Source organism: Heterocephalus glaber, unplaced genomic scaffold, assembly GCF_053883595.1.
Source record: "Heterocephalus glaber isolate CG9 unplaced genomic scaffold, H.glaber_assembly_v1.0 deba00001673, whole genome shotgun sequence".
NCBI classification, from domain to species: Eukaryota; Metazoa; Chordata; class Mammalia; order Rodentia; family Bathyergidae; genus Heterocephalus; species Heterocephalus glaber.
Window position 1 is genome coordinate 18,965,495 of NW_028258410.1, and position 135,530 is coordinate 19,101,024.

Genomic DNA, 135,530 nt, shown 5'->3' on the forward strand with positions numbered 1-135,530 from the left:
CTACCTCAACAGAAGCCAGGATCTCTTGTCCCACTTGCCCAGAGAAAGGAGAAGGCAGTTTAGGGATCACTGGGGCTGCCTCTCCCATCATAGGCCAGGAGGGCCAGGGCCGGGAGGCAAAGGGGGTCAGAACAATTTCAGAGGAGGGGCAGTGGGTGTCCCAGCCTGGTAGATCCACCGCAGCATGACTGTAGCCTGCGACAGCCACCAGCTCCTGACCCCAAGGCGGGAGAGTTGTGCACAGGCTGTCGGCGCAAGGCCACAGGGAGAGAGTCGCCAGGGCCTCGGGCCAAGTCACTGGCCCACAGCCCACACAGGCCAGACAAGCCCCTGGTGAGCAGTGGGTCTGGAAGGCAAGACAGCAGTCCCACTAGGCCCAGAGGGAGAGGCTGAAGCCCCCGTTATCCAGTCAAAGTCTGAGGTTCCAGTCTTGCTGGGGACCTGTTACTTCCTTTCTTTTTCCCTGTCTTCACCCTTAGGCATGGGATTGTTTGCCCTGGACTTGTTCCACCATCACATTTTGGAAGCATACACTGTTTGATTTCATAGATTCACCGTTTGAAAGCAATTTGCCCCGGGATGAATCACACCTTGAGTCTCACTTGCAGCTCAATTAGCTAATATTCAGATGAGACTTCAGACTTAAGACTAAAGTGCATGCTGGAATGAGTTAAGACTGTTGAGGTTATGGAGATGGGATGGATATGTTTTGAATAAGAGAAGAAATTTAAGGTAGGAGACAGAGAAACAATGCTATTGTTTGAATGTTTGTGTCCCTCTAAGATTCCTATGTTGAAACTGTAGGAGTGAAGGGAAAATTTCCTTTTAATTGTCTGAAGTTTTCTTTGAGACTCACTATGTAGTTCAGTCTGGCCTTGAGCTCACTGTGTAGCCCAGGCTGGCCTCAAACTTTCGGTGATCCTCCTATCTCTGCCTCCCAGTGCTGGAATTACAGGCATGTGCCACCATGCCTGGCTGTCCTCTGAAGTTTTGCTGTAATGATTGACAATAAGATTAAATAGGAGACAAGATTCACACATTTATTAACACACGTGGGGAAAATCACAGCACAGGAGTTATATTCAAACTATGAGCTTCCCAAACAGCCAGGTGGTTGAGGCTTAAATAACTTTCTAAGCTGCACTGAAGAATGGGGTCTTGAATACAGAGGCACTGGGGGATCCAGGAGCTGGACAGGATGAGCTCTGGGCAGGCTGAGGGGAAGGATGCGTCCTAGCTTTGTTATAATTCGTCCACCCGTACAGCACACTGGGGTGCACCTGGGCTGCCTCCACCCTCTTTACACAGACACCTGTTGCCCCAGAAAGTTCGTTTTTTGGTTGTTTAAATCCTCCTGACTTGGCTATCTGCTCCCGTGCAAAATAAGGCAGACACATTGTAAACATGCGGTAGGGTAGGAAGATGGAGTTAGTGGTAGATACAAATGCATGAAAATAAGATGAGAAACAACCTGAATTTCTACCAGAAGAGTAGTGAAGCTAATTATGTTTTAGTCATAAAATTAATTACTATGTGGCTATAATGGATTGATACATTACACGAATACAAGGGAAAACGGTGTTACTATATGTTATTGTATACAAGGCTGAGGGAAAAGAATACTTATATTTACTTTATTTTAAAAATTATCTTATTTGCTGGGTATGGTGGCACAGGCCTGTAATCCCAGGCTTTAGGAGGCTGAGGCAGGAGGTTTGGAGTGAGTTCAAGGCCACCCTGGGCTACATAGTAAATTTAAAACAAGCCTGAACTACGTAGCAAGACCCTGTCTCAAACAACACCCCCAAAAAGTATATAGATTATTTTGAGTTACAGGCATTGAGGACCAGTAGAAAAGTTCTAAAATTAGGGCACAGGTTTCCTTTTTAGAGGAAACTTACATTTGCTCTGTGTCTTAGTCACTTTCCTTGTTGCTGAGACACAACACCTGACACCTGCAACTTACTGGAGGAGAGGTTTATTTTGGCTCACAGTTGTAGAGATTTCAGTCCATAGTCAGCTGGCTCCGAGGCTGAATGGCAAGGCAGAGGACATGGCAGACAGGAAGCAGAGAGTCAAAAGAGGAGCCGGGAGGGGCCAGGGATTTAGCTCAGTGGCACTGCACCTGCCTCATAAGCGCTAGGTCCTGAGTTCGATCCCTGGTACCAAAAAAAGAGAGGAGCCAGGAAAGGAGAAGCGACCTTCGGCTCACACCCACAGTGACCTCTTCGGCCCAAGCCCTGCCTCCTAACAGTAGGTCAGCTATGCTGCCCCTAAAGTGCAGGCCCTATGATCGCAGGAGACTCTAGGGGACCTCTAGACATAAACCATAACACTCTGCACAGCAAAGCTTGTTAACTTTTTTTTTGATTCAGTGAGACAGAGTCTCCCTATGTAGTTCAGGCTGGCCTTGAACTTATGGCAGTCCTCCTGCCTCACCCTCCTGAGTGCTGGGCATGCACTACCACACTCAGCTTAAACAACTCTTGTTTGCCACACTTTTCCTGGTCACATTTCTGTGATTTGCCTCCCCCACTCAGTTCCCTTTTCCTCTGTTTAGCCCGCGATGCTATTTAAGCCAAAGTTCTACTCATCAGCTGAGTTACTCAGCACTGGGCGCTCCCTCTGGGTGGCATCGATGGGCATACATGTGTGATGCACCCGTTAATGAATTTTGACTTGTTTTTCTTGTTCATCTGTCGTTGGCCCCAGCCCAGGAACATAAGATGTGCAGAGGGCTGGGGATTTAGCTCAGTGGTTCCACTGCCTGCCTCACAAGCACAAGATCCTGAGTTTGAACCCGGTTACCAAAAAAAAATAAAATAAATGAGTAGAGGACAAGATTTTCCCTTCTACTACAGACCTCTAGTGAGGCCAGCATTACACAGTGGATCCTTGGCTTATGAACTCCATCAGTTCCCGAGGGCTGGTTGTAACTCAAGTTGGTTGTAAGTCATACAGCTGAGATCTGGATGTTTACCTGGGTACACGCTATAGATAACAAGAGCCAGATGAATCTTCCATTAACCTAATTAACACAAGTTGTTCATATATCAGGCCAGTTGTAACTCGAGGGTCCACTGTATTTGCTGACATGTGGAGTTGATTAGGTACTTAGGCCCAGATTTTCTCTCCCTGTTTTTTTTTTTTTTTGGTACCAGGGATCGAACTCAGGTCCTTGTGCTTGCACAGCAGGTGATGAAACCACTGAGCTAAATCCCCGACCTTCTGTCCTTGTTTTGGATCAGCATCCCTCAATCCTACCTTTGGCCATGGGCTTAGTTGTGGCCACAGCTGCCCTGTCTGGCTATAACTTCTGTGCTTCGCTATCCCAAAGCCCTGCACTGGGGCTCGTGGGATGCTTGGTGGGGAGGGGAAAGAGGTGGAAACAGCTGTGACTCCTTCCTGAGCCCATGACAGCATCTGATCCCATCCAACACCTCCCACAACCTCACATCCTTGGCTAACCGGCTTCCACTGTTGCTGACATGGATGGCCCCTCCTTCAACTTGTAGGTGATGCGTGGAGCCCTGTCCATCTCTTTTTTGTCAGGTGGGGTTGGGTGTGTGAGACAAGGGCTTGCTCTGTAGTTCGGGCTGGCCTTGAACTCACTATGTAGACCAGGTTGGCCTCAAACTCTTGGTGAGCCTCCTGCCTCAGCCCCCTTTGTTCTGGGATCAAAGGCATGTGCCACCAGGCCCAGCTCCACAGAAACTATTAGGCAACTTTACCAGGTAGGCCATTTTAGGGTCCTCCTGTGCTCCCAGCATTACTTTTGAGGTTCCTTCCGCATCCTGTTATGCATAAAAAGATCACCCCCTGTGGTTCACCACATAGAATTAGATGTCACCATCTGAGTTCAGAAGCAGTGGACTGGTAAAACTACATTTTATAGATATTTTATAGATAATTAAATGCTGATTTTTAAAAAACTGATTAATTTCAGCTTTGCAGTTGCCTTTTTTATGTTGGAGTTAATATTGTTTTCAGGTCTCAAATAGCGTCCTGTACACTTGAAATGTTCATAAACTCTGGCTCTGGTTATGGCGTCCATTGGGAAAACTGCCCAGTTACTAGCTGTCCTTCAGATTTGCCAAGCCCACTGTTGTCCACTGAATCCCCAAGCACTTGCCAAGCACCTTCCAGTGTCTAAAATCCCCAGCTGCTTCCAAATCTCCTTTCTTTACGTACCATCAGTGGATATTTGCAGAGACTTTTTTCTCTTCTTGGCAGAATCAAGCAATATTTGCTGGACTCTTTCATCTTTGTAGAGGTTTTGGAAGGTGCCTGAACTTCCTCCTACGTATACAACTGGGGTATTTGCAGCATGTCCAAGTATGTGTACAAGGTGGCTTGCATGAAGTCCAGGAGCATTACAGATTCACCTCCTGTCTGTGGCAGCATTAACTGCATGCATGGAACACCGTTCTGGGAGAACGCCCATGTAGAATCACTCATTGAAGAACCCTCTCCAGTTATAGAACTGCCAACTGCATGCAAAGCACATCATAAAATCCACTTTTTAAAAAAGTCACACAGGGCCTGGGATGTAGCTCCCAGCACAGTGCAGCACCTGCCTGGCAAACTTGAGGCCCTGAGTTTGATACCCGGTACAAAAAAAAAAGAAGTCTACACACCCCATTTCTGTCTATAGAACCATGCATTATTTCTAAAGCCTTTTCACAGGTACAAAATCATAAACTATTTGCAGAGCACTTCTTGTGTATAGAAGCTGGGGAAAATAGATAAACATTTCTTTCTTGTTTTTTTTGAGACAGGGTCTTGCTGTACAGTTCAGGCTGGCCTTGAAACCACTATGTAGCCCAGGCTGTCCTCTAACTCAAAGCCGTCCTCCTGCCTCAGCCTCCTGAGTGCTAGGATTATGGGTATCACCACCACATGCAGCCCTTTCTTTTTTTTTTGGTACTGGGGATCGAACTTGGGACCTTGCGCTTTCGAGGCAGGTGCCAGAACCACTGAGCTAGATCCTCGGGTCCTTTCTTGTATATAGACTCATGAACTGCTGTTGAGAACCAGCTAATAACGCAATGTTCACAGAGCCCCTTCTGGGACTTAAATTTTGTACTGTTCGCAGAACACCTGCTTGTGTAAAAAATCATTGAACGTCTGCAGAAGCTCTTTGCTTATTATTGTAGAATAGCTACAGAGCTCCTTGCCTGTGTGGACCTGGAATGTCAGCCAAACCTTCTGTATGGAATCCTGACTGAGCCCCCTACATGTATAAACTCATAGAATGTTGACTGGAGCCCCTATGTTAGAGAATCATGGGATGTTACTAAGCACATTCTTCAGTATAAAATCTTCAAATGTTTACTCTCTATGTCCATTACATGGTGGAGATGAAAAGCAGAAGATGAAAAGGGTTATGGCCAGAGCATGGAGTATCTTAAAGGCCGCGGGATGGTTAGGGCTGGTTCTATTGGCCATAGAGAACTACCAAAGTGATTTTTTTCCCTTTGTACTGGTGATTGAATTCAAGATCTTGTAAGTTGCTAAGTTACCCAGACTCCTCTTGAATTTGTGATTCTCCTGCCTTAGCCTCCTGAGTGCTGGGATTACAGGGGTGCACCACTATGCCTGGTCAGCTACCAACATTTTGAAGATAAAAAAATGACATAAGGTAAATTATATTTGGAGAAGTTTAATCTGGCAAGAGAAGTAGAATAAATTGAAGAGCTTTTTTTTTTTCTTGGTACTGGGGATCCAACTCAGGACCTTGTACTTGTGAGACAGGTTGCAGCACCACTGAGCTAAATCCCCAGCCCCTGAAGAGCATTTTTGTTGTTGTTTGTTTTTTGAGACAGGGTCTCCCTATGTAGTTCAGGTTGATCTTGAACTCACTGTGTAGCTCAAGCTTGGCTTGAACTTATGGCAATCCTCCTGCCTCAGCCTCCCAAGTGCTGGGATTACAGGCGTGCACCACCACACCCTGCTCACCAAAACAAAGCAAAAAAGTGATTTTAATAAGTGTCATCATCTATAGTAAATCCTTTGAGGCAGTAAAGACTCCTTCTCTAGTGAAGGGATATGAATAAGGAACCACTTCTGGGACAAATTTACCTTGGCTCTGTGTATAAAGTTTGGGTTTTTTTTTCTTTGGCACCAGGGATCAAAGTCGGGACCTTGCGCTTGTGAGGCAGGTGGCAGAACCACTGCGCTAAATCCCTGGCCCGCTGTGTATAAAGTTTTATTGGAACATATTCACATACATTTGTTCATGCAGTGTTGAAGGTTGTGACAGAAAGTGTATGGCTTGTGAAACCCAAGCTATTTACTAATTGCCCTTTACAAAAGAAGTCTGCTTACCAGTGTTCTAGTGAGAAAAATAGCCTGAAAATTTTTTTCAATCTTTGCATTTTTTTCCCTTACAGCAGATTAGTTGAATCCATAAGTAGTTTACTCATTCATTCATTTATTCAACCAATATTTATTGAACACCTAGCATGCACCAGTGCTAGTTTAGGCATTAAGGGTGTAAGGATAAAGACGAGACAGTCCCTGCCTTTAAGGACATGTGGAATCTAGCCATAATCTCCTGTAAGTTATAAGAACCAGCTCTTGCTGGGCATGGCAGCACACGTCTGTAACCCCAGCACCTGGGAGGCTGAGGCAGGAGGGTTGCTGTGAGTTCGAGGCCAGCCTGGGGACTACATAGTGAGTTCAAGGCTAGTTTGAACTGCATAGTGAGACTCTGTCTCAAAAAACAAACAAACAGGGCCGGGGATTTAACTCAGTGGTTCTGTCATCTACCCCACCTGCCTTGTGCGTAAGGTCCCGGAGTTCTATCCCCGGTACCAAAAAACAAACAAACAAAAATGTGACAAGTGCTCTAACCAAGGTGTCTATAATTATACAGGTATTTTGGTGTGTGTAGTGCCTAAGCATGGAACCCAGGGCCTCACCCATGCTAGACAAGCACTTTACCATTGAGCTACATCCCTAGCCCCTACGTAAGAGAATTCATTAGGATTTAGTTCGGGAAGTGGTAATATTAGGCCAAAAAAGAAAAAAGAAAAAAGAAAAAGATTAATGCAAGGACATAGGTGCTTACAGGATCTCCAGGAGGGCTGGAAGAGCAGAAATCAGTCAGGACAGTGCTACAGGGCCATTGAGCTCCTGCTGCTGCATCCAGTCACTGCCCTCCTGCCTCACCTCTTCAAACGGGGGTGGGGGTGGGGTGGACAGTCCTCCCATCTGCCAAACTGTACTTGCCAGTGGACACAGCTCCGGGAAGGTGACCTCTGCTTCTCCCACCCTGCAAATCCCACGTGAATCCATCTACCCAGCAGGACTTCACCCCTGGCCTCCCTGCAAGTGAGGTGGGGATGCCATCAGCAGCGTCTTAGTCTGCCTTAATGGAAGAGAGCGAATGGAGGTTGAGAACATGCATCCAAGAATCCAGCCCCCAGATTCTGGGAGATTTCATAACAGTACAAATATTTGAGCTGGATCTCCAGGGCCAAGGAGGAAAAGAGCAGAGGGCTTTCAGGGAGAAGAAATGGAGCAAGTAAAGGCACACAGGGATACAAAAAGCTTGCTACAGTCCATGAATGTCTGCTGCTCTTCTCTGCCTGACACCCACATCTCCCTTTAGGGAGCCATGGTCCCCACTGTCAGCCAGGCACTTCATGAGCAGCTTATCTGGCCTTTGGTCACCATTGTGGGCATACGACCAGGTCTGACCAATTGATACACTTCATTTTCTTAGTCACGGTGACTAAGGAGGACAAGGGACCAAAGCCAGGTCAATTTGTTATAAAATCTCTTTCTTGGATAAGTAATTTAGGAGTAGAACAGAAGCCTTCAGCAGCTGAGAATGACCTCCAGGTGAATCTGATGAAACCAACCTAGATGAAAGTAGAACAAAGATTTGAAGAGAAACCAGTGGTGACCATATCACAGTAGCTCCTAGATCCGCCTATCCCTGAAGGCAATAGCTCTGCTTCAGGCTATGAGTCACAAATTCTTTCTGCTTAAGTAGTTTCAGTTAAAAACCATGACATATAAGCTGGGGATTTAGCTCAGTGGTTTCACCACCTGCTGCGCAAGTGCAAGGACCTGAGTTCAATCCCTGGTACGAAAATAAATAAATAAATAAATAAACCTTTAAAAAAAAAACAACAAAAAAACCCCCATGACATACATTGTTAAGGGAGTAGTTTACTAGGACGAGGGCCTTTGTTACCAGGTTTTGGGGTGTTGGAGTCTCTTTCTAGAGGTGATTTCTAGGTTCTTTCTGTCCTGAAGAAAGAATTGCTCAAGACAAGTACAAATGATAATAAGGTTTTACATTTATTAAAGGTAGGAAAAGAAATAGGCTCTGCAGAGCGAATTTGGGCTAAGTAAAAGTAGAAAAAGAAGTACTCTCTACAGGAGACAGCAGGCTGCAGTGAGAGAACACAGTAGCAAAGATCTCAGTGTCCACTGTCCCTTTTGTGTCACCCACTCCTCCGGTTGACATCAGGTCCGGGCTCTGGAAAGCAGGCCACATGCAGGGACTGTTCTGCACATGTGTCCTGGGATTTGGTCATGCCTACTTCCCTAGGCAGTCGCCCTGCCCTCCGGAGATTTTGTAATTAATAGGTCACGCCTACTTTCCCAGCCAGTCTTCACCATGCCTGATCTCCTGCCTCACCACTGTACTAAGAAAATTCACAGCAGCATCGTTGAACGCAGCTTCTACCTAGAAACCATCCGAATGCCTGACACCAGTTGACTGGATAATGAACTGAGCTGTATTCATGCAGTGGAATACTATTCAGCAGTGACAATAAAATAGCTTAGAGCCTCAGGCATTGATACGATGAATCTCACAAGCACACTGATGAGCAAAAGAAACCAGACATATCTGCTAAATACACCCTATGATGCCATTTGTATACACAAGTACCAGTGATGATGTCCTGTTTCTTGAACTGAGTCTTGGTTAGCTGGCTATATTTAGTTTGTAAAACTTAGTGAACTCTACACTTGCAAGATGTATTTTTTCTGGGTTTTTTTTTTTGGTACCAGGGATTGAACTTGGGTCCTTGTGCTTGTGCAGCAGGTGGCAAAACCACCAAATTAAATCCCCGGCCCTTCTGTATGTTATTAAAGTAAGTCACCAGGATTCAATTTCTCTTGGCTGTTGGCATACATCTCCCCACCCGCTGGCTTCAGCCTCAGGTTTATGACTGCCATTGCTCTGGTTTCACAACTTTTACTGTCTATGTCAAGCATGGAAGAGAAAGTTATCTTCTCCAAAAGTGCAAAGGAAGTCTGGATGTTGACTCTCATTCTCCCTGACTGGTCTGCATATCCCCGAGCCAGTCAGTCACAGTTGCCTGTTGAATAGTGTCAACCAATGGGGCTGGCTCCCATGACAAAACTGTAGGTGGCAATGCATCAGCAAGCTCATAGGACCATGTGGGCTGAAAGGGAGTGGAGGAAGGACCTGGGGCTGTTGAAAAAGTCAGATGAATGGAGTTCGGGTGGCCCAAAAACTTCAGTGAATGTTTGGTACCCAAGGACATCACGACCATCACCACCACCAGCACCACTATCATCATCATCATCATTTGCCTAGTACCTAATTTGGACTTTGATAAATATTGCATGAAATAATCCATTTAATCAGGCATTACTCCCTAGGAGTAATCTTGTCACCCGCAGGGCCTTCCTGCCCATGATAGGAAAGGCAGATGGCAGAATTTTGAAAAGGGATGTAAATCAGTTTTTTGATGGTAAAGACACGATCCTCTATGGAACTGCAACTCTCAGAGAACCTTTGCAAACTCTTCTATAGCAGTCACACATCTCCGATTCTCTCTCTCTCTCTCTTCAAAGGGGCTCTGTGACAGAGAACCAGTGTCCTGGAAAAGTTTGATCACAGCAACAATAGGTGAAACAGGAAGTAATGAAGGCCCCATTCGCTGCTGGAGGGAGTATGACTTGGTAGAGCTGTTTTGGAGAACCATTTGGAGACAGTGAAGCAGAGGATTCCCATTCCTCTCCCCCTCTGCAAACCCACTCTTGTACACGTGAGCTCAGGAGAAACCCTGGTCGCTGCACAGGAGACTCAGAAGGCTGTCGTTGCATCGTCCATTGCTGCGCCCTAACAAATCATCTCAGCTGAGTGATGTCCAGTGGTAACCACTCTCTTATGTCCACACACTCGGTGTCTTAGTTACTTTTCTCTGGTTGCTGAGACAAAATACCTGACACTCAAAGTTAAAGGGGAAAAGGTTTATTTAGCTAGAACAGAGGGAGCCTGGAACCTTCTCCCTGAGAGTCTGAAGCAGCAAACAAGGGCATCGCGTTATTTGAGACTTTTACCTTTAGGGGGTGAATCTTTTTATTTCTTTTGATGATTTTTGTTGTTGTTGTTGTACCAAGGATCAAACTTGAGAACTTGCGCTTGTGAGGCAGGTGGTGGAACTACTGAGCTAAATCCCCGGCCCCTCCTTTTATTTCTGTTTGGCTTGGGGAAGCCTACAACCGGATGTTGACAAGCACAGGACACCCAATTTGTGCTCTCCTGAGATTTTTCTAGGGAGCTCCTCTTGCATCAGCTACTTCCCTGTTCTAGAACATCCAAAGGCTCCTGTGACTCACAGGAAAAAGTGTGAGAATAGCAATGGGTCCCACTGATTGAGAATCTGCCTCATGCTAGACATAATACAGATTCAATCCCGAATCCTTATGGACAAATGAACTGTACGACCTTCACCTTACATTTGAGGTCCAGAGAGGGGACTTATCAAGATGAAAGAGTGAGGGCTAGGGAGCCAGAGGCAGAGCTGGTTGGAAGCCCATCTGTCAGGCTCCAGGAACCCTGCTGAGCCACAGGGTCCAGCCACTCCAGGCTTAGCCTTCATTTTTTCCTTTGCCAAGCAGAGACCAGCTGCTCCAGCCAGGCAGTCCTCCTCTCACGTCCCCTCCAGCCAACCTGTCTCATCATCCTTTCCAAGCCCAGTTAGAGTTTCACAAGATGCCTTTCCCACTGCTGGCCATGGTGAGTCCTGCCCTCACCTCATTGTCCTGGGTTTCCTGTCTGTCCTGCTGCTAGATTGCAGGAAACTCCACTTAGTCATCTCTGCATCCACCAATGCCCAGCAGGTACTCAATGCACATCTACTATTCTTGCAGCATTGGTTCAGCAATTATTGAGCACCCACTGGCCACCAGGCATTGTGCTATATGCAGGACAAGGTACAGAATGAAACAAAATCCAGTCCTCATGTTCTGATCGGGGAGACAAAAATGAACAAGTAAACATTGAGTGTCAGAGATGAAAAATGTTATGGAGAACCACATAGCTGGGTAAGGGCAGAGAAGGGTAGGGAGAGGGGAGCTATTTTGGAGGAAAAGTCTTTTGAAGGAGGTAACATTAAATCAGGTACCAGAACATAATTAAGTTTGTTTGATTCAGGAACTGAATGAATGCCTGAGAGGGAGATGAAATAACTAGAAGATAAAAAGGAAGTGTGGAGGGAGGTTTTTCAGGTAGAGACACTAGCATCTTGTTTCTTTTTTGAGTATCAGGAATCAAACTCAAGACCTTGAACTTGCCAGGCAGGATCGGCAGCACTGAGCTAAATATCCAGCCCTCTAGTATCTTTTGTTTTTCTTCCATTAAAAAATTATTTTTTGGCCTTGTTACTTCAGATGGAGATGCAGCAGAGATTGGTTGTCAGTCTAGATATGAGAAGGCCTCCCTGTCTGTCCATCTAGAATAGACTGGACATTATAGCTCTTATGGTATGACTGGTTAATTTCTTTTCTTTTCTTTTTGTCTTTTTGAGATAGGGTTTCACTATGCAGTTTAACTTGGCGTTGAACTCACTTTGTAGCCCAAGCGGGCCTTAAATTCGCAGCAATCCTCCTGCCTCGCCTCCCGAGTACTGGGATTACAGGCATGTGCCACCACACCCAGACTGATTGGTAATTTTCTTGGTATTTTTGTGGTTATGGAAGAGAATGTCTTTGTTTTTTAGGATTTGCGGTGAAGTTTTGTTTTTTGTTTTTTTTGGTACTGGAGATTGAATTTGGGACCTTGAGGTTTCGAGGCAGGTACTGGAACCACTGAGCTAAATCCCTGGCCCTGTGGCTGAAGTTTCGAGGCATGAAATAACAGTAAGGTACCAACTTATTTTTAAACAATTTAGAAGAATAATTTTAATGCATGAATATAGATAATCTGGAAAAAGGACAATTGTTTAATTCAGGTAGAACATACAAAGATGTTCCTTGTATTGTTCTTTTCAATTTTCTGTTGTTTGAAAATGACCCCAGACTCTGGGGTCAGAAGAGATCACTGTGCTGGCCAAACAAAAAACATTCACAGTCAGATTATTCCAGCTGGTGTGGAATTCTGGTGCAAGGTATTACCTGTCCACTCTCTCACCTAATTCGAATCACACCCTGTGGGGTGGGCAGCACTGGGTCTATTTCACAAGTGATGAAATGGACAGGGCTTCAGATAAGTTAGTGATTGGCACAAGATCACATAGCCAGCTGAGTCCAGGTCAAGATCTGAACCTGCATTTATCTAAATCAAAATTCTCTGCTTTCCTCTTTAGTTCTTTAAATTTCCTTTTCCATCCCATTGCCTGAGGGTGTTGGATAGCCACAGTGCATTTACTAAGCGCCACACTTTGCATGTGTAATTCAAATCCTCTGAGACAACCTGATGTGGTTGTTGTAAAGACATTCTGACTCTACTGGGATAAGCTCAAGTAATTTGCCTAAGGTCCTACAACTAAGAATGGAAGAGCTGGGATTCAAAGAAGCTGGGCAATCTGGCTCTGAAACTCCCCAGGAGGGATGAGGTGGGGTAAATGATCAAGGTGCTATCTGTGTATCTATCAAAGCCTTTGCTGAATGTAATCACTAGGTATCGCAAACATACACCAATAAAAAAAATAAAACCTCCACTTAGCGGGTCTGGAAACAGAGTAAAATAGTGTAAATCACTTTAAGAATATAAAGCAGGATTATTGCTGGCTCTTATAGAATTCTGGAAAAGTCCCCCACCCTTGGCTTCTGGCATTCCAGACAGTACTTAAGTTTCAGATCTGGATGCATGGGGTGTGCTTACCTCTTCTATTCATCTGGCAGCTCCAGGAAGCTGTGGTAGGTGCTACTACCCCTCACTGTGGATCTCTGGTTACTGTTCACTGCCCTCTCAGGTCTTCTAGACTAAGGCTCATCTTAAGGTGTTGTTCTGAATATGGTCCCTCATTAAAGGGGGTAGGACACCAATTCCTGCAGAATGGGGCCAGGTGGAATGCTGAGGCAGTTACAATTTAGGGTCAAGGGCCTGTCTTGGGAGAGAGGCTGGATTTGATTAGAGCCCCGGGACTTGCTTTTCCTTCAGGAAACCTCAGTTTCCTCATTTGTACAATAATAGCCATCTCAGCATTGCTGGGGGGATTTAATGTGATAAGTCAAGCCCAGTATCCCTCAGGACGAGTGTTCTCATTCACAACTATTATCTCTGCTCCTTCTGTTCTCTGGGATGTGGATCTGCCTACAGCTCTCTCTGCTTCATTGGATTTTATCTATACTGGCCTCGGATTCAACCTGGGGAACAGATCAGGCCTTTTTTTTTTTCCGGTACTGGGGATCGAACTCAGGACCTTGCGCATGTGAAGCAGGTGCGGCGCCACTGAGCTAAATCGCAGGCTCTTGGCCTTTTCTAACATCAAGGCCTTTGCACCTGCTGTTTCCTTGTCTGGTGGGTTTGCTCTTTCCCCAGCTTATTCTACATGGGGTTCTTTCTCATCCCTTTGTGTCTCAACCAGTGCTACCTGCTCCAGAAGGCCTTCCTTGAGCCCTCCGGGCTGCCTCCAATACATTTTCTTGTTTTATTGTGTTCACATCTGTCATCAGCTCCCGGTATCATAACTGACTTGTTTCTTTCTCCTCCATATGAATATAAGTTCCAAGGAGGCAGAGATTTCCTTTTTTGTTCACTGTAGCATCCTGAGCGCCAACAACGGTAACTAAATGGTGATGCGTACAAATGAATGAGAATGAATGAGGGTTTCCGTCAGGCTCAGCCTCCAAGCCTTACGGACCCCGGTCTTCTGCCGCAGTGAGACAGAGACTGGTCAGACCTCGGAGGTGGCCGCTGGCCCTGGTGTTGGGGTGCCCGAGCGCCAAACCTACTGGCCCAGGAGAGATACTTCCCCCAAGGCTGGGCGGTGGCCGCGCCCAAGAGGGGCTGTCGCAATTTGGCGACGTTCCCTGAGGGCCGCCGCGGAAACCGCGCGGGGGGGGTCCAGCGGCGAGCACGCGCGCGGGTCTTTTGAGACGGTGCCCGGCGGCGCTGGCCCCGCCCCCGCGGCCGCCCCGCCCCGCCCCCGCCCCGCCGCGGCGCTCTTCGGGCCGCCCGGCCCCCTCCTGCTTCATGTGGCCCGGCCCGCGGCGGCCGGCGGCGGCGGCGGCGGCGAGCAGCGAGGCGGCGGCTAGGGGCGGCACGCGAGGCCCGGGAGGCGGCGACCGAGGCCCAGGGGGCGGTGGCGGACGGGAGCGGCGGGAGCAGGCCCGGCCCGGCCCTCGAGCGGCCGCCCGGCTGCAGCATGCGCGCCCGCCGGGGTCTGCTGCGGCTGCCGCGCCGTTCTCTGCTCGCTGCGCTCTTCTTCTTCTCGCTCTCGTCCTCGCTGCTCTACTTCGTCTATGTGGCGCCCGGCATAGGTAAGAAAGGGGCCCGGGGTCCGGGGCCGCCGCTGCGGGCCGCAGGGGACCCCCGCGGTCCCCGCCCGCCTGAGGCCCGGAGCGGCGGCGACCCCAGCCCGGCCCGCGGAGCGGAGCGGCGGGGACCTGGCGCGCCGCTGTGGGGACCCCGCCGCTTCCCGCCCTCCGCGCCCCGCCGTCCGGCCCAGCCGTTGCCCTCGCGAGCCGGCCGCGCCGGCGCCCCGCTTCCCGCCCCTCGGGCCCGGGCTCCGCCTCCCCCGGGCCCCCCGAGCACCCGTTCCCGGCATTCCGCGCACCCCGCGCCCCCGCCGCCCGCCCCCGCCGTGCAGGTCTGGGCGCCCTCGCGTCCCCATCCATCCTTCCTCCTCCGTCGCTCCGCGCTTCCTGCTCCCGGGCCCGGCTGCCTCTCCGCTCCGCTCCCCCGCTACGTCCCCTCTCCTCCGCCTCCCGCGCTCGCGCTCCTCCGAGGCGCCCTGTCCTCCTGGGCGCCCTCCTCCCCATTCTCACCCAAGGGCACACCCTGGTCACCTCCGGCCCCTTCCCTCCCCATCCCCAGATTTCCTCCGGAATCGCGGGCCTGGGGATGGGGTACGATCTGCGCTCGTCGGTCGTGTTCTCCTTCCCTCTCTTCGCTCTGCGGGTGGAAAGAAGGCGGCTTTCCGGGATCGGGTGGTGCCTGCTCAGGGGACAGAGGGGAAGTTTGAATTGGTCCTAAAGGAGGGGCCATGACAAGGGTCTTTGGGAAACAGTGCCAGGTTGGGGGGCGGTGGGTGGAGAGAAAAGATGGAATGGATACCGGTCCTTCTCAAAGGCTTATCCTTTAAAGGGAAAACAGACTCCGAGAAACCGGACGCTCCCCGGGCACAGACTTTATAAGAGTACAGAGAAAACATTTAGGATGACGTGAAGAGATAAGGAACAGTTTCGGTGAGGGTTAAGGGTACAAGGCATTGAGGTCAAACTTGGATTCCAATTTTTGACCTCTGTGACCTTGGGTAGGTTACTAAGCCTCAGCTTTTCTCCCAGCAAAATGGGGGTATGAATCCTCCCTCAGAAGATTTTAAAGGATGAAAGTAGGTAAATGCCCTTTTAAGCACGTTACACTGTACCTGATGCAGTTTTCACAATAAATAGAATTAGCTATTGTATGTGGCTCTCAGGAAAAAAAGAGAGTAGGTGGAAGATTTAAAATATGTATTTGCCTGACTTGACCGCACCGTGGAGATTTGGAGAAACCCCCAGTTTAGGGTGAAAAATGAGAAGATGCTATGCGGGGGAGGTAAGGAGTACATTCTATAAAAATTCTGGGTTCTTAGAATGTTAGGAAAGGGATGATGGTTCAGCTGTAGAGAAATACAGGACCTTTTAGGATTGTAGTAGTCACTAGTGCCATTCTCTGTTGACCTGCCAACACTGAACTGGCAGAACAGAAATTTCCATATAGAGCAGGAGAATCTCTCCTGATAATTTTGTGTGTGTGTATGTGTGTTGTTTTATGAAACAAGGTCTCTCTATGTAGTTCAGGCTGGCCTTGAACTCACTGTGTAGCCCAGGCTGGCCTTGTACTTGAAGCAATCCTCCTGCCTCAGCCTCCCAAGTGCTGGAATTAGAGGTGTGTGCCACCACTCTTGGGTCTCCTGATTATTTTTGTTTCTCCTGATCATTTTTAAAAGCTTATTTCACTTGATGGTAATATTGATGTTTGGTGCCATAAACTGGATCTAGAAAGATGATGGATCTGGAGACATCAGATTGCCCTAACCATTTGCTAAGTGTTTTAGGGAAATCTCTAGAGAAGCACAATCATTGGACTTGATGAGTAGGTGGTAAAAGGATGAGGATTTTGGCAGAACAAGAATAGATAACGAATTAGCGGAAGTAATTGAGAAAAGAGTTCATTAACATATTGAGTATTAGATTCTCTTAACAATGGATGTGAATGATGGGTTTGTACCTAGAGGCAAGCTTAAAGCCATAACCCTCTTTTTTCTCCTTTTGTGAAATTGACAGGTATTTCTGGTCTGGGTTCTTAAGTGGAAAAATATATACCACTGGGACGATTAGAAGCCCAATTCTCCAACACAGATGAAACTTACCAGTTTAAGATTCCTCAATGGGCTGGGCATGGTGGCACACTCCGAGAAGTTGAGGATCACTGAGTTTGAGGCCAGCCTGGGCTATATAGTGAGATCAGCCTCAGCCTAAACTAAAGTGAGACCCTGACTCAAAAAAAAAGATTCCTCAGTGGTAGATTTTAGGTTAGTGGAATGCCTGTGTCAAATGATGTGCTGCTACCATGTTTAGAATCCTGTGTCACTGAAGATGTAAAATACTTTAGTTTTCATCAGTTTCTCCTCAGCTGCAAGGTTTGAAAGAGCAGATCTGTTGAGGACTCAAGTTCTGTAAGGAGAAAGAGGAAGAATAGAAAGGATATGGAAGGCTGGGGCTGTAGCTTGGTGCTTAAACACTTGGCCAGGTTGTGCAAGGCCACATGTGGGCCCTGAATTCTATCCCCAGCACCAGAAAAGTAAAAGATATGAAAGAGTCTTAGGGTTCACACAACCACAGTTGCATTTAATTGTTTGGCAGTTTTACTTCTGCCTTTCTTGTTAATGAGCTTAATTTTTCAATTATCTAGCTTTGGACTCAAAGCTGACAAATCTTTTCAAAAGGTTAAGGCAGTCTAGAAGAATAAAAGTTTTTTGGGGGTGTTGGGATATGAAGACTTTATTTGAGACAGTTACTAAAATGAGCTTAGAAGATAATATTAAGTTGAACTACATGAAATTCCATTTCTTTAGGTCAAAAGCAGTGGTATATCAAGTGTTTCCTGTAGTTCAATCTAATACATTTCCAGATAATGATTCGTCTGCCTTCTGACAACAGAAAGTGGCAATTTGTATTTCTTTTCAGGTTTAATTTTTTTTGTAGTCCTTGCTTTTGTTCTGTACCCTTGGTGGCTGCATGTGCTCAAGGGCTAAAGAGTAATTGTTACTCCAAGAATATATTGCAGCTATATTCAGAAATAGGTATAGCTGGGTGTGGTGGTACAAACCTGCAATCCCAGCACTGAGGAGGCTGAGGCAGAAGGATCACTGCTAGTTCAAGGCCAGTATGAGCTACATAGTGAGTTCAAAGCCAGCTTAAACTACATAGCAAGACCCTGTCTCAAAAAACCAGGAAAAAAAAAGGGAGAGTAATAGGTAACTTGAATTTAAAATAAGAGTAATTATAAATGTATAGTATTAACCTAGCAAGAGGGCCAGGGGTTTAGCTCAATGGCACGCGCCTACCTTGTGCTTACTTGTGAGGCAGGCAGCGGAACCACTGAGCTAAATCCCTGGCCCCGGATGTTACATTTTTTATTAATTCACAAGTGATGTTTTATATCAGCAATTTAAAAGTAGAAATTAGAAGGAATAGGGGCAGAAAGTGTAAGAGAAGTGGTGGATTTGAAAAAGGAAGAGGAATAAGGCCTGGTGGCCCACACCTGTAATTCCAGTACTTGGTAGGCTAAGGCAGGAGAACCTTGAATTTGAGGCCAGCTTGAGCTACATGGTGAATTCAAAGCCAGCCTGGACTACATAATGAGTCCTTGTCTCAAAAAAAGGGTGGGATTCATGGAATGTATAGATATTTATTTCTTCTTTTCTGCCTCTCCCCTTCCAGCCTGCCTGTGGTTCTTACTTTAATCATTTGTCTTACCTGTGATGTCGAGATATCCCTCTTCTTTTCAGGGCACTGAAGAGAACTTTGAACTTATTTGTTATCTTTTTAACTTAAAAAGATGTAAGAGCTCAGAGTACTTCCAGTATTCCAGGCTGACTAGGTCCTTTAACAGATAACAGAAGTGAGTTATTTATAACTATATATAAAGAGCTAAAATATACATATAAAGTGCTGATTTTAAAACATCTGAGTAAGTTTATGGTGCCGTCATACACCAGGGTTGTATGGTTACTGACCTTTGTGAATTGTTAAAGCAGTAACCCATTTGAGAGTGACACCTCTGGGTAAGGATGATGTTTGCGCATTAATTAACTTAGGGCTAGCTTTTAGAAGACTGGAAGCAGGAATTCTATTTCCACCTGACTCCACCAAATGAACTCGGGCCAGTCACTTGACTTCTCTGATCTGAAACTTTCAAAACCACCAAAACTGTTTGAAAAACTAGACCTGCGTCTTAAACTTGTGAGATTTAAAAAAAAAAAAACAAAAAAAGCTAGGGGGCTGGGGATTTAGCTCAGTGGTGCCGCCGCCTTCTCGCAAGTGCAAGGTCCCGAGTTCTATCCCTGGTACCAAGAAAAAAAAAAAAAAAAGCTAGGGAAATGTTTTAGTATATAAAAGGTTGATAATTCATTTACATTTTATGTAATTATCAGACAGGTACCTGTTTTATAAAGTCAAACACAGTTTTTTCTAATAACCACTGGAAGATTTCAGGTTTCCCCTTGTCAAGCATAGCATGAAAATAGCCTTTTTGTTGCTGTCCCTCATGGAAATGCCCTCTAGATGCCTGGGACTCTTAGTGTCTACAGTGCAGTATATGTGGGGAAAGGTGGATTGCTCCATTTTGGAAAATTAAAAAGCCTCCTCCTGATAGAGACTTCTTCTTTTCCCGCTCAGCCCCCATCACCTCTGGCTCACATATTGAGAACTGTGTTGTACATTTCTTCTTAGAAGGAATCCACGTTTGGAGAACAGGTCGAAATTATGAACTGAACAGCTCCAGTGACGACCAGGACTTTACTAATGTTCTCTATCTTCTCTGCAGAGTTTTTGCTACATTGGAGGCAAGGCCTTGCGTTCAGAGTAGAAGTTTGTTTTCTTTGCTCTCTGAGCTCTAGCCAATAGTGGGAATCAGACCCGGGGCACTCTGATCAATGAACAACATTCCCTTTTTATTTTCAGACAGGGTCCCAGTAAAGTTGCCTGAGCTGGGTTTGAATTTAGCATCCTCCTGCCTCAGCCTCCCAGCGAGCTAGGTGTGTGCCAGGCTTCTCTAGAGGTCTTTGCAGTAGGAGGTCAGAATTCGGCTGACTTAGCTGCTTCCCTAAATTTAGTGCTTTTCAAACATGTAAGATAGGTTGGGTGCATCCAGTCATATAAAGTAAATGCAGACTTGTAGCAGGCAAGCTGTGAGAGCTGAGATGCCCCCAGGCGAGGCCCATGAAAGGAACATAGAAGTGGAGGTTAATAGTGGTCAAGATAAAGGGTAATCAGCAGCTAGCAGACTGGGTGTGGGCTTGGGAGAAGAGAAATGGTGGGCGTAGGGACTATCAGCCAAAGCACGGTCACTCTGCAGGTGCTGGTACTCACCACATAAAGCCACGTCTGCCTTTGCACTGTTTTTGTGTTGTGAGAAAATTAAAGGAATTTTAAGATCTGTGGATCAGTAATCTGGCTTTTTTGTCTCATATCCCCAGCTATGGGAGATCTTTAAATTTTTCATTTCCTGGATGGTTAATAAGCCCAAGTTGAGTGATTAACTTGCTCAAAGTTGAGAATTATTAGGATATCCCTGAGGCAATACATTGTGGTTGAAAAAACAAGATTAGTTACAAGAAACAAGTAGAGAGGGACAGAACAGTATGTAATCAATTACTAAATTGTGGTGCTGTCCCTTGAGATAGGGTTCAGACTCGGGAGAGAGGTATTCGTTCATTTATTCAATAAATAATATTTTGATACCTCCTATTGTCAGATAGCCTTTTGAGTACTGGGTTATCTAAAAGCCACTAAGGCAGAGTTTCTGCCGTCATGATGCTCATTCTGGTGGGAGGGGTTTTTTTTTGTGGGGCTTTTATTCTGATGGGGAGACAGCTGTGTACAGGATAATTTTGAATGGTGGTAGGAGTGACAGGAGAGCCTTTCTGAAGAGGCTGTATTTGACTGTAAGGGGTGGAGCCAGTCACTCACAGGCCTGGGGGTGCTGGTTGCTGTGAGGCTTCTAGCACAGGTAAAGGCCCTGAGGCAGGGAAGAGCTTGGGTGGAGGAAGTTTGGCTGTGTTTTGTGAGTGGGGCCAGGTAGATCCCTGTAGGCCATGCTAAGGGATATGGAAGAGAACCTCAGGAGAAATCAGCCAAACCTAGCTTCCAGTCAGCCCTGAGTGGACAGATTGTTTTCCACTTTCAACTTGTCAGAGCACTGGCTTTCCCAGGTAGTTGTGGGAGTTAAGGGGAGTACGCAGGTCTAAGAGCTTGGCACAGAGCGCGGGAGGGCACAAACTCCTCTCATCATTACTTCTTTTTTTTTTTGGTACGGGGAGTGGGGATTGAACTCTGGACCTTGTGCTTGCGAGGCAGGCGTTGGAACCATTGAGCTAAATCCCTGGCCCTCGTCATTTCTTGCCAAAGGTCTGTCCTCTTGCTCTGATGCTGGTAAATTGAGTTAGGATGGAGTCCGGTGTGACTTACTGATAGCTAGATAGGAAACTTGCTTCAGTTTTCTCATCTTTGAACTAAGGAAACTGACTGGGTGTAGTGGGGGCATGCCTGTAATCCCAGCACTCAGGAGGCTGAGGCGGGATTGCCGTGAGTTCAGGGCCAGCCTGAACTAAGGAAACTGGTACAGATTGCAGGGTCCCTTTCTGATCTGAAGTTAACATGATTCCCAAGTGGGAGGTGAACGTTGAAGTAAAAGGATGAACAGTGATTTTATTTTTGTGACATAAAGACCAACCACTACTTTTTTTGTGGCACTGGCCTTGGAACCCAGGGCCTTTCCCTTGCTGGGCAGGCAGGCGCACCACCACTGAGCCATACCCTCAGCCCCAGGAGTCCCTTGTTTCAGAAGTCAGGTTCCCGTTGATGTGGTCCCTTCCCTTAGTGAAGTCCTGAGCCCCTGACTGTTGCTGGGGGTGTGCAGAGGTGTCTGTGCACGGTCTCAGACGCACAGCTTCTCTTGGGGTGAATGGGGAGTGAGTGCTCACCGTGCAGCTATTGGTTAGGACATCTGCCTGGGGAGCACAAGACTTGGATTTCTGCTCTGAAATCAATCTTGGAAATCATTGTGGCAGAGAAAGGAGGGAAAAGGAATGTGTGCTGTCTTGGTCAAATGGAAGAAACTAAAGAATTTGGGGGGGAGCTGGGATGTTGGGGGCATTTTCCCCTTCTTCCTGCTTTTTGTCCTCTGGGTAATTCTTTTCAGTGTTAATCTGAGAAATTAGCCCTTTCCTCCAGCTTCACACTTCAGCTTTTAGGCATGAAATAGAGCCTTGGACTCATTCCCTCAGGGTAGCTGGATGTTAAATGCAAATAAGTATTACCTTTGACCCAGTCATTCTCTCTGGTGGTTTCGATGAAGGAGCATTCAGAATGCTGTGCATCCCTTGTACTTGGTGCTTTCCCCGAGTATGGGAATCACATTGAATAATTTACAGTGCTGTCTCCTCTCTAATTCCTCCCTCTCTGTCCCCCTTTTGTTAGTTTGAGTGAGCACTTATTTGCCCCTGGTATTGTTCCTCCTCCTTTCCAGGTGACAGAGATGCCCAGGTACCACTCTGCTGACAGAAGGGAGCCTGGTCATTGTTTCCCTGGTGCCTTAGTTACCACATCAATTATGAACAGTTCTCTGAGGCAACGGTGGCCTAATTATTATTTATGTATGTATGTATGTATGTATGTATGTATGTATGTATGTATGTATGTATTGGTACCGGGGATTGAACTCTGGACCTTGCACTTTCGAGGCAGGCAGAAGAACTACTGAGTTAAATCCTCTGCCCTGACTGTGGCCTAATTATGATCATGAACAATGTCATGGAGTATGGGGTGCAGGAGAGAGAGGAGTGTGGGAAAGCACAGTTTAAAACGGGGCGGGAGCCGGGGATTTAGCTCAGTGGTTTCGCCGCTTGCTGCACAGGCTCAATGACCCAAGTTCGATCCCCAGTACCAAAAATCCCCAAAAAACGGTGACTTGGGGCCGGGGATTTAGCTCAGTGGTTCCGCTGCCTGCCTCGCAAGTGCAAAGTCCCGAGTTTGATCCCCGGTACCAAAAATAAATAAGTAAAAATTAAAAAAATAAACGGGGACTCACCTAGGGTATGCTGGGAAGCACAACTTTTAGTTATTTTTATTAAAAAGCGGTAAGCCATTTAAATAAATATCAGTACAGAGAGAACCTTTTTTTTCACCTCCAGGTGGTCCTAAAAGTATGGACATTTAAACTGTTGCTTGCTGTGTGGTAAACAGCCATAAGCTTGAAAAGATGGGGGAAAATACTGCCAAAACCTGTGTTGTCTTTCCTTAAAAAACTGCAATTGTCCTGTGTTCAGTTTTTCTCTTCTTTTCTCTACTCCTCTCTCATTCTTTATTGAGACAGGGTCTTGTGATATAGTTTAGGCTGGCCTTGAATTCATTTTGTAGCCCAGGCTAGCTTAAGTTCACAGTGATCTCCCTGTCTCAGCCTCCCAAGTGCTAGCTAGGATCCCAGGTGTGTGCCACTATGCCAGGCACAAGAATTCTACTTTTAGATACTGACCCTAAAGTATGTTCATGATAGGATATATATCTATTTTCTAGTCAGTTGAATTATTAGCTTGTGAAGGCCAGAAAGTAATAATTTTTCTACACACTGGCTTGTGGTTATGCCTGTTTTTTTTTTTTGTACTGGGGATTGAACTTGGGACCTTGTGCTCGCAAGGCAGGCACCAGAACCACTGAGTTAAATCCCCAGCCCCAAATTATGTGGGTTGTTTTTGTTTTTGTTTTTTGGTTTTTTTGGTACGGGGTATCGAACTTGGGACCTTGCGCTTGCCAGGCAGGCGGCAGAGCCACTGAGCTAGATCCCCAGCCCCATGGTCATGCTTGTATAATTTGAAAAGGCAATATCCTTTATTCCCATTTAAAAAATGACAAAATTGAGGGGTTTTTTTTTTGAGACAAGGTCTCACTATAACTACATAGCCCAGGCTGGCCTCAAACTTGCAGCAATCCTTCCTGCCTCAGCCTTCCGAGTGCTAGGATCACAGGTGTGTGCCACCTTGCTTGGTGCATTTTCATTGTTTGTTTCCACAATTTTTCATCTCAAATAGCAATAACTCCTTGACACTTGTACTTTTTTTTCCTTTTTAAAATTAATTATAGACATCCAAGTAAGTGTGAAGTAGTATTTCATTACATTTCAATTTGCATTTCCCTCTTGATTAATGAAGCTGATCAGCTTTGCAAGTGTTGGTTGGCCATTTGTATATCTTTTTTCTGTGTGTGTGTGTGTGCTGGGGATCAAACTCAGGACCTTGGGCTTTCGAGGCAGGCGGCAGAACCACTGAGCTAAATCCCTGGCCCTTGTATATCTTTTGAAGAAATGTTTATTCAGGTCCTTTGCCAATTTTAATATTTGGTTGTGTCATTTTGTTACTGAGTTGTTAGGAGTTCTTTATATAGTTTGAATAGTATTAAACTATTATCAGATATATAGTACACAAATATTTTCTCTCACAGTGTGGCCTGTCTTTTCACTCTTCCGAATAGTGTCCTTTGTTCCACAGAAGTGTTATTGTTTTGTGCTGTTTTTGGCACTGGAAATTGAATCCAGGGCTTTGACCCTGAACATTCCCAGTCCTTTCTTTATTTTTTATTTTGAAGGAAGGTCTCACTAAGTCATCAAATTGCCCAGGCTGGTCCAAACTTGTAGTCTTCTGCTTCAGCCTATGAGAGCACTGGAATTACAGACGTGCACCATGATACCCAGAAGTTTTTAATCTCCAGCTCAAAAGTTTTAAAATTTGTTTTGTTTTTTTTTTTTGGTACTGGAGATTGAACTCAGGTCCTTTGGCTTGCGAGGCAGGTGGCGGAACCACTGAGCTAAATCCCTGGCCTCAAAAGTTTTAAAATTTAACAAGGTCCCGTTTATCTAATTTACTTTTTGTTTGTATAGTTTCTTTTATGGGGGTTGGGGTGGGGTGCAGTACTGGAGATAGAACTTAGGGGCCTTCTGCTGAGCTGCTTCCACTGCCCTTTTTTATTTCTTGAGATAGGGTCTTTCTAAGTTGCTCAGGGTGGCCCTGAACTTGGGCTCTTCCTGTCTCTTCTCTGACCTCTAATAGCTGGAATTGCAGTCATGTACTAGGGTGTCTGGCCGTTTGTACACTTTAATGCACTGTCCTGTATGGATATATTTAACTTTTGTTCCCTAGTATTTTGCCATGATGGTGTTAAACTTCTGATCTGATTTTTTGAGAAAATTGAAATCAAGTTTTTTTTCTCTTAGAAACAAAGAAATTAGAGCAACATTCTTTCTTTAAAATGATTATTGTTTGCCAAACCTGAAATGTCTTACAGATTGTGTTAAGTGCTTCGTGTTTAAAGAATTTTATGACCTCCTGATGAAAGCAGGCCTATCCCTTTTTTTTTTTTTTTTTTTGGTACCAGGGATTGAACTCAGGTCCTCGCGCTTGGGAGGCAGGCAGTGGAAGTGCTGAGCTAAATCCCCTGGGCCTCCCTGTCTTCTTTGACATATCTTGTTTGTTGATTCCTTTGTTTATAGGCCTGAAATGTAACTCAAGTTTTAGCATCTTTTCCTGTTTCTGATTGCAATAAAAGTGCATATAAGACAGGGTAGATGTTGGGATGCCAACTTCTTGGTGTATGGGGACAGTGCGGTTTATAGTTTCACTAAATGCAAAAGAGATTTAGGGGAAAAAAGGTTGATGAACATGGTTAATGAAATGCTAGGCCCATTTTGAATATAAAGAAAAGTAAATTGTACTTGGCACTTATTGGACCCCAAATTTCCTTTAATAACACCTGTTATATTTTACTATGTAATAAGTGGTGGTTAAAAAAATTTGATATTAGTATATGTTTGTGGTACATTTGGCTATATTCATCAGGTGGAATTGGTGATATACCTACCACGTGTTAGTCCTTTCTACTTCCCTTCCCCTCTCCTCTCCTCTCCCTCCATCCCTAGATTTCCTTCCCATCTGTCAAAGGTCTGCCTCCCTGTTTCTAATAAGCTGTCTTTTATTTTACATAAGTAATGGTTATGATAAAGACCTTAAGATATGACTTTGAGTCTGATGTGGTTGATTTTGTGGGGAGGGGTCTTCTGATTCTCTGAAAATTGGTAATTTCTTTACCAGAGCAGAGCACTGTCTCTCCTGACTTCCCTGGTCTGTGACACAGGCACAGGGTAGCAGGTAGTGACAGAAAATGCATCACCAGGAAGGTCCCCTGATGACTAGGGGGAGGGTATGGAGTGACAGGGATTCTTTCTTCTTCTCTTCCCTTCATAACATCGTCAAAATAAAAGAGAGTGAGTGCTAAAGAATAAGGAAGCAGAAAAATCTTAACATGTGAAAACCTGCTGGACTCTTAGAACTCCATATGGTAAAATTTGTCAATTTGGCCTTTTTTGCCCCTTAGTATCAGCTGAATTGCACGTGTATTTATATGTGTGAATATAATAATAGAAATCATGGCAGGTGGGTACTTGGAAAACTTATATTTTGGGGCTTAGGATAAAAGAAAAAAATTGCAAATGGCTTTACATTTGTCTGATTTGGCTATCTTCTTACAGGTAAATTCATTAATTTAGTCACTGTGGGTTATAGCCCTACAGTATGCTAGGTTTAGGGATGCAGTAAGAAACAGATACACCAGATCTCTTATTTTTAAAGTCTTTGTGCATGACTTCACTTTAGTACATTTTCAGAGTTTTATGTGATTTTTAAACATCTGGATGAATGTGTTTAATGAGTCATTTCAGTTGTTCAGTTTGAGTTAACATTTCTTACTTGCTAAGCATAATATAGTAGATATATAGATATAGACTTTTTTTTTTCGTACCGGGGACCAAACTCGGGACCTTGTACTTGCGAGGCAGGTGGCAGCACTACTGAGCTAAATCCCTGGCTCTGTTGTATTTTGAGATAGAATCTCATTGTAGTCCAGGCTGCCCTTGAACTCAAAGTCCTCCTGTCACTGCCTCCTGAGTGCTGGGTTTAGAGGGTGCTGCTGCCACCATCACGGTCTGAGGTGCTCGGGCAGCATGCTGGGAGTCCTGCGCGCGCGCGCGTGCGCGCACGTGTGTGACCACCTGTGTCCTTTTGACTCCCATGGCCTTTTTTTCCCCTGAGAATCTATTGCTAATTTCTGTAGCTGTTTATATCAGCTTCGACCTAGGCCAAATAATGCTTGCAGGGGAAGGAATGGTAAAAGATACCCCTTAAGGGGCTGGAGATTTAGCTCAGTGGTTCCGCCGCCTGCCTCGCAAGCGCAAGGACCTGAGTTCCATCCTCGGTACCAAAAAAAAAAAAAAGATACTCCTTGTAGGATTTGTTTTGGCACAGATTTTGTGGTTTGTGCTTAATATGGTTCCCCATTAGCCACAAATTAAAGAATACCACTGAGTAATTTCAGTACTACTGTTGTATTTATTTATTAACTATAATTAAAGTGGTAAAACAGTCTGCATAGATTGAAGCTTAGTTGCAGGTTGTGTTGTATGTGTGAAAAATACTCTTTATTGTGAATATTGAGACTTACCAGTAGATTGTTTATGTAAGCTGTGTCATCAGAGATACTCCACGATGAGTCATGTTTAATTAGGATCTAACAAATGTTACCATCTTTGTTCTGTTGAACAATTTTTTAAACTATTAAATCAACTTTAGGAGTGACAAAAGGAAATTATACTGATTTATTCATAATTATCTTTTCGTCAGTGTTTTCATTTCTTTGTTTCCTTCTCATTGTTATATTTATACAGATACTTGAAAATTTTGCACCTCATGAATTGCTAGATGAGAGAAAAAAGAAAGGAAGCAATTTAGTAAATGCTGGATTTGTAGTAGAATAACCTTTTACAGTCTCTTTGCTACAAAAAAATTTTCCAAGATACTTCTGTTTTCCCCACTATAACTAAATGCAGTATCTGAATGAAAGATTATTTCTGGCCAGGGATTCTTGATACAAAAGCTGTGAAGAAAACACACTTGCTGTCTACTCATAGGTGAAAAACCTAATAGGAAATTCTGGCTTTGGTGTCAAGGCTGCTTCTAATCTTGTTCCTAAATACTATTGATAAAATTAAATAGAAGAATTTAAAATTTCACTAAATGTTACAATACCGGTTAATTTAACATGAAAGCATGATAGATTGTTCCTTCTCTGATTAGATTTCACAAAGTAGACATCAGCCTTTCTCAGGGACCTGTTTGACCTTAGTAATTGTGTTTCTCTGATTTGTTAAGAGGATGTGAATGATTAAGAATCTGTTCAGAAATGGGTTCCTTTGGAGCAGAAACCAAAGGCTAGAGCTGCCGTGGCCACAGTAAACACACACTTTATTGCCATTACTTCCTTTGTTCTTCTCCTATATCCATGAGACATACCTTGTCCTTTTCATCTGGAATCAAATATGCACTTAGCATTAATTCATGTGGCCATCTCTAGGCCAACAGGGCTTCCCTGGCCCTTGGGAGGGCCCACTTGGGTGCATTTGACATGAAAACTCAGGGTGTTTCTTTGCTTGTGAGTTGTTAGAAATGATTAGGTTGGGCCAGGGATTTAGCTCAGTGGTTCTGCCTCCTGCCTCGCAAGCACAAGGTCCCGAGTTCGATCCCTGATACCAAAAAAAAAAAAAAAAAAAGAATATAGTTCTAGGGTTACAGGTTGTACCACCAAACTTGGCTTTTTGAAGGGTCTTAAGAGTGGGGAGTCTGGGAAGCTGGTTTCTTGATGATGTATAACCATGAGAATAGGAAGGGTGTTTATATTCAGAATTCCTGGACTTCTAAAATAAGAAGTGTAGAAATCTTAATCATCTGGCTCACAGGCCCTTAGAAACACTTATCAACACAGGCACCTCTGTTTTGCTGTGTAGGACAAAGGGCATTTACCTGCATGAGGGAGGAACACACTGCAGTGAGCTTTGGAGCCAGCCCTGTCTCCAGGGCTCCTGTCCCAGCTCTGCAGTTGGCTGGTTTTGTGACTTGGGGCAAGTTACTGAGGGATCCTATTTCTACTTCAGTTTTCTCATGGGGACTGATAATAGTCTCTGCCTAATAGTGAAGTGCTTAGCAAGGTCCCTGCAGTGGTGAGCATTCCCAATAAACACGAGCTGTTTCTAGAATTGATATTCTGCCTGTTGGGAGATTATAATCTTAGATGTGGTCTCCTAATGAATTCACGTATAGAACAGGATCTTAAGAATCACAGTATTTTTTTTTTTTTTTTGTACCGGGGATCGAACTCTGGTCCTTGCGCTTGTGCAGCAGGCAGCGAAACCTCTGAGCTAAATCCCGAGCTAAATCCCCGGCAATCACAGTATTTTATTTATTTATTTATTTATTTATTTATTTATTTATTTATTTATTTATGGTGGGGTCGGGGATCAAACTCGGGACCTTGAGCTTTTGAGGCTGGCACCGGAACCACTGAGCTAAATCCCCAGCCAGTCACAGTATTTTTAAATGGAGAGAATGTTCAAGATTATGGAGCCTCCCTCTGTGTTTTACAGATGGAGAAATGGGATCCTGAAGATACTGACTCAGCCTCCCAGGCAGTAATAGCAGTTGCAGTCCCAGTCTAGTTGTTGTACTGAGGATTTGCACCAGCTGCGTCAGGGGTGCTGGAGATGGTGATGATGATGGTGTGATGATACCAGGGTTATTGTTGTTTTGGTTTTGTTTGCTTTGTTTGATTGGGGGGCAAGGCAGAGAGAGACTTGTGTATAAATAGAAAAGGCACATTCAACATCTTATTGTTTTTCTAATACAGACTACAGTTAATAGTGAGAAAGCATAATTGCAGGGGACATAGATTTAGAATAAGTGGGTGGAGCTGGGGACTTAGCTCAGTGATTCCACCAGCTGCCTCACAAGCACAAGGACCCAAGTTCGATTCCCATACCGAAAAATAAAGAATAAGTGGATGAATAACTGTGTGTGATGCATCTTTATAACATGGGACAGGTGGGATTCCCAATGTTTTCCTGCAAGGAGAGAGGTTATTTGTCTGAGGAGTGGCAGCAAGGACGAGTGGTACAAAGGGCATGGTAGCTGCATAATCAGAGTGTGATAGGATCAGTCATGTAGGGTTCATTACAGGTCAGATACTGGGTAGGGTTTTGGGGTTTTTTCCTAGTAATTTTTACTTAGTTTGGGTTAAAAAAATAATATATTCAGTGTATAAAATTTGAGAAGTATGGCAAAACAAAAGAAAATAAAGACAGCCTAAAATCTCCTAATCCAAAGATAATTCATTCTTAACATTTTTGATGCTCTTTCTTTCTAGGTTTTATGATTTTTCAAAACAACTGAGCTTACATTATATGTACAGTTTTATGTACTGACTGAAAGTGTTAAAGTGTAGTCTATAGGCAAAATGATAGCCATGTTTTCAGTCCGAGAAAATGTAGACTCTACCATATCCCATAGAGGACCTGCTTTGAGGTATGCTCTGTATAGGAAAGGAATACCATCTGAAACTGGTCAATTGTCCTGCAGGTTTGCGTTTTTTTTTTTATTTTTTAAATTAATGTGTTTTTAATTGATACAGTAATGGCACATATTTATGGGGTATGGTACAGTGTTTCAGTACATGTACCCAGTGTGTAGTGATCAGATCAAGGAGACTGGCACCTCTGTCACCTCAGCCATGTATCATTTCTTTGTGTTGGGGATATTTAAAATCCTTTTTTGAAATACCCAGTTAATTGTTGTCAATCTTAGTTCCCCTTCTGTGTCATAGAACATTAGGAGTTATTCCTCCTGTCCAGCTGCACCCTGTACCTGATCATCATCCTTCCTCCCTCCCCTACACCCCTTCTAGGCTCTGGAAGCCCTTCTGTTCTCTGCACTTTTGAGATCAACTTTAGCATCCACATATACATGAGAACTTGCAGTATTTGCCTTTCTGTGTGTACCTTTGTTGTAATCAGAATGACTCATATTTTCCCATCTGTAGATTGTCTCAGGAATTCAAAGTGATGAATTACTTAATCTTCAAGGAAGTTTTGCCTGGTGCAATAAGCCATTTTGAAAATTTACAGCTCTTACCTGGTCTCTGTTAAATAGTGTTCTAGGACCAGAGTCCAGGCATAATCTGCTAATTTATGTTAAATTAACTGATTACCAGGTAACTTTGGTTCATAGCAGAGGCAGCAGGCAGCATTTCATTCTCCCCAAGCAAGGGTTTGATTTTGGCTATGTGCTAAAGAGAAACCCAAGTATTCAAGGAATATAAACTATAGATGCATTGAAATCTGAGGGGAGTGGTTCTTTTCTAGACTATTTTGTGCCTTGAAGAATTCATAAAGCATTTCAGTAAACAAGTGTAGTTTTTCTATGATGGACGTAGCAATCAGTGCACCTTCTCTTCTTTTTTTTTTGGTACCTGGGATTAAACTCGGGACCTTGTGCTTTCGAGGCAGGCGCTGGAACCACTGAGCTAAACCCCTAGCCCTCAGTGTACCTTTGTTAGGGCTAAATACTGTATTATTCCGTGAAAGATCCTGGCAGTAAATTAGCTATTTGATTGGTAATCAATTAAATGGCTTATAGGAATTTAAGGTTGTGTTTGCTACTTTGTATGTATTACATTTAGCTTTCATAAGAGTGTATTATGATTAAGATGGGTGTGGTGGTGCACACCTACAATCTCAGGGAGGCTGAGGCAAAAGATTGTGAATTTGGGCCCATCCTGGGCAACTTACATGATTAAAATGATTACCTCTTTTAGTTAGTTTGTTTGTTTTTTGGTACTGAAGATCAAACTCGGGACCTTGCGCTTGCAAGGCAGGCATTGGAACCCCTGAGCTAAATCCCTGGCCCTGATTACCTCTTTTAAACAATACTTTTCTGAGATTGATCCTTCATACCAGAGACTGGAAGATTGTTCAGAAGATAGTGGGTTGAAAATACTGCTTTTTCTGGAAGTGGGTAATGAGGATGGGACTTTGGCTGGAAGGAGCATGAAGTGTTCAGGGATGATGGTGATGTTTCATATCCTCTTAGGTGGTAATTTTGATTAAAAGCTGTACATTGTGCCTAAAAAGTCTGCAATGACCCTAAATGATTTTATCCTCCTCACTGTGTTTGCTAGGCCAATAGAATGGGGGCTCCTGACTCCAGGTGACTGCTGTGGTTTGGATCTGATTTCCACCAGGGGGTGCTGTTGCTCGGTGGTGGAAACTTTTGAGTTGGGCCTTGTGAGAGGTCTGTAGGGTGCTAGGGCCAGTCTTTGAAGGGAACTGTGGAATCTCGGCCTTCCCTGGCTCTTTTTTGCTCCCTGACCATGAGGTGAGTGGTTTTGCTCTGCCATTCACTCCCACCAAGAGGTACTGACTCACCCACAGGCCAAAGCAACAGAGCCAACTGGTCATGGAATAAAACCTCCAGAATTGAGAGCCAAAATAAACTTTATAAGTTGATTATCTCAGGCATTTTGTTGTAGGAATGTACAGCTGACTACCATAGCAGCTGACTGCACCAGGAATGTGATTTCGGGTGGGCTGCTTCTGGTCCTACTTGCCCGTGCCCTTAAGGATTATCAACTAGGAGCGAGGTGTCACCTGGGCCCTTCTGCCACAGTATGTTCCCAACTTCAGTCTTTGTCTCCCTGGTACAAGGGATAGAGGAAAACTCTGCTGTGTTCCTCAGAGGCTTTCTGCTGACCCTCCCAGCCTGTGCAGCTTTGCGAGTCTGTTGTATATGTTCAGGAAAAATTAGTTCTTTTCCCCAGGATCCTGGCCCTTTGTTTTCCTTTCTCCAGACCTGAGAGGCTGCCGCACAGTCCCCTGGGTTCTCTGGCTCCTTGTTGTGCCTCCATTCCTGTGCTCAGGCTGTGTGCCTGCTTCCTCAGGCTTCTTCCTGACACCCAGAATTGACCTAGGCCCCAAGGGGCAAAGCAGCTGCAGGAGGTTGGCTCCCCCTTCTCTATGATTTTGTCTTTTCAAGTCGTGGTTGCCTTGGCAGCTCCCCAAGGTCTTCTTTGGCTTTTCTAGTAGTTCTCTGAAGGAACTGGTCCACCACAGCTACCTAATCATAACCAGAAGCAGAAGCTAGTTTATGAAAATCTTTAGACTCAATGAGAAAGAAACCCAGAGATCCTTAATATTGTAAAGATGCAGAACTTGACAGTTCTTAGTAGCAGTAGCAGAAGCTTCTGCTTGCAAATCCTTATACATATCTTGCAAGTATTATTCATTATATTGCAGAAAAGATGATGTTTCTTAGCCTATGACCCATTGAGGAAGAATTGATATATAGGGAATTGAAACATGTTTGCTAATCTGAACCAGCCAATATAAACAACATTTATGCTTACTACAATTTATCTTAACAGTATCAATGGGTTATTTACTTATTTATTTCTTGGGTTTTTGAGACAATGTCTCGCTATGTAGTTCAGGCTGGCTTCAAACTCACAGCAACTGGGAATATAGGCTTGCGCCACCATGCCTGGCTCAATGGTTAAGTCAAAGCACAAAGAAGATAAATTGCTGGATATGATGCTATACTCCCATAATCCCAGAGCTCTGTGGGGTGGAGGCAGGAAGACTGATAGTTTGAGCCCAGTCTGGATAATCTGGTGATATAAAATAAAAATAAAAAAATTTTGGCCTGGGGATTTAGCTCAGTGGTTTCGTCATCTGCTGTGCAAGTGCAAGGCCCAGAGTTCAATCCCCAGTACCAGAAAAAAAAAGAAAGAAAATTTAAAAAGGGCTGGTAATGTAGCTCAATGTGAAGTTGTAGGTTCAACTCCCATTACTGCCCAAAAAAAGCCAAAGAGGACTTGCCTGAAGCAGAGTTTCTCGGTCTCCACTCATTGGCACTTTGTGTACTGCATGATTCTCCGTAAGGGGGCTCCTGGGCACTGTAGATGGCCAGCAGCCTCATTGGCTGTTCGCCACTAGATACCAGTGGCACCTTTCCCTCAGTTGTGACAACCAGAAACCTTCCCAGATGGCCCGGAGGGCAAAATCATCCTCAGTTAGAACTCCTGCTCTAAAAGGGAAGGATTACTATTTCTAGTTTCTTAATCTCTCCAGAGAGGCGGAATTGAATTTTGAGTTACTCAAGCCATTGTCTTTGACCTTGGCATCATATACCAGCTTCCTCCTGGATACAATTCAATGGTAGATCCTAAGCCATTACAGTGGCTGGAAGAGTGTACCATTAGGTCCCCTTTTGTGTATTGTGAGCTTGGGTCGCTTTTTGCTTATTCTGAAACAGAATGGCCAGTCTCTGTTGGTTTCTAGGTGATGGCAAGGGTGCAGCCAGGGATATTTCCTCGGGTTTCTGCAGAGCAGCAAGTATGGCTGCAATCTGTCTCCATTGCTACCTCTTGCCTGGGTGTTTCCTTAAAACTGACAGGACAAGTCCAGGGATTTAGCTCACTGGTGCCTCCGCCTGCCTTGGAAGCTCAAGGTCCCGAGTTCGATCCCTGGTACCAAAAAAAAAAGAAAATCAAAAACAGAACCTTAAAACAGTATGTTACCATGGATTTAGCTCAGTGGTTTCGCCGCCTGCTGCACAAGCACAAGGACCCGAATTCGATCCCCGGTACCAAAACAAAACAAAAAAAACCTGACAGGACATGTGAAAACAGAGAAATCCACTCGGTGAGTGTAAATAGCCATTTAAGATAGGAAGGATGTAGAGACCAGAATTAGGATGAAAACTAAGAATTAAACTAGGGAAAAAGGCAGTCTAGAAGAAAGGTGACTTAGAGTAGACCTTTCTGAATGGTGTGACCCTGCCAAAAGTGATTTAGGCCTCAGCTGCTCTTCCTGTTATCCTGCGGACCTTTTCTGGTTTTCCAAATCCTTATGCTCTGATGCCAGTGGCCTTGTTAATAATGGATGATTTTTCAGTACTGCTTGCCTCCCTTTGGGCCTTCCAGGTGCTGAGTCAGAGGTGACAGCTGGAACAGTGGGGCAGGACCCAGGAAGAGGAGAACCCTTCTGCAGTGCTCAGAGATTGCCATTTTTTGGTGCAAGATTATCCTGTAGCAAGCTTTTCACCGTAAATACTTAAAAGCTTCAACCTGGAAGATGCTTTTTCTCTTACTCCTTAAGAATAAGGCTTTAAGGGCCGGGGATTTAGCTCAGTAGTTCCACTGCCTGCCTTGCAAGCCCAAGGACCCGAGTTCAATCCCCGGTACCAAAAAAAAGAATAAGGCTTTAAAAATTAGCAAAATGGCTAGTGACGAGAAGGCTCTGTGAGCTTGAAAAGCTATGATCTGGATATCTCTGGAGTCCTTTATCTGTTTTGTAAAATTAAAAATATTTTTATACCGCCTTTGTGATAGCTGTAGGAGGTGAACAGATACGTAGGAGTGGGACAAATAATTAATTGTTCCGTGAGCACTGGAATCCAGGCATGGATCCAGCCTTTTCCTCCCCTGCCCAACAGCCCACAGCTTTCTAGGTGGCCGCTTGGCAGGCTGACCTTCCAGAGCTCAGCAGCTGCGTTCCTAGCTCCCTTCAGCTAAGGCCTGTTTCCGTTTCCGTTTTCACTTGGTTGGAAAATACTGTGTTTGAGGGACCCTGGAACGAAAAATGGGTGGTATGAGTTGAGAGGTGCCCCCTGCATCTGCTGAAGCTCTTTGTAGAGATGGTGACAAGGAGAACGTGCTCCTAGGTCTGTGGTATGTTAGCGTCTTACTCTCACGTCTGCCTTTGAACTGTGATGCAGCAGACTTGATAAATCAGTTCACCTGCTGTGGGCTGGTGTGTTTCAGTGCTCAAAGTGAGAGTTTCCAGGAGTGACAGTATTTATTGTGGTCATAATTTTAAGAGAAGCTTAGAAACTGTATACCTCACTTCATAATGAGAATACACATGTGGATAAAAATAGTAATAGCATGGGGACTCTGTACTATATTCATAACTTCTATAAATTATTCAAAAATAGGGCTGGGGATTTAGTTCAGTGGTTCTCTGTCTGCCTCACAAGCTCAAAGTCCCTAGTTCAATCCCCGGTACCAAAAAATAAAAATAAAAATAAAGGCTTATGGAAAGAACCATAGCTATGACCTACTGGAGGCCCACTCTCTTCTAGTCACTGTGCTCTGGGTCTCATGTGCATCATTTCTCTGTCAAGACTTAAGTTCAGTCATGAGCTCAAGACTGCTCAGTGAACAGGAACTAACAGAATCTGTGTGACTGCTAACCATATATAAGGCTGTTTTTAGAGCCCTGCAAAGCTTGCTTCTCTTCTAACCCAGTGAGCTAGGTACAGTGACATTGCTCGTTGTGTACATGAGGAAATTGCACAGTTGAGTCTGGGTGGCTTAACAAGGTTGCACAGTTAGTTCGTGACAAAACCAGTGGCCCAGTCCAGCTATTCTTCTGGAGGTTGGGCTCTTTGCCATGAAGCTGTATTCCTATTTTAATGTTTGGGGCCCCCCCGCAGTAGACACTAGACAGTGGATTATAGACACTCAAATGGTGATAGATGAACAGTATTTTCCATTTTCACTTAGATCAGAGGGTATAAATTCAAATGGTAACCCCTGTAAGGCCAAGAGTTGACTAAAGATTGTATTCTATTGAAAGGAGACAGCTCCTAGCCCCTCAGCACCTGATGATTGCATCACAGTGAGATGATACTATGGAGAAAGATAAGTAGAGAAGGGGAAATGTGGGTTTCTGGGGAGCCGGGGAGGGTTTGTAATTTTAAACAGTGTGGTTAGGGAAGGTTGCACTGAAGTGACAGCTGAGGAAAGACTTCAGGGGCTGTGGCTATTGGGAGGGAGCCTCATGGGCAGTGGCTCTGGGTGGGCGCTTGCATGGAGGGGTCTGTGGGGAGCAGGGAGGCCACTGTGGCTGTAGCAGAGCAAGTGAGGCTAAGAGAGCTGAGGTCGCAGGCGGGAAGCAAATCATTGAGGAGCTGGTGTAGACAAATTTGTTCTGAAAGGAGCCGGTTGGAAATGTGCTTTGCAGTGTCTGCACAGCTATCAATTCTGCCTTGGGGTGCCAGGGCAAGGCAGACAATACTCGAACAGAGCACTGTGCAGCAGCTGCATCCTCCATTCCACATCCATGCACTTGGCCAACCGAGGATCAAAAAATACTCAGGAGGCTGGGGTTATAGCTCAGTGATAGAGTACTTGCTGGCTTGCATGAGGCTATGGGTTTGACACCCAGCCTACACACACACACACACACACACAAACACACAGACACACACGAAATAAATTGTTTCCATACTGAACATGTGTAGACTTACTCCCTTAACAACAGAATATAACTATTTATATACACTTACCTTGTAATACCTATTATACAATGCATGTAGCACTTTAAACTCTTACATGGATTTTAGGTTCAGAACCTTAATGTTGCTTGGGAGGTTTATTATTTGCCATGTATAATCTTAAATTATGACTCTGGTTTTACATAGAGCTCTTAAATTGCTAAAATGATTTAAACTGTAAGGCAGCATTGCATAGGTTATATGAAATACTACACCGCCATGGTTTATAAGGGACTTAAGCATCTGCTCTGGTGCTACCAAGGGACATTGGTGTGGTTTTTTACGGAAAAAGACAGTGGGCAGGGTTTGTCCCCCAGAGTTCCTGACCCCTGATTTAGGGCTCTGTAAGCCATTGTCCAGACTTTGATGTAACTGTGAGATGAGAATTTACAGAAGGTGTTTGAATAGAGGAGTGAGATGATTTGACATACCCCCCCCACCCTTCCCTTAAAGACAAGGTCTCACTATGTAGTTCAGGCTGGCCTTGAACTCATTGTGTAGCCCAGGCTGTCCTTGAACTCATGGCGATCCTCCTGCTTCAGCCACCCAAGAGCTGGGGTTACAGGTGTGTGCCACCCTGCCTGGCTGTGTTGAGTCTTATTTCTAAGACTTCTTTGCTGCAGAGAGGTCTCCAAAACTCAGCCTTATTTTCCAAAACACTCATGGTCTGTGTGTCTGTGATGCTTTAAGAGTTTGTGGAAATGACTCTTCCGTCCATACAGACGTCTTACTTATTTGTCTTACTAGTAAAATATTGACAGTGGTGGGCCGAGGATTTAGCTTAGTGGCAGTGCGCTTGCCTTGCAGGCACAAGGTCCTGAGTCTGATACCTGGTAGCGGAAAAAAAAAATAGTGACAGTGGTATTATGTATCTGGATGCTTTATTCTCAGGCTAACATGATTTAATATTATGTATATGGCATTTTAAATCAAGGAGTAAGTTGGCTCATTTGAAGTTGAAAACATGAGAAAGTGACAGCTGAAAGGTAGCAGCAAAGTCAGAATAAATTTCTTCTTTTGGAAATAGAATAAATTGTATTTAACAAGAGATATTTTGGAGAACATAATTTTATGGCTTATTTGTTTGACAGATTGCTGAGCTTAGGAATTCTGTAATCTTACCTGTTACTTTAAGGCAGGTGTAGTAAAAAAATGAGTTCTTTGCTACATCTCCTAAACAACCTATTCACTCTTTGCCCGATAATAGCAGTATTTATGGCAACGATATGTGTTCAGGGAAATGTGGCTCACCTTTGGGACTCAGGAGTCAAGTCTGCTGCAAGCTCAGCTGATAGGAACAGGGTGCTGCTTGTTTAGGCAACATTCAGTGTCAGATGCAAGTCTCATAATGTTCTTGACTGTGGTGGCAAAGAATAACCAAGAATAAATGAAAATTAATTTTTAACACCAGGACTGGCAGTTTAAAAAAAACACGTTATTTAGTTTCTTTTAAAAGTTGGGAGGAAATTGGAGTTTTGTTTTGTTTATTTTGAGACAGGGTCTTGCTGTGTAGCCCAGGCTGGCCTGGAACTCACTTCAATCCTCCTGCCTCAGCCTCCCAAGTGCTGTGGGATTACAGGCATGTGCTACCATGTCTGGCTAAGAGGTTATTTTTAAGATAGAGCCAGGTGTAGTTGAGGGTCCAGTAGACCTTTCTGGTCATTTCTCACACTCCATTGAGGTATCCTAGCAGCTCTGAAAACAGTCAGCTGTAGTGAAAGTTGAAAAGGAAGTGAAAGTATCTGCCGTTCTCTCCTTTTGCTTTATGGTTAGCTTTGGGTCTTAGCCTTATCACCCCATAACGTAATCATCTGGTGAGTAAAGAATTAATATTTCTAGGAGCTCGTGGAGAACTTTGCTTTGGGTTCCAAGAGCTCTGAGGACTTTTATTTTTGCTCATTAGCAGTAACAGCACCCACAGTGTTTGTGCTGAAGTGGATCTGGAGGCCCAGGGTCCCATGGTCTTAGTAGCCCAGTTACTAATGGTCTCTTGAGCCAGATCAAAGCAGTGATTCTCAGTTTGTTTTTATGGAAAATGGGAATAATAATACCTTCTTCCTCAAAATTAAATGAAACCTCTTAGCTTTTAATTTCCATTTTGATTGAGGGGTGTGCAGGGAGGAATTTTAAGACTAGCATGTTCCTGGATCGCTCCCAGGGCTCAATGATGCTGTATTTTACCAGGCATGCGTCAGTAGGCTTTTTGTAGATCTCTTGGCCAGCTGGTTACTGGGCTTGACCTTTGTGACGACATTGATGTCAGTGGGATTCTCAGAATCTTAAGGATTCTCAGCCAGTGTCTGAGATGCCATAGGACAGCATCTGTGTTCTTAGACAGCAGGTCAGTAAGCAGGGAAGGCCCTGCACTCATGTCTATATTGTTCCTCTGTTCTGGGCTGTGAGTAACACTACGTCATGTATTTTCAGTTCTGGTATGAGTTCCAGGGTTGCTTTTGCTTACCTGTTTTGATTTTCTTGGGCTGTCTCTGGGAAAGTAGAAACCAAGTTGACCTTTATACCTACCTCCTACCCCCTTTTTGAGGTACCAGGACCAGGACCCAAGTAACCCAGGGTGTTAGAGGTTAGGCAAGGGCTCTACCACTGAGCTTCATGCCCAGCCCTGACCTTCATCTTTTACTTTAGCCCAGGACCTCTGTCCTGTATCTGACTAGCATATGAGGAGGGGTGAGATCCAGGCCCACTTCCAGAGTCATGTAATTCTTTACCTTGTTTTTTCTTCTCTGCTCTGAAGAAAAACAAAATGTTTAAGTCTTAAGGTAGAAAATGTCTTTTAAAGCACGTGCTAACACGTGATTTAAAAGGTATTTTTCCTGTTACATCCAAATTCAGATGTTATTTTGGCGGGTGTGACCTTTGTTTTATATTGCCTTCTCATTATATGTAATTTTTGTTTTATCCATTTAGCTGCCCAAGAAAAAAAGCAGTTTCCTCTTTCCATGTGCAGTTATACTTCACAAATCAGAAACATACCAAATAGAATTAAAGTTTTCATCTATTCATTTTACCAGTTATTCTAAAAAGTCTCTTTACTTTAACATAATTACCAGCAAATGTTTACACCTAGCATTTGGGCTCAGAGATTGATGTTTACAATCTAAGTGGTGCGAAAGGACATAAAAAATAAAAACAGCACACCTTGGCCAGTGCTGATGTTGTCAGGGGATTAAGGAAGGGGCTGGCCAGGAAATGCTGCTTTGGGAAGTGGGGTGAGGAAGGAAAGTGGGCAGGGAGGTAGAAGGTTGCAGTCATTTTGTCAGCCTCAGTGTCTGTGGTGTTGTCTTAGGGCTGGACTGGGACGTTTACTTCTACACTTTGCATACTGAGGATGCACCCACACTTCACTTTGTGGGTTGTCTTCACAGCACGTGAGGTGTGGTACTGACAGTGCCAATGCTGTGTGGTTCTCTTCAGCCCATGCTCATTAGAAAGTTGTAGCACTCTCTAGTATGCAGATTCTTCTGAAAAGGCTGCAGGAGAACCCCAGGAAACAAAGAAGTAGCAAAAATACAGCACTGGTTAAGTTTGTTTGATGTGGTTTTTTTTCTTTTTGGTACCGGGGATCGAACTCAGAACTCGGGTCCTTTCGCTTGCACAGCAGGGTGCGAAACCACTGAGCTAAATCCCCGGCCCCTAGCACTGGTTAAGTGATAAGCACAAGCACCCATTGGAGGGTGGTGTTAGAGTGTCCACACCCCAGACTTCGGAATGACTTTGTAGGTAGAGGAATCTGGAAGTCATTCTCTGTATTCAGGATGGCTCTCCTTAGACGTCCCAGAAGGCAGCAGGTGCTCCTGGTAGTTGTCGGGAACAGGAGGGCGAGAGCCTTTTAAGCTTGGCCTTTGAAGTAGGGAAAGCTCTTCTTGCATTACCCCCACCCCCATTGGGCCACCATCTTCTCAACAGGAGGGTCTCCCCCCTCCTCGGCCAGCTTCCTGGTCACTGGTATGGGCCTTTACCACCCCTACAAAAACCAGGCGCCACGGGGCTTTCTAAGGAAGACTACTGACAGTTCCTAGGAAGAGTTGGGTCTTGAAGGCGCTCGTTCACACCCCCCTTTTTTGGACAGGGTTAGTACAGTCTTCAGTCAATAGCTTAACTTCATCTCTGTTTTTATTTCTGCTCCCAGCATCAGTTATTTAGTTCAAATGCAGGCATAATCTCATAAAATTACTTAGTATCAGTGTCCTGCTGTGAGCTTCATTTTCTTGAGTGTGTTGCACTCTAACCACAAATTAGCAAGACACTTCAAGAAAAAGTCTGCCTTGTGGATTCCTTTAGTGAGGTACCATTTGGTTTATTTTTTTATTTATTCTCAACATAGTTAACAGATTCAATATATGTGTTTTACCTGAGAATATTTTTAATCCTTTACAGACTTATTGGAGTCACTTTTATAGATCAAGGTCCAGAAAATGCAGGGCTTTGGGGGCTTTGCTTAGGTGGGACAAGGCACAGTAAATGTTCTAACCTGAAGACACTGGAAAGGCCCGCAGTCTTTTGAATTTAGCAGGAGATATGTTTTAGGACAGCCTCAGAGTACAGCCACCCCTTTAGCGAATTGCCAGATTGTAAAAGTAGAGCCTAGAACTGAAAAATGTGCTTCTTTCTGACAGTGATCTAATTGTGAAAAGCACAGATGGCTACTGGCAGTTTCTGAATGTTAGACATTTGCTGATTATAAAAAGAACTCTGAGACGGAAAAGCTAGGGTAAGAGGAGAGGCTAATAGCCATGTTGGATTTTAGATCTTCAGACAGCAAAAGAAACAAAACTAAGGGCCGGGGATTTAGCTCAGTAGTTCCTCTTCCTGCTTCTCAAGCACAAGGTCCCGAGTTCGATCCCCGGTACCAAAAAAGAAAAAAAGAAAGAAGAAATGAAGAAACAAAACTAAACACAAAGGTCCTTGATGTGCTCGGGTTGTTCTGACAGCGCAAGCGTTGCCTCGCGCGCACACCAAGCCCTTGGTGCATTGATCATAATAGGCTCTGGGGCAGAGGCCTGTGCTGGAAATCCATAGGGTCATGAGCAATTTTGAACGCAGAGTCTGGATGTTGGGCGTGGAGGGAAATGTTAATTGGCCCCTGAGTGAACGAGGAGGTACTATTAGGATTTTATCCCTTGATAAACTTACTCCCTCTGGCAGTCTTGTTAATATTTCAAGATAAAGTGCTAAATCTATTATACAGCACTGTAATTTAATTTTTGTTGCATTTCAGAGGAATATAGTTGCCAGCACAGAATCCATAAGCCCACGGTCTTTGGGCTGTTTTAACTGTTAATTAACCTTCAGTTTTGTTTTTTTTAACTTGCATGTTCAGGCCCAGGCACTGATTTTTGTCTGACAGTAACATGAACCTCAGGAGCCTACTCATGTCGTTGAAGAGCCCCCTGGGCTGGCCAGCCTGAAGAATGCTAATGCAGGGGGCGTTGGGGTGCAGCTGGCTCTAGTCTTCATTAGACTTGTTCCCCTATCCTCTTCTCTATCTCTTCCCCTCTGTTTTCTTCCTGGCCTCAATGCTTTAGTGAAGGTAGAGGATTTTTCCTTCTTGAAATTTTAGGTTTTCTGTCTTAAGTTCAGACTGTAGGAGCAGCATTGGCTGAGAGCTTGGCTGGCTCCAGGTGCTGTCGTATCCAGCTTGGCTCAGGTTGAGTGGCAAGAACCGAAATGGCAGAGTCAGGGAGAGACAGGTTTTTGGGCTTTTCTATTTTTTTTTTTTAAAGAGTAGGAAGATTTATTGGGGAATAGGAATAGCTCCTGAGAGACAGGAGGGATCCCCAGTGGGTTACCCAGGGCTTTTCTAAATCACACCAATCTTGAGAAATTTAGATTTGATCCTGAAGATAGTAGAAAACCATTCCAAGGCTTGGAGTAAGGGTGCAATTGGAAAGTAATTATTTTTTTAGCTCTTCTGTGAAACTGCAGGTAAAGAATAAAGGTAATTCCTTATTCCGGAAACCAAATAATGATTGAAAGGGGTTAGGATAGATATTGGAATGCTTTTAATTCATACATGAGCATTATTAGGGTCTTCATCCCTGAATTACAGTTCTTGACCCATCTATACCCGTCTTGACCCATCTGTTCTTTTTTTGGAGGGGGGGATACTGGTGGTTGAACTCAGGACCTTGCGAGGCAGGTTTGGTGCCACTGAGTGAAATCCCTGGCTCCCATCTATAGGATTCTTAACTAGTCTTGCCAAAAACTTCTAAGATAAATCTAATCAAGCTCTTAGAATTGTTTTGTTTTGTTTTTGAGACAGGGTCTCACTATGTAGCCCAGGCTGGCCTTGAACTCACAGCAATCCTCCTGCCTCATTCTCCCAAGTGCTGGAATTACAGGCATGTCCCACCACACCTGGCAGAATTTCCTTCTGGTTTAAAACAATACAAGTGGGCTGGGGATTTAGCTCAGTGGTTCTGCCACCTGCCTTGAAAGGGCAAGGTCCTAAGTTCGATCCCTGGTAGCCCGCCCCCAAAAAAACAATACAAGTGATAAAGGAACACATCTGACACCAAAAATTGTAGAATGCTGGACCTGGGAGGGGTGGCTATAAGTAACATTTAGAACGCCCTGGGGATATCCTGATATGGACTGTTTACAGAGGATCCCTGGGCTCCAGGGCTTGACAGTCTGGGTGTCAGAATCAGCTGGAATGATGCCTTCTTGGAAACACTTAAAATCCCAAAGAGTAGATAACCCTGTTACTCTGTTGCATTCTTCCAGGATAACAATAATGTGATTATAATATATTATCTGCACCGGACACCAAGAATAATCTCCTTTCCAAAAGAGGATCAGTATGGAAGAATACATTTGGGGGCCGGGGATTTTGCTCAGTGGCACCTCACCTGCCTGTAAAGTGTAAGGTCCCAAGTTTGATCCCTAGTACCAAACAAACAAACAAAAAGAATACATTTGGGCTGTAGGCCAGATGGAGCCTATTTGCTTGGTGGCGGGCTGGGCAGATTGTAAGTTTTGGGATAATTACGAATCATTAGGGTAGATGAAGGTGGCGTGATGCTCTCAGGTTAGGGGAATTACTTGAATCTGGAGCAGTGAAGACAGGGAAACCCTTACCAAAGCAAAAGTTTGTTCATGTTTTTGGTACCCCAACACCCGGATACAAAATATACAATCACTGTTTAAAAGAAAAGACCATGTCCTAAGGCAGCATTCCTAAAGTGTATTCATAGATATTAAATAGGTGCTGTGTGAAGAAGGGCTTCTTACTCGTTCAGGAAACTGAAATTTTGGGCCAGTCAATTCAAACAGATTTGGTTACTGCAAGAATTTTCACCGTTGGAGCGGGTGTGATGGTGCTCACCTGCAATCCCAGCACTTGGGAGAAGGATTGCTGCCAGTTCCAGGCCAGCCTGGGCTACGTATTGACTTGAAGGCCAGCCTGAATTACAGAGCAAGACACTTAAAAACAAAAAACCCCTAATTTTTGCTGATTATATTGTACAGTACTGTAGATTTATGTTGTTTTACATTGCAGGACTGTAAGAGTTAATGCCAATAAAAGCAGTCATCCAAAAACAAGAATTTTCACTGTCAGAACAGAGAATACCTCTTTGTTGTTGTTTTTCTTGTTTTGTTTTTTGTTTTTTTTGAGACAGGTGAGCTCACTATAAATTCAGTCTGCCCTTGAACTTACAGCAGTCCTCCTGCCTCAGCTTCCCAAGTGCTGGGATTACAAATGTGTACCACCACACCCAGTTTATTTTTAGTTTTTTTGTGTTTTGTTTTTTGGAGGTGAGTGGCGGGGATCAAACTCAGGACCTTGTGCTTGCAAGGCAGGTACGGTGCCACTGAGCTAAATCCCTGGCCCTATTTTTAGTTCTTTGGAACAAGGGCTCGCTCTGTAGTTCAGGCTAGCCTTGAACTCACTGTACAGCACAGGAGCATAGTAAATGCTACACATTTATGTGTAATTGCAAAAACTGTTTAATGCATATGTTTCCTTCTGTGTCTTTATCAAGTGTTATATACTATATACATTTAGAAGTTGTACTAACTTAAAAAATGATTACTTACTCTGCCTCGAAAGCTCAAGGTCACAAGTTGGATCCCCGGTACCAAAAACAACAACAACAACAAAAAATGATTACTTAGAAGTTCTACTAACTTTTTTTGGGGGGGGGTACCGGGGGTTGAACTTGGGTCCTTGCTCTTGCAGGGCAGACAGCGGAACCACTGAGCTAAATCCCAGCCCTGTTTTGTTTTTTAAATTAACTTATATTTTGAGTTTCTAGTGTAAGAGAAGTTATGTGATATTTAAGCTTGTGTATCTGATTTATTTCACTTAACATTGTGGTCCTACAAATCACTCAAGCTTGCCCTTCTTTATGGCCGAGTAGTACTCCATTTTGTATAAGCACCACATTTTCTGTATCCATTCATTTGTTGATGGATATATAGGCTGCTTCCAAGATGCAGCAATTGAGTTGTGCTGCTGTAGACATGGGTGTACATGTATCAGTGTGGTATGATGTCTTTAACTCTTTTGGGAAGATACCTAGGAGGAGGATAGCTTGTTATCAAATCTTTAAAAGTTCAGTTTCTTGCTGCCATAAAAAAAACTTCACACTCCATAGCCCTCTCAAAGCTTTGAATACATTTATTTGTGCAGTTACATGTTTAGGATGCATATTTGAAAGTAAGAGCTGTTGGATTAGAGTATGAGCATTTTGCTTTGATCTATATTGCCAAGTTGCCTGTGGAGACAGTTACCAATTTACATCAATTTATGTTCCCACGAACAAGTTACAACTTAGTTTAGCATAGCTCTAATATTCATTATTATTGGCCTTTTGAATCTTTTAGACAAGCAACCTTTAGCTTCATCTGACAAATTTGAAGCTAATTTAGCTTCTGAGATTCTCTTCTGGATAGGAAGAACGTGAGGAAAATGTGGCCCTTCTTGCTTCGAGCTTTCCTGAATGGAATGTTGATGTGGAGGTAACTCAAGTATGGCAGCTGCACATGGCCATTACAGCATGCTGCGCGCTGAGCTGTAATTCCTGAATGTAATACATAGCTAAATGCCCGTTATTCGTCTGACACTATAGTTGAAAAGAATTTGACAGTCTGTATTGTAAAGGAGCCCCAGCCTGTTAGAAGAGAGAGACATACTCCACTTCATGAGGGTTGTGGATAGAAGGTTGTGTGTCAGTTGGGGGAAAGCCCAAAGATGGGAGCAGACAGTTGTAGTCTTGAGGGTGGGATGACATCCGGAAGAGCTAAGAAAAGTGCCATTATAGCTTAGTATGAGCAGGTGTTGCCAGCATACACAAGAGAGCTGTCAGCAGCAGAGCAGCAGGAGCCTGAAACCACAAGACACACTGGGGAGGGGACACAGTTCCAGGCGGGAAAAAATCTGGCTGATGAGGTGGATAGCCGTGATCTGTGCCTGTAGCACCTTCCCCATGCAAGGTGTCTCCTCTTGCTGTGATGGTGCCCCAAGCCAGGCAGGACAGAGGAGGTTTTGTACATGCAGGCATCCAGTGAAAACAGTACCAAAAGGCTACTTTGTAGTATTCTCAGCCCAGGGCTCCATTCACGCCACGTAAGGTGTAAAGTTTGGGCGTCTTTGTGGAGCCCTCTTGTGTGGGGGTTGTGCCTGGACATAGGTGCTTCTTATGGATATGGGCATTGTTCTGCATCATGCTACTTGGAATTTTTAAATGCTTAGCTGTAATTAGAATTTGATATTCTTAGAAAAGGTCCAAAGGGGTAGGGGTAATGGGAGGGGCAGGGGAAAGGAAAGAAGGGAAAGGAAAAATGATAAGAAATGGAAAAAATGGAAATAAAGTCTTTGTAAATAGGGAAGGGTGGAGGGCGTGAAGGGAGGGCTAGGAATGGGGAAAAAATAAGAACCAAGATGCATTATGTAAAGCTACAATTCCCAATGAGAAATGTAATTGTGTTGTATACCTACAATGTACCAATAAAAGAATTTAATACAAAAAAAAAGAATTTGATATTCTTACATATAAAGGTGGCAAGATGCAAATAAGAACATACATTCTTATTTATAAAAAAAGCTGAAGCTTGTATTGAGTGATTACTATAGGCTACTCAGCCAGTTCATTTTTGTTTAGACAGCATTTTCATGTCTAGTCTCATACACAGTTTAATAATATACTGCGAAGAGACTAACAGGTCTGTGGAAATGTTTATAAGGTCTTTCATAGTGGTTAATTTTTAACACTTTAAAATAGCTGAGAATGATAATTACAGAGTGGAAAATATATAAAAGCTTTGATTTGGTGGTGATTTTTCTGACTCAATGTGAAGGTCTAGGAGAGTAGACGATTCATCAAATCATTTCTTCCCCAAAATAAAATTGTAGATTCTTTTTACTCTGTTATATACACACACACACACACACACACACACACACATATAATGTTACCTCACCCTCAGTTTTCTTTAAAACACTTTTTGTGTGAAAATTGTCACATAGTTTCTCTAAAACATTTAAATAGATATGACAGTGGGTGTTAATTTTGTTGCCGCTATATTTTCTTCCTTTTTCATTAGTAAATTTTATTTTATCCCATTCCCCCCTCAAGTCCCCTCCCCTCCCCATGTACAAAGGCTTTGTTTCCATTTTTCCTTCTCTTTTCACTTTTTTTTCTTGTCCCTTCCTTCCTTTCTCCCTCGTTTCTTGTTCCCTTCCCTTTTTTTTTTTTTTGGTACCGGGGATCGAACTCGGGACCTTGCACTTGCATAGCAGGTGCTGGAACCACTGAGCTAAATCCCCGGCCCCCTCCTTCCCTTTTGAACACTTTCTTCCCATTTCTCAACATCCATTATACATCTCAGTCCTTATTTCCACATTCAGTTTCTCACACCAGAGAAACAGTGCGGTATTTAAACGCTGGGTCCGATTTATTTCACTTAAGGGCATGGTGTCAGGATCCACCCATTTAGCTGTAATTGTCATCCTTCCAAAAGCTGTATTTTCTTCCTTAAATGCATGTTATTGTGTGCTTAAAACCTTGGATCTTGGGCGGGGGATTTAGCTCAGTGGTTCCGCCGCCTGCCTCGCAAGTGGAAGGACCCAAGTTCGATCCCTAGTACAAAAAAAAAATGAATGTTGTAAAACCTTGGATCTTAATATCTCCCAGTATATACTATGAGCATCCAACATTTAAGGTAGATTTGAAATGCACACATTCATGCTTTGCATTAGAGCTTCAAGCTTACGAAATGTTATAAATCTTTTTTCTTTTTGGTACCGAGGATCGAACTTGGGTCCTTGCGCTTTCGAGGCAGGTGGCGGAACCACTGAGCTAAATCCCCAGCCCTCAAAATGTTATCAATCTTAAGTTTTGTTTTTGTTCTTTTTTTTTTAATGGGGATGGAACTTGGGACCTTGCGCTTGAGAGACAGGTGGTGGAACCCCTGAGCTCAATCCCCGGCCCATCAATCTCAAGTCTGGGAGCCATTACAGTGTGGGATTGACATCCACTCTGAAGCCAGTTAATGACAATAAGCATCCAGATCCAAGGGGCCATTGAGACATGGTGGGAATAGTAGTTGTGGTCCAAGGCATTGAGCGCCCAAGAGAACAGACCCTTTCTGCTAAAAACTTGGGCCGTGGGGACAGAGTCCTCCTGCAGAATCACGGCTCTGCATGGTCAGATTACTTACTCAGACTTCATTTCCCTTTTGTGTAACACCAGGGTAACAACCTGCCTGACAGCTGCTGGGAGGAATAAGTGGATTTATTCTTTTTTTTTTTGGTACCGGGGATCGCACTCAGGTCCTTGGCTTGTGCAGCAGGCGGCGGAACCACTGAGCTAAATCCCCAGCCAAGTGGATTTATTCTTTATGGAACACCTGTTGTGCAGAGCAAGGACCACTGGTATCTGAGTGTGGATGGAGTTCAATTATTTTTCAGGTTTTGACTTTTTGCAGAAGGTATTGATCATAAAAGGAAGTATAGGTTTCACATATTCTGAAAAGTTCACTTCTTAATCTGGAGCTCTGAATTTTGATGAGGGTGGATTTATTTGATTTGATTGGTTCCTACGTGTTGGCCCACTTGAAGTCCAGTCCTGGAGCATTTCTTCAGTGTCATGGCTTTCACAATGAAGTCCAAACCCCAAGTGTAGCACATAAAACCATTTCTCTCTCTCTCTGCCTCTCTGGCCTCCCCTCTCACTTTTTTGCCATGCATAACCTCCATTTTGGCCATATCAAACAACTTTTAGTTCCTCAGATGTATTTCCCCCTTTGTAGCTCTTCGTCTTCACTTATGACATTCCCATTCCTATCTCAGGGGTCTTCCTCCAAGGCCATAGTCTAGAGTCCCCTTTTCTGAGAGTATTTCCAGGCCTCCTCTCAGCGTCGTCTGGTAGCCACTTTCCTGTGTTCCTGACACTTGCAACTCGAGACTGGCTACTAGGCTATTCTGGGAGGAGGGGAAGGGACCAGGAAAGTATTCAGACTTCCTGTGAGCCTTCCACTCAGGGTGACTGCAGGGACTGTGTCTTATTTACATGGCTGCATCCCCAGAGAGGAGGGCAGTCTTGGCACATGACACATATGTAATGAGTGTTGAATGAGTGCGTGTGTGCCTCAGTTACAGTTTGAGATATTTATAGGAGTTCGTGTCTCTGTGACTGGTGCTTTGTGTCTGTCTTACTTTTAAGAGGTCTTTAGGACTTGAAGGCTCTTTATTAAGTTTGAGGACTTTGCTTTTCTCATCCTCCCCTCTTGGAGATTCTAAGTCCAGCAGAAAAGTAAATAACCTGTTTAACCTTGCACTTGTCAAAAATTTAACATCACCTCTTTTTGTTTGGGGAAAAAATTGCAAATCTAGAGAGATTTTGAAAGATTACTACAGTGATTATACAGAGACTTCAGCCTCTATTCACGAGTTCCTAGCATTTTACCACATTTGCTTTATAGATACATACATATACCCATACATGCACATACACCTTTTCTGAACCACTTGAAAATAAAGCTTGTAGATATTTGATAAATATTCATCTCCAAAGAGTAATGGCATTCTGTATAATCACAGCACTATGGTTACGCTTAAGAACTTAACATTTATTCAGTAATATCATCATCTGATACACATTCCACATTTAGTTTTATGTCTCAAAAATTTTTATTTTAGTCCCCTCCTGTTTTCTAGTCAGAATTTAAGCTCATGCGTTGCATTTGGTTTGTCTCTTAAATGTGGCATAGTTCCTGCTTTTTTTTAAAATCCAGACCAATTGTTTTGTAAAATACCCTACATTCTGGCATTATCTTCTTGTTTCCTCCTAAGTAGGTTGGCAAGACTATTATGTAGGCGGTGTTGGTTCCTCTTTATTTGCCTCATAGTAGGAGGCTCAAGCTGTAGGTTGCTCTAATGTTGGAACATTTGGTGAAGGAGGTCCTTCCTTGCTAGAGCTCTCTCCTTTGCAAAAGTTATCCTTTTGCTGAGTGACCAACGTGTGATATGTGGGGTGAGGCCCCAAGACTGTGTTGCAAGATCTTCTTTTACAACAGCCCCTTTGGCTGGGGGATTTACTGTGACTTGATATTCATGCTATGACAATGACTCAGTACAGTAAAAGACAGCTGTTGTGGTTTAAATCTGGAATGTCCCCCCAAAGCCTCATGCGGCAGGGCTTGTGAAGGTAATTATGGGGGTACTACAGCTGGGGTGTGACCCTCCCTGGCTCCTTGCTTCTCTCTCGTTTCCTGACTGCCAGGCCCTCCCACCATGCTGTTTCTGCCTTGGAGCCAGCTGACTCTGGACAGAAAGCTGAATACCTGAGCCCAAGTGAACCTCTCCTCCTTTAAGTTGCATGTGTTGGGTATTGTGTCTCAGCGATGAGGAAGGTGACTAAGACAACAGACCTAAATAGTTCCTTCACTGTTCTTCTGTCCTTAGAGTATATCCCACAAAGACTGCAGTCAGAGTACTATGTTCAAAAGTTATTTTGAATTTTTTGTGGGTTGTATTTTCAGACTGATATACAAAATTAGAATTTTAGGATTTCTTTTTCCCTTTGTTACATACAGCTTTTTAAATGTGTGAAATATAAAAGGATGTACTTAAGTCTTAATCCTATCCTTATTCTCTTCACTGTGTCTACCTATAGATAATACGTAGCTTCTGGTTTACCCTACCTCTGTTTCTTTTTGTAAAAACATGTGAATACAGGGCTGGGGATCTAGCTCAGTTGTTCCGAAGCCTGCCTTGCAAGCGCAAGGACCCAAGTTCGATCCCCAGTACCAAAAACGAAAAACCATGTGAATGCATATACAATTTCCCCCTTTTTTCCCCTCTATCCCTCCACCCCCAAGGGAAGCCTTTTTCTTGTCTCCAGCACTGTAAATTAGTGGTGCCTGCCTGCCCTTGGGGCTTACATACATGGCATCCTACCACATGTGCTCTTTGTGTCTGGCTTTTTTGCTCAAGTGATAATAGAGAAGAGCGTTCATGAGGTTGCACATAGTTCCATTAATTTCTGTTGCTCTACTGTCATTGAGGATTGGGGTAGCCTTGTTACCTGATCGGGTCCAAGCACGTACCCAAGGAGAAGATGAAGACCCCAACTCACCGCCCATGGGGAAGAGATTGTAGGTGAATTGCAGTACGTACACCTCAGTGAGGAGTGAGAGTAGTGGAACATGTTTTGGGGAAAAGCTGCAGTTGAGAGTTGGTGAGCTTTTCTTAGAAGTAGGTTTATGCGCTAAAACTGATTAACATACAGTGTTTGGGGTTCCTCTCAGAAAGGACTAATGCAAAGTAAAGAAAAAGGTTTGAAATCTCATATCTATACTCCCCAAGTATGGCAGAGCTCAGAAGACTCCGTTGTGACCTGCTGCAATTCTTATTTATTTTCTTGTATGAAAAAAATCTTACTCATTTGCCCATATGGTCATTGTGCATCCTCTGTGTCCTAGGTGTCCTGCTGACCACTGGGTCTAAGCACTGAAGGAAGCGAACGGCACCCCTAGCCCTGTGCAGTGACACGGCAGGGGGGTGCTTTAAAATATGTAGTACCTTTAGATAGAAAAGTGAGGCAGAAAGGCCAGTTGGTGTGTGGTGTGTTTGCACAGCTGTGGCATGTGCTGGGATGAGGCACGGATTGTAAGGTGTGGTCAAAGGGGCTGGCTTTCTTTTCTGCTTCTTACCCCTCTTTTAACTTAGCAAGCTGACTGTGGCAAACATTAAGGTTGTGCATCTTTAGGATTAAAAACTGTGAACTACTTGTAGGTAGGCAGACCCTTGCTTCTTTCTTTACCTCTGCATTCATTGTGTCACAGTATTTTGTTTCTAATCTAGAAAGTCAGATTTCATTATTTTGTGAGGAACTTTTCTCAGTCACAATCATTCTTTTTTTTTTTTTGGTACCGGGGATCGAACTTGGGACCTTGTGTTTGCGAGGCAGGTGGTGGAACACAATCATTCTTAATGTGTGTGTTTGAGAGAAAATCATGTTACCTGCTTCCCAGGGAGGTGAGGCTGACTGGAATTCTAGTGGAGAGGGGAGAGGCTGTCTTCCTGTTAGCACCCGAGGTGGGAGGAAGAAAGACTGTGTCCTGTGGCCAGAGCTAAAGATGTAGCTCTATTCCTGGAGCGCTCCAGGTAGAGCTGAGCCCCCAGGAGGCTTACACTGGCCTCTGGATGGAAATTTCCAATTGTGTAAACATGAATGAGGCTTATTTTTCTCAACTGAATTATGGTCAGGAGATTCTCCAGTCTAGACACTGGGGCTGGATAATAATGAAAGTGTAAAATAGGTTTTTAGTAAGCGTGAATTTGTGTTAAATATTCTTTTATCAGTTCTCACGGTGCGTTACAGTTTCTTGTTCAGTTGTGTCCGTATGTTACATATTCTGGGTTGTCTCGCCCACCCCTGCCCTCCAGACCTAGTCCTATACACCAAACGGGAGGTGCTCGACAGGAACTTCTTTAGACAATACAGGATCTAACCACTGTGAACTAATTTGTTTTGGGTGGTTTTTTTTTGTACCAGGGATTGAACTCAGGACCTTGCGGTTGCAAGGCAGGCGGCAGCACCACTAAGCTAAATCCCTGGCCTGTGTACTAATTTAAAATTGGGGTTTTAACAGCAATTCAGCTGCTGTTAATGGGACCACATTATTGGAAAGTACTGCTTTCAAAGTTCATTGAAATGTTACATTAAACCTAGAATACCTAGCTTCTTTACCTCTAGGGTTTTCACTTAACCATGTAACTGTGGACAGATTACCTCTGGAGGACTTGACTTCTTATCTGAGATACAAGTCGAGATGATAGCTACTTCTGTAAGGAAAAATGAAGCCTAAGATGGTTACACATGGGGGGCTGAGGGGAGGTTTCCCATGGACATTAAGTCCAAGTCTGCAAGATTTCAGCGCAGGCATACCTTGTCTGTCTCAGTGGAGATAACTGATATCCCGAGGCCAAAAAGAGGTGGCTAGGGGTCTGAGGATGGCTGTCCCCTGGGGCTGCTGGAATCTCAAGTAAACTTCCCCAGTCTGCACTGGTGACAAGACAGCTCCACAGAACATAAATTGTAGTTGAGCTGATTTAAATTGAAAGCAACCTGTGCATGCATAGGTGGTTCCTCCTTTAGGCCAGAGTTATGGGCTGAACTTAGCACCAAGACTTTTTTTTTCTCCCAGTACCAGGGATCGAACTCAGGACCTTGCACTTTTGAGGCAGGCATGGTGCCACTGAGCTAAATCTCCAGCCTGCACCAAGACTTTTAATAGCTTGTACAGTCCTACTGCTTGAAATCTATGACCAGTCACATGAGCGCACAAGAGGAGAAGAGAAGGCAGCTTAGCAGCAGCATCTCTAATAAGCTTAAGGGGATTTCGCCTTAAGCAACCCTAATAAGAATCAATAATACAGTGTGACTGCTATTTACAGTAACATTCAGCAAATATCATTTGAATACCTAACCAAGTGAGGGAAGTTTTAAAGTCTACTAATGGAAATATCCCAAACAATTTCCTGAAAGGAGCTCTGCGGAGAATCACTTGATGTTACTGGTTGTTATGCAGGGGGAGGTTCTGGTTCGGGAAGTGGTGGGTTAAGTAACTGAGCATCTCTATTCTGGGGATTTCTGGCCTTGAATTATGTGCATTGTGAATCTCTAAAAGGGGCTCAAGCTGACAGTTCTTTGGTAACAGATGGAATAAGAGGCTGCTGGTGGCTTGCTTGCTTCTGGGCTCATCTGCCTGCCTGCACCTGGATCACTGTCAGCGTGGGCACCCCGCTTTGTCAAGTGCAGTCAGCAGGGATTCAGAGCGAATGGCCAGGACCAGGAGAGAAACTGTGGTGCCGAGGCAGGGGCACACATAGAAGGGGGCTGTCGAGGGTGGGTGGGGGTGGCTGGCAAAGGTTGAATGAGAAGCAGAAAAAGTGACTGGGAAACATTCTGGATCCAGCCCAAAGTAGAATTTTCTTTGCAGATGGGCTGTGTTTTGCAGATTGTCCCTGTGTTCTTGGAAGTCAGTTCCTGGTAACGTGAAAGTATTAGATGGTATTGAAGAGCGTTCTTTAAAATTCAGTCCAGTCCCAAGTCTGTGAAAGTGTGATTATTTCCTTTTGTTTGGCAATATTTACTTCCTCAATCTTTTTTTCCCCAAGCCGTTGTGTTATTTCCTGTGGGTAATTAGAACAATTATTAATATGTGGTCTGTGTGAATTTATTAGTTGAATGACAAGACTAACACATGAGATACTGTTAGCAAACTGAGACACAATGTAATGAAAGCCAGACTTTGATGATCTGTTCAAGAAAGACTGGCGTGGTGTAGAAGTTTCTTCCGGACTATGTGGGCTTGGGTTTGAAGACTGCAAGTCGCACCACAGGTCTGTAGCAAGTTGGGGTGGAGGCAGGAGACAGAGGCTTTGGAGCAGAGCCGAGGCCACATCTGGCAGCTTTGTGCAGGAGATAAAGACTTAAGAGCCAGCTCCTTGAGAGTAATCATTTAAGCCATTTGAGCACTGGGAACTTTGGAAGGAGAGGTTGTGGCAACAACGTGGCAAGCATGGCACTAAAAGCTGAGAGTGCAGAAGGAAGGGAGTAGGGAATTCTTTGCAGTACCAAACTAAAAGTTTTACACATAATGTTCAAGAAATACTTTTTTTATATTATTGATGACACCTGCTTTAGTGCTATGTTGGAGATGAAGATTTTAGGGCTGTGGGAACACACATAGCCCAAATGATAATGCCATCAAATGAGAAATCTGATATTAGGGTTAAATCTTATGTTTAACAGATTTTTATGGACGTCCCACCTTCTGTGACCTGGCACTGTGCTATGTGCTGGAAATAGAAAATGAGATGTTATTCTTATTTCATAGGCTTCTGCAGAATTATATTTTTAAAAGAGGATTTTGCTGTTTTCCTTAGCTTTTTCTAGCCACTAGATAGTAGTATCTGATCTGTTTTCTGTGTCAGGAGATAGGAATGTGGCTGTCTTCCAGTCAGTGTAAAGCCTAATTTGAAACTGCTACCTCTTTTCTTTTTCTTGTGGTGCTGGGGATGGAACCCAGGGCCTCCCACATTCCAGGCAGGTGCTCTGCCACTGAGCCCTAGCCCCCAGCCCATCTCTGCCTCATTTCTGGAAGTGTCCTGAACACTGATGTATTTCACAGAGTTTGTGTCTCTGTTTCAGGTTGGTCACCTAGGGTTTTCAATACTGAGGAGTTATGCTAGTAGTTGGTTTTTCCTCCCAGCCCCGAATCACCGTTACCCAAATTCCAGAGCTTGGAATAAAGGAAATTGCCTTTGAGTGTCATCATTCATCCAAATTCAGTCATCATTTACTGCCCGTTATGTATACAGCACTATGTTAATAGTAGAAATCAACAAGTTATATGTTGCTGAAGAGCCAGAATTGATAGCCCAAGGCCATGTTTAATGAGTGTGGAGGAGTGGCCTGTTAGAGCATGGGTTTGTACTAGCCAGGTTGGAGGTCAGCCAGGTGCTTAGAGGATTCTACCTTCAAACACACACAGAGCTTGGATTTGTAAATGTGCCATTCCTGCACAACATCCCCCTTTCACAGGGGAAAGTGAGTCAGTTAAAATGACTGGCTAGAAGAATGTATTGTCAAACCTTAGAATTTCTTGAAAATAGCTGGCATACTGTTCGAGATTGTAAAGGAAAGGCAGTTCTGTTGTGATGTGTTTGTAAGCTTCCAGTCTTGTGTGCTAGAGATTTAAGAGACAGCCAAGTGAGATCACCCTCCATAGATGACAGTGATTGTCTCATTAATCTGAATATGTATTTGTTCCAAGGATGTTTAATTGACACTCACACCATGCTGCTTGTGCTTTCCTGCTGCTGTAGATATTTGGGCTGGTTGGGTGGAGACCGAGGACTCTGATACTCTTGTATTATTTACCTTTTCTCTCCAGATCCCTCAGAGTGGTTGAAGCCTTAGTCCACCACTTTAAAAAGATTGCTCAGACCAGACTCGATTTCAGTGTCTCCAGAAACAGTGTGGTCTTGCCACCCATGGTGGCACACATCTATAATCCCAGCACTTTGGAGGCTGAGGCAGGAAGATTGGCGTGAGTTCAAGGCCAGGCTGAAGTACATAATGAGACCCTGTCTCACCCGGGAAAAAAAAAAAAAGGAATAGAGTGGTCTGTGGTTTTTTGTTGGAGAAGGTAGACATAGAGCAGAAACCTCTTTAAAAATGTTTTAATTGACTCATTAAAGTCCTATTCTCATAGTGCTAGAATAAAGATTGGGTGTCTGCGGACCGGGTGGAATGTAATTTTTGAAGTTTATAACTTTTCTGCATCTACTAGATACTGACAGAATTTCCTGCTAGCCCTATTAGCTACCCAAAATATTAGTGTCCTGAAAACACTGACTCCAGAATGAAAAATGGATATATGGCATCATAAGGTTTTAGAGCTGAAAGAGGTTTTACAGTTCCAAAGGGAGAAAAGGAGCCCAAAGTTTTGTGGTAGATTTTGTTGAGGTTGGTATTGAGTTCACCTCTTCTTCTGCTGTCTTCTGTTTTCCACAGTGAACACCTACCTCTTCATGATGCAGGCTCAAGGCATCCTGCTGCGGGACAACGTGAGGACCATAGGTGCTCAGGTGTATGAGCAGGTGGTTCGCAGTGCTTATGCAAAGAGGAACAGCAGCCTAAATGACTCAGGTATGTTCTTAGTAAAGAGGGGGTGAAATGGCTCTTCCCAAGAGAGGTAAATTTGCCTTGAATAATTATAAGAAGAAAGTATAGGGCCAGGGATTTAGCTCAGTGGTTCAGCTGCCTCTGTCTTGCAAGTGCAAGGATGCGAGTTCGATCCCCAGTACCAAAAAAAAAAAGTGTATTGTGGGAAAGGAAGGTTTGGCTGTGTCTGACTTTACTACTACTAAAGCTCCTGCCTAGTGAGTCCTTGCTCACCTCTGCTAACAGTATGTTGAGGGTGACTGACTGGATTGCATTTTCACACCTCGTCCTTCTCAGGGAGGTAAAGGGTGTTTTTCACAGTACTCTTACAGATACCCCCTTTCAATGTCATGGCCACCAATATCTTGCTCTAGTGGGTAGAGGGAGCATATGCTTAGGGCTCCAATAGAACAAGAGCACCAGAAATTGTTTGGGGGGAATAATTTGGCTTTTAATCTCAGAAAGTGTATTTACATAAGGGGTGTGCAGAATTTGGTGGGACCTCTCTATATACTCACTTGTGGCATGGCTTAATATTGTGGGTCTGTTTGTTTGATATAGTTTTTGGAGACACACATGGTGTGTGATGGGCAGAGTTACAGCCTGTGGTGTGGTTACAGCCCAACTCTGCTGCTCCTGTTGGACCCACTTACATTTGTTCAACCCAGGAGGACTTATGCACCCCATTGTTCATAAATGCTTTTGTTGAAACAGCAAATCTCCATTTCATAATTATCATGTAATCTGGCAACAGTTTTCACAAGTTACAGTTATTAAAAAGCAACTTCTGGAAGGGAAGTTTAGACGATCACCTGGCCTTCCCTCCCAGCCAGATACGATGTTCATCCTCTGGCTTAATCTCAGCTACATAGTTGAGTTTGCATTACAAATGCCTGAGATAATCAGTTTAGAAAAAGCTCAGGCTTTCAGAGGTTTCAGTGCATGATGAGTCCACCGGTTGCTTTTGGTGCTGTGACTGGGTAGCACATCATGGTGGAGCAAAACTGCTCACTTTTTGGCCATAACTCTAAAAGAGGAAATGGCCTGGTTCCTCTGTTCCCTCGGAGGGCATGGCCCAATGTCCTTCCAACCTACATGGTAGAACTACACTTGACAGCTAGATTTTTTTTTCTGAGAGAGAAGAGGCTTCTCCAGTCTTTCTCCTGCTGAGTGCATAAATAATACCCTCCTCTTCTCCACCCAAATGAAGTGACAGAATATGCAGGTGATGGCTCCAGGAGGTCACAGACCAGTTTCTTTTGCACAGGAAAGAGAGGGATCCAGCTAGAGATGGCCAGAGGGGATAAACAAGCCCAGAGATGTGTATTGTCTCATAGTATTCCCTCTGCTCTGTTCCATGCTGTAGAGGACCACTACACACCTGCACAGAGAGAGATGGCCATTTCAGGCAAAAAGGCCCCTCCATCTCCTCAGAGCTGGCTTTGAATAAAAGCTTTTTTCTTCTCACCAAAATACACGGCCTCCATGATTTGGTCAGCAGTGAGCAAACAAACCTAAGCTAATGGACCTACGTCTGGTAACAACCTGAAGTCCTCTCACCAAACCTCACCTTCTCAAGTTTCCACCACTTCCCAAGAGTGCCAAGTTGGGGGCCAGACCTTCAACACCCGGGCCTTTGGGGTATCCATCAGATCTAAACAATAGCAAACCGTTTGGCCAGTCATTGCAACAACGAATCCAAAAGTAGACATTTCTGCCTCAGTCACACTTTTTTTTGGTACCAGGGATCAAACTCGGGACCTTGCGCTTGGAAGGCAGGCAGCGGAACCATTGAGCTAAATCCCCGGCCCTCAATTGCACTTTTAACTGTGGCCCTTATCATATGAGCATTAATGATATAGAGAGAAAAGAACTCAGAGGCAAGGTGGTAGATGGTGTGTGTGCTCAGTGTTGTACAAGAACTTACTGCTGACCATGGTTCTGACTTGCTTTTGTTTTTTGGGTATTGGGGATTGAATGCATGTGTGCTGGGCCTGTGCCCTACCACTGAGCTATCCCAAACCCTTAACTAGGTATATTTATATAGACTGCATTGCAAGTTCTTCAACTGTAAGATAAAGCTTTTTTATTTCTTCTAGAAACTGAATATAAGTATTTCCACTGTCCAGAGATACTCCCTGTCTGGTGTGTGTGTGCATGCATATGTGCACGCGCTTTGCAAACAATCACTATAAGCCAACACCATGCCCTTTGCTTTACTAGGATTGAACCCAGGGTTTTCACACTGAAAGACATCCCCAGCCCCCCTTTTTTTTCATTTTGAGACAGGGTCTTGCCTGGCCCAAGACTGGCCTCAAACTTGTGATCTTTCTGCCTCATTGTCCCAGAATGCTGGAATTATAGACATGAGTATGCCACCATGCCTGATTCAGGGATGGTTTAAAGAAAACATAGTTTCTGAGATTTCATTTTATTTAACACCTGAGATTTACTCTTTGTTTAGCTGGGGATAATGTACTTTTCTGTGGCTTCCAAGGCCCTTATTTTTAAAAAGTACATATTTTAAAATAGTCTTTCTTTTGTAGCAGCCCTCTCTTCTATTAAGCTTTAAGACTGAAGTTTACTGTAAAATAGGAAATTTCTTTAGCTTTTTTTTTGATACCGGGGATCGAACTTGGCTCCTTGTACTTGCAAGGCAGGCGGTGGAACCACTAAGCTAAATCCCCGGCCCAAAATAGGAAATTTCTTTGCAGACTTTGTAAATGAGATTTAGTCAGTGGTGCTTGAAAAATGCAGGGAAAGCATTGCCTCATAAAGGGAAGTTAGAGCCTAGAATTGACCACAACGTAATTTATCAGTCTCTTCTGCTGGCCGGTTTATCGGCAACAAAGGACTGTAGTTAGCAAACTGATGAGCTTTTCATACTTTCTTTCTCCTGAGCTCTTTAGACAAATTGTGGTCACTGCTGGAATAAATTGCCTGAGCTGTAAACCATACCTAGGATAAAGGAATACTTGCAGTTGTGAAGTGAAGTCTGAGCACATTTTTGCCATCCTAATTCCTTGTGTGTGGTGTTAGGTCTACACACATTCCCCACGCACATTGTTTGCTGGATTCAGGTCTGGCTGAATTTCAGTTATATCCCTCCCTCTCTCCCTCCCTTCCTTCTGCCTGTGCATGGTAAGCATGCACTATACCACTGAGCTATATTCCCAACCCTTCCATTTTTCACATGTAGTAGAAATAAATATTGGCCGGGGGGGGGAGCAGAAATGGAGTGGCTTGGTTGTTTGACTAACCCCTGATCCAAACTTTTCTCTAATTAGTGATTGTCTTACTTACTTTTTCATTGCTACAAAATATTTAACACCTACATGTTAAAGGAGGAAGAGTTTATTTCAGCTCACAGTTTGTAAAGGTTTCAGTCCATAGTCAGCTGGTTCCAAGGGAAGGCAGCATGGCAGAAGGGCATTGCAGAGGAGAAACAGTTCATGGCATGGCAGGCAGAAGGCAGAAAGCAGCAGGAGACTACCTTCTTTCTCTCCCTTTATAACAAGCCTATTTCTTGGTGTCATCCACACTCAGGGTTGGACTTCCATTATCCACACCTTATTCCCAGTATCACACCCTTAATCCATACGCCCACACCTTAAATCCAGCCACCTCCGAAAAGCCCAACCTATGACCACATGAGGCTTTGTGGCTGCTCTCCCAGGAGATAGTTACCTCTAAATGTGCTAATTCTTCATAATTCACAGATATTTGCTCTAATAACATCTTTCAAGTATGTTTAAATATCCGTTTTTTCAGATAGAAAGGCAAGTGTTTGGTGTTTATTCAAATGGAGAGGAAGGTGAGGTGGTTTTACCTGAGTCTGCTGGCCAGCCTTATCCAATTCCTGTTCAGTCTCATTCTAGAGAGGCAGAAGCAGTTTCTAGGACAGTGGTGAGAGGTCCCAGGTGGCATCTGCCCACAGGCATTCAGGAAGGGAAGGGGTATGGGAGGATGAGGATGAGAGAGCACAGGTGCGCAAAGACGTCTTCAGAGGAAGCGTAGTGGGGAAGGGGATGGTGTTGTTAAACAGAAAGACGAGGTAGCTGCTTTGGGAAGAAATTATGCTAACTTTCCTCTCTGCTTTTGTGTTATGACTAGTATTTATAGCAGACTACTTCTGTAAACACCGAATTTTAATGTGATTCTTGTAAGACAGGGGGATGGAAAAGGGGCAGTGAGAGGAAGGGGAGTGATGCCTTCATCTCCTGTAGAGGGAAGGTGACAGCAGCTGTGTGACCAGCTTCGCAGGCGAATGGAGGTGGGTACTCAGTATCCGTGCTAACAGTTGGCCGGAAGTGGTGAGGAGTCTTGCTTTAGTGAAAAAGAAGTGAGGGAGAGGGAATGCTGCTGTTGACATTTACTTTAATTATACACAGTTGACTCTAAACTGAGTGCCTAGAAGCCTAAAATGGTAAGAATGGGAAGGGAGCCCTGGTTACAGCAGTGTCCTCCAGTACTGTGTTTCCTGTTGAGTACAGGTTTTCAGGGCTGGTGCAGAGGCCTCCAGTGCCTGCTGCCTGCAAGATGGCACATGGGAAAAGTTCTTCATGGGAGGCGTAGGAGTTAGAGACTGCAAGTCTGAGTTGCCTCTCCCCTTCCCTCCCTAGATTATCCTCTTGACTTGAACCATAGTGAGTCCTTCCTCCAGACCACGACGTTCCTTCCTGAAGACTTTACCTACTTCGCAAACCACCCCTGCCCGGAGAGGCTCCCTTCCATGAGTGAGTAGAGCTCCAGCTCACCCTCCTGTGCCTGGAAATGTGTTTGTCTTTTTGCTGATTGAAATACAGGACAGCGTACTCTCCATCTCGGTCTACCTTCTAGGGAGAATAGAAACAGCTTTCTGCCACTGGAAGCAGAGCCTGCAAGAATCACTTGTGTCCTGGCTCCTCTTCCACCAGCTTGCTGCCTGTTCCTTTGGCTCTGATGCCTGCCTTTTTGCTCTTGACCTCAATTATAACCTGGGGCTGGTAGGAGGTCAGGCAGCCAGCTTTGTCTTTTTAGTACAAATCTCCCATTGGTTATAACTGATTGGATATGATAGAAGTTATTTTCTAAACAAGATGCTGGTTTTAAAACTTTTGGAGGGCCGGGAATTTAGCTCAGTGGTTCCGGCTCCTGCCCTGAAAGTGCAAGGACCCGAGTTCAAGTCCCGGTATCAAAAAATTTTTTAGGGCCGAGGATTTAGCTCAGTGGTTCCACCACCTGCCCCGAAAGCGCAAGGACCCAAGTTCGATCCCCAGTACAAAAAAAAAAAAAAAAAAACCTTTTGGGGCGGAGGTCCGGGATTTAGCTCAGTGATTCCACTGCCTTCCTCACAAGCACAACATCCAGAGTTCGATCCCTGGTACCAAAAAAAAAAAAACTTTGAGGGAGGGGCCGGGGATTTAGCTTAGTGGTGCTTCACCTGCCTCTCAAGCCCAAAGTCCAGAGTGCAATCCCCGGTACCAAAAAAAAAATTAGGGGGGAGCTGAGTGTGATGGCGCATGCCTGTAATCCCAGCACTCATGAGGCAGGAGGATCACCATGAGTTTGAAGCCAACCTGGGCTATGTAGTGAATTCACGGCCAACCTGCACTAACTAGAGGAAGACCCTGTCTCAAAAATAAATAAATAAAAAACTTTTGGATCTTCTTCTTGTTTTACTTTTTCTTTTTGGAATCCTGTATAGAATTTAAAACACTGATAGTAAATTTTTATACATTTTCTGTATTTTTGGGCTTATTCGTTCTACTCCTTTTTATCCCCCCACCCCCCACCCCGCCGTTTGGTACCGGGGATGAACTTGGGTCCTTGAGCTTGCTGGGGTGGGGGGCCGCTGAGCTAAATCCCCAGCCCCTCCCCTTTTTTAATGCAAATAGAAAATCCTAAATTTGCAGTGTTTTTTGTTTTGCTTCGTTTGTTTTTTTGAGACAGGATCTTGCTATGTATATGTAGTTCAAGCTGGCCTTGAGCTCAACTATTACCTCTAACAGTAGTCCTGTCTCAGCAGGAGGGCTGGGATTATAGGTGTGCACCACCACACCAGCTCAGAATTTACTTTTATGTTCAAATGTAGTGAAAATGGAAGTGTTGGAAGCAGCCATGCATGGTGTTTGCACATGTTCTCATCCCTGAGAGAATAACTGATGATATGGCCATGCAACTTGGCTTAGAAGCCTTTTTTTCATTTGAGTGTTCCACACACACACAGATCTTCCCTTTAAAATCAGCCTGGACCTGTATTTATTTAAGGAAGGCTCGGATTTGGGATTAGAAAGTCTTTTGATGGCCCTAAAGGTAATGTTCTCAGGTTATCCTTTCCCTAGCATGTACTGTCATGGTTCCACTTAGCCAAAGTCAAAGACTAGTGTCGGAGGTGATGATCCATGGGCACCTGACTTTCTGGTCGGTGAGTTAAGAGATACAGCACCTCTGGCCTAGCTTCAAGCAGAAGTTGACACAGCCCAAGCTGGCTGCTTTTCTCCTCCTTTGAAAAGTTTAACTCCTCCTTTACTTAGTCTTAATTTCTTTCTATACTCTTGGTAGAAACAACTTTGAAGTCTTAATTCCTTGATGTCTTCTTTACCAGATGATAATGATGTATTGAAATGCAGAGGGAGGGGCTCCCATTCCTGTTAAAGAGATGAAGGATTGAGCTTTTCCTGAGAGTAAAACCCTGGACATGGGGGGAAATTGATTGTTTTTCTGACCTCTTAATCACCTCCTTTTCCAGAGGGCCCAATAGACATAAATATGAGTGAAATCGGAATGGATGACATTCATGAACTGTTCTCCAGAGACCCTGCCATCAAGCTTGGAGGTCACTGGAAGCCTTCTGATTGTGTGCCTCGATGGAAGGTAGGGTGTGGGTCAGCCCCCAAGTCCTGGAAAGCCTGTCTAGGGTTTGCCATCCTTCTGAACCACCCAGATTTGCAAGCTGGAATGTTTTGTAGTTTAAGCTCTACCACTCATTTGATAGAAATGTTTTGGAGAAGTAGGTTCCCCAAGGTCTCATCTGGAGCCACAGAAATTTGCTTCATTGTGATGATGGAGCAAGACCTTATTAACTTCCCAGCAGAAATATTAGCAAAGCCAGGGATTGGTTGTTCTCTAGTGACAAGTGCACAAGTCAGCTCCACGAAGTCAGTACTTCCCACTGGTCTTCATTGGTTACTATGAGGGTAGGGGATAAAAGCAGTTATCTAGCTTGACAATGAGGGTTAGTGTCAGGAGAGGAGCGATAGTGTGGATCAAGCTTACAGCATTAGCTGAAGTCCATTCTTTCAACAAATATTTATCAGAATGCTTGTTCTGTGCTGGCCCTGTTGGATGCTGGCGGTACAACAGTGCCTGGAACAGAGCAGTGTTTCTAGCCCATCACTGTTTGACAGTGAGCCCCTAGGAGCATGTGCAGTACACACTCTGTAGATTTACACTGTATAGATGCTTTCACAGTATTATGTATATAAGTGTATAATGTGCAATCTGCACACAATTAAAAGCTTGTTTCAACTTAATTGTATGTTCACTTATCTACAGTTGTCTTTGAGCATTGGATCACAGTGTGGAAGGTGTCTTCTTAGGGTTGTGGTCTAGAATGGCTTCATTCAAGCCTGCAGTGTGCAAGGCATAGCATACATAAGAGTAAGATACACTTAGTTCCAGGGTGAAGTTGCCAGCATAGGTCTGCGTCAGAGGACACGGAGGACAAGCCAGCCATCGGGTTGCTCAGCCATTTTGCAGGGGTGTCCAGCTCTGGAGCAGAAGTTCAGAGGACTAACTGGGTGGCTTCTTTGGCTGTGACCCACTCTAGGTGGCCATCCTTATCCCCTTCCGGAACCGGCACGAGCACCTCCCGGTCCTGCTCAGACACCTGATCCCCATGCTTCAGCGCCAGCGCCTGCAGTTTGCATTTTATGTGGTTGAGCAAGTGAGTGTTTCTTTTTTTCTTGTTTCTGTTCCTTTGGGGGGGCGGGTACTGGGGATCGAACTCGGATCATTGCACTTGCAAGGCAGGCGGCAGAACCACTGAGCCAAATCCCTGGCTCTTGTTTCTGTTCTGAGGCAGCAGTTTATAGAGTGCTGTAAGCTAATCCATCTTCCTTGTGAAGAGCACGTAAGGCAGAAGAAATCTTAGAGCTGAGTTGCTCTGGGGTGGGAGGGGAGCAGAGATGGCTTTCTGCCGTGGGTGTGAGATGTTGCCCGGCAATTTTGAGTGCAGGATGGAACTTTGTTTGAAAAAAGGGCCTCTGTGTGGGGGTTTTGCTTGTGCCCGCTCTGGGTGATGTCTTTAGGCTCCCACTCGGGAAATTCCCCCTGAGGTAAGGAGGTGCATCCAGTTCTGCACCAGAGCAACACACGGGGGCCTCCTATGCTTGTTAATTAGCCTTGTGGCCTGGGGCACTCAACTTCCCTAAGCCTCAGGATTTGGTTTAGCTTTCGTCGTTGTTTTTTTTTTTTTTTCTCTGGATACCGAGGATCAAACTCAGGACCTTGTACTTGCAAGGTAGGCATGGAGCCTACTGAGCTAACTCCCCGGCCTGGATTAGCTTTAGTCTTACAAGTTTGGGGGTTGAAGTTCCACAAGACAGATTCTGTCCTCCCCCTCTCCCCAGCCCTGTGTGGTATTCTTGTGTGGCCTAGCTCTAGTTCACATGTTTATGTTGCTGGCTTGGCATCTTTCAAGTCTGTGATCCTTGAGCTTGCGATTTTGTTGACAAATGAAGGGTCTGCAAATTACTCTGAATTCCGAGGACCCATTTGCAGTCTTCCCTGCAAGCCACTTCTAAGGCTCATTGCCTGTGCTGCTGTAAGTGGTTGTGGTGTGGCTGCCTCGTACCGGAATGAAGAAAAAGAGCCCAGCTTGCTGTCCTAAAAAGGGAAGGCATCTGGAAATGGGATGAAGTAGTCCAAAGCTCTCTGGAAAGTAACTTTTGTTTTTGTTCTGCTTTACCTTAGCTTCTTGAAGTCATGTTATAAAAAGTCTCCTACTGGGGCCATGTATTTAGCTCAGTGGTTCTGCTGCCTGCCTCGAAAGCGCAAAGTCCCAAGTTCGATCCCCAGTACCAAAAAAAAAGTCTCCTGTTAATTAAATATCAGATATTTCTATGTGATTAAATATCATATTCCTTATGTCTGTCCCAAGCTGGGGGACACTTGCTACTGGCAAGGGTGAGTAAATGTTGACATTTAGATCAGATTTGCTGTAACCCATGGGACCAGGTCTCCTCATGAGGTGCCAGATTCTTTGTCAGTAGGCAGGAGTCCCTGCTGTGCTAAGTGACGCTTGTCTTCATTGGTCCTTCAGAATAAAAAGAGCCAAAGCAAACAGCAAAAACCTCCCTTCCTACTAGATTTGGTTTATGAAATATTGCCAGATTGGTTGATATCCTGAAGACAGTGACTGGCATGGGCCAGAGATGTAGCTCAGTGGCACCCCGCCTGCCTGGCAAGCACAAGGTCCTAAGTCCCATCCCTGGTACCGGAAAAAAGAAAAACAGACAGTGACTGCCAAGTATTGGTAATGTGGTGTTAAGAAATCGAAATAAATAGTAATGTTTCCTCTTAGCCACATTTTCCTCTATATCCTGTTCATGGTGGAATTTCTATGCTCAGTGGCCTTGGGAAAGAAGAGCTTGAGTTTGTTACTACTTTGATTTCTAAAGAAATCAAGGCTGGGTGATCATTGATCTCTGAGTCACAGAGTGTGTTAATGAGTAATGCTAGACCTATTCACATGTGCCCAGCAATTTTTTTTTTCACATGGTTCTAATAAGCTCTTCTTTTGATGTGAAACCAACAGAAATTTTGCTTCAAGAATCTGTCTGTCTATAGATTTTTGAGACACAGTCTCACTATGTAGCCCAGGCAATCCTCTTGCCTCTGAGGCTCAAGTATTGAGATTATTGGCGTACACCACCACATCCAGTTTAGAAATCCTTTTAAAAAGACAGTTTTGCTTCTTTTAGGTTGGCACTCAACCCTTTAATCGAGCCATGCTTTTCAATGTTGGTTTTCAAGAAGCAATGAAGGACTTGGATTGGGACTGTCTGATTTTTCATGACGTGGATCACATACCAGAAAGTGATCGCAACTATTATGGATGTGGACAGATGCCCAGGCACTTTGCAACTAAATTGGATAAGTATATGTATCTGTGAGTATTGTTTTTGCTTAAGAGGTTAAATCTACAAAGGTGAGAGATACAAAGATGAAATGCAAATTAGCTGCAGCCCAAATGTCTATCAACTGATAAATGAATAACCAAAATGTGGGCTGGGCCGGGGGTTTGGCTCAGTGATTCCTCCGCCTGGCTTACAGACTCAGGGTCCTGAATTTGATTCCCGGTACCAAAAGAAAAAAAACAAAACAAGGGCCAGGGATTTAGCTCAGTGGTTCCGCCGCCTGCCTGGCAAGCGCAGGGTCCCGAGTTTGATCCCCGGTACCAAAACAATAACAACAACAACAAAAAAAACCAAAATGTAGGATATCTGTACAAGGGAATACTATTTGGCAATACAACGGACAAAAGTGCTTATGAGTGCTACAACATGAATGAACGAACCTTGAAAACATTGGCTAAGAAGCTGGACACAAAGGTCACATAATGTGATCCTATTTAATTGTATAGGAAATGTCCAGTATAGGCAGATCTATGGAGACAGAAAGTAGACTAGTGGCTGCCTAGAGCTGGTGGGGAGGGGGCTGCCACAGTAACTTGTCAGTGGATACAGGGCTTTTGGGGGTGATGAAATGTAATAATAATGATTGTGGTCATGGTTGTACAACTCAGTGGGTATACTAAAAACCATTGAATGACACGCTTTAAATGAGTGAATTGTATGGTATGCCAGGTATATCTAATTAAGCTGTTATTAAAAAAATCAGCTAGGAAAAATTCCCTTCGCTCCTTGGTGGGTACAGGTCAGCACGAGGGGCCAGTCGAGTAGACCATAGGGAGTATCGTTAGGTACTCTAGGGGGCCTGTGTTATAGAAGGAATTGCCCATGCGCAGCACAGGGGCCTAATGCTCTCTCTCCTTTCAGGCTTCCCTATGCTGAGTTCTTTGGGGGAGTGAGTGGCTTGACAGTGGAACAGTTCCGGAAGATCAATGGCTTTCCCAATGCTTTCTGGGGCTGGGGTGGAGAAGATGACGACCTCTGGAACAGGTACTGCCAAACCTCACCCCCAGAGATGCTGCCTGAGGCTGTGCGAGCGGCTATCCAGTAGGGTGTGTGAGCCGTGTCCTGAGCCACGTTTTATGTCAGTTCCGTGTGTGTGTGGTACTGGGATTGAATCCAGGGCCTTGCACATGCTAGGCAAGTACTCTGCCACTTAGCTCTATCCCCTGCTCTCTTTGAGACTGGCTCTCACTAAGGTGCCCAGGCTGCTTTGAAGGTGCAGTCCTACATCAACCCCCTGAATGGCTGGGTGGGATTAGTGTGCACTACCCACACCTGTAATATATCTATGTATGATCAGTATAAAACATTGAGATATTTCACATTCATTTCTTTTTTACTAAGTGTTTGAAATCTGGTGTGTACTTTATATGGCAGCACCTGTCCCTTCTCAGTAGTCGCATTTTAGTGGTTTGTAGCCAGCCATGATTTGTGGCAGCCACCCTGGACAGAGCAGCTTCCCACCATTCTTTGAGTGGATTTTAGAAGCACCTGGGTAGTTTTCTTTTGTGATAGAGATAGGAATATTTGGAGTCAGAGTGCTGACTTCGGCAGCACATATAATATTTGGAGTCAGAAATGATTTTTATATATTTAAAAAATTATACCATGATAACATTAAAAAACACCTGTTACCATTCTCAAAAAAACTTTCAAGTGAAAATAGAAGGAAAAAATGAAAACAAAGCTTTTGTACATATGGAAGGGAGGGCGCTTGAGTGGGGGGAATGGGATAAAATAAAATTTATTTTTTCAAAAACCCTCTACATCGGGCCGGGGATTTAGCTCAGTGGTTTCACTGCCTGCTGTGCAAGCACAAGGACCCGAGTTCAATCCCCAGTACCAAAAAAAACCCATGGGGCTGGGGATTTAGCTCAGTGGTGCCATCGCCTGCCTCGCAAGCACAAGGTCCTGAGTTCGATCCCCGGTACCAAGAAAAAAAAACGCTCTACATCCAACCAAAGCATGTATTTTCTTTTTATTCTCATTTGACATGGAAAAATAAAAACTTAAGAAATATTGTTAAATTGTCATTTTATCAGGAATAATGCTCATTGTAAAATACACATGACCATTAAAATAAAATGCATTGCCTACAATATGAATACTGAGAAATAGCATTAATTACCATTTCAATGAGTTTGTCTTTAAAAAGTGGTAAGCAAACAATAATCTAATGTTAGTTTTTTAACACTATAAAATAGTAGTAGCCTAAATCTCAGGGTTGTGAAAACCAAGAGAGATGACATCTATGCAACATCTTCCTAGGGTATGGTATGTGAAAAGTGCTCAGGAGATGTTACTGCTGTGTATGTCAGTGTTAAATACTCTTTGCAAACAGGGTGTACAATGGCCCCATTTAATTGTTAAGGGATTACTGTAATTTACATTAACAATTCCCTATTGTCTTTCCATTTTCCCACTAGTATAGATTGTAATGTAGTGGATGTTCTTTTGCCTGTTTCTTACTCATGTGTAGGAAAAATCCCTAGAAATGAAATATGGTCAGAATATAATCATTGTTAAGACTTTTTTTGTTGTTACTGGGGATCAAACTCAGGAGGCAGGCGGTGGAACCACTGAGCAAAATTCCCAGCTCCCATTTTTAAGACTCTTAAGCTGTATTATAACAGAGTGGTCCCCCTCCTGCCATCAGTGATACCTAAAATTTATACTTCACTGGCATTGTGTGTACAGTGTCACTAAACCCTCCCCAAACTGCATAGTGGACTGTTAGTGACAGTGCACACGATTTGACCATGGCATTGCCTGAGGCTTGTGTTACACAGTCTGTGTGAACAGTCTGGGTGTTCATGGTGTCATGTTTTCACAGAGAAATAAATGGTAGGGCCAAGAATTTAGCTCAGTGGTTCCGACGCCTCCCTCTCAAGTCTAAGGTCCAGAGTTCGATCCCCGGTACCGAAAAAAAAAGAATGGGAAAAATAAATGGTAACTTATAAGGAACAAATGTCAAAGAATTTAATTCCCACCATATATCTATTTGTTTTCTGGCCTGGATTTTAAAAAGAAAGTATACGGGCTGGGGATTTAGCTCAGTGGTTCCGCCGCCTCCTTGCAAGCACACAGTCCAGAGTTTGATCCCCGGTACCAAAAAAAAAAAGTATATGTTGGTTATTGGTCACAAATTAATAATTTGCTGGTCAACATTCAGAAGATACAAAGGCATATAAACCAAAGGGTCTGAGTCTCATCCCCAGTGCCATCTGTTTTATCCCTTGGAAGTAGCCCTTTAACAAGCTGTGTCTTTCTGTTCCTATCCAGACAACTTGAGACAGGCCTCATCTGCCCTCCTCCAGCAGTATCTGTGTTTTTGATAACAATTACATGGTATTCCCTTACATAGATACACAGTGATTCATTTTACTCCTCTCGGGCCGGGGATTTAGCTCAGTGGTTTTGCCCCCTGCTGCACAAGCGCAAGGACCCGAGTTCGATCCCTGGTACCAAAAAAAAAGACGTTTTTACTCCTCTCCTTTGGATGGACATCAGATGTTTAGGTTTTTTAATATCCTTTGTTCACATGAACAAATATTTCTTTAGATTAAATTCCTAGTTGTGAGCTACATAGGCAACATATGCACTTTCAAACCTGGATTTTTTTGCCAAAATCCTCCCCCCCAATTCTGACTGATGTTGCGTTACTATGCCTTCTCTCTTTTCTCTTTTTTTTGGGGGGTGTGTGGGGGGTGGGGTGAGTGTTAGGGATCAATATATCACTTTTTTTTTTTTTTGGTACCTGGGATAGAGCTTAGGTCCTTGTACTTGCGCACCAGGCGGCGGAACCACTGAGCTAAATCCCCGGCCCATGTCACGTTTTAAAAGAGGAAAACACAAAACAAAACCCTTGGCCCTGAGGTTTAACGTGGGGCCTCACCCATGCTAGGCAAGCGCTGCACTGCTGCACTGCTGCACTGTGCCCAGCAGGTCCATTTTCTTACACCACCCCTGACACAGCATATAAACTACTACTTTGTGCCCTTTCCCAATCTGATGGATGAAGATAGCGTTGTTTTCCGTGTACTCATCTGGGTGACTGGTCCTTGAGGCTTGGCTCTCTACGCTCCCAGGCAGCTCCCAGCCCACCAGAGGGCCCTGGGTGCGGGGGGCTGTGGCTGCTTTTCTCCAGCACCCTGCACAATTCCACGCACACAGTAGGCATTCCATATTTGTTAGATTTGAGCAAGAGCAGTTGGGTATGTCAAATTAGAGTATAATTGGGAGCCAATCTCCCAAGGAAGGAAGATCTTGCAACAAACAGTACTGTGCCGTGAATGTCCCATCAATAGCATCTGCCTTTCTGTATTAGCTGTATCTTAGACCCAGATCAAGTTGCATTTAAACACAGCTTGGGAAATCTTTTACTAACAGCATTGAAGATAAATAGCCTGCACGCCACCTCTGAATTCTACTTCCCAGTAGTGACTTTTCATGATTTGTGCGGTTGTACATGAAGATCAGAGTCACATCCCATAAAGTGATTCATCTGTGTGGGGAGTCGGGTAGAGGCCTCAAGTCAAGAAAGTGGCATCGTGACCTTGCTGAATTGCTTTGTTGAAGGTTGTGGAAGGGCAGGTGCTATGAACCAGCGAGGGAAGTGTAGCCAGAGGCGTGCAGGTGCACAGGGCTGTGTGCAGCTGGGGCTCCCTTGCTCCCTGCCACAGACACCCCACAGCAAGCCTCATTGCCAGGGGTTTGGTTTTGTTTTTCCTCTTTCATAATCTGATATATTGTAGATTTCTTTTCTAAACTTGTGAACTTACTGGGAGGATAAACAATTTGAATATTTAGATGCAGGAGAAGTTCTCCTGTTTCACCTGGGGATCCCTTGGCCTTAGCACAATCGGTGTTTTGGACCACAATATTCTGTTGAGACTGTCCCAGCAGCATCCCTGGCCTCTGACCACCAGATGCCAATAGAGACGCATACGCACACATACACACACATTGCTGCAACCAAAAATGCCTCCACATATTGTCTTAGCCCCTCATCCAGGTTCAAATTAACCAGCTGGCTAACTATAATACAGTAATTTTTTAAAAGGTAGATGTTTTATTTCCACTCCACATTCAAATTTTTACCTCCATTTGCCAGTTGTTCCATCTGGGCTGTGGCCGTTCCTTTGATCCCAGCTCTGCTGGTTGGACTTTGTCCTCACTTCTGCTCATTTCTACAATTCAGATGTCCCTTAGGGTTGGGGATTTATCTCAGTGGCACCGCGCCTGCCTTATAAGTGCAAGGTCCTCAGTTCGATCCCCAGTACAGAAAACTTCCCAACATAATTTCCAGTTAGGGCTCTTTAAAGTAGAGTGAGGCTGGCGTTAAGAAACCTCGATTCAAATCTTTCTAAGTGTTTGTGGGTTTTCCTTTCAATCCTTTAAGGCACATAGCTAACTCCTTCACCAAAAAAAAGGGTTTTTTTAAATGAATTTGCCTCTGTCAGGTGTTTTTTTTTTTGGTACCAGGGATCGAATTCAGGCCCTTGCCCTTGCGCGTCAGGCAGCAAAACCACTGAGCTAAATCCCCGGGGCCCTGTCAGGTGTTTTGAAAGCAGTCAGCTCTATTTTCCTTGTTATATTTTCTTATATCTAATTTAATTGAGTTGCAAAACTGTAGTAGCAAGTACAGGGAGCATACAAGTTTGGGATCAGCTACTGCTGACTTGCATGGCACCTGCCACCGTGGTGAGAGAGTGGCACGTTGGACTGCAGCATGTCCAGAGCCGTGGGACGTGGAGAGACTCCGGTGGGAGCTTCCACTGTGGGGTAAATAAATGGCCCCACTGCGTTAGTAAGATGGAGGTGGGTGAGGAAGCTTCTGCTCTGCTTCATGCCAGGTAAAGGCTGTAGCACGACTCTTAGGCTTTGGTCACTCGGGAAAGGTGGGGGAGGACTGTTTATCTAAAAGCCGGTTCGTTTGGTCTTGCACAGAGTACAGAATGCAGGCTATTCTGTGAGCAGGCCCGAAGGCGACACAGGGAAGTACAAGTCCATTCCTCATCACCACAGAGGAGAGGTCCAGTTTCTTGGAAGGTTGGTACAGTTCACATGTTCCCCTTACAGATGTCCTCTGTACGCTTGCTGCGGGTCCCGGTGTCTTAGCTCACGTTAGAATGATTCCAGTCCTGATCTGACAGGGAGTAACCCACACCGCCTGTGTCTGCTTGAGCTGTGACACTAGGGGTGACATCAGGTCTTTGGCAAGAACTTGGATAGTGAGGTCTTGGAAGTCCCCTGCTCCCTGTGCCCATCCCAAGCACATGGTCGCGTTTGCATCTGAAGGTGCTGCGAGCGTTTGCTCTGCCTGCCACCCTCTCCCGTTACAGGCGGTGTCCTGAGCTTCATCCATGGGGCTGCAGCTGTCGTGTTCCTCCTATTCTTTCATAAACAAACCTCAGATGGGACAGAAAAATGTCTCTCTTCACAAGTGACTTGGGGGGGGGGGTGTCTTTTGCAAAGTGTGGGAAGAGTTGTCCTTCAGACAAGCAATTCTAATTGCTAAACCCCGCCTCTGAGAATGGGAAGGCACCGAGCACACACTGCTCTGTCTCCTGCCCTGTTGTAGTCTCACCTCCTTACCCACTTGGTGACCTTGGCCGAGTCCCTTCACACCACTGAGCCTGGGCCTCCTCATTTGTCGGGGCCGGGTGGGGGGGTTAGAGGTGGTAAAGTAGTAAGTGAGGACCCTGGCCGGCAGCAGGAGGTTTTTCTAAGCAAGCAATCGTAAGTCCTGGTTGGGCCTGCCAGCCTGGCCCCATCCTCTCAGGGCTTGGCCCATCCTGCCCTCTTCCGGGAAGAGGTTGGGTCCTCACTTGGCGCCCTCTCTCTGCTTGGCCTTACAGGTACGCCCTGCTGAGGAAGTCCAAGGAGCGGCAGGGGCTGGACGGCCTCAACAACCTGAACTACTTTGCAAACATCACATATGACGCCTTGTATAAGAACATCACTGTCAACTTGACACCCGAGCTGGCTCAGGTGAACGAGTACTGAGAGGAAGAGAAGCACGTGGGCTTTGCCATCAGCACCACAGAAGTAGTCTGGTCCCACAGGAAGGGACTAGCAACAGAGTCTAATGAAGGACCACAGGGTTCAGGGAAAACTGTGACACAGCACACGCACAAACGCCTTCACTGTAGGACCCGCTGGGACCGAGGGGTCATCTCTGGACACCCCTCATCAGCACTGGCTTTTTGTTTCCACAAGACAGACGTCTGTCCTGCTGCTCTCTCCCCATCTCCCCACCCCAGCATCCCATCTTCACCACACTCTCCAGAACCCCACAGGCCGTGAGCCGCCCTGGGCCTGTCATCGGCCGCCACTGTGAGCGCCTTTGGAGCCCAGGGCAGGCCCTGCCCAAGGCAACTGCGCGCCAGGAAGCCGATGGAACTCCGCACCATCCTTTGCATCTCTGGTGTTCTCTTTGGTTTTGTTTTTTTAAAAAATTACCTGCTTTGGGTGGGGATTGAGGGTGGAAGGGAGGGATTTGGGGACGATAAATAGTAAATATATAACAATCACTTCTTGAAGAAGTATAATTGTAAATAAGCCATGTAAAATGCCTTTTTTAAATTTAATTTTATAGCTGGCTCCAATTCAAAGTGAGGATTTATACATTAGATCGCTTATTTGGTTGGCAAACACAGGAACTCAGTTAAATGTAATTGAAGAGGGCTGGGGATTTAGCTCAGTGGTTCCACTGCCTGCTTTGCAATCGCAAGGTCCCGAGTTTGATTCCCGGTACCAAAAAAAAAAAAATGTAATTGAAGAGTATTATCTCCCAAATTGCTGTCACTTTGAAAGGGAGTGGATGCAGAGCATATCCCACAACAGGTGAAACCCCTTCTTCCCCAGAAGCTGACCTCTCCTCCCTCCCTCCCCTCTTCCAGGAGTCTTGCTCCTGCCTCCTGCTGTGGCCAGGCACACCTGCCCCCCAGGCCTTTGCTGGACAGGAGGCCGCTGCGCGGCACACTGCTGTGCCTGCTCACAGCTGACCCCTGGGGTTCCTATGTGCCAGCCAGATCTCTGGACTGCAGTTTTTTGTCCTTTCTCCTGTGGAACTTGGTCCAGTGTCTGAGAGCTGTGCCTAAACGGCCAGCTGGCTTCAGGGATTCCGTTTTCCCTTTTGGTTTCTGGAAAGGTGATTAGTCCACAGTTATTCTGTCTGTGCTACATGGAAGTAAGGAACAACTGCAGTGGGAAGAGTTCAGCCAGGGGGCAGGTGACACTTGCGTGCTGTGGGTCAGCTGGGCCCCAGGTGAGACCAAATCAGAGCTTTGAAATTTAGACTGGCAAAGCTCCACGTGTTTCTGAAGTCAGATTCTAAATTGCATTTGAATTTGTGCCTCTTTATTTTTCCCTGAGCCAAAGCCCTCAGTTTATATTTCTGGCCACTTCTGCAGGATTCTGGAAAATGCCAGATCCCCCCACCCCCTTTCCATAAAACATATTTATATATTGTGATCCGGAGTACTTTCTGAAGAGTACTTCATAGTTTTTTTAATTGCCTTGTTTGCCTTCAACTTCTTAATTTTCATGGTTTACATGGGTGTGTGTAGGGCGTGTGTATCTATGTGTGGGTTGGGTTTTTTCTGCTGCATGTGTTGGTTCCGTGGACATATGATCCCCACACACCGTGGGAGTGATTGGCCAGGCCTTGTTTTTTGTTTGTGTGTTTGTTCTTTTGAAGAACAGAGTGGTATTTAGGAGATACATTGCAACATAACGCTCTTACCAGCGCATATGAGAGAGCAGCTGCCTGCCCTTGACAGTGCTGGTAAGTTGTATCATGCATTTTCAACAAATTGTAAGCATTTCATGCTTTAAAACACCTTCACGAGAGAACATCACACAGAAGTTTGTTTGGTTTCCTTTGTCTCACAGTGCATATAGCAATACAGACTCCCTCACCCTCACTCCCTGCCACCCCGGCTCTTCCACCCTCGCCCTTCTCTCTCGTCACTGAAGGCTGTGAGCTGCTTTCCATGTGATAGAGCTGTGATGTCACTGGGAAGGACTTTCCAGGACAGACGAGTTCTGGGTTAGTGATGTCGCATGTGCAGCAGTGGCACGAGTTGGTGATCTTGTTGGAAGCCTTGTATTAGTGTCAGTGCCACCAAGTGCTGCTATTTGCTGAAGGCTGACACATGATTTAATCACAAAAATGTTGCTTTGAGGACAAAAGGAAAGGTTTCTTTTCACTGCCTAAAGTAGGGTCACTTACATCCCCTTGCAATGATGCCTAAGTTTAGTAGTATAGAATCTCTTAGTACACACTGTTAATCATGTCCCCACCTATTTGAATATTATAGGGGAAGTGTAAAAGTTATAGGCATACGGCCAGGCACGTGTGTTGTTAATAGCATGAAACTCTCATGTTGAAAAAGAGAAAGAACCACCAAATGTGACCTTGGGCTTAGTTTGGCAGCTGAAATTCTTCGAGGCTACTGACAGGTGGTGACCCCTTAAATCAACCTAGTCTTTGATTGCTATGTGCAAGAAAGGTTCCCCTTTCATACTGGTTTTTTGGGGGAGGTGATATTTCCAATAATACTCATGGTGACATAATAGGGACTCTTTTTGTCAGAGCTCCTCCACCACAGACATTAGTAGCTGAGCAACAGCCACATGTAGTGATTGTATCTGCCCACCATTGATAATGGGATTGGACGAAGCTAGCTTATTTCCATCACTACTTTTTTTGAGCTTGCTCTTATGTTTTAAGAGGTGCCAGGGGTACATTTTTGCACTGAAATCTAAAGATGTTTTAAAAACACTTTTCACAAAAATAGTCCTTTGTCATTACATAATTTACTCATGTGTTTGTACATTTTTGTATGTTAATTTATGAATGATTTTTTCAGTAAAAAATACATATTCAAGAACCAAACCTTGGTGGTTGTCTCTCTTTATCCTTGGCAGTTTGGCTTCATGGGGGCCTTTCCTTCCTTTGAGAGGTTCAGCATCCAGAGCTCCAGTGACCAGCAGCAGGGAGAGCTCTTCAGGGAGATGGCAGCCCCGAACCCCCTGAGCTTCCTGCAGTAAGGAACCACACATCCCCCTCCCCCAGGTACCAGCCAAGTCGAGGGGCAGTGGAGTTTGGTTCCTGAAGGTCCTGAGGTCAGTCCAGAGTCGGCTCTCTGCCCTGTTCTGCCCAGAGATGATAATCACAGCTTCTATTCATTGAATGTTTACCACACAAAATGGTATTTATTCACAGAGTTCAGGTCTGTGTGCAGGTGCTTGGGACTTGATGAGATGCAGAATAACACCGGTTCGGTGGCCTCCTGGCCCACTGCCAGTGCAGGTGTGAGGAGAGAGTGGAGCCGCACCGAGCTCTGGGAGACCTGTGGTGTGACAGCAGGGGGCAGGGTCCTTGAGGTGGGCGTGGGAGATCCCAGGGAGGTACCCAGCTGCAGGGACAGGAGAGAAGTGGCATGGCTTGGGCGAGGAGGGGGAAGACTGCTTTGTTTTGCTTCCCAGTACATCTCACTCGGCTTCATATTGGCTTTACATTATTCATTCCTTGACTGTCAGCCCCACTAAAGTGTCACCCTTAAGAAAGAAGACTTTGTTCCTTATTCCATCCCCCCTTCCAAGAGTTCAACTGGCTAAGACAGACAGCACAACTGGGGCTGCTGGACCTCTCCCCTCCACTCACCTGCATCTGGGCGATGCCCCAGGGCCAACTCCCTGACCTTTTCCTGAGGCAGAGATAAGACTCCTGGAGCCAGATCGTCCTGCAGGACCTGCAGTAACCTTTCTTCACTTGGAGCTCACTGAAGGTTCGGGCATATGGACTGCATCTCACACATCCAGTTGCAACAGTGAATTATGGGAAAGGACAATGCGCAATAGAGGACGTGGACGTGGACATGACTCAGCACCCTCTCAATCACATTATCAGTCATGCTCTGGAAGACCCAATGGATGGTGCCCTAGACTTGGCTCAACATTTTAAATTCTTACACCAGCACCCTCAAGCTGGGACAATTTTTCTTTCTCCTAGCACAAGCCCATTCGCCCCAAGCATACCATCACCTAATTAAACTTCATTAAACTGCTGCTTTTTCCTTTCCACTGTGTGCCACATCCAATTCTTTGTCCCACTCAAGAACCTAGATACCAAGCTGGGTGTGGTGGTGCTGGTGATCCCAGGTCTCCGGAGGCTTAGGAAGGAGGATTGCCAAGAGTTGGAGGCCAGCCTAGGTTACACAGTGAACTCAAGGCTGGGCTGAACTACCCAGTGAGACGCTGTCTCAAAAAAACAAGAAACCAGTCTGGGACCCTATCACCCATGGTAAGATTACAGACAGATGAGTTAGAAATATAATAGGCAAGCAGACAGGGCTGAGCCCTCGAGAGAGTCAAGACAAAAGGTAAAAACACTGCAACCGTGGCCAGAGATATATCAGCTGGAGGCCAGGTCTCCATGCTCCCCCAAGGGATAAGATAAGTGATAACACCTGGTCTGGTGAAGTCTAGACAGGCATCAGTTGCCTAGGTGAGTGACCAAGACCCCCAGATCCATCACCCCCTGAGAAGTTCTTTGTTCTCTCCATGTACCCTTGTTATGTGACTTCCTTCCCTGTTGGATCACTGTTACCTAAGCAACTGTACTGGTAACCTTATTGGTTGACCATATCTTTAACCCACATTGTACCCACGTGGGTTTTGCTCTATAAAAACTTCTTTGTAAATTGTGGTCCCTGGTTACCCATCTGGGTCCCTTTCTACCTCTCAGGAGACAGCAGCTATTCCCTCAATAAATATTTTTCTGCTCTTAACCTCTGTTCCTAGAATTCATTCTTCCATTTTAGAGAATACGAATTCGCTGTATGCTTTCTGCTGCGGTGACAGACATATGGCTTGGGAAGTTTACAGTAAACACACGGCACTGACATCCAGTGGACCCCTCCAGCTGAGTCATCATGGTGGAATGCGGAAGGCCAAGAGAAGGTGAGAATGAGCTGACTAAGGGTGACCAGGGTGAAGGAGATTTAGCTCAGTGGTGCCTCACCTGCCTTGCAAGTGCAAGGTCCTGAGTTCCATCCCCCATACCACACACAAAGAAAGCAGACTGAGCTTGGTTTTATAACAGCTCATTGCCAAGCATGGTGACCTCTACTGTCATTCCAACTACTCAAGAGGCTGAGGCAGGAGGATTGTATGAGTCCAGCCTGGGCAACACTGCAAGACCCTGTCTCAAAAAATAACCACCAGCAGGGCTGGGGACTTAGCTCAGTGGGGCCCCTGCCTGCCTCCAAAGTGCAACGTCCCAAGTTCGATCCCCGGTACCAAAAAAAACAAAAACACACAACCACCAGCACCTACTCAAAATACCTAGCCCTTTCCTATGGTGACATTAATCTACTCGTGAGGGCAGAGCTGTTATCAGGCCCCTGTTTCCAACATGAACTTTGGGGGATTCGAACAAACAAACCATAATACACATTCTCTAAACTTTTTGGCTCTTATAAGAATATGGTTTACATAGAATCCACGCATCATATGTGAACATGTTCGTGTAACTCCACTGCATATTATCAAAATTTTCTTGGCCATTTTTATGTAGTTTCTCAATTCAATGAAACTTAAGTATATTTTGTCAACTTCTACCAAAAATCTATTTAAAGGGGCTGGGGATTTAGCTCAATGGTGCCACCACCTGCCCCAAAAGCACAAGGTCTTGAGTTCAATCCCTGGTACCAAAAAAAATCTATTTAAGAGCTGGGGATTTAGTTCAGTGGCACCACGCCTGCCTTGCAAGCCCAAGGTCCTGAGTTCGATCCCCTGTACCAGAAAAAAAAATTATTTAGAGCTGGATGTGTAGCACACATCTGTAATTCCAGCTACTCTGGAGACTGAGGCAGGAGGATCCAAGTTCGAGGCCGGCTTGGGCAACTTGGTGAGACAGGTGATCAAACACAGATGAGAGCAATGACATAGGAAGACATCACATTGCCTGCCAGGAGGAAAATAGCCACACAAGCGAGGCTCTGTCAACCCACATGAAATGGAAATGACCATGCAGTGACAGAAACACAGAAGAGCAGGCCAGGGAAGGAGAAACCACAGGACAAATGTGCCATTTACAGTTTTGCAACTACATTCTTGGGTCAGAAAAGAGACAACTGGAGGCCCCTGCGCTGGGTCTGTTACTCTGACTGTCGGAACAGATGGTCAAAAACAATAGAAGCAAAATAGTTTAGAACCAAAAGGAAAGGCTGGAGTATAGCTCACTGGTAGAGCAATTGCCTGGCACATGTGAGGATCAGGGTTCCATCCCCAGCACCACACCAAAAATAATGATAAAAATAATAAAGGGAAGGAACTGTAGGGAAACTAGCCCGTGCCCAACACTGGTGTGTACTATGAAGTACAATTTTTATTTGTTCCCTCTTTTAGCGGTCTTTCTTCCCAAGTAGAACAGGGACAAGGAGCCCGTTTTGCTAACTGTTTGGTCCCTAGCACCTTGTCCAGGACTGCCCATCCTCTAGGACCTAAGGCACGGCGTGCATGAAGAGCGGCTGTTGCATTTTGCTAGGCCAAGAACCACTGAGATGAGATCAAGGTTGTAGAAAGGTACAGACAGCCCAGGCTGAGTCCCACTTAGGAGCTGGACCTGTTTCCTCCTTTGGAGAAGGACAGTGACCTCACCCCCAGGGACGATCACTGTGAGAGTAAGCACAAGGTCACCCGTGAGCTTGGGAGCACAGGCTGGCCCGCCAGGGGGCTGGTCGTGGGGTCTTGTGCGGGTCTCCAAGCTGTCACTGGAGTGCTCGTCCTGGGAACAATGCATGTGAGAAGCCACCCAGACCCAAAGTTCTAAGTTGGTGGCAAGGCCACCCCTTGTTTCTTTTGCATTTTATGGGTAGGAAGGGGCAGCTAACTTAGTTAAGGCTCCTGACTTACTCCATGCTCTGTTTATCAGCTCTCTTCCTTGTACTCTTTTTTTGGGGTGGGGGGTTCTTTTTGGTTTTTTGGTTCTGGGGATCAAACTCAGGACCTTGCCCTTCTGAAACAGGCAGGCGGTGTGGTGCCACTGAGCCAAATCCCCAGCCTCCTTGTCCTCTTAATTGCTCCCTCCACCAAAGTTTTAACTCTTTCTAGTCGGGACTAGCCAGCAAACCTAATGAGGCCCATACTCTGTTCTATTCTTTCCCTGTTTACAGACCCCCTTCCCCTAAGACAATGCAGAGAAAAGAACAAAGTAGCCTGGAGCACTAACTCCAGCTCCTAGGAGGAAATCCTCTTTCTGCAAACATAAGCCTTATTCTTGGCTATTTAGTTGAGACTGTGCTATTATTGCTGCATTCTTTTCTGTTGTTAGAGTGGGGGCATAGTTGTTGCTTTAGTAGGTATTTACTGAATGTCAATATTTGGTTTGTATTTGTGTCTACATTATTATTGCAGATCTCTTATTGTTAAGGATGGTATAGTTGTAACTATTATTCGTTCTAATGGTATGTCAATAACTAACTGATTTCTACTGTTAATGGTGGCATAGTTATTGCTTTTAATTGGTTTTTACTGTATGCCAATATCTGGTTTGGCTTTGTACGATCAACATCACTGCAGTTTGTTTTCTCCTCTGAGTGGTGGATCAAGTCCCCAAAAGGTTGGATACTAAAGAGATCCGCACATATTATGCTGAATAGGTTAAAGAGGGAATGTATATCAAAACACAACCAAAGCCAAGGACACATCACAGGGAGACAGGGCCTAGCTCCAGGGATCTCCACAGTAGTGCAGAGTTTCTCTCCCCTAAGTGATCTTCAGCCTACCAGCCAAAAACAATAGAGACAGGAGGAAACAAGGCAACAAGACATCTCCTAATGGGCTGGGGGTGTGGCTCAGTGGTAAAGCGCAGGCCTAGCATGTGCAAGGACCTGGGTTCAATTCCTAGCACCATCAAAAATGATGCCCCTCCCCCACTGCCCTAACTCCCCAAAAGCTGATGTCACAGACACTGAAGTAGGGGAAGCTACAGGCAAAGAACTCAAAAACCAAATGGTCAAAATGTTTGAAGAGATAAAAGAAAAAACACATAAGCAAATGCATAAGATGTTTAATGAGCTCAAAGAGGATTTAACTAAACAGGTAAAGAATTTTAACAATAGAATGTTCAATGAGCTTAAAGAAGAAATAAAAATTAACTGAATTAAGCAAGACAATGCAGGACATGAATGAGACAATGGAGGACAGGAATAACTGTTGCAGCAGAGTGGAACAGAAGGGGGCTATAGCCAAGTGCTACAGCTCTGAGGCACAGTCAAGTGTTACAGTATTACAATGTGGAGACTCAAGAATCCAACTGTCACTTGAAGAGGTGGAGAAAAACCTTTATCACGTGGGCAGGCTCAGAGGAGTTTGAACTCAACGTCTGAACACTCTACCAGAAATGAGAGGCCTGAGGATTTAGCTCAGTGGTTCCGCTTGCCTCCCAAGCACAAGATCCTGAGTTCGATCCCCGGTACCAAAAAAAAAAAGAAAGAGCCTCCTTATATAGGGATCTACAGGGTAGGGGAGCATGCTCACTGAAGCAGGGGGAGCAGAGTTACAGAACATTCCTAAAGCAGAGGGGTGGAGCTTGACATCATTCTTGTGAGGGGCAGAGCTTAACAACATTCTTGTGATGGCACAGAGTTTAACAGAACATTCTTGAAAGGGCACACAGTTCAGTCACAAGACTTTTTTTTTTTTGGTACCGGGGATCGAACTCAGGACCTTGCATTTTCAAGGCAGGCAGTGGTACCATTGAGCCAAATCCTTGGCCCAAGTCACAAAACATTTTGACACCTTGGGCAGGAGCACTGCCCAGCAGCATGAATTGTCACAAAACAAAACATTCTGGAGGGGGAAAAATGTAGGCAAGGCAAGGGCCTGACTTATTGTATAGTATTTCTCTATCATAACCACTTCAGAAAAGAATTAGAAATTATGAAAAGAAAGCAAACAAATAGATGATATGAAAAATGTAATGGAAAACATGGGTAGCAGGCCCAGGGATTTAGCTCAGTGGTGCTGCTGCCTGCCTTGCAAGCACAAGGTCCAAGTTCAATCCCCAGTACCAACAAAACAAAACAAAACAAAATATGGATAGCAGATTTGACCAGTGTGAGAATGGACTGTCAGGAATAGAAGACAGGAGGGGCCGGGGGTTTAGCTCAGTGGTTTCGCTGCCAGCTGCGCAAGTGCAAGGACTGGAGTTCGATCCCCGGTAACCCCCCCCCCCCAAAAAAAAGAAATAGAAGACAGGATAGAAGTAGAAGATCATAAACTCAGTGATACCCTAAAAAATGACAAGACACCATGCAAGCTGGACCAGCTGCTAGATGACTCAAAAACAACAAATGAATAAACTCAGAATTATAGAAAGAATTAAAAGATCACTCAAAAATTTATTCACTCCAATCGGCCAAAAAATTTCAAAATCTAGGGAAAAGATTCAATATTCAAATACAAGAGACTTATAGAACCCCAAATACCCATGACCAGAAAAGAACTCTCCATGACACATCACAATCAAAATTCCAGAAATTCAACAAGAGGAGAGAATAGTAGCCAGGCATGGTGGGACACACCTGTAATCCCAGCATTTGGGAGACTGAGCCAGGAGGATCACCGTGAGTTCAAGGCCAGCCTGGGCTACACAGTGAGTTCAAGGCCAGCTGGAACTACAAGACAGCAAGTAAGGATGGCCAATGCATAATGGTAAAGGGAACAACTGAACAGGAAGAGATAACAATCGTAACAATCTATGCACTGAATGTTGGCACACCCAGTTTCCAAAAACAAAAACTGCTGAACTCAAAAGAACAGAGGAGGGGCAGGGATTTAGCTCTGTGGCACTGCACCTGCCTCTCAAGTGCAAGGTCCTGAGTTTGATCCCTGGTACTGGAAAAAAAAAAAAAGAAGTAGTTAAAAGGACATAGAGATACCAAAAAAATCACAGTGTGGGACTTCAATACCCCACTCTCACAATTAGACAGGTCAACTAGACAAAAAAATCAACCAAGAAACCTCAGGGTTAAACCACACCATTGAACAAATGGACTTAATGTATCTACAGAGTGCTTCAAACAACAAGAAGATACGCTTTTCTCAACCGCAAACTGGACCCTATCTTAGGCCATAAAGCGTGCATAAATAAATATAAAAGAAATGAAATAATCCATTGCATACTAATGGATCATAGTGGAATGAAGCTAACAATCAACACCAAAAGAAGCCACAGAATCTACACTAACACATGGAGATTAAATAATACATTATTGAATAATCAATGGATCACAGAATTTAAAATTCCTAGACTCAAATGACAGTAGAAACACAGCATCCCAAGATCTATGAGACAAAGTGAAAGCAGTTCTAAGAGGGAAGGTTACAGCTGTAAATGCACCCATAAAAAAGAGAGCATGATCCCAAATAACGTAATGATGCTTTTCAAGGACCTAGAAAAACAGAACAATATAAATCTGAAATGAATGGAAGGAAAGAAAAGAGGTCGAAATGTAAATTAATGAAATCGGAACTAACAATACAAAGGATCAATGAATCAAGAGTTGGTTCTTTGAAAGGATGGGACAAAACAAAAAGACAGGAAAAAAAGGATAGGGGAGACGGGAGGGAGGGAGAGGAAGGGGAACAGGATCAAGGTGTGATGTGTGCGTGTACCAATTCCTGCAAGGCCTAGTGGGCCATGGTGAAGATCTGGGATTTTATTCTGAACATATCTTGCTTTGGGAGGCCATGGGAGAGCTTTACATAACAGAGGGAAGGAGTCCAGTTTGAATGCTGGAGGAGCCCTCTAGCTCTGTGAGTGGAGGTCAGACTCTGGGTGAATGGCCCAGCATGGAGGCCAAGACACTGCAGGAACCTAAGCCACAGTCCTGGTGAGGCGATGGGTCTGCTGGGCAGTGGAGATGAAGGCAGTGGACTTAACGTCTGCTCTGACCTGAGGCCTTGAGACACCTTGGAGGACACTGCCAAAGGGTGGCTGGCACCTATGCTCCTGCGCTGTGTCCTGGCCCTAGGGCCACCACCCGCTGCCAGTGGTTCCGCAATGACTTCCTCCGTGCTGAGCTGGCCATCTGTCTGTCAGCCAGTGCACCCCACCAAGCCAGCGATGGGCTTGAAGAGCCACCGGATCACAAGTTCGTTTTCCTGAAATGATGACTCAGAGAGAGGCCACCAGGGGTCACAAAGCTGCCTGCAGAACTGCTGTGATCCCCGCCTGTCCTGTGACAGCTATGCCCCTGTCCCATCTGCAAACCAGGGCCTGGCTACTGTGGCTGGGGTGGAGATCGCCAGGCAGAGTGTCCACCCGTGTGGTGTCAGCCATCATTCAAAGCTGCCTTCTTGCCAGAGCTGCTCACTGCTTTCTGGTGGTTTCCGAAGTTGCTGCAGCACAACAGAGCCCCGGAGTCGCATACACTCGAAACCCCACCCAGGAAGAGTGATTGAAACAGAGAAAGTGCTCAGCATTCTAAATCTGGAAAGTGCCACACACTGGGCCTAAAGCCTCAGACCGCTGAGCTTCTCACTGCTGCTTCTCCCCACCCCAAGTCAGTGTTGCTGAGCAGGCACCAAATGCCAGGACAGAAAGATGAAGAACACCCTGCCCCTAAATGGCGCATGGCCAGGTCCAGGAGGCAGAGGGCGAACTGGTCCACTCCCTAATGCCTCAGTATATCTTCTGGGGATGCAGTGAGGACCCCATTTGAACTAATTAGGGAAACTTTGATGTCCCAAAGAGTTCACTGTCTATTTTATGGTACCAGGGAGCCAACATAGACTCTTGAGAGTAGCATGATTAAAGCTGTAATTTAGGCTCATGTATCTGGTTGCATATCCATCCATCCATCCATCCATCCATCAAACATTTATTGGCCATGGTGCTGTATACCTGGTTTCCATCTATAGCAGTGAACAAGACAGATGTAAGTTCTTGCATTCATGAAAGCAACGTTCTGGAGAGGAGGAGTGGACAGGCAAGAAACAGGTCAGTGCTGAGAGTCATGAGGGAAATGAACCGGACAGTGGTGTTAAGGGAGATCATGAAGGCAGGGCTCCTCCAAGGGGATGGTCAGGGAAATGACTGAGGGCCCAATGGTTATGCTGCTCGGTTTATAAAAAGAGACAGGGGAGTTATGAGAAGCACATGGGGACGGGAGTTACAGACATGAGAAAAGGCAAGTGCAAAGGCCCTGAGGCAGGAGAGAACTCTGCTAGTTGGAGAAAGCGAAAGGAAGCCATGGTGGCTGAGGGGAAAGGAGAAGGGTAGTTGAAGAGGTGGATGGGGCCGTGTAGGCCACCGTGGAGCTTTGCGGTTTTTGGAAGGGAAGGTAGAGGCCACTGGACATTTTTCAGCAGGCAGGTGATATATTTTGACTTTTTTGAGTTGGAATTTTTTTTTTTTGGTACCGGGGATCACACTCGGGACCTTGTGGTTCTGAGGCAGGTGCCGGAACCACTGAGCTAAATCCCCGGCCCTGAGTTGTAATTTTTTAATTGAAGCAACTGCAAGTACTTTAGCCAGTTATTAAAAACAGATTAACAAGCAGATGACGAGATAAGAAAACATGTACAATATATAAAACAATTACACGAGGGCTGGGGATTTAGCTCAGTGGTTTTGCCACCTACCTCGCAAGTGCAAGGTCCCAAGTTTGATTCCCGGTACCAAAAAAAAAAACCCAATTACATGAAATCAGAATGTACTCTTTGATGCCTTGGCCATGCTGAATTATAATAATCATTTTCTTAGTTTTAGTTTTATAACTATAAATAGACTAGTCAGAATTTTCCCTAGGGGTTATCAGCACTCCTTTTTTATTATATAAATCATAACTATTCTTTCCTTTAATACTTTAAAGATAGTCTGCGAACCCTTTTTCCTGTTAGTTAACACTATAGACTTATATACAGTCAGAAGGGGGAAAGAGAGAAGGGCTGTGGATTGCTAGATGGGATCTTTGTTCATTTCCCTCCTTATTGTAAAGCCAACTTTGAGGTCTTGTTTCTTTTAACTTACATTTAGAGGAACAGAAGGAAAAATTAGCCTTTTATAATTTTCTATCTTAAATTGGTCCCAAGTTCATTAAAAACTAAGAGTGAAGTTTTTTAAGGACAAATACTGAGTTATTCATAATCATTTCAGATGTACTACATGCCTCGGGTGCTTCTGAAAAAAGACAGAATCCTGGGCTCAAATTTCCCACATGGAAGCCCCACCTCCACCCCCATTTCCCTAGGTCAGAACTGCCACTTGATATACATAGTGGGTTTTTTTTTTTCCAGTATAATAGCTTTTCAATATTCACTTTTGAGTCTCATGGGAAGTGTTATTCAGCATCAAGATGCGGCCGGATGAATGAACAGTGTTGGCATCAACTGTACTCAACAGAAGACAGGAGGAGCTGGAGTTAATCTGCAGGAAACAACAGGGAAAAATAAGAAACCCTGAGCCACAATAGTATCAAGAGGCATTATTAGGGCAAGGTCAAAATTAACCCAAGCCATGAAGATTTCTTCTGAGGGTACATACAGAAAGGGACAATTTTATCCAGACTCATAGCCATAGTAGTAAGGTTCCTCAGGGCAGAATCCGTAAACTGTGGCAGGGCATCCGAGAATACCAACTGGCTGGCCAAAGCCAGCCATTCTAAGGCTGCCAGGAAGTGAATGCTGTCCAACTACATCTGCATTCTGAGGGTGACAGCAGCAATTACTCTGAGCTGTGGAAAAGGTCAGGCCTTTTATTTTTTGTACCGGGGATTGAACTTGGGTCCTCGTGCTTGCGCAGCAGGCGGCGAAACCACTGAGCTAAATCCCCGGCCCATGGTCAGGCCCTTTGAGAATACCTCCTTCCTGGATAGACGGCTCCGTTTAAGCACTGCCATACAAGTACCGCTCACTCTCACCCATCTGACGACCCTACCATCGATCTCCACCTCTTTGCTGAGAGTTATGCCAGCAAAACTCTTCCCTCTGAATTTTCTTAGCTCATTCGTCATCATATTCTAATACCTAGGGTTTTTTCACAGACTCAGATTTCATTATTTTTATCACGCATCAGATCTATGAGATATGCTGGAGCCTGTTTCCTTGATGATGATGTCTCTCATGGCTTGGTGGAAAACCATATGGTAGAAGAAAAATTATCTGACACACAAATTCATCATCTTCTTATTGAGCACTCAGCAATTCAGTAAGGGCAGACTGCCCCAGATATAGCTAGCATTGTAGCACCAGAGTCATCCACAGATACAGTTCCAGTTGTTTCAACCACTTCTAAGACAAGGTCATCTTCTGCACCTGGTTTTATTTTATTCTTGAGGTATGGAACCAACTTGTACTCCTTAAGAACCAGTTCTCAGTCCAAGTCTAGAAAGGTCAGATTTGCCAGAGCAAATTCTTTTCCTTTTTTTTTTAGGTACCGGGAATTGAACTCTGGTCCTTGCGCTTGCACAGCAGGCAGCAAAACCACTGAACTAAATCCCCAGCCCCTGCCAGAGCAAATTCAATCACAAAATCCTCCTCTTCATCATTAAGAGAGCTGGGCTGTAAGGTCCCCAGCATAATCAATAAACAGATTTTTAGTCCATCATTCTGGGAAATGTTTCTGATCATTTTCATCAGAGCAATGGATCCTTGAATTTCCTTTTCATGAGCACCTTCCGCCCATTTCCTTCACAGAACATTTGTCTCTTTGGAAGGTTAATGCAGAGAGAAATGAATTTCAAATCAATTCATCTGAATATTCAAAGAACATCTTCATTAACTGGGTATACAGTCAGAGTATGGAAACACTGATTTAAAGCAATCATCCATGCTTACACATACTGCTATTTGTAGTCTTCATTGCCTAGGAGTGCAGTGAGTTTTGGAAGAAGTCCAACTTGTACCATTTTATTCCTCAGTCCTGTGTCAAAGGCCAGGTTTAGTAAAAGCCGGAGAGTGATATTCAGTAAATCTTCACGTGCATACGGTATCGGTTTTACCAGTTTTTCAACAATATCCATTTCCACCATATCTTTTTTTTTTTTTTTTTTGGCACCAGGGATCGAACTCGGGTCCTTGTGCTTACAGGCAGGCAGAGGAACCACTGAGCTAAATCCCCCACCCTATTGCTTGCTTCGGCAGCACATATACTAAATCCCCCACCCTCCACCATATTTTTATTCACCATAAAAATGCTGAGTTTTGGCCGGGGATTTAGCTCAGTGGTGCCACTGCCTGCCTTGCAAGTGCAAGGTCCCGAGTTTGATCCCTGGTACCAAAAAAACAAAAAAAACCAAACTGAGTTTAACAACGTTATAATGAGAATAAGCAGCTCAAAATTATCCCCATCAAAAGCCTTCACCACATGTGGACTATATTCGTATTCCTCATCTTCAGTTCTGTACCAGCGTCCTCAGCCACTTCAGAAGCAAATAAAGAGCAACACCCAAGAGCTTGTTTTACTACAAGGCACTGGTATTTTCTAAAGGTTTTTTCATAATCCATTTCTGAGGTTTGTCTTCCAAGCTCTTCATCAACAGCCTTCTTAGAAAGTTCTTGCCAAAACTTGTATCTTTTTAATGATCAATGAATGATATTCACACATAGCCCCAATGTTACAATGATTCCTCCATGAAGCTAAAAAAAGTTGGAAAAACAAGATGTAAATTACGTTTGTAGCTAATACAATGCTTTGCTTCCTGTCTTCTGTCAGGACTCTTCCTAGTGCCCCAGGGCAGTTTCATGGCGTCTTGGTTCTTGCTAGTCATCAGGATTTCCAGCAAGCCTGGGATCAGAGCAGAGCCCCGAACCCTGTCAGGAATATCTTCATACAATAGCCTAAGGTGTTCACCCATGTCATTAATGCTAACAACTTTATCAACCTCCGTCCCTTCAAAAGGAGGTGGATCTTTAGGTTTGCTTTTATTTTTTTCTTTTCCTGCCAATGAATCGTGGCGATTCTGTAGAGAGTAAAAACGCTGTTCTACTTCATTTCGTTTTGAGGGATAAGTTTACACTCCTCAGCCACCTTCCGTGCCAGGGAAGTCACATCAGCCGAATCACCTTTCCTTCTGAATCATCATTCCTTTCCTTCTGCCAACATGGGGTGCTCCACCAAGAATGGCAGCTCCCACTTCACACTGAACAGGAAGTGCATCCCATGGATGCACACGATGTCCCCTCCTTTGATTTTCCTGCTGAAGTACTGCGCGCCCTTCCCTTGCGTGGCGGCAGCGGCAGGGCTGAAGGCCCGAGGGTTTCTTCCGGGACGAGGCCCTAGCACCCTCACCCAAAGCGACCACTGACCACTGTCGGGGCGACAGCAGCGCAGTGGTTACTGCGGTGAAGCCACGGCTCAGCCCACAGCAACGGTCCGAACGGTCCCACCAGCCGCTCGGGCTCTACGGCCGGCCAGCCCGAGGCGCATGCCCGCCCTGGCTCCGGGTGGCCCGCAAGGGGGCTGGGTGAGAGCAGTGTTGACTTGGATGAGGGTGGTGGTGGTGACGTTCCAGAAGCAGACGATGCAACAAAGACTTGGAGGTGCTGGCGAGGGAGACAGGAATTGGAGCCGAGCCTGGAGGGTGCGGCGAGGCTGGGGAGGAGCAGGGTTTGGGGGAAATCGAGCCTTCGGGAAGGAGAGGGAGGGCGGCAGGTGCAGCGCGCTGAGCTTCCAGAGCTGCTGCTCGCTGATTGGCCCAGGACGCTGCGCTTTTGTGGGGGGGGGGGGGCTTCCGAGTCTGCGGGGCTTCCGGACCCAGGGCTAGGGGCCCTTAATGAGCCGGATCTGGATTTGATCCTGTTTCTGCTGCTTCTTGGCTTGGGGACCTTGGATGAGGCTTGACCTCTCTAGGTTTTAGTTTCCTCATCTGCAAAACGGGAATCATCATCATCGTCACCGTCATGGTCATCATCACTTGTTAAGAAAGCTGACACGGTGGCTGCAGAGTGCCCAGCACACACCAAGCACTCAACAACTCGTGGTCGCGCTGTCTGGCTTGCTTGGAAGAAGCCGAGTCCTGCCACAGGAGTTTCTCTCTTTCTGTTATCTGCTGGGGCAGCCTGGGCCTTGGCCACAGCCACGGGAGCCCATGCCTGGGGACCTTATCTGTGCCACCCTCTGCCCTCTGGGCTGGACCTGGCATCTACAGTCGCCGGGTCGGAAGGGAGCAGCACTTCAGCCTGGGGCTCGGCCTGAAGCAGGCACACTGCAGGCCCAGAGAGGGCAGAGGTTTGCCTGCAGCCACACAGCACAAGGAGGAAGACAGCACGGGTGCAGCTTGTCCTCGCCTGGGCTCCGCAGGGCATTTGGCCCAGGTACCAGCGGCCCAAGCTGTCTGGGGATCGGACAGGCGGCAGACACACCTGACATCTGCTGGGGCAGGGTGCCAGGGACAGGGCCCAACCTGGGGACTCAGGATCTCAGACAGGGCATGGGTCCTTGTATCTGCCAGCACTCATCGATGCCTGGATGGGACCTGTGCTGGGCCAGCTGGCATCTTTCAGTCCCCTCCAGCCCTGTGGGGCCCCAGGGTCAGATGCGCTGGGTCAAATCCTGCTCTGCTTCCCTGCAGCTGTGTGGCCCCAGGGGCATCGTTCAGCCCGGTCCTGGTTTTTGCCTCTGTGAAATGGGATAAAAACAGCTAAACTCTGATCTGGTTTAAAATGCAGATGAGATCAGCCACTCCCTGCCCTAAACACTCCTCAGGCTGCGGTGCCCTTGGAGACAGCCTTTGCAGGTGCCCAGAGCCTGGCAGGGCACCAAAGGGTCGTTTCTCATCCACCCATCAATCACTTATTCATTCAACGCCATTTCCCTCTGCACCTGCTGCATGGCAGCCTGAGCTGGTGCCCGAGCTGGTGCCAGCATGGAGCTGTGCAGCTGGGCATCCCCAGCAGAGCTGTACCCACTTGCAGGACAAGTGTGGCTCCACCCTCAACCCTGAACCCTCCCTCAGTGGCTCCCTGCTGTCCCAGCCCAGAGTTTACACCTTAGGCCTCAGAACCTCCGCTGTCCCTGCCTGGGTCCAGTGGCTCTTGCCATGGCAGCTCTGTGTCCACAGCCATTGCCGCTGCTCCCAAGTTGTCTTCCGTCCTCAGGACCGCTGCTGTTGTGCTGCCGAGCCTGTGGTCCTGTGTGGGGCTTGCAAAGGGCCCCTCCAGGCCCTGCTCAGGCCCCCGCCCCTCCCTGGCCCAGTGAGTGTGGAGTCACCCTTTGGGCCCTCAGCGTAGGGGGCCTTCTCTGTGGACAGCGTCTCCCCTCAGGGCCTCACCCCCCAGTCCCGTGGCCTAGGACACTGATCTCAGTGGAGGTTCTCCGACGTAGAGGCCAAGGCAGAGACAGTGAGGAACTTGCCCAGGGACGCAGAGCTGGCACAGGGCCCTTGAGGGGAGGAGACCGGCCCGGCCTGCGTGCCTCGTGTGCCTGTTATCTCAGCTACTCTGCTACTCGGCAGGGAAGCGTGCGCTGTCATCAGCCTCAGCCTGCCGCCTGCCCTGGGAGGAGGCCCAGCTCCTTGCAGTGGTCGTGCTGTGCACAGCTGACCCCCCACCCCCGGCCCGGCTCCGGAGTCCCTGCAGCCCGGTCCCTGAGCCCAGAGCCTGTAACCCAGTGCCACTTCCTGGTCCCGTGTCTTACAGTCGTTGCCCTGCATACAACTTGCATCGTTCCGACCTGCAGTTGGGGAAACTGAGGCATGGAAAGGGGAGATCACAGCTTCCCTGTGCTAGGAAGCAGGAGAGGTGAGTCAAACCCAGGTCGCTGTGGACCAGAACCCCCAGCCATGCCCATCTGCGGTGTTCATTCTAGTACCACGACAGCCTGCCGCCACGGATGACCGCCACTGATGACCAACAGGGGTGGCCACTACAACTGACCACCATTGCCAACCACCAGAGCCACAGGCGACTCCCACAAATGGTCACCACAGCCACCACCACCAAGGCGAGCGCCTGTTGTGAAACACCTGTGGGCCACACATGCTCTGGCCCTCGGTGTCACCACCCCCAGGCCTGGCCTGCTGCTCACCTCACAGAGATGAGGGAACTGAGTTCCAGAGGGTGGGGCGTGACATGGCCATGGTCACTCAGCCTGCAGAGCACAGGGCTGGATTCAGAAGCCGGCACGGGGCCTCTCACACCTTACCCAGCTGCCAGCGTGGCCAGGTGACCGGGTACCTGTGCCCCCGCCCAGAGCTTCCCGGGAGCTGTTGCCCGGGCTCTTCCCATCTGGCTACGGGGTTTTGCAAGGCCAGCTCTCACCGAGCCCTGGCCAGCCACGGGCTTCCTGAGCACCACGGTAGCTCTCGGCCAGGCCCTCCCTAAGGCCTCCCTGGCCCCTCCACAGTGAAGGACCACAGCCTCCCCACCTGACTCACTAGAGAGGGTGCTGTGAGAGGGCAGGCAGGGTCTGTCTGGTATGGGGAAGACCAACAATAAGGACATTAGCTTTTCAACAAGACCCTACCCTCTAGGGGCAATGTTGTAAAACCCATTAGGTGTCTGGCTTGACCTTTGGGGGGCTCTCTGAGGTGGTGATATTTGAGTAGAGGTTTGGATGAAAGGGGGACACAAACTGATATGGGGGGGTTCCAACAGGAACAGCCAGTGCAAAGGCCCTGAGGCAGGAACGTGCCCACATGTGTGACAGGCCTGCAGGAAGCTGGGGTAGATGAGGTCAGGAAGGGGAGATGGGGCAGAGCCCGCAGGGCCTGGCTGGTGTGGGGGGGAACTCTGGCTCTTACTCTGTGTGGGGAGGGTTCCCAGGGGCATGATCTGTGGGACCCTTGGCTGCCTTGTAGAGAAGGCACTGTATGGGGACAAAATGGTGCAGAGCCCTTTCCGCGTGCCTGGGCACGCCCCTGGCGCTGAGAACAGAGATCTGGCTGGGAACAACTCGGATAAAGATCTCTTGGCTGGGAGCTGATGATGAAGCGTGGAGAGGAGTAAAACAACTGGCACAGCGGTGAGCGGCGGGGTCCCGCCTGGAGCTCCTGGAGGGGGACAGTGGCCTTGACTTAGCTGGATCCCGAGCCCAGCACCAGGGCCCCACGTGGGGAAACCCAGGCTCAGAGCCCCCGGTGAAGCCTGGGTGGAGCCCAGGCCTCCCACCCCTCCCCGAGTGGGGGCCCTGAGTCCCGCGCCTCACCGTCCCGGACCTGCTGGCGGCCACGCGGGGAGCTGTGCGCGAACGAGCGACCCTGCCGGCAGGGTCCTCTGCTATGGGCCCAGCCCCGGGATGCGCCCCACTTGTCCCCTCCGGGGGCACAGGGGGGCTGAGCGGGGCCAGCAATGGCTCTGACTGCTCTGGGGGCAACTTTGCCCTCCGGGGCATACTTGGCAATGTCTGACACAAGTCGGTTGTCACCTGGGTAGGAGGGCCGCGAAGGCCAAGGGGGCCGCTGGCTGCCCTGCAAGGCCCTGGCCCGCGCTCGGTTATTGCGGGGGCCGGGCTGGCTGTCCCGCCGCAGGGGCTGGCGCCACCTGGTGGCCGGGCGAGTCAGTACCACAGCCGGGGAGCGGCTCCCAGGGCATTATACGCATGCGCAGAGGCGCCGCCGTCAGGCTGCCCCCAAGGCTCCCGGTGTTAGCAGCCAACACCAAGTGTTTTGTTGGGTTGACTCCAAACTCCACATCCACAGTGGTTGCGGTGGAAACCCAGCTCCACATCTCCCCAGAAAGTGACCTGCCCGCAGCGTGCCGAGCTCACAGGCGGCTGCCCTCCCCGTCCCCTCACGGCCCATGGAGATGCAGCCCCAAGCCCCGATCTTCCGGATGGGCACGGCCACTGGCCCCCTTGGTTCCACCTCCACCCTCGTCCCTAGGTCTGGGCTCCACTGAGAACCCAGTCAGGTCGGGTCCCTCTGCTTACAGCTCAGAATCCTCCGGGTCCCCACTTTATTCTTATTCCTGTCTCTCTTCTCTCTTCTCTCTCCCTTCCTCCCTCCCTCTCTCCTTCTCCTCCCTCTCCCCTCCCTTTCTCTGTCTCTCTGTGTGTCTCTCTCTTCCTTCTCTTCCATGTGAGCAGTTTCTGGGGACAGGGAAGGGCTGTGGTCCCCGCTGCCTCCTCGGCCAGTACCCAGCACTGTACCTGGGCACAGAGGTGCTCAACAGATATTTATGGAACGGTGGAAGGATGGATCTACAGAAGTGCTGCACCATGGTGTAAGAGGACGAATCCCAGCCTCACACTAGAACTTGGTGGCTTCTAACCCCACGTCCTCCACCTATAAGCTGTGCGACCTTGGACAGGCTAGGTCACCGCCCTGGGCCTCAGCTTCCTAACAGAAATGAAAAGAGCGGCGATCTCGTGTTCTGACAGCGTCAAGTGCGTTCGTCCACATACACGGTACCCGAGCGCGGGGTCAGGCATGCAGTGTGTTACTCAGCCCCACTCCTGGGCTGCTTCCTCCTGCCACCCACCCAGCCCCTCAGAGCAGGCTGGCACCACAGCCGCCTTCAGGAGGTGCTCAGGAAGTGCAGGTGTGAGGGAAGGACCCGGGGTGGACAGACTCCTACTGCCACGCAGAGGGGCAGAAACCTCCCCTACCCCTTTACGTGCAGGATCCGAGGCTCCCAGAGGGGCACAGGCAGCCCTTGTCCCCCAGATGAGCGGTTCCTACTCTGGGTGTGTGGGGGGGGGCATTCTGAAGAGTGGCCAGCAGGGGGCGAGCTGAGGACGGGATGCTCTGCAGCTCCTGGGACCTGGTGGGGTGGGTGCTGCAGGCGATCCCGGGCTCCAGAGCCTGGACGTGAATGCATGTGCCCCTTCCCCCGTTGTGTGTGTACAAAGACTCGTCAAAAGCTACGGTACGTGTTTACATTTTTGAAAATATAGCACAGTCAAAAACAAACCGCCATGAGTCCCCTCAAAACACTCCGCTTGGCACACACTCGTCCCATTGCTCTCTGCACTTTCTGAAGCAGTTCCGGAAGTCCTCCTTCGTGCCTTTATGAAGTGCGATTTTTAAAAAACCCTAAGGTGAATGCTGCTGCCGAGTGCCATCCAGGGGAAAGGCACACTCCTAAAAAGAGTGCAGCGTCCCCATCCACCTTGTTCAGCAGATCTGGCACCGTGTGACTTCCAGCTCTTCCCCAAAGTCAGAATGACCAGGAGAGGTAAGCGTTTTCGAGTCAATTAGGGACATCGAGGAAATAGTGCAAATAAAGCTCTCATGGAAGAAGACTTCCAGAACTGCTTCAGAGAGCGGCAAGGACAACGGGATGAGCGTGTTCAAGTGAGGGGGAGTATCTGGAGGGGCATTAATGGCAGCGTGTCTTTTACTGTAATAAATTTAGAAAAAGTTCCGTGTTCACGGTATTTTTCGATCACACCACGCATAATACACACATTGCCTCCTGAGCAGGGCTGCCTGCAGTTGGACCAGGCGTCACTAGGAGGCAGTGCTGTTTCCCTGCAGGACTCTGAAGCAGCTGCGTGATTAAGACTCCAAGGAAAGGAGGGGTGAGCATGACCAAGAGGGGGCGCTGGTGCAGAGCGGAGCCATTTGCTTAACTATTGCACTCATGGCCTCTTCACATCAGAGGATCAGAAATTCAGGGAATGGGGAGCCAGGGGAACCCACAAGGCCAGCGCTGATCTGGCCTTGGGAAGGGAGGAAACCACCTGACCTTTCTTGAGGAATAACAGCAGGGGGAGGCAGGGGTACAATGAGGCTGAAGGAATGGAACAGTGTGTGCAAAGGCCCTGTGGTGGCTGGAGGAACCCCAGTACTGAGTCTGGCTGAGGAGTTGTGAAAGGGGCGAGAAGGCAGAGAGGCAGCAGGGCTTGTCGGGAGCATTTCTACATTAATTTTTAGGGAAAATCATTTCATAATTAAAGTATGACTATAGCTGTCTGAGGCTCAATGTACCTTGCCCCTGAGCCAGCAATAGCAAGGGGAAACATAACTCCGTTTTGCCTCTGGGTCACAGCTGAGGCCTCAATGGTCCCGTGATACTGTGACTCTCAAGGGCAAGATTACATCAGCTGAAGACATCCTGGTTCTTTGAGAAACCAGTAGTAAAACAAAAGAGAAAGGTTCACCTGGGGAGGGGTTAATTCCTTGTCAAATTTAAGTCATCTCACCCACTATTGTTAGAATGCCAGAACTTCTGTGATTTAAGACCTTTATCAGCTCCTCATTGTCCTAGGATTGCTCCCCACCCGGCACCCCGCACCTGATACTCCCTAATTATTGTGTGCAGGCAATAAATAGTGGCCAGCTCCAAGAGAGTCTTTGTCTTTGCCCACTCTGAGGCCCTGACCGCCTACGCAAGTCTCTCTTGTCTTTTTTCTCTTTAGCCCTCCACTGTTCCCCTTTCTGGGGGGTCGGGGGATTGATTGCCCTCCGATAAGGGCTCACTCCACTGAGACCTGGAGTCAGGGTGGAATCATCAGGGGCAGGCATGGGATGCGTAGGGTGCTGAGCTGTTCCCACAGCTGGCCTTCTACCTCCTGTGTGAACATCAAAGGGCTGTCACTGTTCTCCTGCTGCGGATGGGGAAGTTGAGGCCAGGGCGGGGGGGGGGGGGTTGATGATGGGCTGGGATCAGCACCGGATCAGGGAACTTGTGTGCTCAACTGCCCTGCACAAAACACTGTGAATTCAGGACAGCTTGCCTAAATTCTGACCAAATGAATGGATCTGATACAGAGGGAAAAGATGCAACTCCCAAACCTGCTAGATATCCAGAGTGCAAGTTTGTGTTCTCTAAAATCAAAGAATGAATTCTAGGAACAACGGAGCTTAAGAGTAGGAAAAACTTATTAGCATCGCCTCAATGTGCATCCATTTAGCTATATATGTCTCTAATTTCTCATTTTTATGGCTGAGTAGTACTCCATTTTATTTTAAAAACCCACATTTTCTTTATCCAGTGTCCAGTTGACGGGCATTTGGGCTGCTTCCAAGTTTTAGCTATTACAAATTGTGCTGCTATGAACATGGGTGCACATATATCACTGTGGTACGATTCTTTAAATTCTTTGGGGAAGACCCCAGCAGTGGAATAGTGGGGTCAAATGGGACTTCCAGTCCTAGTTCTTTGAGGTATCTCCATACTGATTTCCACAGTGCTTGCACCAGTCTACCCTCCCACCAGCAGTGGAGCAGGGTTCCCCTTTCCCCACAGCCCCGCCAGCATTTGTTATTGGTTGATTTCATGATAGCAGCCATTCTTTCTGGAGTGAAGTGGAATCTCAGCGTTGTTTTCATTTGCATCTCTCGAATGACCAGTGATGTTGAACATTTTTTCATATGTTTATTTGCTATTTCTACTTCTTTGTCTGAGAAATGTCTGTTCATTTCAGATGCCCATTTTTGGATTGGGTCTTTATATTTGGGAGGTCTGATTTTTTTTAAAGTTCTTTATAGATTCGAGATAGTAGACCTTTGTCTGAGGAACAGCAGGTGGAAACTTGTTCCCACATTGTGGGCTGTCTTTTCACACTGTTGGTGGTTTTTCTTGCTGTGCAGAAGCTTTTTAATAAGAAGACATCCCACTTGTTGATTGTTTGTGCTAGTTCACTTATTGAGAGAAAGATAGCTTCTGTCTAAGAGAGACAGAAGAGGGACCAGAAAGCAGGTTGCCTGCTCATCCAACTTCTCAAAGGTGTTTTATGGGACAAAGCCAAGAGGTGAGGCGGGTACAAGGTGGGACAAAACTGTATTCAACCAGTAAGACTACAAGTACAGTCCCTTAGGTAATATTGATCCAATGAGAAATCACAAGGTGGACAAAACTATGAACAACCAATAGGATTATGACAAGTATAGTTGCTTAGGTAATATTGATTAAATGGGGATCCAATGGGGAAATGAGTCAAGTAGCAAGGGGTGGGTCAGGGATCTTTCCTGGAAGATCTTGGTCCCTCACCCAGGTGATTGATACCTATTTAGAATATCAATCACTGTAGAGAATGTGTCTTTTTTTTTTTTTGGTACTGGGGATTGAACTCAGGACCTTGGGCTTGCAAGATAGTCAGCGGAACCACTGAGCTAAATCCCAGGTTCCAGGAGAATGTATCTTGATTGTCCTCCATGTTGGCGCCTCCAGGGCCAGCTCTGTCTAACTGCCTACAAGATAGCTAATTAATTTACCTATCTGCAATAGATTCATGGAGCTCTTCATGGCCCAGCTCTATGCTCAGTGTTTCCTCAGCCCTGTCATACTGAACCCTCAGAAACAACCATAGGAGAGAAAAAAAAAAGAAATAACCATAGGAGGGGGAGGTCATTATTTACCTTTCTTTTACAGATCAAGAACAGAGGTTCAATTTGCATCCCCACCAGCAATGAGTAAGAGATCCTGGTGCTCCACATCGTCACCAGGATTTTGTGATGTCACTGTTCTTGATCTCCATTCTAAAAGATGTATAGTGGCTTAAAATAATTTTTAGTTTTAAAACTGTGGTAAAGAGCTGGATGTGGTGGCGCACACCTGTAATTCCAGTACTCAGGAGACTGAGGCAGGAGGATTTCTGTGAGTTCAAGGCTAGCCAGCTCTACAAAGCAAGATCCTGTCTCAAAAACCAATAAACAATGAATGATTGATTGACAAATTGTAAAAACCAAAAAAAAAAAAAAAAAAAAAAAGAACAGAGGTTCCGAGAGAGCAAGTGACTTGCCCAAGATCACACAGCTCACCTGTGTCAGAATTGGAATTCAACCTTGGATTCAGCTCTGGAGCCTATGCCTGAGGCTCCCAGATCCAGCCAGCTCCAAGTTTGTGTCATCTGTGTTCTTTCTCCATAATATGTGCTTTAAATGGAGTCCCCACCCACTTGAAAGAAAAAACTAGACTTGTTCTGTACAAAGGAAACCTAACATCCCTAGCAAATGTGGGAAACTTGCAGTCTTTATCATGAAGATGATTATTAAAAAAACGCAGAGCTAAAGAATATAATACTCTCACTACATGCCACTGCGTGTCCAGTCTGGTGTCCTGTGTCTGCTGGAGCGTCCTTCTAGGGGAGACGAGAGAGCAGTGCCTCTGTACTAGGTCCATGTGGCCCAGGCCCGCCACCCTCCCGGGTTCCCCAGGGCTGGCGGCCCCAGCAATTCCTGCCTCACTCACCCCAGTCCCCTGAGCCCCGCATCCAGAGCCTCATGCGCGGGGACCTAGGATGGGGACCCTGGGAACAGAGCCCAACTAGAGCTCCCCTCCACTCCCAGCCCTTCCAGGCGGAGTGGGCAGTGGGTGCCTCACGGGTCCCCAGCCAGGCCTTCAGAGTCGGGCACAGAGACGCTGTTTGATGGGTGGCTTTATTTATTTCTGTTTAGTGTAATAGCAAAATGTACCCTGTGCCACCAACTCCTTCCTGGGCAGGGTTTGGAAACTATGTACAGATGGGAAATAATTTTAGGGGAGAAGAACGGCTAAAATTATAGGCCAGGCTGTTGCCAGCAACCGCTGAGAAGAGAGGGCGGCGCCCTGGAACTTCCTGAGGCCGGCGGGTGGTCTGAGTCTGGGGCTGGGGCGCCTCCCTCTCCCTCGGCGCAAACTGTGGTAGAGGGCCGGACACCCTCACCCGCCCATGTTCCTTCTGCCTGTCACCCATGAGCTCAGAACTGTCCCTGTGGCCTCTGGGTCCAGTGGCCACCTCGCAGGAAGTCCTGAAAGTGGACCGTGAGAGACCCCACAGCACTCCCTTCAGTGTGGACTTCCAAAGGCCTGATGGCTGGACCTGGCCACAAATCGTCAGGAAAAGCAAGGGAGGGAGGGAGAGGGAATTAAAGGAGATGTAAAAGTCACCAAGCTTATTAAAAATGGGCCACACAACACGTAGTGAAAAGTGAGGGCTCTGTTCTTTGGGGAGGAGGGGGCGGGGCTTGCTGTGTGTGTTGGGGCTGAGCGGAGGCGCAGAGGCGCAGAGTCGGGCAGGGTAAGGAGACTGGGAGCAGTGCTGGGCGGATGGATGGAGCGGGTGGTGAGGGGGAAGGAGTTGGAGGCTTGGATGGGGCTCCGGGGAGGCCGAGGCGCAACCGCAGGCCAGGCCTGGCTGGACGTACAGAGCATCAGGGGCCTCACTGCGGGGTCGGCCAGTGGGAGGAGCCACCAGATGCGTCCCCAGACCCTATGCCCTGCGTGCCCTCTGCCCTCCAAGCCAGGCAGAGGTGAGGGGAGCTGGACGTAAGGACCATCTCTGGCTGCCTGAAAGAAAGCGCTGGGCAGCAGGCGGAGGCGGGGAGGCGGCACAGCTATGCGACCTTGGGGGAGTCGGTTCGGCTCTGTGTGCCTTTATTTTCTCCTCTGTGAAATGGGGTTGACAGCACCCACTTACAGGGTGGTGGTGGGGCTCAAATGAGTCAACGTGTGGAAGACAATTGGGGTCTAGTGGGTGCTACAAAGCGCTGGTCACTGTCATTGTGACTGCTATCATAGTCATCACCTCCTTCCGAACTTCAAGGCAGGGAACCCAGACACCAAGACGCATGTGGTTTAACTCTTAAAACTGAAGTCCAGGGATTTAGCTCAGTGGTTCCACCACCTAACTCGCAATGCAAGGTCCCGAGTTCAATCCCTGGTACCAAAAAAATAAACGGAAATTAAGTGTGTCACCATTAACCCAGCTCTGACCTCTCGGGACCCGGACCAGAACATCAGACCTCTGGACGCCCTCCTGGTGCCCAGGACCCCATTGCTGAGTTCCTGACCTTGGCTCCAGTTTTTCCTCTCTCTCCTGTACTGGGCCCATGTCGCCAGGTGGACTTGGGTGAGGGGGCTCCTGGCACGTCCTCCGGCTCCTACCTCCACGGCCACCTGTCCGTGAGACTTGTCCCATTACGTCACCTGTGACAATTATTTCTCCAGGGCCACGACCCCACCTGGGGCCCCCTGCAATGGCAACACCCTCCTCACCCCTGTCTGACAGAAGACAAAGGTATTGTGTTTGGTTTCAAGTCCCGCAGCCTGGTGCACAAGCTCAAACCGTGCTGACGCCCCTCAGCGCTCGGAACCTTGGTGACACCAGAAGCTGTGACTGCAGAGGGTTCGGAGAAGAGGGAAGGGACAAGTTTCATGTCATTTGCATTTCACTGCTTAAATTGAAGCAACGAATCAGCATTGCTGTCCTTCTTTGAAAAATACACGTGACATGCAGGTGAGACACGTAAATTGGGGCTGGGAATGTAGCTCAGTGGCAGAGCGCTTGCCTAGCATGTTTGAGGCCCTGGGTTCCACCCTCAGTACCAAAAAAAAAAAAGTAAAGAAATTCAAGTGGAAAAAAGTCTGCGGTGAGAACTGACTCTTTTTCTGCCCTGAAATCCAGGTTTCTCCATTCTCCTTTCCGGTCCCCCAGGGCTCTTCTTCAGAAAGTCTGCCCCCGTGCAGGCGACACGCATGACGAAGCTCATTCTGCCTCCCACTGGCAGAGGCCTGATACTCCCACATCTCGTGGCTTTTTCCCACTCGCCCTGTCTTGTCGCTGTTCCGGATTCGTGGTGGCACTTTCAGTGTCCTCCTTGTCCCAGCTGGGCTGCAACCCACAGGACGCTGTCCCACAGTACCTGGCTCCCTCCTTTGCGGGAGGACCTGTAGGTTGGCTCCAGTGTTTTACCTTACAAAGCAATGCTGTGCTGATGATGTCTGCGCTTAATGTCTCTGTGTGTGTGTGAATATGGCTGTGGGAGAAATTGCCGAGAGCCAGATTTTATGACAGATTTGTGCTCTCTACATTTTGTCTCATATGGCTCAGCCATGATTTGTAGAAATTGTACCAATTTATTCTCCCCCTGACAGTGTGTGAGGGTGCCTGTTCTGTTTCCCCACAACTCAGCCCACATCATGTATTATGGACTTTTTTTTAACGTGTTGTTTTTTTTTCCGGTACCAGGGATCAAACTCAGAACTTTGCACTTGCAAGGCAGGTGAGGTGCCACTGAGCTAAATCCCCAGCCCTGGGTGTTTTTTTTTTTTAAATGGTAGCAAAGTTTTAGTAAAGGTAGGAAAAGAAACAGGCTCCACAGGAGAGCTCATTTGGGCCAAGTAAAAATAGGAAAAGAAGTACACTCTACACGTGAGGGTGGGCTGTGTGCAAGAGAGAACACAGGGGCTGAACTTTTTGATTTTTTTGTAATGCAAATAGATGGAAGCAGGTGTCCCAGCATAGTTTAACTGCTGTTTTCAACTAAGTAAAATGGTCCTCTTGTCGAGCTAAACAGAATCATTGGTAAGTCAGGAGGCTTTGTTGTTTTGTTTTACTGTCTTCTGTTTTATTTTCCCTTTATCTTTGATACCCTGGGCAGCCACGCGTCATTTAAAAAGCAGACAGTGGGCCAGGGATTTAGCTCAGTGGTTCCGGCGCCTGTCGCACAAGGGCAAGGTCCCGAGTTTGATCCCCGGTTCCAAAAGCAAACAAACAAACAATAAATAGATAGATAAATAAAAAGCAGACAGTGCTGCCGTTATGTGAGAAAGTTCTCACTTCTTTCCTCAGAGATCCTGCCAAGGTCCCCACGTGTGGCCCAGCACCTTTCCCCAAGCCGAAAATCCACTCCTTTCTGTCCCCTCTTGGTAAGCTATATGCTCCTGCCCTTCAGCAAAGAACATTTTTCAGTCCTGAGGAAACCTGGGCCAAGGCCCAGGATTTCAGTCCTGAGGAAACCTGGTCTTTGAGGCCAGGAAGACACACAGGCCTGGGAAGGAGGGGGCTCCCTCTGCCCTGTGATGAATCCTTATCCTGTCAGCACTGGGGCTGGAGTATCGCACTGCCTGGCCTGCCTGGCCTCAGGGCGCGGTTCCTCAGGGTGTGTTTGGGCCCAGAGAGTTGGTCAGGGCCCGACTGGCCCCTTCAGGGCTGCCCAGCCTCAGGCCTTCTCTCTGGGCTGTCCGCACAGCCCAGGGGGCTGTTGGAGAAGCAGGAAGCTCCCTCCTTCCAGGAGTACAGGAGCCAAGTGAGGGGAGTGGAGCCACTTCTGTCAGCCTCTCTGTGTGGCACAGGATGCCACGAGGGAGCCCAGACACGTGTGTGGAAGGCCAGGGACTAAGTCACAGCTCTGAGGCACTATCTGCTCTTTAGAGAAAGGAAAGGACCCAGCACATCTGAGTCACCTTCCTGCCTCCTTTTCCTTCAGTCACCACATTCTTTTCCATCAACCATGCAGTCACCAAATATTCACGGAGCACCCACTAAGCCAGTGGTTCCTGACCTCTTTGGCACCAGAATCTGGTTTCATGGAAGAAAATTTTTCCATGGACAGAGGCAGGAGACAGTTTTGGGATGATTCAAACACATTACATTTGTTGAGCACTTTATTTATTTATTTATTTATTTTGGTACTGGGGATCAAACTTGGGTCCTTGTGCTTGTGAGGCAGGCGGCAGAACCACTGAGCTAAATCCCTGGCCCGAGCCCTTTAGTTCTTTATCATTACATCAGATTCTCAGGGAGAGCGCACATCCTAGACCCTTGGCATGCACAGCTCTCAGCAGGGTTCACATTGCTACAGGAATCTAATACCACTGCCTGACAGGAGGTGGAGCACAGCGGTGATGGTAGCTGTGGGGAGCGGCTGTGAGCCCAGGTAGAGCAGCCTTTGCTGCTGGCCTCTCACCTCCTGCTGCGTGACCCCTTTCCTAACAGGACACAGATGAGTACTGGGCTGGGGGCTGGGGGCCGGGGATGCCTGGACTAAGCACGCCCCCCCCCCCCCGCCGGCCAATCACTGGGTGTGAAGCAGAAAACCCCATGGGCTCCTGGAACTGGTATTAGTGTGTGTGTGTGTGTGTGTGTGTGTGCACGCGTGTGCTTTTGTGCGTTTTGAAGAATGACATCCCCTCCCCTGGTGTCCCAGTTCCTGGGACCTGAGAGTATGGTGGGTTACAGGGCCAGGGGAATTGAGGTTGCAGGTGAGGTGTTCTGGACCACCCAGGTGGGTCCAGGTGCTCACAGGGGCCCTGTCAGCAGGAGGGGCAGGAGCAGAGCAGTGGGGACACAGCACTGGCAAGGCCTCCAGGGCAGGACATGGCAAGGAGACAGAATCTCCCCTTGGTTCCATAAAGGAACCAGCCCTGCCCACAGCTGGGTTTGAGGCTAGTCACACCATCTTGGACTTCTGACCTCTAAATTGTTATTTTATGTATTTATTTTTGTACCAGGGATTGAACTCAGGACCTTGCACTTGCGAGGCAGGCAGCAGAGCCACTGCGCTAAATCCCCTCTCTGACCACTAAATTGTTAAGGTAATAAACTTGTGTTATTTTCAGCTACCAAGTGTGTGAGGATTTGTTACAGCACCAACAGGAAGCAGACAGTTAAATGAGTGTAACAAGCAGCTCCTCAGGAGGTGATATGTGCTGTGGAGGAAAAGAGTCAGAGGGAGGACAGGGAATGTTGGGAATGCTTTGAAGTTTTAAACAGGGTGAATGGGTAGGAGAGCCTCTCTCAGAAAGTGACATTTAGCAGAGGTGTAAAAGAGGGGAGGGAACTGGGGATGGGGGCTCATGCCTGTAATCCCAGAACTTGGGAGGCTGAGGCAGGAGGATTGCCATCAGTTCGAGGGTACATAGTGAGTTCAAGACCAGGCAGAATGACATAGCAAGACCCTGTCTCAAAAAACCAAAAAGAAGGAAAGAAAGAAAGAAAGAAAGAGAGAGAGAAAGAGAGAGAAGAAAGAAAGAAGGAAAGAAAGAAAGAAAAAGAAAGAAAGAAAGGAAGAAAGAAAAAGAAAGAAGAAAGAATGGAGGGTATGAGGTTCGAGCTTCATGAAGAAAGTGAAGCAGGGGACAGGAGCAAGTGCAAAGATCCTAAGGTAGCGTGTCCATCGAAGCTGGACAGAGGGAACAAGGAGGTTGGGGGGGAGGTGGCCAGGGGGGTGGGTGTCAGTGAGTGCTGGCCGGATGGGTGGGCCACTCAACAAACACATTCTAAGGTCCTAAAGATACAGGAAATAATACCGGAGATGAAATATGAAATATTATTGTTGGGAGCATTTCTACATAAATTTTTGGGAAAAATCATTTCATAATTAAAGTCTGACTATAACTGTCTAAGGCCCAATGTCACCTTGCCTGAGAGGCAGCTATGGCATTCGGAAACAACTCTCTTTTGCCTCTGGTCACAGCTGAGGCCTCAGTGGTCTATGAAGCTGTGGTGCTCAATAGCAAGATAGCATCAGCTGAAAGCCTCCTGGTTCCTGGAGAACCAAGTAGTAATACAAAAGAGGAAGGTTTCAGCCGGGGAGGGAGAGTTCCTTATCAGCTCCGCTCATCCTACCTACTGGGGTGGGAATGCTCTCCCTGGGGCTGCTGACTGGTTTCCAAGTCTCTGAGGTGAGGAAAGTGGTTCCCCTCTCTCCCCCCAGTTCTTAGCACCCAGGCAGGCCCTGCTTGGAAAAGCCCCACCTCAGTGCCTGGTCTGGCCTGGGGCAGGAGAGAGAGGCTGCCGTGCAGGGGCAGAGACACCGTGCCCTCTCTGGCACCCCAGGATTGCCAGGCCTGGAGGAGCTGGATGTGCTGCCTCCCTCGGAATCAGAGCCAGCCTGGGCTCTGGCCATGGTCAGAAGAGAAAGGCCACCGTTTCTGTGCTTTGTGACCAGGGGCTGGTGACTCACCCTCTCTGGGCCTCCATCTCCCCATCAGTGCCTGAGTGATTAGGTTAATCAGGGCCCTCAAACGGACCACCCTCAGCCACACCCTGCCTACAGTGAGTGTTTAATGTTTGAGATTACTTGCCAACACTTAAAAGTTGAGAAACTTCTTGTAAAACTGGAGATTTCTGGCTTTTCTTGAGAAATCCAGAGATCTGGCAGTGTGGTGACCTTGGTCCCCGCCCAGCTTCCTCCCGCCTGGGTCCTGGGTGTGTGGTTTTGCAGCCTGGCTCCAAGGCCCTCCCAGCTCCCACCGCATTCATTCCCGAAGGCCGAGTCCCTGAGTGTGTGACACACATGGCTCTAAATGAGGGCGGGATGACAGCCATCTCTGGGTAGGGAGGGGAGGCTCAGCGAGGGTCTCAGGGTCAGGGTGAGCCACACTGACCACTGTCCAGTGATGTCTGCTCTGATTTCCCAAGTCCTGATGAGTGCCCAGTGCACAACCCAGACCTGACAGAAAGGTCCTGCTTCATGGGCGGATGAGGTCCCTGGAGCCCGGCGACCAGTAACATGAGACCTGGGCATGGGCGGAGCCAGGTGGTGAGGGAGACAGGACCCAGGCAGTGTGGCTTCCCTTCCACCTCCTTCGCCCACTGTGGCATTTGGGTGAGGGCCAAGGCAGGGGGTCCCAGTCCTGGCAGCTGAGTTTTCACTAAGCTGAAGGTCATACTTGGATCTGGGGCCAGATTGCCTGCTAGGGTGCCTGCTGCTCACTCTCCATGCGATCTTGGACAGAGCACTTAATCTCTGTGCCTCAGTTTCCAAATCTGTAAAATGTAGACAATAGGACTATCTGCCACACAGAGGCGTTGGTTGCAGGACGAAATGAGTTCTGAACTCCAGTGAGTGAGCTGCATGGGACTCAGCTGCTGCCATTATGCCAGCTGGGGCTGCTGCATAGGCTGCAGGTCGCCCCCTCCCTGGAGGTTGGGGTGGTGGCTGCAGGTGAGTGAGGTACGGAGTGCACTGGTGGCAGGGTCCCCGTGACCACAGTGGGGTCCACGCCTCCGGGAGTCCTGGCTGCTGTGGAGCAACTTGTGCTGCTCTGGGCCAGACAGGAGCTTGGGACAGGTGTGTGGTCACCTGTCCCCTGGCTGAACCCTGCAGCCTAGGGTACATGGAGCATCTGTGGGAGGAGGAGGGGTTCAGAGGGAGGAGGCAAGGGAGACGGCGGTGCCTGGAGCACAGAGCGAGTATCCTGGCAGGAGGAAAGGGCCCTGGGCAAAGGGCCATGGATGCCCCAGTGGATTGCTGATGGAGGCCCATAGACACACAGCCCTCAGTCAGGGCAGGGCAGTCCCAGTCCCAGGCCCCAATCTCCCAAGCTGGAGGGGACCCAGCTTTCACTTCTGCACATGGACCCAGGCTTCCCACCCAAACCCTGCCGAGAGCACCTTCCAGTCTTCCAGGAGAGGGGTCCAGGGGGAAGCAGGAAGGGGTGGGGGAGACCTGTCAGGTCCCGATGCCCTTCCATGGTGCAGGCAGGTGGAGGCGCTCAGGTAATGTCTAGTGCTGGGTGGGGAGGAGGGCTGGAGGAGGACTGTGGGGAGAAGGTAGATGGGTGGGTGGAGAGATGGGTGTGGGGGGTGGATAGGTGGAAGGAGACACGAACGTGTGAGTGAATAGGTAGGCAGGTGAGTGGATGGATAGATAACAGACTGGTGGGTGAGAAAATGGATGGGAGAGGTGGATGGTTAGGGCTTAATCTTTAGGACACTGATCTTGGAGGAGAATGACTGGTTCTCGTGACCTTGACCTTAGGATCATCCATTCCTACTCCTTTTCCCCTCCTGATGACCCCTCCAGTCCAGGGATCTCAGCAAGGCAGGAGAATGGGAGGGAAGGGTGTGGGAGAGAGACCCCGCCTTTCTGAAGGAGGGTTTGGGTCCCAGTTTGCTCCCTCAATGCAAGTTCTTCATCTGTCAGCACTTCCGCTGTCTTATTTGCCAAACAGGTGCCAAGAGTTCCTTCCTCACATCCAGGGTTAGGGTCCGTGAGGTGTGGAAGGCCCCTTTCCCTGGGCCCCATGGGCTGTGACTGTGCCATTGCTCTGTGTAAATGAGCTCTTTTTTTCTTTTTTGGTACCAGGGATCGAACTCAGGACCTTTGACAGGCAGTGGAACCACTGAGCTAAATTCCCAGCCCAAATGAGCTCGTTTGATTCTCTTTGAGGTGTGGGCCCCTATTTTTTCCATCTTACAGATGAGGGCTGGAGGGGGCCCTTAGGCTGCTGAGCAGAAAAGAAGTTGCCCCAGGGTGCTGTCAGGCAGGAAGGGAGGAGCTGCCCCCGGGGGTGTCAGCAAGAGCAGTGGGGAGGTCGCTGTCTTGTAGCAAGAGTCGGTTTGAGGGACCCAGGGAGGCATGGGGAAGCCTCGAAGTGGATTGGGGCTCTTGAGCCCGAGCTCGGGGCACCTGCTGATCTCCTTCACCTCAAAGACAGAGCAGCCTGGCCCTGAATCTGCGTTAGCAGTAGTGTCCAGGGAGATTGTGATAGCGTTCCTGCTTTGTGGAATTCATTTGTACAGACTTCCTGCTTTCTTTTCTTTAATTTTCTTTTATTTGTGAGACAAGGTCAGACTGTGTAGTTCAGGCTGCCTCAGCCTCCTGAGTGCTGGGATTACAGGTGTGTCCGCCACTCCAGCTAGTTTTCCTGCTGTTTATGGCAAGTATATGATGATACTGGTTTTCTATTTTATCAAGATTCCTTTAAATTAGTTTCTTTAGAGCCCACACTTGTAATTCCAGCACTTGGGAGGCTGAGGCCGGAAGATTGCTGTGAATTCAAGGCCAGCCTGGGCTACAGAGTGAGTTCAAGGCCAACCTGAATGACATAGTGAAACTCTGTCTCAAACAGAAACGAACAAAAAATTTCTTTAAATTAAAATATTGCTTTTTAAATTTTTTTGGTACTGGGGATCGAACTCGGGACCTTGTACTTGCGAGGTAGGCGCCAGAACCACTGAGCTAAATCTCCGGCCCTCTTTAAATTAAAATAATCAATTTGGGCCAGGCTTTTAGCTCAGTGGTTTTGTCGCCTGCTGTGCAAGCGCAAGGACCTGAGTTTGATCCCCAGTACCAAAAAAAATAAAAAATAAAAAAATAAAATAATCAATTAAAAATGCTAAGTAATAGCACAGAAAGTACACAGGTACGATTATCACCCAACTAAACAAAAAATCCCAGAGATAACAGAAAAGTCTACTTATAATGCATAGGTAGTCATCACACAGTGACCCGCATTCATTCATTCACTCATTCAGCAAGTATTTACTGAGCACCTACTATGTGCTTTTAAAAAATTTCTTACCTAGGGCCAGAGATTTAGCTCTGTGGTTTCGCTGCCTGGTGCGAAAGCACAAGGCCCCAAGTTCGATCTCCAGTACCAAAAAAAAAAAAATTTCTTACTGGGCCGGGGATTTAACTCAGTGGTTTCACCACCTACCTTGCAAGCGCAAGGACCCAAGTTCAATCTCCAGAACCAAAAAAAAAAAAAAAAATTTGTACTTTTTAAAAATCTTTTTAAAAATTTCTCCTTTGGGTTTGTTTTTTACTATGTGCTTGTACACAGAGAACCAGGCCAGATTCTTTTCTTATGGTGCTGATGGTTCAGTGGGAAACACTAACAACTCAAAATCCAGCAAACCATGCCCCTTCTGCTGGATGCAGCTGATCTCTGTTCATTGAAACTCTTTCTTCCTATTCCAGTGGTTCTTGCCTGGGACAGTTTTGCTCTCAAGGCACACTTAAAAATGTCTGTTGATATTTTGGCTGTCACAGCTGGGACTGGTGGTTCTATTGGCATTTAGTGGGTGGAGGCCAGGGATGTTGCTAAATATCCCACAATGCCCAGGATGGCCCCATAGCAAAGAATTATCCAGCTCCAAATGTCAACACGCTGAGGTCTAGGAGCCCTGCCTTATTCTTTGCAACCACACACATTTATATGAACTTGTAGAAAATACAAGGTTGGGTATGTTTATAAATGTAACCATATTATATGCATCGTACCAGACTTGCTGTTCTCTCTCTCGCTCCTTTTTTTTTGATACGGGGATCAAACTCAGGACCTTGAGCTTGCAAGGCAGGCAGTGGCATCACTGAGCTAAATCCCTAGTTCTCTCTCTCTCTCTCTCTCTCTCTCTCTCTGTAAGACAGGGTCTCACTATGTAGCCCAGGTTGGCCTCAAATTTGCAGCAATCCTCCTGCCTCAGCCTCCCAAATGTGGGATTACAGGTATGTACCACGACACCTGGCTGCTTTTTTCTCTTCATAATAAATCCTGGAGCTCTTCTGCTTGGCATAGGAAAACCTCCCCATTCTTTTCAACAGCAGCACAGCATCCCACAGTATAAACTAATACAGTTTTCTTAGCCAGTTTCTCCTGATTGGTACATACACTGTTTTCGGTTTTTAACTGTCATGAACATTGTGTCAGTAAATATTTTTGGACTTTCACTTACAGGAGTCAAATGCATTATTTTTATGACTGAAGAGTATTCCGCTGTGTATAGAGATCACATTTTCCTTATCCATGGATCTAGATAGATTCCTAGGTTGATTCCATATCTTGGCAAATGTGAACAGTGCTATATAAATTTTTAAAAAATTATTGACTCTGAAAAATAAGAATAGTGTGTGGGAGAGGAAGGAACACAGAGAAATGGACAGAGGGTACAGGGTGCAGCTGGGCAGGAGGAGTAATTTGCAATATTCCATAGCACAAGAGAGTTAACTATGGTTAACAACAATTAATGGAGTCTTTCATAATAGCAAATAGAGAGGATTTTGAATACACCCAAGACAAAGGCATAAGTGTCCGAGGTGATAAATGTTCCAATTACCCTGATTTGATCATTGTACATTATATGCATGTATTGAAATGTCAAGAAAAGAAAAGAAATGTCACACTGTACCCTCTAACTATGTACAATTGTTAGGTGTCAATTAAAAACAAAAATAGAGCTGGACATGGCAGTGTAGGCTTATACTCCCAACTACTTGGTAGGCTGAGGCAGGAGGATCACAAGTTCAAGGCCAGCCTGGGCAGTTTAGTGAGACCCTAATATATATGTATAGTCCCTGACTTTGGAATATTTGAGCTGCAAACCTTGACAGAAAAGAGCAGTCCTGGCATTACAAACATTTATGGTTGCAGATTGCGGAAGTAGCTCACATGTCTGCCGGATGTTGTCAGCCCTGGGCTGCTGTGTGCTCACTGTACAGTGCAACAGTGTGCAGTAGTACAGCATGCAGAGCCCAGGATGTCTGGAATCAAGAGGATGAGCAGTGGCAACATGGAGGGTGTTACAAAGAATCCACTTGTCAAAAATAGGCTTTTGAGGGGCTGGGGATTTAGCTCAGTGGTTCCAGTGCCTGCCTTGCAAGCACAAGGTCCTGAGTTTGATCCCTGGTACCAAAAGAAAAAAAAAAAAAGGCTTTTGAAGGGAAAGTTTATTGCAGTGGACAGGGACTAAAATCAGGAGATTCTAGCCTCTACCTGGGAAAGGCTGAGTTTATCATATCCATGTGTGGATGGGCTGACACTGGGAGAGGTAGTGGCAGCTAGCTGAGAGAGATTCATCTGTGAGTGGATGGGCTAACACCAGGAGAGAGATATCAGCAGCTAACTGGGAAAGGAATTAGGCTTACATAGGTTTTGCAGGGGCCAAGGAATCTGGGGTGAAATATTTATGACTTGGATGCCCAAGGACGGTCTGCTCAGGTGTGTACACAGTTACTCAACTTCTCTACAGCAGGGGGCTTATATACTTTACTTTGAGTGCATTTGCCCTGTTTACTGAGAAGCTGTGTTGTTTGCTGAAAGCAGCCTGTTTTCTTTGTGAAGGACTCAATTAAGTTAGGACTGACAGGACTGCTAGGAAATGCAAAGAAATACACATTGCATATTTGTGTCAAAGGTGTGTGAGACTCAGTTTGTTGGACTTATGAGCCAATCTGACTTAACGAATGTTCTCCCAGAACAGAACTCATTCGTAAGTGGGGGACAATATATATCTATATATCTATATATCATCTATATCGAGATATATATACATATATATATATTTTTTGGTACCAGGGATCAAACTTTGGTCCTTACGCTTGCGCAGCAGGTGGTGAAACCACTGAGCTAAATCTCCAGCAATATATATATTTTTACCCTCAGCGGGGTGGAGTTGGGATTTTACCTCTTGATGCAAAAGCACCTGAAACACAAGAGTTAAACAAGATTACGCCCAAGGTCTTTCCAGTCAGGACATTCCCTGCATCCTCACAGGGGCTCATACCAGGGGCAGGAGGTGCCCTCTCTGGGGGCAAGAGAGTGCAAGGCGAGACCTGGCAGAGATGGCAGCCCATGTCAGGCAGGAACAGCAGGAGCCCAGGCCCTGAGGCAGTGCATGCTCAGCATGCTTGGCTGGGCACTCTCAGTGACCTCCAGGGTCACCTTCTCTGCTAAGGCCTCACCCCCTGAGGGCATCCCCTAGCCAGCAGCATCATCCTTGCTGGGAGCACATCAGAAAAGGAGACTCTCAGTATCCCCCAGACCTACTGAGTCACAACCCACTTCCTAGCAAGACCCAGGGTGTTAAAGATGGAGAAGAACCAGTTTAGGCTTAAACACCACAGACATTTTCATCCCACAAGGCAGCAGAGTGGCCTGAACTGCCATTCTCACATCTCTCTCAAACACCTTCCAACACTTTCCAGGAAGGGGGGAAAGTGCAAACACAAGTGAGTGTGTGCTTGTGTGTGCACCCATGCACATGCACAGCCTCGGCAGTGTCACTTGCAATTCATGTGATGGCTAACAGGCACATTTTTAAAAAATGAACACCACTTCCTAATGAAAACACACAAAAATGCTCCCTATCATCCTCCCACCAAGATCTGCAGGCTCCTGGGTCATTGCGACCCAGAGGGTAGAGGTGACAGGGATGATGCGGTCATCTGGGCAGTGAAACAGTCGACAGCAGATCCTCATTTCCAGTCAGCTGGGGGCAGCGTCCCTCACAGGGAGCCTGTCCCTTCTGACAGAGCACAGCCCAGTGCGGCTTAAGCTGTCAGGACTCAGCTGTGATTACAGCTCCCCTCGGGCTGCCACCATTGTAAATCTACCTTCTTCGCTGGCTCTCAGTCAGGCCTTCTACAGCTGCCATCTGTATAAACAGGGTATTTTTGGGTCTAGAAAAATAGTTTCTTCTTGAGGCAAGATTTTTGGATTTAATTGTCCCTCACCTCAAACTCTCTTCTTTAAAAAGATTAAGACCGGGCAAAAGAAACATATAATTTTATTCCTGAATGTTTCTTAGGAAAGCAAAAACACATTTTGGGTTCCATGTCTCCCTGAGGGAGCTGGCTGTGGTGGCAATGGATCCCACTCTGGGAGGCTTTGGACACCCACTGAGGAGGTGGACATTTTACTTTATTTCCAGAACCTATTTTCTCCTGACCTCTGAGCTTTGGCTTTTCCCCTTCCCCTGGATTCTGTCTCCCCAAATTTTTTGGACCTATCTCTAAGCCTCCATCTGCCCACACAGGAAGGAAAAGAGAGTACACAGCATAAATATTTAGCCTGAAGGTTCTGGAAGGTGTCTCTGGGAGGCTCCTGGAAGCGGCTGGCCTCACACAGCTTGTGCTACGGGCGCCTTCCTGCCTGCCCTCCATGTCTCGTGTCCCTCAACCCCACCATCTGGGGCAGTCAGTGATGGACTCTCAAGGAGGGTTGTGGTGGTGAATTTGGCTCCTCTGACCTTCATCACCCACTAAACAAACAGTCTAAGTTAATGCTGCCCACCTGCTTAGCAGGTGTGTCCAGCTGGCCCTTCAGGTCAGACTGCTGTTCCCAGGCCCCTCCAGGTAGGCCTGGCCACGGTGCGGATACAGTCTTCTTCAAGACAGAGGTTAAAATCCAGGGCTCTGAGCCAGACTCCAAATTTTTCTTTTCTTTTCTTTTTTTGGTGCTAGAGGTGGAACCCAGGTCCTCATATGTGCTAGGCAAGGCTCTGTCACTGAGCCGGACCCCAAGTTGGAATCTCTTCGCTTTTTAGTTGGCTGACCATGGGCAAGGAGCTTGGCTCTGGGATGATCCTGCCCCGGTAACCCCTGGCAATGTCTGGGGATGCTTTTGGTTGTCTCAGCTTGGAGGAGGGTGCTGGTGGGGAGAGTCTGAGGGTGCCACTGAGTACCCTACTGTGCCCACGTGGCCCCCAAACATGGAGTCATCCAGGAAAAATTCCAAAAGGTGCAGACTGAGAACCCTGGGGGTCAAGTGACACCCGCGCTGCAGGGTTGCTAGAGTGTGACGGACATGCAGTGACCACGCCGGGCACACAGTCCATGATGGCCTTGTGAAAAGATGCCACCCTGCTGTGGCCACATCCACGCCTGACCATAGGCCTCTTCTACCTCCCTGTCCCCAAGCTTGATGCACCACAGGAAGAGGGGCCTTTGTTGACGCTCCATGCTTTACACGAAATATCTTCATCCTTAAGCAACCCTAGAGGCAAACACTAGGGTTATCTCCACTGGGGGAGGTGGTGGTGTGGACACGGAAGCTCAGGAGAGGTGCAGTAATTGGCCGAAAGTCACACAGTGAGTGCACAGCAGAGCCGGTTTATCTGAGACCAGACCTTCTCATTGGAATGAGAGCATCAGGTCTGTCCTCACTGAAAACTGGGTGTGCTTCAGAGTCCTCTGGGGAGGCCCCCGGAACCTGCACATCGACCCTCTCCCCTGTCCTCACTGTCATAAACAATCCACTTGTCAAAAAACAGGCTTTTTGTCGTGAGAAAAAGGAAAGTTTATCCTAGTGGACAGGGAGTAAAATCAGGAGATTCTAGCAGCAGCTAACTGGGAAAGGAATTAGGTTTACATAGGTTTTGCAGGGGCCAAGGAATCTGGGGTGAAATATTTATGACTTGGATGCCCAAGGATGGTCTGCTCAGGTGTGTACACAGTTACTCAACTTCTCTACAGCAGGGGGCTTATATACTTTACTTTGAGTGCATTTGCCCTATTTACTGAGAAGCTGCGTTGTTTGCTGAAAGCAGCCTGTTTACTTTGTCTCGTTAGTTTGTGAAGGACTCGCTTAAGTCAGCCCTGACACTCACTGTGAGTGATTCCAATGCTGATGGCCTATGGACCACATTTGGAAAGAGATTCTCAGATCCTGTTGCTTCTTCCTATAATCATCAATGGCTCCTTTCCCTTAGAATGAGTCCCAGATCCTGGGCATGTATCCCTTTCTCTCACTCAGTTTTTGAGGGTGTCCGGTGGCCCCTGAACCTTTGCACACACTGTACTCCCTACAAACCACCCGCTCCTGTAGCCTGGTTGCTGGTCTCTCCAGATAGCAGCCTCACAGTATAACCTTGGACACGCTCTTCCATCCGTCTGGGACTTGGTTTCTCCATTGGAGGCCAGATGTGGCTCTGTGAACCCTGAGAGCAACAGCTGGCTGTGGCTGCCCAAGCTGGGTGTCAGGCCGCCCACTCAGTCGTGGGTCAGCAGCCTGGCTCCCTGGCAGGTGCTCAGCAATAGCTCGCCTTGCCAAGCAGTCCCGGGGAGACTGCCGTGGAGCCTTGGCTCCCCCTGCCTTGGCCCAGTCTGTGCTTCCCACCTTATCTCCAAGGAGTGCACTCAAAACATTCAGGCCCTTGTCCTGCAGTGGGGAAATCTGGTGACTCAGAGACAGAGCAGCTGTGGCCGGATCCTGACCCCTGAGTCCTCTGCTCTACTCCATCTCCCACCACAGGGACTCACCCTTCCCTACCAGCAGCTCTTTGTGGAAGGAGAAGGAATTTGAGGGTCAGAGAGGAGAAACAACCTGCCCAGAGCCACAGCCACACCATGGCTTGCAGGCATTAAACATTGACTGACACCTACTGTGTGCCAGTTGCCATGGCAGGTGCTGCGTAGGCAGACAGGATCTGTGCTTGCCGGGATTTTAGTCCCGGTCCAGACTCACGATCATATTACATGTAGTCAGCCTTCCACGTGGCGCCACCCTTTCCAGTGCTTTGTGTCATTTGCTTATTTAATCTGCATGATAACTCAAAGGCATAGCTACTATCGTTTTACAAGCTGAGGCCAGCGAGGTTAAGACACTTGCTCAAGGCCATGTGGCTAATGTAGCGGGCTGCAGGATTGACCTCTCAGATATCAGGCCCTCACTGATCCTGGAACACGGGTGTGTCACTTTACTTGGTAAAGTCTTTGCAGAAGTGATTAAATGGGGGCTCTTGAGATGGGGGATTTCCCTGGATTTTGAGGGCGGTCTGAAGGGCATTGTATGCATGATGAGAAGAAGGCAGAGGGAGAGCGGATGGACACGCAGAAGAGGATGGCACGGTAGAGTCCAAGACAGGCATGGCCTGCTGTGACCACGGCAAAGGAATGGTGGCTGCCGGGCGGCAAGAAGAGGCGAGCACAATCTCCTGAGGCTCCTGAGGGTGTGTGTTCCTGCTGACATCCTGATTTGTGCTGGGGAAACTGATGTTGGCCTTCTGGAATGCTTGCCTTTTCCCATTTGTTTGATTGTTTTTGGCTGGCCGGGAGGCAGGAGGGAAGGCAGGAGCTGGTGGAGCTGCACCGCACCCAGACTGAGGCTTCATGTTGGGAATGGCCTCACTCTAGATCATAACACTAGAGGCAAAAATAAACTTTATGTCCTTAAAAAGAAAGACAGAAGTCCTTATAGACTGAGTGCCTCCCAGAAATGCCAATGGGTGCAAAGGCTGGCTTCACCCTCTTTGAGAGTGAGACAAGCTGCATTCATCCCAACAACCCTTCTCCTGTTATGGTCTTTACATCAAGAGCCCTCACAGGCCCCCGTAAGGTCAAGGCCAATGTTTGTGTCTCCAGACAAACTTGTACAAATCCTATTTTTTTTTGTTTTTTTCAAAGCCTGAGGTCAACAGGCTGATCAACCCAATGGACCTTAGCTTCCAGGAAACTCAGCTAGAGTTATTATTCAACCATCAGGACCAGTTCATCTTAGGATCATGGTAACTCAGGTGTCTGTGCTTCATTGAGTTGAAGTTGACCACTTAATATTCTGAGTTGTCCTGGGCTACTTTTATAGAATAGACCAGGATTCAGATTTATTTCTCTCTCATGTACCAAAAAGCTCTCTTGAACATTTTTCCCTGACTTGCAAAATGGGGATGATAATCATACAGCAAGAGATCCTGCAGATTCCTTCTCCTCTCTTGTAATGGAATCCATTTCTTTGTTTACAAAGCACCCCTCCCCCACCAGGTCATCTGGTTCTGTGCCCTGATCCTGTATCTGTCAGCTGTTGCTACATAACAAATGCCCCCAAAATTCAACAGCTTCAAATAAATGGGGGTTTATTACTGCTCACAAGTCAATGGAGCTGCTAGGCAGGTTTCATGCAGCTGTGACCAGCTGTGGGTTGGAGAGGCAGCTTTTGGCAGTCAGCTGGCTGACTGGTCTGGGATGGCCTCTGCTGGGGCCTGGACTCCCTTTCATGTGGTTTTCTCCTGCAGCAGACTAGTTCAGGCTAGTCTCCTCATGGCTTCCCACAGTTCCTAGAGAAAGAGAAGAAACTACAAAGATCCCTGAGGCATAGGCTGGGCCCAGGCCCTCATCATTATAAGCATCTTGTATGGCTACAGCAATTAGTAAAGGGATTTGTTTTGTTTTTTGGTACCGGGGATTGAACGGGTTCTTGTGCTTTCAGGTAGGCGCTGGAACCACTGAGGTAAATCCCCAGCCCAGTAAAGGGATTTGAACCTGATTTAAATAAGTTCATCCTGAGCCAGTCCAAGACTTTCACAAAGGTCATAGACAAAGAGACTTGTGTTGTCGAGTTGGCAGAGTGTAAGGGCTGCTAAGGGCCAACCTGACGTAGCATAGGGAGAGACTCCGAAGGGGAAGTCAGCTCACAGGAAAGTATTGCTGAGAGTCTTGACAATATCCGGGAAGCCCCAGGATCCTGCTGTACCTGAAGCTGTTTTTGCTGCTCCTCCAGGTCCCTGAAGCAAAGATCCCATCCCCAAACTTTCCCTATTTGAGCGAATAAATCCCTATTTCTTTTGGCCAATGATGTAGAGATTCTCCTTTAGGGGTCAAGTGACATGAGTCAGTTGGAGCACAGAAGCCTCGGAATCTTGTCTCATTACCAGGAGTGGGAACACAGTTGAGAGGAGCAGAGAAAATTCAGGATTTCCAGCCAGACACCCAGAGCCTAACGCTGCCTCCATGGCACACAGGCTCCACATCACTGGTCCAGGGTGTGGAGATTTGTCCCACCCAGGATGGCCAAGAGGCTCCCAGGTTCCTGTGGGCTCTCAGCAGTCAGGGCAGAGGGGTCACTCGGTAAATGAAGCTTCCTAACCCTTGACCTTTCTCCTTGGGGCTCAGTTTCAGGAACCACTCCTCTCCACCTGTGAGAGAAGCAGAGGAGGGAAGGAAATGGGATAATCAGCTTGACCTTGAGCCACCCAGGGAAGCCTGTTTTAGGGGAGTAGACAGTTAAATTATTAGCCCGGTTTAAGATTTTGCATTTCTTCCCATGTGAGGGCTGGTAGCCAAGATCTGGCCCGGGACTGAGAATCACAGGAGTGCCTTTTGTAGTATTTACTATATGCCAGACACTTGTCTGCCCATGCCCTCATCCCCAGGAAACTGAGGCCCAAAGAGGTCAGGTGACTTGCCTAAGGCCACACAGTGGCAGAGCTGAGATTTGAACTCGGGCCCTCCAGGTCTAGAATATTGTGCTAACCACTGCACAGATGGGCTCAGTTTGCATTGCAGATCTGAATTCAGAGGAAGGGAAATGTGGGTTCAGCACAGCAGCATATCCATGTAAACAGGGAATTCATTTTTGTGTGCAGAAAGGAACATTCCAAGGCTTAGCAAACCAGCCAAGCTTGGGCTGTCTCCAGACCTGCACATATTTCATTTGGTCCACAGTGTGTTTTACATACTGGAAAAATCCACGTCAGAAAAATACCTAGACCCCCTCTCCCTAAGTAGTTTTTCTTTAAAAAGTGGAGGGCTGGGGGGTGCGGTGAGGGCGGATTTGAAGCCGGGTGTGTTCACTGCGTGGGGAGGGAGAGGAGAGCTGGACGCCCGTGCAGCTCAGTCCAGGCCGCTTCCGGCCCCTGGGAAGTCCTGGGCTGCCTCTGTGAGCGGCCATTCCTCGTGGTTAGCGAGCCCAGCCCTCTGTCCCCTGCCAGCATTCGGTCCTGGGAAGGGACAGGCACCCTGGGCCTCCGCTTGGAGCCCAGACTCACTGTCCTGAGCTCTGTGGCCTTGCCAATCCCTGTCCCTCTCTGGCCTTCCCTGTCCTCATCCGTAAAGTGGGCAAGTGGCTATCCTGGCCCAGCTTTCCGCCCTCGCTCCCCACTTCCTATCCTTCTTCGCTTGGTTGTCCATCAAGAGCAGTGGGCGGGCACATTGGCTAGAGCTCAGCCAATCAGAATCTCTCTTAGGAGACCCCAGGCACTTAGAGGAAACAATGCTGAGAAGGGAAGCAGTTGGACCCCTAAGACCGGGCCCTTCCCTTCCTGCTCCCCACACCGCTGGAGCAGGCCTGTTCCTGGCCTTTCCAAGTCCTGGCTGGTCAACTGTTCTTTCCAACTCCACCTTCCTTTCCTTCTGAAATTGGTCAAGCGTTGGTTTTCTGCCAATGCACAAACCCGGGTTCTCTGTCCACTGACAATCTGCTTCTAGGGTTGCTTGGTGTCAGGGTCCAATGACAAGTACTGGCATAGGAGGCAGGACTAGACACTGTACAGTGCCGCCTCCACATGACGAGCTGACCAGGCCCTGGCACACAGATGCTATCAATTTAGGCTTGGAATTCCCTGCTCCACCCCTTTCCTGATCTGCGATGTGAGACCCCTGAACTCAGCCTTAGTTTACACACCTGGAAAATGGAGACGCTAATGCTGTCAGGACCAGCTGTGTTACTTGTGTGGCTCGGTTCGAAGTGAAATTTTGAGGCTCCTTGTTCAAAACGTATTAAGAATTTCACCTCATATCAGTTGGGCCTGGTGTTATCAAAAAGCTTAGAGAAGGGCTGGGGATTTAGCTCAGTGGCACTGCACCCGCCTCACAAGTGCAAGGTCCTGAGTTCGATTCCCAGTACCAAAAAAAAAAGCTTAAAGAGGTGGGTGTGGTGGTGCACGCCTGTAATCCCAGCACTCAAGAGGCTGAGGCAGGAGGATTATGAATTTGAGACCCTTCTGGACTGAAAAAAAAAGAAAAAAGGCAAGTGTCGGTGATGGTGTGGAGAGGCGTCTCCTGGAGGCTGCAGGAGGTGCTCCCAGCCTGGCTGTCAGCTAAGAGCTCAGGGGAGGTTAAGATTTGGGGACCCTGACTCATTTTCATGCCCCCTGAGGTTCTCCACAGCATGGCTCACTTCTGGGGGGCAAGTGTCCCACTGAGAGAAAAAGCCAGCTCAAAGCTGTATTGTCTCTCCGATCTAGCCCTGCAGCTAGACTTAGAGAGTAGGATCTGTGATTAATCCTACCACGTAATGAGTTTCTGAATGGTTTAGATTCATTTCAGGACTTTCTAATTTGTTCCATCAATGCACCTGCTTTTTTTTTGGTTTTCTTTTAAATTTTTTTTTTTTTTTTTTTGGTACTGGGGATCGAACTCAGGTTCTTGTGCTTGTGCAGCAGGTGGCGAAACCACTGAGCTAAACCCCTGGCCCAATGCACCTGTTAATGCACCAGTGCCACAGAGTTTTAATTATCAAAACTTTGTAATGGAGTTTACTAACTCATAGAGCTAATTCCTACCTCATTGCTTCTCTTTTCCAGAGAGTTTTCTGGATATTTTTCCTCATTAAAAAAATTTTGGGGGGGGCCGGGGATTTAGCTCAGGAGTTCCGGCGCCTGCCTTGCAAGTGCAAGGTCCCAAGTTGGATCCCTGGTACCCCCCCCCCCCCATTTTTCTTTTGAGACAGGGTCTTGCTATGTAGTTCAAGCTGGCTTTGAACTCACTATGTAGCCCAGGCTGGTCTTGAACTCACAGAAATCCTGCTGCTTCCACCTCCCAAGTACTGGGACTACAGGCGTGTGCTACCACACCCAGCTCATTTAATCTTTTATATTATCAATTTAAAATTTGAGCTAAAAAGCCATCTCTCATTGTTAAGACAAAATACCTGACACCCAAAGTTAAAGGGGAAAGGGTTTATTTAGCTCACCGTCTGTAGAGGTTTCAGTCCATAATTGGCTGGCTCCAAGGCAGAGTGGCCCATGGGAGGGGTGTCACAGAAGAGAAAGAATTCATGGTGCTCACACAGTAGCAAAAGCAACAAAGGAATCTTAACAGCATCTTTCTGCCCCTTTTATCCCATCCAGTGGGGATTAGGGCGGTGCCAAACCAATCACTCACTGTAGTGGTTTAGTAATCACACACCCTTAATCCCAGTATCACAGTTGCAGATTCAGCCACCTCTGAAAAAGGATAAGCTTTGTGGGGATAATCTAAACACAAGCCATAACACCTTTGATACTTTTATTGTGATAGCATTGAATTTGTTAACCAATCCAGGGATAATAGACATTGTTAGAACAATGAACCTTCCTCTCCACCAGCAGGATATACCTTTCCACTTGTTCAAGCGCTTTTTGTGTCCTTCAGGGGTAGGTTCAAGGGCTTCTGATGCAGGTCTTGCACGTCTTTTGTCAAGTTTATTCCTAAATAATTAATTTTAATTTTAACATTGCATATGAGAACTTTTCTTTTGTTATATTTTATGGCGATCAGTAGTTGTTTGAAGATAAGAAAGTTATTGATTTTAATGCACGCTAATTTGAACCTTACTCAATTTTTTTTTTTTTTTGGTACCGGGGATCGAACTCGGGTCCTTGTGCTTGCACAGGAACCTTACTCAATTATCATAAGTTTTCTAGACATAGACTAATTTCCTATTAGTCCAGCACATACCTGTAATCCCAGTACTGAAGGAGGCTGAGGCAGGAGAATCCCAAGTGTGGGCCGGGGATTTAGCTCAGTGGCACTGCACCTGCCTCTCAAGTGCAAAGTCCTGAGTTCGATCCCCAGTATGGGGGGGATTTCTTTCCATCTCAAGTTCGAGGCTGGCCTGAGCTACTTAATGACTTAGCAAGGCTCTGTCTCAAAATAAAAAATGGCTAGGGTTGTAGCTCAATGTGAAGAGCATTCCTGGGTTTGAGCTCTAGTGTGGCAAAAAAACAAAAAAAAGAATAAATTCCTGTGTATGATACTGGTCACTTTATCTTCACCTATTCAATTATAATGTCTGTATTTAAAAAAAAAAATAGCATAAGGCTGAGGATTTAGCTCAGTGGTGCCGCCACCTGCCCTGCAAGTGCAAGGACCCGAGTTCGATCCCTGGTACGAAAAAAAAAACAATAGCTTACAGTTGTATTGGGTAAGACTTCCAGTACTATTTTAAATAGGTACTTCTATGTTAAATTATAATAGTAATGACAACATTTTCATCTTGATCCTTTGATGAGGATGCCTTTAGGTTTTCCTAGTAACCACAACGTACTCATATATTTTTTCACATTAAGGAGTTAAACATCTCTCTTTTATTGAATATTATCTATGTGTTCTTATTTATTGAATGCATATATGTGTGAATTTTCACCAAGAATGGATGTTGAACATTCTCAAATGGCTTTTGGCTTTAGATATAATTATATGACTTCTCAGATTTTTTTTTTTTGAGACAGGGTCTTTCTATGTAGCCCAGGATGGCCCTAAACTCACAGCAGTCCTCCTGCCTCAGCCTCCTGAGTGCTGGGATTACAAGCAGGTACCACCATGCCTGGTTTCCTTGATTTATTAATATGATAAATTAATAGGTGGAAAATTCACAATACTGAATCATCTTTGCATTTCTGGAATAAAACTCTTTTGGTCATGATGTGTAATTCTTTTATTGTGCTTCTGGATTCTGTTTACCAGTGTTTTACTTGAAGTTTTACATCAACAATCACAATTGAAATTTGTTGCTTTCTTTGTGCAATCTTTCTTCGACTTCGACATTAACATTCGACTTGCTTCATAAAACTACTCTCAAAGTTTCCCTTTGCTAATGTTTTGAAACAACTCAAATATCTAAGCTACTTTTTAAAGATTTCATAAAATTTTCCCATGAAAAATAGGTTAGTTTTGGGCCAGGGATTTAGCTCAGTGGTTCTGCTGCCTGCCTTGCAAGCGTAAGATCCCAAGTTTGAACCCCAGTACCAAAAAAAAAATAGGTTAGTTTTTAAAAATTTTTGTTATTGCTGTTGTTGTTTTGGTGGATAGACTTTTGATAATCTTTACTTCTGCTAAGGCCTGAACATTCAAGGTATCATTCAGAGACCACCAGCAGCACCATTTGAGAGTTTTTTTAAAAATTGAAGGTCCTGGTCTAGATCTCAGAATTGAAGAATATGAATGTTTAATGAGATCTATAGGTGATTTGTAAAGTTTGAGAAATAGTTCTGAGGGAAATTAATCTGAAATAAATTATGGTAAATTACATTTTCCTGTAAAATTATCCTTTTCATTCACACTTTCAATTTTATTTATTTATTTATTTATTTATTTGAGTCTTGCCATATAGTCCAGGCTGAACTCACTATGTAACCCAGGCTGGCTCAAACTCATGGTGATTCTCCTGCCTCAGCCTCACATTTTCAATTTTAATTATGTTATAGCTTGTGTCTAGATGTCCCTCCAAAGTCTCAAGTGTCCATAGGCGGGGCTTTTCAGAGAGAGTTGGATCTAGGGGATGTGATACTGGGGTTAAGGATGTTACTGTATTAGTCCATGAATTGGTTTAGCATAGTTATGGGTGTGGATAATGGGAAGCCCCACCCTGGGTGTGGGTGGCACCATTCAAAAGCCTTGTAGCCTGGATGGGATAAAAGGGAAAGGGAGGCTTGCTGAGGCTGCTTGCTACTTTCTGCCTGCCCTGCCGTGAACTGTTTCTCCTCTATGATCCCCCTCTGCCTTGCCACCTTGTCTTGGAGACAGCCTACTCTGGATTGAAACCTCTACAAACTGTGAACTGAAATAAAACTTTCCTCCTTTAACTTGTGGGAGTTGGGTATTATGTCTCAGCAATGAGAAAAGTAGCAAGGGTATCTACTTATATAGAAATGAACAAAGTATACCTTAATGATTCTTTTAATTTTCTTTCCCTTTCCCCTTTATTATTTCTTATTTTCTACCCTTGTACTTTCTCCATTTTTTATGGATTGTGTTCCTTGGGTGGTTGTATTTTATTGTTGTTCCTCTACCGCTGCCATCATCAAAAGAACCAAAAGATTTATTTAAAATATTGTTTTTTTCTGTTTTGTAACTCATTGATTTCTGCTTTATTCAGTTACTTTTGCTCTCCTTCAGTTTATTTTCCTCAGTACTGCTTCTTTAAAATAGTTTTTAATTTGTTTTTTTCTTCTTTTAGTGATGTTAAAGACTAATAGAAATATTTATTGCTTTAGTTAAAACCCCTAAGTTTTGATGAATAGAATTGCTGTCACCATTATGGTTTTAATACTTCTTTAATATTGCTTTTATTTCCTGTTTAAGTGATTCATATAAGAGTCTTAAAATTTTCTAGGTGAATGGGACCTTTTATATTATCTTCTAAATTTTCTTTTTTTTTTGGTACCAGGGATCAAACTTGGACCTTGCACTTACGAGGCAAGCAATGGAATCACTGAGCTAAATCCCCAGCCCTATCATTTAAAAATTTCTACTTTAATGAATTGTGCTCTGAGACTATTATTTGTACTTTTATTTTAAATTTTAAAAAATTATTGGGGAGAGTCTGAGTGTGTAGTGTAGTTCAGTGGTAGAGTGCTTGTCTAGTATTTGTGAAGCTCTGGGTTCAATTCCCAGTACTTCAAATAAACCAATAAAGTAAAAAACTATTGAAGTGTTCTTTGCACCCTACTGATGGCCAGTAACTGTTCATTATGTGATTCTGACCTTTATATCCTTAATTTTTTTGTCCTTGTCCCCTTTCAAGGGCTGAGAGAAGTGAGCTGGAGCCTCCAGTCCTGGAAGGAGCTGTTGTAGGTTGTCTGGAGCAGGACACCTCTGTGTCCTCAGTGACAGCTGAACTCTTGCCATCATGAAGAACTCTTCATTGTCTTGTGATGCTTTCTTTTTTTTTTTTTTGGTACCGGGGATCGAACTGGGGTCCTTGCGCTTGCATTTCTCTGAAAAATTCTGGCCCCCACCCCTTTCATATTTAATCTTTCCTGGCCACATTGTTTTAGGGGAGTCTTTTTTGCAGCATTGAGGATAGAAGTAGGCAAGTGTAGGCCGGGGATTTAGCTCAGTGGTTCCACCACCTGCTTTGCAAGTGCAAGGACCCGAGTTCAATCCCCAGTACCAAAAAAAAAAAAAAAGAAAGAAATAGGCAAGTGCTCTACCACTGAGCTACACCCCCAGCCATAGAGTAATCTTTTTTTGTTGTTGTTTTGGTACTGGAGATTGAACTCAGGACCTTGTGCTTTCCAGGCAGGCAGTGGCACCACTGAACTATATCCCTGGCCCTAGAATAGTCTTTTTATGCAATACAAAATCAGGTTTTGCTTTGTGAAGCAAAGGCACCAATAACCTTATTCTATTGGATTAGGATCCCACCTTTAGGGCTTTATTTAGTTTTATGTACTAAAATCCCTATATCCAAATTCAGTCACAATGGGGGTTGAGATATCAACATATGAATTTAGGAGGCAGGGAATGACAGAGTTCAGTCCACGTCATGATATCTTTAAATGAAATAAATCACTTCACTTATTTTCTACTTATGTTTTTTGAGAACTCCAGTTATGCATATGTTGGTTCATCTTTGCTTGTTTCCTTTATCATTTTCTTTCTAGTTGTTCCAATGCTTCCTTTACTTCTAATTTTTTCTCTTCTTTTTTTTCAGTACCAGGGATTGAACTTGGGACCTTGTGCTTGTGAGGCAGGCAGTAGAACCACTGGACTAAATCCCCAGCCCTCTTTTCTCTATACGTATTTCCCTCACTGTATTTTCTGCAGTTCCTACTTCCTTCATGTTATTGCCTGTTCTGTCCTAGTTCCTATGATTCCCCCCTTCCACTTCTTTCCTGTGTGCAGCCACCTCATAATAATTAGCTGCTTTTGACTACCTAATTCTTTCCCAGTTCTTCAACTTTTACTTTACTGTTTCCTTCATAAAGGCAAATGTCATTCAACTTTTAAGAAAGAATTTATAGTTTGGTATGGTGGCTCATACCTGTAATCCCAGAGCTCTGGGAGTCTGAGGCAAGAGAATTGCACGTTCCAGGCCAGCCTAGGCAACTTAGTGACTTAGTGAGGAGAGGTATCAAAATAAAAAATTAAAAGAGCCAGGGATGTAGCTCAGTGCCAAGGTCCTGGGTTCAATCCTAAGTATCACAAAAACAAACAAACAAATTAAATAAAGCAAGCTGGGGATTTAGCTCAGTGGTTCCGGCACCTGCCTCCCAAGCGCAAGGTCCCGAGTTTGATCCCCGGTACACACACAAAAAATTAAACTAAATAAAGCAGAAATAAAAAATATTTCATGCCAATCTGGTTTGGATAGTTTTCATCTACTCTGTGTTATCATTTTTTCAGTATAGGCAGATTTTTCTGCTCTTTACTGCATATTTTATTATACTATCATTGTATTCAGGCTTTTATACTTATTTTTTCAAACTTATAACTGGTAGGGGTTGGTTTTCCTGGATCAGCTACTGGTTGGTTGTCCAGTGAGCGGGAAGAATGAAGGCAGGTTCCTGGGGGGCCTAGTGGGAAAATTCTCTCCTCACTGCCACAGAGACTCACTGCTGTATGCCACTGTGTCTTCTCCGAAGTCTTTGTCATTCATCCTGTCCTCTGGCCAGGGTCAGCTCCAGGGAAACGTGGGCTGTGCTCTCCTCCCCCGAAGCCCCACACCCATTTTCATCAGGGAGGATTGAAGCTGTCCTCTCAGGCCCAGCCGCTGCCCCAGCAAGCCCGTGTGTGCTGATGCTTTCTGGAGTTGTCCTCATGCAGCCTACTCAGACCTCCTGCTTGGCTTTATCTGAACTCTGAAATCTGAACTCTGAAATCTGTGGATTCCATCTCTCCTGGTTTCACTAAAAATGGAGCTTGTCAGGTTTGCTTTCCCATTCTCCTTGATCTTTTGCCATAAATCTTAGCAGGAGAAGGGGGAAGTGTGGCACAGGCAGCCATTTTTCTACCTTTTCCTGTCATCTTTCTGGGTCCTTTTCTGGAGTCTGGGATGCAGGCAAACCAGCTGTGACTAAGAGGTTCTGAGGCTCTTGGGGGCTCTGTGGGGTGGCAGGAGGGCCAGCACTTGGGCCTATCTGGGTGATGGTGGGGCACTGGTCCCCAGTCTCCTTGTCCTCCAAGCCAGGCTGGCTCTCAGCAGGACGGTGGGCAGTTCAGGAGGTTGAGGTCTGACCACATCACTTTTTCCACTAAAAGTCCCAAGGCAGCTGGTCAGGAGTCACAGGGCGGCCTGTGCTCCAGTCCTGGGGAAATGGAAGGATGGGAGGTGGCTGGAGCCCTTCTCCTCCAGCACCAGAGAGCTGGCAGGTAACCTGGGAGGGGGCAGTCACTCCTGAGCATCTCCCAGCCCCAGATGAAGCCCAGGTGGAATTGGTCAAGAAAAGTGAAGCAAAGGCCACCTGGCAGCTCTGCCTTTATCTGGGTAGCTGCCCCAGGCTCCTCACTGTTGGCCTACTGCCTTCCCCACATAACCCTGGCTCTCCTGAGGCAGGATGCCAGAGTTGGCTTCATGTGGCTGCAATCTTTCAAACTTCTCACCACACATACAGCCCTGTCCAGAGAGGCCACCAGCAGCAAGGGCTGCATGTCAGACAGGTGGTCACCTGTCCTATCCCTCTGCCTTTGAGACAGAAGTGCTTCTGTCTACTTCTGTGTGAAAAAGATGAGGCGAGGTTTGTCTTCTTTCACCTGTAAAGTTCCCACTGCAGATGCTGGCACAGGGCTGGTGAATAAGTACTTGGTGTGTGTGTGCTGGAAGAATTATCTTCATCTCTTATTCAGTGTTTACTGCGTGCACAGGACACACAAGCTGGAAACTCTTAGCCCCCAAGGGAAGGTCCTTGATTACCCCCTTGCACAGATGAGAAGTCCAAGGCTCTGAGAATAGAAAACAATCTCTTCAGTATCTAATGAAGAACATTCAGCCAAAAAGGACTCAGAAAAGCTCTGAGAGAAAGCACACATTTGTCGGTGTTGGGCACATAACACAAGTCTCAAAATGTGCGGAATTATAGCAGCAGTCTACTTTTTCCTCACTCAAAGTTCTGCCGCTCAGAGGGGTCTCCATGTTAGGCTGCTGTGGAGCTCCTGTCAGTGTCTATTTGAGTTAACTCGGGAGGTAAAAAACTGCTGACCTCGAAGGGCCAAAACGTCTTAAAGATGTTTTGCCAGTTTGAGCAGAGATAGATCTTGTGAGAGAAGACAAAAAAGCTCCCTAAGAGACAATCAGAGAAAAGTTAATTTTTCAGCCAGACTGCCCCATACTTTGCTTGCCTTCCGTACTATCTAAAACAAACATCTGTGCTCAGCAAAACCCTATTGCCTTTGTTGTTCCTCAATAAATCTAGGGGTTTAAGTCAGTTCTGTGCTTCACTCCATTCCGGTAAAGACCCCTGACAAAGGTATTCTCTGCCTCTCATGTCTGCATGCTTCTCTCTAACAGGGTTTGCTGGCCTGAAACTGACAGGTGCAGGGTGGTTCAGGTTTGTGCTCTGTCATGGCTGATGGCCAAAACCAAGGTCGGGGAAAACAAAGGATTCCTCTGGAAGCTTCTACTCAGAAGGGCGCATGGTCCTCTTCACCTCCCATGGGTCAAACTGAGTCACAGGCCCAAGTCCAGCATCACTGGGTCAGGAGATGTCCTCTGCCTGTGGTGGGGGACGCTGTCATCACATGGCAAAGGACATGAACCTCAAAATCAGGTATGGGGATCTTGTAAGAATGGGAGACCACAATCTACTCTATTCTAGGATGGTCATGTTTATTACTGTGTAACTCAGCAATGACTCCTCTGGCCACCAGTTGGTCACCATAGCTCTGATCCAACCTCTGGCCAGCCCCATCCTCTGACCCATTGCAAATGTGTATCGATAGGGGACCAACTCTATCACACAATTTTAAAGTACTCAAAGCCCTTATTCTGGTTTCTTTTGAATCGGAAGACTTGGCCACAAGGGGCACCTATCTTTATGTTGAGGACTAGCCATGATATGTAAAGATTGGTAGGGGCCAGGCCACAGGCCCCACAGTCCTGGGCTGGTGTTGACTTGCCTCAGGAATAGAGAAGTACATGCAAGGTTACAGAAGTCCTGGCTGTGTGGGAAAGCTGTAATCACAGAGCTCCTGAGACAAGATAGCATTTGGTGAGGACAATACAAAATGCAGGCATCCATGTATGGGGAAGGACCTTAGCTTGTTGCCTTGGAGATGTTAAATTTGCTTCCTATTTTACTACCCTAATCTTACCGAAGTGGCTGGAAAAGTACACTACTTCCTCCCCTGCGCTTCTTGTTGAATAACTAAAATGGGTCCACTGTGGAGTTCGTTGAGTCTGTCCACTACAGGCAGGCTTCTGTTGGTCCCTCTTGTACCTTGAATATTGTCTCTGTCTCTTTTTTTTATGCCCTATCATCCTTCCTACAGGTATTCAGGCATCTGATCAGCCCCCGACATTTCTACATGGTTATAGTTGGCTGGAACAGAGTAGAGGCAGCTTCTTTTCGGATGAGGTAGCACCTTGCCATGTTCTACCATCCTACCCTTCCCCATTTCCTCCCTGAGGCGGCTGGTTCGCTCTGTATGTTGACAATACTTGCAGGGAGACTTGAACTTGCCACCCTCTCTTTAGTGGCACAAAAGAAAAGGAACTTTTCAGCTTGAGTCTCGCCTTCTTCTCCCCCCTTCCCTCCACCTGGTCCCACTCCTGCTAGTGAAAGCAGGGATCCTGGCACTGCTGTGGCTGTGCCTGCAGAAGCAGGGATAGTCAGCTTTTGTTGCTGTTTTAGGTAGCAGTTGTGCTCCTCCTGCAGCGACCATAAAAAGGCGCCTCCCAGAGCCCCTGGGAGGGAGGCCCATTGACTGGGCCACGCAGCATCTGCACAGTGGGGCACTGGTCCAGCTGCCCAGGGACCACTCAGCTACTCATCCAGGGAGGCAGGGATTCAAAGCCAGGCCTGTACCCAGTTACCCGGGGTTCCTCTGGAGCCTCCAGGACTTGCTGTCAGCCTTGCTGAGCTCCCAGAGCTGCCTGCAGCCCACCAACCTCCCTCCTTTCCATTTCTTCCACCCTTTCCCCTCAGTGTCCTGGCTCCCTCCTCATTTACCTCCCTAGCATTTCCTCCAATAAAAGCCACATCTCATGCTTCTTGGCTGACTGGGGCGACCTGGACTAACTAACACTCCTTCCCATAACAGATTAGCATGAACAGAAAGGTAGAGAAAGGCAGGGCTTCCAGGTGAGTAAGTAGTGGCGGCCATGAGAGGAAGTGGGAAGGGTGCAGGTGTGTGCACAGCATAAGGGAGTAAAGGAGTCAGACCCAAGAGGACATCACAGTGCCATGGTCCAGCCTATCAAAGGAAGTACTGTGTGACCTTGGTTGAGTTGCTGAGCCTCTCTGGGGCTTGGTTCCACCAGCTGCAGGTTGGGAGTAATGATAGTGTCCTTTTTATAGGGTCTGCGTAGGGATTAAGTGACTTATTATGGAAAAGACTTTCAAATGTGTAAGTTATCAACTAAAGTTAATATTGAAAACTGCCCTTGGCTGATGGGGTGGTTTTCAGCTTGGAAGAAGGCAACACCCACACATTATTTTCCTCTCCTAATGCAATTTGTTTGTAGTCTTTAGAATGCAGACAAAGACCCGAACCAGACCTGATCCCCGGGAGGCAGGAAGCAGGACGTGGGGTGGGAAGAGCTGCCCTTTCCCAGGCAGAACCCCGTGCAGGGGGGGACAGGGGGTCCTGACATCATCTTGTGACCCCACAGAAGCCAGATAAGAGAGCAGAGGCTGGCGGCATGGGACCCTGGCCAGCTGTCCATTTTCTGCCAGACAGTGAACATCTGGACACGCGAGACTCCTCCAGTGGCTCATCCAGGGCTTGTCACTGGGGGTGGGGGAATTTTCCTGACGTCTCCTGTACCTGACCTGTGGGCCTCACGTCCCAGGTCAGATTCCCGGGTCAGAGCCTCGTGGGTGACTTCCTGCCCTCTCTACTGCCAGCGACAAGCCCTGCCGCACATCAGGCCTCGAGGCTCAGAGAGGGCAGAGGACTTGCCCAGGGTCACGGGTGAAGTGAGGGGTTCCCCAGGATGCAAACTTGGCTCTCAGGTGGGTCATCCTCGAGGCACCTTCGCTCCTCTCCCTGGAGGCCTCCCCAGCTCTGCCCTCAGCAGGGCCCCTCGGTCCTAGCCCAGGGAGTTGGGGATTTCGGCAACCTTTCAGCCTAGATGTTCTTGTGAGATGCCAGAGCAGGGGGTCAGGAGTCCCTCAGCCCGATGCTTACAGAGCCTGTACAAAGTTCCAGCAACAAGATGAGGCCATATTGTCGGGCGAGGACCGCGCTATGGCCGGAAGACATTATCTCACTGAGTCTCCCCATAGCCATAGGCAGAAGAAGGCCATCTCAGGAGTGGTTTTGGCTTGAAGTAGGAGAAAAACTGACTCACGATGTCTTAACTCATTGAACAAGAAGTCTAGAGGTTGGGTTTCCAGGGCTGGTGCTTTAGTGGCTCTGTCTGGGGTTCTGCAGTTTCCCTGCCTTAGGACATGACCTGCTAACCCCCCATATGATGGCCCCCAATGAAGAAGATGAGGCAAAGAGGGAGGGAAACAATTTCCAGCAGTTCCCTGCGGGTGCTCAGACCAGTGCGGATTCATTCCTGGCCAAGGGGCAGGGCCACATCCCCAGACACCTGCTCTGCACAGATTTCTGAATAAATCAGGTGCTGCTGGAGAGGGAGGAGCCAGGAGCACCCTCTCAAGAAGGGTTTTTCCATGGGGAGAGGTGGGAACAGGGTATCAGCAGGGATTCAGGCTGAGGCCATGCTGCTATAGTCTGAAGCCAGCGGTTGTGGGTGGAAGAGCTGACACCTATTGAGCAGCTGTGTCATGCCAGGCCCTGTGCTGAATGATCCATTCTCTCATTTAACTGAGCCCTGTGAGGAAGGACCTGTTCTTCCCATTTTACAGATGAGAAAACTAAAATGGAGTCCTGATCACAGATATTGGGAGAGGTTGAACTGGAGTATGCACCAACAGTGCCTAATTTCCCTGAATGCTGTCAGGCACTGAGATGTGGTGTCACCTGGGTTAGGCCATTGCTCCTGCTCTGAGACTCCGAGGTTGTCTTCCCTTCTCCACTGAGGTGGGACTGCCACCTGCACGGCTGAGGTGGACTGCCCCAGGCCAACAGCTGGGTCTTGGCTGTGAACCCCACTGCCAGAAGACAGCCTGAGCTCCTCAAAGTTGGAGAGAACCATCCATGCCCATCACGAAGGCTGCTGGGGATTGCTGGCCTCATGGGCAGACAGTTGCTGGGTAAATAAAAAAGAGGTTCAGGAGTCTCGTTTCCTCACTTGTTGTTCCAAATCCCTGAGGCCGCGTGAAGAGCCCACATGAGGTTCATCCCACTGCCTTGACCACTGAGATTAAGTAGGCAATTTATAAATTCAATCTCTAAAATGATAGCAGGCAGTGTAAAGTACTAAAGCTAAGTTAGAGAGAAATTAATATACAGTCAGACAGGAACTGGGACCTCAAGGAAGTCAGCACAAAATGAAGACATTAAGATCGCGGCTGCAGGCACAAGATGGAGACCAAATGGCAGACCCGCATGCCTCCTTAAAGGATAAACATGTGCTATGTGACTCCTCTCCCTATTAATCAATGTTAGCTAAGGGGCTATATTTGTGACCCTTCAGGTTGATTGTAGTTTGATCCACATTCCACTCACGCTGTGACTTTGCTGTGAAAATCATTCCTGACAAAGCACCTCAGTGGCCACACACGTGGGGCCCTCCTGGAAATCCAGGAGCTATTCTCCTTCCTATTTCCAATAAAACTCACCTCACTCCCTCCTTTGGTTTGTGACTTCGTTCCTTGTTGTGAGACCAGGAACTCAGAACATTTGACATCTGACAGGTTGGGAGATATATTTTTCCTGTATCACTGAGACCGGAGACTAAGTGAGCAGTTTACAAACTGAATCTCTAATATGATGGCAGGAGGTGTGAAGTGCCAACACTCTGTCACCTGCCCCCAACAAACAGGAGGAAGCTGGGTGGATATCCCCTAGGGAGGACCATCTGGGCAGAGGGGCACCTCTGGGGAGGGGCCGGGGTCGGGGGGCTGGGGCAGAGTGGGTGCAGCGGGAGCCAAGTCAGGGAGGGGAAGTGGTTGGCAGGTCATGCTGGTCCAGCTATGCTTTGAGTGAGGAGCCATGGCAGGCTCGGAGCAAGTTCCGGGATGGGTTCTGACAAGGTTCCGGGTGGAGCCTTCTGACTTCCGAGGGGAGACTGGACTCTAGGGAGATGAGGACAGACACCCAGAGACCAGGGCACCACAGGCCACCACAGGAAGATGACAGGAAGTCTGCCGGTCAGGGAGGGCGAGGTGCAGGACCACTGAGTGCCAGACTTCCTGGATCCCAGGTCCTGTTCAGGCCCTTTGTTTCATAAAACTTACCTGTGCCAAGGCCGCCACAGTTTGCTGTTCCCTTCTGTGGACAAGCTCACCAGTGCCTGAGGACAGCTCCCTGAAGCAAGCACAGCTCTGAGCCTCCCGTTTCCAGTAAGGAGCTGGACTCAGAGGGTTGGTCAAGCCACCTCCCCAAGGCTTCCCAGGTGTGAACGGGGAAGGGCAGGGTGGCAACCAGGGCTGTCTCCATCCCGCAGGGAGGTCCTCACAGAGCTGCGGGCACAGGGCCTGGCACTCTAAGCACAGCCGGGCCACCATGGCCTGAGGAGCTCGTGGGAGGCCTGCTTCACACCGTGGGCCCCAGGCTGCCCTGAGTGCTGTCCTGGTCCCTGAACTGTGACCAACTGCGCTGTGGAAAAGCCAGGGGCCGCACCGAGCCTGGCCCGCCCAGGGGACCCAAAGTCTCCAACAGCCCGGGCGGGGCCGGGGTGTCCGAGTCCGGTCCAGCGGACAGCGGGGGAAGCCCCTCTCTTTCTCCTCGTCCCCTCCCAGCACCCCGCGGTCTCTCTGTAAGACCGAGGGCCTTACCAAACGCTCCGAGGAGCTGACTGTAGCGAAGAACACCCGGGAAGGAACACACCAGACAAGTTGGAAAATAAAACAGACCTTTATTAGTCTGGCCAGACGGCACTCCCAAAGCAAAATAGCTTAGAAGAGGCCACTGGCTCAGAATCCGAGGCTGTTCTTATAGAGGTTGAGGGGGAAGTTAACATATAGAATTAAAGAAAAGGGACAAAGGTTAGTGGCCGACTGTCACGTATTGATGGTCAGCAGACATTTGCAGCTTGTTTTAAAAATTGTGGTGCCCGGAACATCAGTTCTGGGCAAACAAGGAGTTGAGTAGTTTACTTTGGGACTCTAGGTCTGTTACAGATTTTTATCTAGTGTCCCA

General features: G+C 46.6%; 1 protein-coding gene, 1 long non-coding RNA gene and 1 pseudogene across 5 annotated transcripts; 1 reads left to right on the forward strand and 2 right to left on the reverse strand.

The window, feature by feature from the left end:
- Nucleotides 1-14,419: 14,419 nt before the first annotated feature.
- Nucleotides 14,420-78,380, forward strand: B4galt5 (beta-1,4-galactosyltransferase 5). 3 transcript variants are annotated; one of them, XR_015446040.1, is made up of 10 exons: nucleotides 14,420-14,700; nucleotides 56,963-57,097; nucleotides 61,735-61,848; nucleotides 63,843-63,967; nucleotides 64,923-65,039; nucleotides 67,078-67,265; nucleotides 68,155-68,277; nucleotides 73,240-73,341; nucleotides 74,151-77,374; nucleotides 77,842-78,380. XR_015446040.1 is itself a non-coding variant. In XM_087197728.1 (9 exons), the coding sequence occupies exons 1-9, from the start codon at nucleotides 14,586-14,588 to the stop codon at nucleotides 74,296-74,298; spliced, it is 1,167 nt and encodes a 388-aa protein (XP_087053854.1). In that variant the 5' UTR covers nucleotides 14,420-14,585; the 3' UTR covers nucleotides 74,299-78,380. The 3 variants fall into 3 exon arrangements, 1 of the variants encoding a protein (XP_087053854.1); XR_015446041.1 differs by having other exon boundaries at nucleotides 78,018-78,380; XM_087197728.1 differs by having other exon boundaries at nucleotides 74,151-78,380.
- Nucleotides 27,371-39,529, reverse strand: LOC110344538 (uncharacterized). Of its 2 annotated transcripts, none has more exons than XR_002387153.2 (3): nucleotides 38,963-39,529; nucleotides 38,163-38,269; nucleotides 27,371-27,445 (listed from the first exon to the last, which is right to left on the reverse strand). It is a non-coding gene; the product is annotated as an uncharacterized LOC110344538 (long non-coding RNA). The 2 variants fall into 2 exon arrangements; XR_002387152.2 differs by lacking the exon at nucleotides 27,371-27,445 and adding an exon at nucleotides 32,051-32,687 and having other exon boundaries at nucleotides 38,963-39,526.
- A 9,354-nt stretch (nucleotides 78,381-87,734) lies between the features above and the next one.
- LOC101700226 (kinesin-associated protein 3 pseudogene) lies at nucleotides 87,735-89,388 on the reverse strand (annotated as a pseudogene).
- Between the last annotated feature and the right edge of the window lie 46,142 nt (nucleotides 89,389-135,530).

Excerpts from the sequence above, each read along its gene's own strand:
- B4galt5 (XM_087197728.1), top strand. The coding sequence starts at position 14,586 with ATGCGCGCCCGCCGGGGTCTGCTGCGGCTGCCGCGCCGTTCTCTGCTC. Across the intron at positions 63,968-64,922 it reads ATTGTGTGCCTCGATGGAAG|GTGGCCATCCTTATCCCCTT; the intron begins GTAGGGTGTGGG and ends GACCCACTCTAG. Across the intron at positions 65,040-67,077 it reads CATTTTATGTGGTTGAGCAA|GTTGGCACTCAACCCTTTAA; the intron begins GTGAGTGTTTCT and ends TGCTTCTTTTAG.